The 123,020-nt window shown below is 37.9% G+C and overlaps 1 protein-coding gene across 2 annotated transcripts; it reads right to left on the bottom strand.

Moving 5' to 3' along the window:
• Positions 1-19,973: 19,973 nt before the first annotated feature.
• A1CF (APOBEC1 complementation factor) lies at positions 19,974-101,308 on the bottom strand. Of its 2 annotated transcripts, none has more exons than XM_046651404.1 (12): positions 101,250-101,308; positions 75,096-75,239; positions 60,460-60,594; positions 58,291-58,421; positions 53,628-53,866; positions 47,661-47,825; positions 41,644-41,741; positions 36,912-37,185; positions 34,739-34,944; positions 30,925-31,061; positions 30,056-30,213; positions 19,974-27,123 (listed from the first exon to the last, which is right to left on the bottom strand). In XM_046651404.1, the coding sequence occupies exons 2-12, from the start codon at positions 75,192-75,194 to the stop codon at positions 26,972-26,974; spliced, it is 1,794 nt and encodes a 597-aa protein (XP_046507360.1). In that variant the 5' UTR covers positions 75,195-75,239; positions 101,250-101,308; the 3' UTR covers positions 19,974-26,971. The 2 variants fall into 2 exon arrangements, with proteins under 2 accessions (XP_046507360.1, XP_046507362.1); XM_046651406.1 differs by having other exon boundaries at positions 34,739-34,920.
• Positions 101,309-123,020: the final 21,712 nt, after the last annotated feature.

Genomic DNA, 123,020 nt, shown 5'->3' with positions numbered 1-123,020 from the left:
TAAACTCTTCCCAGGTGCTTCTAATGGGCAGCCAGGGCTGAGAAACACTGTTATAAATATTATTACTATATTGTTAAGAAGAATAAAGGAGTGATGAACTCAAGGAAACTTCTGTTAAGGATGACAAGGAACATCTTTCACCAATCCACCTTATTTATACTTCTTCCAATAAAATTCCATCTTTTTGTAATGGGGAACAGTTTTTAATCTTATCCTCGTATTATATAAATTCTTTTCTGAAGATAGCTTAGGGGGTCTGGAGCTCCCCCTAAAAGCTAGAGCAGTCCACTAATAAATTTCTGGTCAATCCTAGAAGAATATCATTCAAGAGAGCAGATATTGGCTGAGCTCCGTCTAGGAACAGGCATTGCGCCAAGTGTGGGAGTGGAGAGAATCCATATGGATACGACACTAGGAAGAAGGACTACTCATTACAGTATAATTTTTAAATGTGAAAAGTTACAAAATAACCCGAATGTCCTTCAATAGGGAAAATGAATCAATAAATTATGGGATTCCACACGATGGAGCGCTGTAGAGTAGTTAACATGTATGAAATAAAGCTATATGTCTCAAGATAATTATCAAAATGTGAGGCAAATACAGTAAGTTGCAGAAACATAGATACTGCATGTTAGTAACGTACCATTTAGATAAAGTTTGAAAACACACAAAACAACACTGTCTACTCTTTTTGGAGGCACACAATGAAATAAATGAGAAAAAAATGCATCAAGGAAAAAATTTGGGATGGTGGTACTTCTGGGTGTGTAAGCTCCATGAAAGCAGGGATTTTGTTTACTTACTGGTCTACTCCCATTTCTAGACCAGTGCTTGACACTTAGTAATGCTTGATAAATATTTGTTGACTGAAACAATAAGTAAATGGGGGAAAATGGAATCAGGAATGGATTTACAAAGTCTTCAACTATAAATGGTACTTTTATCTCTTAAAAAAAGTGAAGTGATTATGGCAAAACACAAATATTTGATAGAGGTTAATGGTAGATCCATGGGTGTCCAACATACTATTCTTTCAATCTTTTCTATATGTTTGAAATGTTGCACTGACATTTTTAAGAGGAGTGTTTGCAGAACAGATGGGAATTAGTATGACTAGTGAGAATGGGGTGAGAGAAAGAGGGGTGTTGAAATTGACTGAGATTTCAAATCTAGGTGATTGGAGAATAGCACTGCCTTTAAGAGTTACAACTGTTAGATGAAAATCAGGAATAAGATGGAGGGTGACAACATCACTTCGGATGCATGATATTTCAAATTCTGGCTGGACTTCATCTATAAATGCCCCAAAGCCCAGGGGAAATGCTCATTCTGACTTCATCCAATAGTTTTAAGAAGAAATGTAGCAGGATGTAGTTTAAGGGCTTCACCCTCAGCTTTTCCTGAAGCACTTACAGAGAAATAAATTCAAGCTGGAAAAACATAGGAAAAAAAACTATAGAAGAAATCATAGAAAAATTCCTGAAAAAAATCATACTATTGAAGGGACCGGCCATTTAACTCAAAGTCGGTACCTGATTTCCTTAAAAGCAAAGGGTTTAGGAAAAAAAAAAAAAAAGGGGGGGCCGGCTCCGTGGCTGAGTGGTTAAATTCCTGTGCTCTGCTGCGGCGGCCCAGGGTTCGGATCCTGGGCGCAGACAAGGCATTGCTCGTCAGGCCACGTTGAGGCGGTGTCCCACATCCCACAACTAGAAGGACCTGCAACTAAGATATACAACTGTCTACAGGGGGATTTGGGGAGATAAAGCAGAAAGAAAAAAAGAAAAGATTGGCAACAGTTGTTAGCCCTGGTGCCAATCTTTGAAAAAAAAATGGAAGATTGGCAACAGTTGTTAGCTCAGGTGCCAATCTTAAAAAAAAAAAAAAAAGCAAAGGGTTTGTAAAAAGTCTTGGTATATGGAGGTGGTAAGCTCTGGGGCAGGAGCAACTGGAGGACTGTGCCATTCTGGGCTAACACAGCAGGACGTTCTTGGGCCAAGGTAAAGTTGATCTGCTAGGCTAGTTGCATAGATAATATAGCCCCCACAGACAGCTTTTGTATTTAACTTCTGCTTGCTCCGCCCCTCCCCCTCTCCAAATGAGGAATGGGGCCACTTGAGATGATACAGACCCGGCAGGGCTGAATTACCTGGACCACATTCTCAGATCTTGTACTTAAATAGTCTGACTCTTAGCAGTAGACGATTAAGACAGGGTGGAATAAGACTCTTCAGTGAAATTCAAGAGGCCTGGATCCCTATCCTTGTTCTGTCATAAAGCATCCGGTGAGTTTTGGATAAGTTTCCTAACAACTTTGAGTCTTAGCAAGGATTTGATCTTAAAAGCCTCTGAACTCTATGGCAAGCATTATAACTGGGCTTCATCTTTGGTGTCTTTGTTGACTGATTCATAGTAGCTATCTGAAGAAGTGTATTGAAAAGGATTGAAAGATGGTGTTTGGGTCCAGTGAGTAAGTGTGCTCTGATTGATTAGTACTGTCTGACATGGGTGGGGTCTAGGTCAGTGGCTAAATGATGGCTCGGTATTTGCCCTTCCTGATCTATGGAGACAGAGTTTCCAGGAGGCGCAGAAAGCCTTTTCTTACACTGCTTCACCCTTTGTCCCCTCCAAGGAAATATGCAAGTTCCCCTCTAGGCTGACAGACAACTTCAGACACTAGAGAGGATAAAAAAAAGCAAGATATTCATCTGAGGATGGATCTCCATTTACTCTACGGGATTTTCTCTATGTTAAATCTGCAGTGCCATCTACTGAATCAGACAGGAAATAATACAAAGACTGTAATAGCATGCCAGATGACAATGAGAAGAAATCTTTTGCTTTTTACTTAAGACCACACATTTTAATCTCATAATTTAACTGCACTTACATTATAATATTTTAACAGGCGAACCCTTTTGAGATGCTCTCACACCATTTTTAATTCAATATAAACAATAATTATGAGTATGTTGTTACTGTGTTACATGTTGAATCATTTGTTTCCTTTTGTAAGATTATTATTTTAAATGATAGAGTTGAAGATTAAAAACTTAAAACCCAAAAGTACACTTCTGATGCCCTTGTAGCCACAAGGACTAAAGTGTCCTTTTTGGATGTTAGTTTTAGGAGGTAAAGAAGTCTGGATGGGAGAAGAAGGGAGGCAAGGGTTTGTTAAAGGTCTATTAGATTTTGCTCCAAATTGGTATTCCCAGTGGTGTTTATAATGCTGTCATGAAAGAAGTTCCGTGACCTCGTAAGTTTGGGAACTACTATATACTCAATCACTTTCTCACGGATTCACAATTACGTAGGATAATAGAGGCTTTTAGACTCTCTGAAGGCAAGAAATCTGTTTAACTTTGTCTAATTCAATGTTTCCTAAACTTAGTTGAACATAGTTTATTTATTTTAGGGCCTTTCAAATATTGGTCTCACATAGTTTATTTATTTTATCGCCTTTCAAATATTGGTTTCACATGCCAGACACAGTGCTAGGCACTTCACATATGTTAACTGATTTACATCTCATGACAGCCTTGTGATTTTACAGAGGAAGGAGTTGAGAGAGTTGAATTGACTTAAAACCCAGGCCTGCCTGATTTCTAAGCACATGCTGTTCCCGATCAGACCACATGGCCTCTCAACAGAGCACTTTAGTTTTCACATGGCTGAGGACAAGATCTTCTGCTTGGCAAGGGGGAGGGCACAAGAGCCCCCATGTTCAGTTGGCCTTTCCCTGGGAGAGAGAAACTTTAAAGGTTCCTCTTGGAGAAGCAAATGCTTTGCTCCTCCTGGAGGTTAGAAATTGTGGCCTGCTTGTGATAGACGGACGTGGACTGTCACTCCTCGAAAACTCAACCGTCTACTTCCAAAGCTAGCCTTGTTTTGGAGAAACATCTACAGATGTGTCTACAGAGAAAGGACATCTGTAGGGAATTTTTAATTTGCATAACATGCATCTGCTCTAGTCCCTTCCCAGGTCTTTATGAGCCTCTGGGTTTTTTCAGCCAGGAAAGCAGAATTTATAGTCAGTTCTCTGAGATTTCAATTTTCTCTCCTGAAGGGGTCATAGATTTTGTTCTTTACCAATACACAACAGCTACTAAAGAACAGATAACTCCAGAAGGTCACTTGTCCAGAAGCTATTTTTAGGCAGACTATTTTGGGTACTTTATATATGAAAGTTGGGTGACAGCAGGCCTTTAGAACAGGAGATAAGGCAAGACGGACTTTTTGAATCTGGCTCTATCCCTCACTTTCTGTTTCTCAGAGTCTGTTTCCTCACGTGTCAAAAGGAATTTGAGTATACCTAGTTCTTCAGGCTGAATTGAGTACCAAATGAGGTCCCAAATATCTTCATTCTCTCATTCCAAATTGCTAGGAGTCAATAAAAACCAACAAAGACCACCATATAGGAAAACAGCTGAGAAGACTTATAAAAGTGGTAGAGGAAACCTGTGTGTTTGGCCCATGTTGTAGGAAAATATTTTGGATTTTTCTCTCTTCTTCAAATGGTGGATTAAAAAGAAGGTGAATTTAAACAGTTTGAAGAGACAATAGGAAATTCAGAATTTTTCCATGAATTAGAAATATGATTATGGAACATCATGAAAATAAATTTGTATTACATCAATGATGCGTGTGTATTATATTCCCCCCAAATTGTGTCCTCGGTTTGAATCTAGGTGCTTGTGTAGGTTTGCTGGTTGCTCCCTTCCTTTCAGAGTACCCAAGTTAGAGGATCTTTTCTGCTCCCACAGCTCCAGGGGGAAGTGATAGATTTATGTGGCTAGAAGTGAACTGGGTTGGATGTCCGCCTTCAAGGTGATCTTGCAAACTTTCATGCACAGAATCTGCCTTTAAGCTACTGTGGCCTTGCTAGTGTGGTGAACTAGGGGAAAGGATTTTGAGAAACTGGCATAGAATGGAAGAGTAGTGAACAACCACACCAGGATCCCCAGAACAAAGGTCAAAGTTCCAGAGACTCTACGTCAAGCCTGCCAGAGGTCTACTTGCCCGAGGAATCCAGGAGCTTGGAGGAAGGGAGAATTGACTCTTGGAGTTTATCTCCTCCATGAAGACCACTCTCAGTTTTAGTAGAATCATTTAAACACCAAACCCTGTCCTTGATGGAGAAGGAGCTCACTCTGATAAGGAGTGCTTCACCGTCTTGGTGGGGCCACGATAGTGCAGCTACAAGGAGGGGTGCTGAGGAGTGCCTCAGGGTGTGGAGGGCCTCAGCTTGGCTTCCACCCTAGCCTCCTCAGGACCATCTCTGAGTCCCAGGAGGAAGGGAGCTATAACAAGTGATTCAATTTAACAGAGTAGTTGTAATAGTTTGGATCATATGAGAAGCAAATGCCAGGCATTTCATTTTTACAGGGGCCCACTAACAAGCCAGAAGCTATTTCTTCACTGCAGGTGACATGACCTGACTCTAGCTCCCCATGGACCTGCAATGTGAATGCCTCATTAGGGCTTGGCATACACTGCACGTTGCATCTTTTACCGCCACTGCATCTTCCAATGCTGTAGGGTCTGCTGGTTCAAGTGGCCAGAGTGGCAGGGCTGCCATATGGCAGCCTGGACTTACTGCAGAGCCTTTCCTTACTCCAGGTCCCACTCATGCTGGCAACCTCCTGACACCCAGCATAAGGGCTGGAGCAGTATTTCTAAGTGGGGGATGTACTCTCTCCAGAACCCAAAGGGACTTTCCAGTCATTATGCTTTTCTTTTTTTCTTTCTTGCTCCAGAGAGCCAGTTGGGTCTCTGGGTATCAGTGTCAACTCAGATCCTCTGTCCAACAGTCTTCAAAGTCTCTGGTTTCTACTCTCTCCAATGTACAATCACAACGTACAATCACAATGTACAATAACCATGTACAATCACAATATACAGTAAACAACTGTAGGTTTTCTTTCTTTTGGGAAGAGAATCTTTACACTATATTCTTGCCACAGTATTTCAGAGTCCTTTGTCTTGGAGATCTGGCCACCTCCTCAGTCAATGGGTCTTGGATCTGAAAATTTATTCAGATCTGGGAATCTAGCAAAGGATCTTGATTTCTTATTGGGGCAACCACTTTCAGCCTCCTGCTCCTCTATTTTTGCTTTTTCTCCCCTGTTGTACTTGTTAAGCAGCACCCTCATTGGCTGCCTATTTTCCTTGTAGAGACACTATAGAATATTCAGATAGAATATTGAATATATAGAATATTCTCTTACCCATTTCCACAACTTGGTGTGGGTCGAGATCCCTTGGATGCCCTTCTGAACAGCCATCAACAAAGCCAAGAAGAGGTACTGAGAAGTTTCACGAGAGAATTCAAGGAGATGGTGCTGGCAGGGACAAATCTGAAAACACATTTAGGAAATGTCAAGTGATTATGCCTGACTGCAGTGGAGGCATCGCAGAAGACTTTGCAGCAATAGTAAATTTCTCTTTGTATATTTTCCGCAAAGCCCCTTTGCAAATGAGATCTTGGAAACAGAGCTGGGGATGCTGTGGCTTACAAAAAGTATGCAAACTGACCTTGATAAGAGCTTAGGGTCATATGAATACATGTACCTAATACGATTTAATGATACAAGTAGTAAGTGCTTTCCTGTTTGTTGGTTATTTCTACAGCGGTTCCTTGAGCACCGTTTTGGCTCTCATTAGCCAGATGACCTCTATCACTTATGCAGAGGTGGAGAAGAGAATCCCTTGTTAGAATTAACAAGAAAGGAATAAGAGCAGTCTTACATTCAACGCCAGCACGGAGTAGCACTTGTGAAATTGACACTACAATGGATTAATAGTAAAATCCCTGGAAAGTGCTGAGTTTTGTGCTAGAAATAAACAGACTCTACTTTTCCTAACTGGCCCAATACAATGTAGTCTCCCAATTAAACGACAAGGTAAAGGGGCCTAGGTGGGGCATTTCTTCCCATCAGAGGAAATTCCAGACAGATATTCATTTCTTAGGAGAAAGGAGCAAAAAAGGAGGACCCTGGACAAAATTATCGGATTCACATGGGATTATTTTCATTCTTCTAGATAACTAGGTTTTTCTTGACTTATGTTAGAGGCACTAAAAGATAAAAGAGGCATATTAAAAATTTTAAGACGTTGAGCAAAAATCAATTAGAATTGGGTCCCACGAAACAGGAAGTGGTTAGAACTCTGCTGGCAGGAACCCGAGGGAAGGACTCAGAGAGAGAAAATGCAGAAGCAAAGAAAGGAAAAGATTTGATTGGCTAAAGCTTAAAGCCTAGTTGACTGTGATTGGTTGTCCTCGGGTTTCCATTTTGTAACCCTGAAGCATTTTCAGACTTAGGTTTCCATTTGCTTGTGCAAGCCTCCGTGGCGTTAGATCCTCCTCAGTCTAACGGCCTCCGTGTTTAATTTAATAGAGGAATATTTTGCTTCCAAAGGTTTTCCTGTTGGTGGTTTTGAGTTTTGAGAGGCAGCACTGTCTTTAGGAAAGAATGACTTTTACATTAGCTGTGGTCCAGATCTCCCGTGGAACAACCATGTGTGTGACTTTGAGTCGTTTTCTTAACTTCAATGAAGATCAGTTTAATTATCTACACACAAGAAATAGCACTCACAGGGTGGTGGTAAGATATAAATAAAATAATCTAAGTAAAACCATTTAGCAAATAATCTAAGTAAAGTAGATGGTCCAGAAATGCTAGTTCTGTTCTATTTGAAAACAAACATGGCAGAATCTTGGTTAATTGGAATCTAGCTTCCCAGAAATCTCAATTAATCACATCCTCCCCTCTGCATTTCATAGAAGGAAAGCCAGTAAGTGGTGTAAATGTTAGTTCATAAACCCAAAGCCCAATTTTATGCACTCTAAACTTACATAATTACAAAAAAAAATTAAGTTGTTTTTGTTTACCATGGAAGCTCCAGTACTTAGAACCATCTGTCACATAGTAGGTGGTCAGTAAATATTTGTTGCAAGACTAAGAACACAGAAATCCTTAGAGTGTTATTTGTTAGGAGTTCAATGATGCTGTAAGTCAGCAAAGCACACAAACTCCTGTTACAGAGGTCTTCAAGGAAAAATGTTGCAAGTAAGACAATTACTGGAGATTTCTCTTCATTTCTCTGAAACGTGTAATTTAATTCAACAATTTGTCAGTATTTAACAATTCATCAGTATTTCTTGTTCAACTACTATGTGCAAAACAGAACAAGATATATAGTCCCTTCCCTCAAGGAACTCAGATTTTAACAGGGAGTAAAACTGTGGGAAGAATAAGGCATAACTGAGAGAAAGCAGTGCGAGAGAATGAATGAGGTGTGAACCAAAAATGAGATTATAATACAATAAAAGAAAGAATTTGTTCTCACTGAGAGGATCAGGGAGTTTTTCGAAGGGGAGATTTTATTGTATTTCAGTTAAATTCTAAAGTGGGAGTTAAATTTTGACAAGTGAGAATGGCTAAGAAGGTAAAGGAGACAAGAAGGGAGGGGGACGTGGGAGAGAAATTTCAGGCAGAAGATAAGGCGTGGTTGGTAGAGAAGCAGAGAAAGCTTTTCCTGTCAGTTTTGAAGAGGGAGGTCCCACCGAAGATGCAGCGTGTGAGGAAAGTAGATAGAGAGGGTAGGTGGTACCTTTGACCAAGGTTACTATGGACTTTATGTTTGAATCCCCTTCAAAGTCATTTGGGAAATATAAATAAAAAATGGAATGCCTTATGAATTGTTTCTTGAATGTGACCCTGCTGTGAAATCGAAGGAGACTAGGTTTTATCAGGGCGAACAGGCAATGGGTATTGGAAATATTCTTGTCCGGGGAGAGTGCCCCCATGTACGTAGCATAAACCAAAGCCAAACGGTGGGAGAATTTCTGCCGGATATGAGTGTCATCTGACTACACCTAGGGATGTGCTCAAGGGTTCAGGACATGGCAAACCAAAGCCAGTCTTCAAGATAAGCTACTTAACCGCACAGAAAATGTTGACTCTGGTTGTTCTGGATACTAAATCTTTCTAAATTAGATTACATATTTCCTTACCTGATTAAACATAGGACCTTAAGAATAATTTAATTGCTCTTCATGACTCAGGGCCATCTTTATGGACATAATTACATGCTTGGTTGTATAGAGTGAAAACTTTACAGCTTAAAGTGCAACAGACTTTTTGCTCCTGTGCTAATAGTAATATCTACCTAATCAAGATTTTAAAAATTATTATTATTAGTTTTTCTTTTGTCTCCTTTCTGCTGTTAACTCTTGATATGAAGCAGTTAGTAAGCTCATATCTAATCTCCCAATTGTCGGAGGGAGGGCTTTGCTTTGAGGTCGAGCAGGGTCTTTGTGATCACAGATGGTATTTCAGAGGCCTTGGGAGAGGTGAAGGATTTCTATTATGGACAATTAATTGTGGAGTAGTTAATGGTGGATCTTCAGCAAGACTTGAGTTCCAGCCTCAGCCCTGTCCCTAAGTAGCTAATTAATTTTTGGCATTATTTAACTGTCCTCAGACTGATTTCTACATTTCTCCCGTAGATATTTGCAAACATGTTCTCTGAAGTCCCAGAATGAAGGATGAAGCATGGATTCAGGAGTCAGACTGTGTTTACCATTCCTTACTTGCAAACTTGGCAAGTTAGTTCAGCAAGTTAGTCAAGCTCCATGCCTCTTTCTGTCTTCTTATCCATTTTCATGGATAAAAACATTAGTCTCACAGTTACTGTGGAGTGTGGGTAGGATAAATGGGAGAAGTTCTTTTCACAGTGTCTGCAATCCAGTGGAGAATATTTGTTAGTTCCAGTTCCCTTTCTTCAACTAAAATCTTTTCAGGAAGATTAAGTGCCTAAAAGGTCGGAATTCCCCAGGCTATTTGAAAGTCTCTAAGTGTCATTAGCCAACTAGGCCACTGGATGTCACACTTGATCTAAGCTGCCACACACACGGTCCTGTGCTCTTTGGCTTGGACGGTCTTAGGCTTTTAGAGCGGGAGTGGACTAGCTATCTTTGAGGTCAGAGTTTGAAAACTGCAGGTCACAGGCAAGTTTTGTTTCATACACATTTTATTTTTTTGAGTTTTAATGCAACTTGAATACATTTAGGCAGAGGCTTCACTGGATCCTACTCTGTAGAGTCCTGCTTGGGCCCCTCCCTCCTTCGGGTGACCCACCTGGTTCCTCAAGGCAACCGAGCATGAGCACTTTATCTCATTTTGTAGAGGAGGAGACTGACCACCCAGACAGCTTACATGGTTTGACCGAGGAAACAGGTTAATTTGGTGGTAAATCTGGGACTAGAACTCAGGTCACTTGATTCCCTGGTTGGTCCCTGGGTTTGAGCCAGACGCTTCAGAGATACATCAAGATTATGCACCTTTAGGAAATTTCTACTATGCAAAGCAGATGGGAAGGATCATTATCTGCCTCTGGCTCTTCCCTAAGCTCTGTTCAATCACAAACTTCAGAATATTTTGACTTTCATATCTGCTCAGCACTAGATTGGGTATTTAATCTCATCAATGTTTTATTTCATGAATTCGGTTAGGGGGATGGGACCGTGGTTGGACATTGGAACATGTTTCCCAAGGCACTTAGCAGAGATACATTAAGCTAACAATAAAGTCCACAACCTCTAACAGGAAATCAGTAAGACAAGCCAAGGGTCATGATTTATCCCAGCTCTTATCAGAAAAAGCAAGCCAAGAGAGCTCACTCTGAGTACTAATAAGTTATAATGTAACCGTATACACACACAGGAGTTTAAATTTTCATAACTACCAGATGGAGGATATAGGCTAATTTGCTCACACTCTACCCGCTGCCTTTGAAAAGAACAGGTCAGAGAGGGTAATTATCTCGCAAATTTAGATTTCCCTGGTTGTGTTCTCGTTAGAACAGCAGAAGGTTATTTCTGGGATTATGTCAGCAGAATTGCAGGCCTGTAGGAGCTACCAAGATAAGAGTAAATCAGTTCCTTTGAAAACGTTTTACTGCCTAGGGTACTTGTTCAGAGATCCTGCACAGTTTGGGGAGGATGTGGTCCTTTCCCTGGGGACAGGAAATGTGTAGAGTGAACCATGCCTATCTGTTTAGTTGATATGAATTTTGAAGGTTTTTAAGAAAGCTGTCAGTCTCTTTAAAGTCTGTTTTGAAGAACTCTGATGTCAACGATTAAAAATAGTAGCATAGCTTGTTAGAAGTGGAACAAATATTAAAGAGCATCAAGTCCAATCATTTGCACGTCACAGAACCAGAAATGGCAGCCTAGCAGTGATAGAGGACTTAGCGATGGTTACAGAGCAATTTTGATGAGCCAATACTGTTTTTCTTTCCTTTTTTTCCTGTCAACACTTTCTTGTACCCAGATCACCGGATTCCTCATCTCTTGATTTCTCTAATAACCCTGCTTTTACTTTTTTATACCTATTTTGTATGTTTTTTTGTTTTTATATTGAGGTCTTATTGACATATAATAAACTACATATAATAAAATTGTATAATTTGATAATTTTTGACATGTATATACTCACAAAATCATCATTGCAATCAAGATGATGAACATATCCATCACCATCCAAGATTTCCTGCTGCTTGGTAATGCATTCCTCCTACTCCTCCCCCCAGGCAACCACTGCTTCTTTCTCTCACTCTAGATGAGTTTTCACATTCTAGAATTTTGTACAAATAGAATCATATAGTATGTACTCTCTCTCCTTTTTTTAATCTGGCTTATTTCACTTAGCATACTTATTTTTAGATTTATGCACGTTGTAGCATGTATCAATAGTTCATTCTATTTATTACTGAGCAACGTTCCTTGTATGAATGCACCACAATTTATTTATCCATTCATGCATCTGTTGGTAAATGTTTGGGCTTTTTCCAATTATTGGCTGTTACAAATAAAGCTGCTATGAACATTCAAGTGCAGCTCTTTGTATAAATCTATGCTTTTGTTTCTCTTGAGTCAATACCTGGGAATAGAACTGCTAGATCATATGAGAGGCATATGTTTAACTTTTTTAAAAACAGTTTTGTCGAGGTATATTTGATATATAATAAACTGTGCATATTTAAATTACACAATTTGATCAGTTTTGACATATTTATTCACCTGTGAAAACATCACCACATTCAAGATAGTGAACACATCCATCACTCAGAAATGTTTCCTGGTGTTCCATTATAATCCCCCTGCCCTTCTCAACCCCAAACTCTGGCAACAACTGATCTGTTTTCTGTCATTATAGATTATTTTGTGTTTTGCAGAATTTTGTAAAATGGAATAATACAGTATGTGCTATTTTATGTTTGGCTTCTTTCACTTAGCATAATCATTTTTAAATTCATCCACGTTATAGTGTATCAATGGTGCATTCCTTTTTCTTGATTAGTAGTATTTCATTATATGGATAGGTTTTTGGTTATTGCAGATAAAGCAGAGGAACACTCATGTACACGTTTTTGTATGGAAATATACTTTCATTTATCTTGGGTAAATGTATAGAAATGGAATGGCTGGATCATATAATGAGTGTACATTTAACTTTCTAAGACACTACCAAATTGTTTTCCAGAGTAATTTTATCATCTTACATTACCAATAGCTATGTGCAAGAGTTCCAGTTCCTCCACATCCTTGTCAACACTTGGTATGGTCTGTCTATTTAATTTTAGTTATTCTAATACATGTATAGAGGTATCTCATTGCGGCCTTAGTTTGCATTTCCCTGATGACTAATATGTTGTGTGTCTTTTTATGCTTATTTGCCATCTATGTATCAACTTTGGTGAAGTGTTCATTCAAATCTTTTGCCCATTTTTTAAATTGGGTTGTTTGTTTTCTTAGGTTAAGTTTTGAGAGTTCTTTATGTATTCTGGACACATCTTTTATAAGATATATGCTTTGCAAAGATTTTCTCCCAGTCTGTGGCTTGTTTAATTCTCTTTTGAAGACTAGAAGTTTTTAATTTTGATGAAGTTCAATTTATCAAATTGTTCTTTTATAGATTATGCTTTTCAGGTTGTATCTTAAAAATCTTTGTCTATCCTCGGGTCACAAAATTTTTCCCCTATTTTTTCTTCTAGAAGTTTAATTGCTTTAGGTTTTAAATTTTATTCTATTATCCATTTTGAGTTAGTTGTTGTATAGGGCGTGAGGTATGGATTGAAGATTATTGTTTTACATATAAATATCCAATTGTTCCAGTACCATTTGTTGAAAAGGCTATTCTTTCTCCACTAAATTGACTTTGAGCTGCTGTCGAAACTCAGTTTCTTGTATATGTGTGGGTTTATTTTTGGACTCTATTTTGTTCAGTTGATCTATTTCACTATCCTGACACCAATACCACAATCTCTTGTTACTTTAGCTTTATATTAAGTCTCGAAGTCAGGTCAGGTAAGACCCTAAACTTTGTCCTTCTTTTCAAAGTTGTGTTAGCATATTCTATATGCATTTCTGTATAAATTTTAGAAATTATCAATGTCTGCATGAGACTCCTGGGATTTTGGTTGGGATTACATTGAAACTGTAAATCAATTTGGGGAGAATTGACATTTTAACAGCATTGAGTCTTCTGACCCATGAACATGGTATGTCTCTCCATTTATTTAGGTTTTCTTTAATTATTTTCTTTAACTACTCTCAGAAATGTTTTTTAATTTTTATTGTACAAGTCTCTTATATCTTTTGTGAGGTTTATCAGTAAGTATTCCATATTTTTTGATAGTATTGCAAAATGTCAACTTTGGATTCGTTGTTGCTAGTATATCGAAATAGAATTGATTTTTGTATATTGATCTTATAGCCTGAAACCCTGCTAAACTTACTTATTAGTTCTAGTAGGTTTTTTGTAGAGTCCATCAGATTTTCTATATAGATTACCGTGTTGTTTGTGAATAAAGACAGTGTTACTTCTTCCCTTTTAATCTGGATTCTTTTTCTTTTTCTTGGTTTGTTTCACTGGCAAGAACCTCCAGCACCTGCTAAATAGAAGTGGTAGAATTGGACATCCAAGTCTTGTTCTTGATCTCAGGTGGCCAGTCTAGAGTTTTTGACCATTAGCGTAATATTGGCTGTAGATTTTTTGTAGATGCCATTTATCATTTTGAGGAAGTTCCTGGTAATTCCTAGTGGGCTGTACATTGTTGTGATCATAACATTATCTTTTTAAGTTTCTTTGTCACATTTTGGTATTGAGGCAAACCTGGCCTCATGGAATAGGCAGGGAAATATTCCTCGTTTTCAATTTTCTGGAAGAGTTTATATAGAATTGGTATTATTTCTTCTTTAAATGTCTGGTAGAATTCATCAGTGAAGCCAGCTAGACATGGAGTTTTCTTTTTCTTTTTTTTTTTTTAATTTTTTTTTCCTTTTTCTCTCCAAAGCCTCCCAGTACATAGTTGTATATTCTTTGTTGTGGGTCCTTCTAGTTGTGGCGTGTGGGACGCCGCCTCAGCGTGGTTTGATGAGCAGTGTCATGTCCGCGCCCAGGATTCGAACCAACGAAACACTGGACCGCCTGCAGCGGAGCGCGCGAACTTAACCACTCGGCCACGGGGCCAGCCCCGACATGGAGTTTTCTTTGTGGTAAAGTTTTTATCTACAAACTCAATTTCTTTAATAGCTGTTGGACTATTCAGATTATCTATTTTGTCTAAGCTTTGGTAGTTTACGTCTTTCAAGGAATTTGTCCATTTCATCTAAATTGCTGAATTTATTTTCATAAATTTTGTTCATAATATTCTCCTATTAGCTTTTTAATATCTGTAGAAACTGTGGTGTATTAGTATTTTTTGTCTTTTCTCCTTTTTTCCCGGTCAGTTTGGCTAGAAGCTCACTAATATTATTTATCTTATTAAAGCACTAGCTTTCAGTTTCATTGATTTTCTTAGTTTTTATTTCATTGATTTCCATTTTCATCTTTATTATTTCCTTTCTTCTACATGCTTTAGTTTTCCCTCTTTCTCTATGCTTTTAAAAAATGATTTGAGATCTTATTTCTAATTATGTATTTAGTGCTATAAATTTCTCCTTAAGCACTTTTTCGTGGTATCCTAGATATTTTGATATGTTGAGTTTACCTTCAAAATATGTTCTAATTTTCTGTTTTTTTCTTTGACTCATTTTTTTGGGGAAGTACATTATTTGGTGTCCAAATATTTGGGCATTTCCTAGATATCTTTCTGTTATTGATTTTCAATTTGATTCTACTGTGGTCAGAGAGTGTATGCTGTATGACTCAAATTCTTTTAAATTTATTGAGATTTATTTTATGGCCAAAAATACAATCTGTCTTGGTAAATATTCTGTGTGCACTTGAAAAGAACATATGTTCTGCTGTTGTTGAGTGGAGTAGACTATAAATATTAAGTCAAGTTAGTTGAGAGCGTTTTTCAAGTTTCCCATATTTTCCCTCAATTTGTTCTATACATTATTGAGAAATATATTTCAATCTACAATGATAATTATGCATTTGTTTATTTCTCCTTTCAATTCCATCAGTTTTTGCTTTATATATTTTGAAGTTGTATTACTAGGTGCATAAACATTTAGGATTGTTGTGTCTTCCTCAAACTAATTCCTTTAGCACTTTAAAATAGACTTCTTTATCCCTGGCAATAATTTTTGTTGTGCCTTTTTTAGCTTTTCTCTGAGTATTGATGTGGGGTCGGTGAGCCGAGGAGTCGAAAGAAAGATTTCTTTGACTCTCAAGATCTGGCAGTAGTGCTCTTTTATTTAGAGAATAGTGTAGAATAGCATGGGGACAGGACCCATGGGCAGTCAGAGCTTCTGCTGCCGCCGCTTCTGCTGCCCCTGCTGGCATGGGGACAGGGCCCATGGGCAGGCAGAGCTGGTGCGTGGGGACAGGACCCACGGGCAGTCAGAGCTCCTGCTGCTGCCCCGAGTTGAGGGTTAGGGCTAATTTTATAAGGCATGGGTATGTGAGTCATCTCTTTACGAAGACAAGGGAAAGAACATGAAAAAAAGTTAAAATGGTATCAGTGCAGGTGGGGTCTGGTCATTGGGTGATCCCATGACTTTTAGACAAAAATCAAATTGGATTAAGTAAAGGTCAGAAGCCACCACCCTAAATCAGTTACAGGAGATTGCCAGACAGTAACCAACTTAAGTTCTTGCCTTCCCCATGAAGAGTTTCTAGGGATAAGGTCATCTCGCTGCTTCTTCCTGGTACAGAGAGGGAGGCACCTTTTACAGATAGAGGTTTACCTTACAAATGTAAATGTGTCCCAACAAGGGCAAGTTCCATTCCCCAGAGCCTCCTTCCCTGTCCCAGTTTATCAAAAGCAATCAGCCCAAAACAATCCCGATGCCAAAGAGACATATCCTGGGGTGGCCAATTTCAGGTCCCTACAAGCTCATCCCCCCCTTCCTTCACAAATGCAAGTATCTCTCAAAGAGCAAGCAAATTCCATTCCTCGGAGCCTGCTTCTCATCTGCAGTTTTAAAAGTAACCAGCCTAAAATCCTCATCACTCAAGAGCTTCCTTTCCTGGGCTTATTGTTAGACAGGGGGCTTTCTCTTGGAGGTTTCAGTATTTATACTTGTTGCATAATTCTGTGACTCAGGTCACCCTAAGATTAATTCCTGAGGAGATAAGGGAAAACCCCCTCACTCCCCCCCTAAAACTCACTACCATTATGGATCAATCTTTAAGTTTTGACTTCCCACCTCCAGCTGCCTGCTAGAATTTTCTGTTGTAATCAGTAGGAGAAATAGACTGTGTTGGTTTACTTCAGTTTGGACAGTGCCAGAAGTCTGTGAGCCTGATTTTTAATTGTCCCTTAGAGAAGACAAATGGGAAATTTCCATCAGAACCGTAAGTCCCATTTGTAGACTTTTGTAATAATAATGACTTCTATTTATTTGATTCTTATCATGTCAGACACTGTGACGGGTACACCAATGCACATAATCTCAGTCAATTCTCATAGTAACACTAGGAGAGAGATGTTATAATTTCTGTTTAATGGATGAGGAAACAGAATCAGATAGATTAAGTAATTTTCCCAAGTTCCCAACTGTTAGTAGTTGGCAAGCAAACTCATTTCTGTCTGCCTCCAAAGTCTGTGCTCTTAGCCACTCTGCAAGGCATTAATGGGATTAAAAAGAACAATGGGAGCCACACTGAGATTGACCTCGAATGCTCGAGTAGCAGGTCTGAGTCTACAAACACAAGCATGAAAGAAAAACATCACATTATTTTTCTGTAACCCACCTTGATTTTTGACTAAACTCCCATCTTGTGAAAGAGGTAAAAACAAAATCTTGCCAAGGTTCATCCTCCCATTCCTGAGATTGTGCTATAATATTTGGTATCCTGCATAGCAGTGGGAATGGAGGATCTGGTCCTCATTATTGAGTCACAGAGATAACTTCCGAGAAGGTCAATGTCTCTGTCCCTATAGCCCCTTTCATTTCCTTTGAGAAGTCCCTGCCATGTTTCGGGCATGGACTTGTATTTGAGGCTGCCTGAACCTGCTCTGCAGCCAATCTGCTCTGAGATCTTGTTACCTCTGGTTGATGCTACATGGAAGCAGCATCCAGATTCCCTATGTTCTTGGTTTTTTAGATCTCTTTCAGCTCTCTCTCCCTGTCCTCATTCTAGTTGGGGATGAGGGCACACATTCTTCCCCTTGCTTCTCTGTGATACTCTGTCTCTACCACAAATCACTTTCTCCTACTCTTTCACTTCCTCCAAAAACCCTATAAATTCTTTGAATTGCTGAAGCTTTTGGGAACCACAGCCAGAAAGGCTTACATGGAGTCTCTGTTTGATGTTTCACCAGATACCTTTATTGAAGCAACGATAGACAGATGGACCAGCTGAGAAAGGGGGAAAATACAGTGAGCATAGAAGTAAGTTAATATGTTCCTTTCTCTTTCTCTACCCCTTCCTGCTTCCCTTTTTGCTTGCCTCCATCCTTCACTCCTTCCCTTTATCTGTCCCTTGACTCCTTTTTTCTTTTTACTCAATCAGCCTTTTTGGGCACCTCTTATGAGATATATCCAACTTCCTTAGCTTTCATCCTCCCTAGTATTGGGCACATGCTCCTGCATACTGACAACAGCAAGTTATTCATAAACTTAAAAATTGAATTTGTTCCTCTGATTTTGCATAACAGCTTCAGTGACTCTCAGATGATAAACACATTTGCATTCACTGTAACTTTACAACTTTTCACTGTTGTATTGGTTATCTATGCTTTACAACAAATTATCTTGAAACTTAGCAACTTAAAATAACAACACTTATTATCTTACAGTTTCCATGGGGTAGGACTAGGTGCAATTTAGCGTGGTCTTCTGCTTCAGAATCTCTCGTAATCTTCAGTAAATGTGTCAGCCCAGGCTGCAGTTCTGGCGAGCTCTAGGGAGGTGAGATCTGCTTCTAAAGCCAATCACGTGGCTGTTGGCGAGACTAAGTCCCTCACAGGCTGTTGGCTGGAGGCTGCCTTCAGTTCCTTGCCATATAGCTCTTCCCAAAGCACAGCTCACAACATGGCAGGTGGCTTCATGAGAGTGAGCAAGCAAGAAGACCCAGCAAGATGCCAGCAAGATGGAAATCACAACCTTTTATTACTTAATCTCAGAAGTGCTATCCCATATTCTATTCATTAGAAGTGAGCCACTAGGTCCAGCCTGTACTCAAGGGGTGGGGATTGGTGTGAATGGAGTGAATATTTAGAGGTAGGATCAGTGCAACTGTCCCTACCAGGACAGTATGTTCAATGGGTAACAGTACTTCAAGAAATTCTGAGGTAAATCAACAGTTTCCTCTTAGTTGGTGAAGGGGAGCCAAGATTCATAGGCATCTAACATGTGCCAAGCCCAGTGCCAGGTGATCTCACATGCCTTACTTCATTTTGTCCTCACATCTTTCCCATGACGTAGGTATTTGTGGCAGACTCTGTTAGTTTTCCTCAATATTCATTCTTCCATTCTTTCATAGTAAAACAATTTTTTTTTATGGTTGCTCAGATAAAGACTACATTTCTCATCCTCTCTTGTACCTAGGTGTGGCCACGTGCCTAAGTTCTGGCCAATGGGCTGTACGCCATAGTGCTGTGTGGCAGCTTCCAGTAAATCTCCTTAAGGGAAAGCTAGCAGGTGTCCTTTCCTCTTTTTCTTTGTCCTTCCTCTGTCCTTCTATTTGGAATATAAATGCCATCATTTCAGACTATGAGACTGAGCCCATGCAAGTAAAGCAATAAGGAAGACCTTCTGTTCATTACATTGTGAAGCACAATGCCAGCATTGTACTGCCTTTTGGGACTTTTGAGTGAGGGACAATAAACTGCTATCTTATTTCAACCACTGCTATTTTGGGTACTGTCACCTGCAGCCAAACTTAATCCTATCTAATTCAGAATTTGGTACTTAGAAGTGAGGTGCTACCTGTAACAGAAGTCAAAATATGTGGTATTGGCTTAGTGCAGAGTTGGCAAACGTTTTGTAAAGGGCCAGATAGTAAATATTTTAGGCTTTGTGAGCTATCTATGGTCCTGGTCACAATTTTTTTTTAAAACAGCTTTTTAAAATGTAAAAAACATCCTAGCTTAGTCCTTTGAATATGTAACAATCATTCTTAGCTCAAGGGCCCACAAAACGTAGGTGGCTGGCTATCCTCAAGGGTTAGGTTGCTGACCTCTGTTCTCATCCTTTAGGGATCAGCAGAGGCTTCCAGGGTAAATGTTGACTTCAGAGCCCACTTACCTTTTGGGAGTCATGTGTTTTCTCATTGTTTTTACTTTTTGAGTATTTCTCTTGTTTTCTTTATTGATTGGAAAATAATGTACCTAATTATTAAAAGTTACATTTACTCTCAGAAGATGCACCAGAGGGAACTTTTGTAAAAGATGCAAATGTGAAGAAATCACCCAAAGGATATTGTAATTATGGGTCATTAATATTCAGGTATTTATAAAGAGTAAAACTTTAGTTTTCAGGAAAGAAAGAAATCAGCAATTCATGTTGATACTTTTTAAAACTTTATAATAGTACTTGAAAATTCAATTACAATAATTTCACCATCCTGGAATTACAGTAGTCATTACAATGTTGCATTATTTCTCATTTCATGTGATTTATGATTCTCCGGTGCCCGATATATTTATATCCTCCAAACCAATGATTACTATCCCAATGAATGAATGTTGCAACGTTACATAGTATATTTAGCTAGATCACAGAGTTCTATAAAATATTGTACTCAAAGTACAAAAATAAGTGCTTTATGCACACTCTTTAATACTGTTTTTGTCTCTTTCTTTTGGTACCTCAACTAACTAACTTCACATAAATAAAGTCAATAATAACAAAAAAGAAAAGAAGCAAGAGGTGGTTTAACATCTGGAAACTAGACATACATTTTGCTGACAGCATGCTTTTCATTAAGAGATAGAGGATAACAACATCTGGTTATATTGCAGTCAGAAAAAAAGGAAAGAACTAATGAAGGAATAGGAATAAAAATACCACTAATTACATTAAGTATTTCAACCAGTGACAATGATGGATTGATTTAAATAGACTTATCTGTAGCCTGTGAGCCCAAAGATCTCTTAAGAATTACACTAGGAAATGCCAAGTTTCAAAATAAAATTTAAATTCGAAAATAGTATGTATACTTCATTGCAAATCATTTATTGCAAAAACTATAGGTATGAGTAAGCTTGTTAAATAGATTTTTGAATTTTATAAATGCAAGTATATGTAGAAAACAGAAACAGTTAATAACCAAAATGTTTTCAAGTAAATAAAAAGCATGGATACCTGCTCATGAACATCATGAATCAGTGTGGGAATTTGTCATTCCATGTTTTAAAGCTTCTGGATCTCTAACTAAAATTTTTTCTTCTTTCTTATTTTTCTATACTTCCCCAGGATTATATAAATATCACGGGGAAAATATTTGAAAACTCATTTTGCTTAACAGCAATAATAATAGACCAAGAGTCAAATTCATCTTTAAAAAGGCTTACTGTACCGACTTAGTGTTGGACAGTTATCATGGAAACAATGTTTAGAACAGAGTTGATTTATTTTTGGGATTCTGACTAAGTGACAAAACCTGCCAGCTGATGCACTTAAATAAGTGTAATTATATTCAGTTATTAAAAATGTAGACTGGATCACTAGACTGTGTACCCCATTAAGGCAAGAAATAAAACATATATTTTTATATATATTTGTATTCATAGTTTCTGGCATAAGAGTAGGTGCATAGTAAAGAGACTGGTCACGCATTCTATGAAGGATAGCTTCATGGGTTAATTTCAATAGAAACTGTGTAATTTGTTTAATTCTCAATATTACTAAAGAGAATAAAGGAACAGTAAAAAGGAAATTCTATAAAAAAGGAAAATACCTGTCAATATTATTTTCCATTAAAAAATAATCAAACCTTTATATGGGATTATATGATGATTATTGGTGAAGAATAGTTCATGAGCAACCATAACGGTGAAGTTAAATGTGAGGGAATTAGTGTTTGAGCAAATTTGTAAAACACAGAAGGGAAGAAGGCAATGTGCTTTTTAAAGTGAAAGTTTCCACAAGAAGTCCTTTCCGGTTTGGGTTGTAAGTAGTTTGGTTTAAGGAAGAAAGGAACCAGCAAATGCTCTAGGACCTTACTAATGCCTGTGGATCTTGATAGGCCAAACGTGTCCCCAAGAGCTGTCTTTCATCTTGTCCCCTGCCCAGTCTGGCCTAGTGGCTGCTAGCCCTGTCAACTGAAGGCAGAACTTAGGACCCAGAGCCCAGGAGCAGTGGGAGGAGAATTAGGACCAGAAAGAGGCTGGGTAGAGGGACAGCTAGGTTGGGGAGTGGACTGAGGGTAATTATGGAGGAGAAGATGATGCATTCTTCTCTGTTTACTATGCTCCTACCCCAGTCAGAAAGAATAGCTGGGTCCATTAGTTTAAGCTGTATCTGCTCTGGAGAGGATAAAGTCAATTCTACAACATTAAAAAAAAAAGAGCCATAAAGATGGGGCCACTGCATAATTTGTTGTCTAAACTGGGACACATTTGGGAGTGAGAGGGCCTATTAATATTTATAACGTGGGATCACAGTCCTAAGCCAGGACTGTCTGGGCACAACAAGATGTACTGTCACCCCAGAGAGATGTTGCCACACTTTGAGTGAGGTTGATATTCTTCAATCTCAGAGAAGTTCCGGCAGGCAGCTTACTTTCTTTAAAGTACTGTTTCTTGGTATCTCCCTTCCCCTTAGACAAAGTAACATAAGTTAAGACAGAACAAAGCATATTCTTTTTCTTTATTTCCCCCTAAAAACAGGAGAAAAGTCTACAAGGGGGAGGTAGATGCAGAAATGTTCTGTATTTTCTTCCAGGCACTTTTGAATGAATGAAAGCTTTTGGTTTCCGAATTATTTTTCACTTCTAGCTTGGTTATGAACTTCCCTTCACTATTAGCTAAAGTATAAGGTTTTCTTTTATCTTTCCTACTAAGCTGAGGAGAACTGGGGTCATATAGAGTTTGCAGTCTCCCATAAATGAGTCTATGTGTTCAAGGTATACACTGCTGCCCCTATTAAACCTATAGGTTCTGTATAAACAGTCTAAGAAAAAGCTGGCTTTTAAAATGTTGGACACTTTTGGGGCTATAGAATATTTTACAGCCATTTTTTACTGAATAAAAAAATATTTTAATCCCTAAGTAAAGAAATAGGGTATGAGTGTCAGAGAAATCTCGTTTTCCTGGTAGTTTCATTCATTATAGCAGGACTTGCGGTGCTTTGTTCTAACATTGGCAAATACAAACAGATAGTCTGTTGGATACATTACACTTTTCTATGAATATGGTCTCGTAAAACTCAGCATTTTCAAGATGTCACTAGGATGAAGTAAAATGTCAACATCAGATTTGACCATCAGTTTAACAAAATCCTGTAGTTAACGGTTGCGTGTCCAGTAGGAACGTTTGTTGCCTAGTTTATCTTTGTCTTCCAATAAGTATATGAAAATTGCTAAATTATGCTATTCGTGTTTTCTTTTGAAAGTATTTATCACAAAGTTCACTTATGGTGTCATATTTGTAACTTAGTTTTGTCTTTAACAGGTGTATCTACAATATGTAAAAATGTATCTACAAAATATAAAAAATGTCAAGTCTCTAGGTTAAATTGTAGGTGCGTTTTCACCCCTTGGGAACCTCCATATGAGTACAGGAGGGGGTAATATCATGGCTTTATGTGAATATTGGGGCACATTGTTCACTTTTGGGAAATCTTGGATAGGGCTAGAGTTGCAACAATAATAAATTTTACAGCTTTGAATACAAAGGCAATTTACTCAAAATCCTAACTGTCTTTACTGACCCTTATTCTGCAAAAGTCACCTGGAAACTATCCCTGTCCCCATGGATTCAAATTGTGACCCAGCTGTCCGCAACAGAACTAGAAAATAGTCATTTAAAAATATAGTGAAAATTAACATAAACTGAAAATTATATTGAAGCAATATTTATGAAAAGCTAATCTATGCCATTGGAAGAATGCTTTTTTTTTTTTAAAAAAAACCTTTAAATAAAACTAAAGCTAATTTCCTGCATAGCTACTATCAATGCATAGCTATAATTTAATTTCCATCCACTATTAAAAAGATAAGGAACTGTGGTTTGGAAATATGTTCTCTTTTGTGAGATATTTTTTGAAGTCAATGTTTTCTTAACACGAGGTAGCTTTCTAGCAGCATTTTGGGTGTTGGTACCCAAACATAGTGTGGTTGGGATGATACAGGTTTGGGTGGGAGTTGGGAGGGACAAACTACTCATCTAGGAGAATTACATTTTGTTGTGGTTAAAGCTGGTCTTCTAGTTCTTCTAATGGCGTGGGAGAGAGGGGCAGCAATTCGAGCGAAGGCAGCGTTTTTACAGAGAGAATCTACTCTCACGGCTGTTCCAGCTCCTCCTAAGTAACATTGGCTGATTTTAATTCTCACTAAGCTATTAATTACCAAAGTTGAGAAACCCAATTCTAATTTACTAGATGTATCTACATTATTGGTTTGGGTGTTTTGTTATTATTCACTTTGTTTGTTGACTAATTTTAATTTTTTCTATGAGGAATTTTTTCTAGGAAGCAATCAAGTTAGAAATAGCAGAAATATGGATATTGTGTATCGCTATCCATATGATAGGTATTAAATAAGGGCTAATTTCTGAAGTCTAAAAATATAAACATCATGCAAAATAAACCTTTGGTTCTACACTTGATTTTTTAAAATGCCACTTTTTTAAAGTTTCAGTCTCATAGACAGATTGACACTTTCTATGAATATGTTCTAGTGGAATTCAAAGTAGTCTCTAGATTTTACTAGAATGAGGTAAAATTTCAGCAAAAGATAAAACCACATCTACTCGGTTGGATAAAATTACGTCTCAGGAGGTAAATGTCATGAATACTTGTGTGTTTCCTTGAGCAAGTGACACACACTTCCAGTGGCAATTTTCTTGATACACTGACATTATTTCATGTTTAGGTCTTTGCTCTTAACCTTTTAAAAAAGTGATTATGATTTAATCTGGAATAATGACTTTTCTCATAAAGAGATTCCTGTATTAGCTAATGTCTGTTCATTTGATTAAATTGAAAATTCCTCTGGATCAAATCTATTTCACATTGACTGGACGTGCAGAGCGCCCTTTTCCATTTGTTTTCAAAGATTTTAAAGAACATTAAAACTTTTGTTCTTGGAATTTGCAACGCTGTTTTGGACTGAGTAGGAATTTGCCTGCCCCTAGTGTAATCACTCTCTTTGAGTATAAAAGCAGGTCTGTGGGGGAGTGTGAATTTGAACCTAAGAATTGCTTAAGGCAGAATTTTTCACTTTCTCATTTTTAGGATTAGTTTGACCCAAGAATTAGTTTGAAGCCAATGTGAATTATATATAAATTTATACTTTTTCTGAGATAAATATATGTAAAAATATGATTTGGCTATTATTTTTAAGTTAGACAATTTTTCTTTCATTTTTATATTTAACAAAAGTAAAATAAAAAGAAAACTATTAAGGGATATAGTAAAAATACCAAGAATATAGCAGTTCCCAAACTTAGTTCCACACTGGAATTACCTAGGATCTTTCAAAAATATTGATGCCAGGCTCTGACCCCAAGACATTTTGATGAAATTGGTGTGAGACATGATCTTGGCATTGGCGGTTTGAAAAGCTCTCCAGGTACTTTTAATGTTCAGTCAAGTTTGGGAACCACTGTTCCAGGGAATATGAGGAGCAAAATTTAAAGCTAAAAGCACGAGCCCTTTCAGGGTTTCGTGGTAGCGTTGAGGTGTTTCATATCTGATTGGAGTTATTAGAACTGAAAGGTTACAAGGACTTTTAATTGTTATTGAAATTTACTTGATTTTGATTGGAATCTGGTCTGATTTCAGATCACAGAATTCCGTTCTTGAATGACAAATTGTTCTACGCTGTTGTGTTTCTATTTTTCCTTGAGTCCTGTAGAATTTTAAAAGGGCCAAGGGATTTTTAAAATGGAAATTCTAATACTGTATATCTTAAACTACCGATGAGACTGGAGTAGGAGTAATAGGTATTTGGTGTTCAGACTTCAATTATTTCTATTTTGAACAAAAAGTAATCATTTACAAGGATGGCAAGAAAGTAGTGCCTTCTATTCCTTTCTATCTCAGTTTTTGTAGCACCCTCAGCCCCATCAGATGTTCCTGGAGAAGCAGCCCAAAAGTCTTGGGGATTTTGGCATATACCCCCTTGCTGAGTGTTTCAAGAATCAGCTGTGATGGATTTAAGGTTTTCCTCTGACAGCTTCAGGACCAAAGGACTCAGATATGGTAAAGCTGTCTGATGCTTATTGAAAAGAAAAGGAAAGGAAAGGAAAGTAGAGGGCTTCTTGATAGATTTAATATAAGTGGTCTAGATAATCCAAGGCTAAACTCAGGTTGATATAACTGTCTCTGAATGCTGGACGGTGGTCTGGGTGCTACAAAAAGACCAAAGAAATGAGAGTAAATCCTCACACCTCTCTTTGTTTGAAATGACTTTTCAGCCAATTTGGTGAATAGGAAAAAGCATCGTAAGTAATATTCTGTAGATTTGATTTACTTTTTTGTGATATTAGAGATGAGCAAAATGAGACTGACATGAGGATAAATCATTACGGAGAAGTCAAAACGTTTACAAATTAAAAAAATCACTTCCAGTTGAAACGATTATTGTGTTGTGGGGATCCTTGAGAAGGGCACGTGTTCTAGGGAAAAAGAGGAATGGGCTAATGAGTTTAAAAAACAATGGGCTGGGATTTGTTTTAAACATATCTGCAACACATCACATCAATTTCCAGGAAGTCCCCAGGGGCTGCAAGGGACAGAGAGATCCTGACCTATGACAGTTTGACTGGATGGAATTTTCAGACTGAAGTGATGCTGACTCCATCCAACCTTGGACAGTGTTTCACAAACTTCAGCCTGTAAACATGCCCTGTAGAGAGGGCAGTGGGGAACATGTTTTGAAAAGCATTCTCCTACCTTCCCTCTGCCTGTTTGTGATTTTGTGTATCACAAAAGCAGCTGTGAGACAGGGCTGAGACTCTGGAGTTTACTTAGCTCTGTTGTTACTGTTCCTGACTGCCCAGGTCTGCTCAGCCCCTGAACGCTTGTTAGCAAAAAGATCTCTCTCCGCTCTGTCAGAGTTTGTAAACATACTCCCGAGACACTCAGGCACCTTGGAAGGACAACTTTGGGGGGCAATATCTCTTTAGCTTTCTATTAGACAAAGGGCTCCTTAACATTTGATTTAAGTAGGAATAACATTCTCCTATCACAATTGTACAATTGGTATAAGCTATATAGTCTCGGGAAAGGCATCATTTTAGGAAAAGTATTACATATGATTATTAGGGAACTGGGTTAGAGGTTTATTACTTCTATATAGAGTTTTGTGGGTCTTATTGTTAAATTAAGAGAAAGATATCTTCAGAAGGCTCCATATCCATCCCCTCGGGCAGTCACTGCAAAAGTGGGGTAGACCTCGTATGCTGTATATGCTGCTAGGTCTTGTCCGAGGGTCACTGCTTGCTTGAGCTGGGCTGCAGACACAGGTGCGGTTGCATTAGGGACAGCATATCCTGGACGGGGAGGCAGAGAAAACTTCATGAAAGGGATTCAGATTTCCTTCCTTTTGGTTTATTGTTTTCTTTTTGGAATACGAAAATTTAACATATTGCTTAAAGCCAACAGTTAATGTGTACATTTAAAACATTGCTCTCAGGGATCGTAATATCTGGACCCCTTGATGAGGGGACAGTATTCCTCAAAGTGATGTCAGCCACCTGTGTCAGAATCACTTCACACTTAGAGAATTAGAAACATTGGGCATAGGTTCCAAAAAATGAAAACTTAACAGAATGCTGACCTGCTTAAAGCTTGAAATTTAGAACTTTCTCAGAGGGTCCCAGAATTTATAAAGGAGCAGAAGCAATTGATAGGTTGGCAGAGCGTGGGGGTCTGTGCTATGTGGGTCTGGTTTGGCTACATGCCCACTCCCACCTAAATAAAATGTTAGAAACCATTGCTTTTACCCAAGAAGGATGCACACAGACTGGGTAGACCAGTAGGAGAAATATTGAAAGTTTTAGCATGTTTCTATATAGCACCATAATAGCAAATAGCCTGTCCACGTTTAGACCTAACTGGGAAGGGCAAAAAACATCTTCTCCACCCACCATCGCGCTGTCTTTGGTGTGTGCAGAGGCCTTGATGCTTGTCCTCACCCTCAGAGAACCAAGGGGTTTGAGTGGTAAGGAAATCACCTCGTGCTTCATATTAGTGTTGTGTCTAGGTGATTAATGTTCACTTTTGAAGAGAGTATAACAGTTATTATCTAAAGTCAATACTTCCCTGTTAATATTTTAGACCAAAACCTGGGTATTTCTGAGATCATCCAAAAATTGTGAAAGATGACAAGAAACAGGGAAAAATATCCTTAAGTAACGAATGGGGACTTGATTAAAAAATACAGTCCATTTGGTTTACGTGCTGTGGAAGTCTGCCAACCCCAGACACATTGATTTCTTTCTGGTGGCTTCTCAGGAAGTGGTGGCAGGAAGCCGGCTGGACTATTTTTCAAAAAATTGAATCCACTCCTTGGCTCGTGCACTTTGGGCAATAATGCTGACTAATGTACTAGCGAAGTCTGGTACATTTCCCAAGGATATGAAAAATGTGTTAACAATTACTTTCAAAATTTTGGAAATAGTGTTTCCAAAGTAAATAAGTGAGTGAATAAGGACTATGTATGTGTGTATAGCATAGATTTTTATCTTTAGGGATTTTGAATGTTCTTTTTCAATTTGGCTAATTTCTTAAGTGCAAAAGTATTTGTTTCAAACAGATTCTTCCCTTGCAGCCTATTATTCTTTGCTTGACTCCACAGCAACATTGTAAGAGAGGCTCTCAAATTCTTAGGCATTCCCAAGACAACCCTCATGCCCTAAATATTTTTTACTTCTTGCAGAAGCAAAGAGAAGTGAGGATGAGATACAACATTCTTGGGTAAAAGCAAATCCTTTCCAATGTGAAAGCAAACTTTAACTGACAGTGGCTCGTTTATTTTTATAGTACGTTAATTAGGTGTCTTTGGGGTACAGCTTTCTGAAAGACAGGGGTTCAACTTTCTCCAAGAACTGGGAAACCCTGGCACAAGTCTTCAGCAGACAGACACGTCAACACCGTGTTTTATGGAAAGCAAGCACGGGGCTGATGGCCCCCGCCCAGCCCAGCAGGGACCTTGCCCTCTGCAGTGGCAGCTGTTGCCTTGGTAACCTTGCAGGGGCGTGCCACACATCTTCTCCATGTTCTACAGAACAAAGCTGGAATTGAGGTCACATTTGCCTGTGAAGCATGATTACTGTCAGCTTCACTTGCCAGAATAGAGGATAGATTCACAATTTTTGAGGAATAAAAGAAAACGAGAATGATCCCCAGGTGTTATGGACGTGAGGAATATAGCAATTCTCACACCTACACATGAATTAATCGATCCATAGGGTTGTTTTATTTCTAGGTCTAGTCAGAACTCTCTGATTTAGGTTTATGGGGGTAGACCGACACAATGACAAGTCAGAATAACAAATTTCTTCAAAAGAGATAAACTTTTATTAGTAAAACAGAATGGAGTCTAACTGCTGATGAAAAATTTTCAAAAGAGTTTTCTTGGCTGATCCCCTTTAATCTCTAGAGGATTCATTTTTAATTATTAACGTTTGTTGTGGGTACGTACAAATAGGGAAAAGTCTTTTAAATGTGACCCTGAAGTCATGTTGATCTACAGACAGGCTTTATTTTAAGCAATAGCATATGCCCCAGACCAAAATTATAGAACAGATAAAATGAGGCCTGTTTATCCACAGATGAAAGGATCTCTCTGTCTCACACACACACAGAGTTTTTGACTTAAAATAGTTTAAGAAAAATATGATCTATACATTTCTTTCAGAAAGCAAAGTAATAAAAGTAGAATCAAAGATTAGAGAAGGAGCCCAAGGATTGCTTATGAGTTGATTGACCTTGGCCAAATTACTTAACCTTTCCAGTACTTGGTTTCCTCCTCTGTCCAATGGGTATATGACACAACCTACCTCTTGTGGTGTCATGAGCATTACTAAGATAATATAAGGCATGCTGGGCATTTAGGTGAGCGCCTGGCACATGGTAAGAATTCAAATAAACATCAGCTATTACTATGTAGCTCCAAAACTCTCTTACTAAAAGTAAAAACCAAACCAAACCAAACCAGATGCAAAGAGATAGATTCATTCAAGATCACACAGCTGTTTAAAGCTGAGCCAAGACCAGACCCCACTTCTGCTGCCCAGCTCAATTCTCCTTGCCTTATACTTTTGATGGTTCACTTATCTGGCAAATTCTTTTTGGTCACAGATCATGTAAGTCAGATTTATTGTAGGTGGTGTTCACAAACACCTCTATGAGTGCATGGTACCAAGTAGGGTTTCCCTACTCTCTTTACATGGTGCCATTTCTGACGTGATTTTTCCATACCTGGAAAAGCAGCAGCAGAAGCGGCAGCAGCAGCAGCAGCTGTAGTCGGGGCGTCAGCTCCATCAGTGGGGATGCCCAGGGTCTGCAGGGTGTACTCGGCTGCGTAGGTCTTTGCTTCATCCACATAGGCACTTAGTTTTGGAGGTGTGAAAGGGTGGCTGGAAAGCATAGTCAGTCAGAGTAGGAATTTTAAACTTGTGCTCCTGAGACAGGTGAAAACCTAAGGCACTGTTAGCTTTTTAAGATGATCAGATAATAGAATTTTGTGTGGGTATTTTTCATTCTCTTTGCTATTAAAGCTTCTAAATTTACATGCATGTAGGACCATTTGTGAATTGACCTAGAACGTCAGTGATTGATGACCTTCCTGGAGCATACTTCTCACTCATTACATGACTTTTCCAAGGTGCGCGTGAAACACAATGGTTCCTAAAATATGTAGAAATGTAGGTTCATGGTAAAATTCAGAGGGTGATATCCACTAACGGAGAGGTTATGTCTTTGGTCTAAAATTTAAATGATGGGGGATGATGTTATTATGTATAAAATGGCAATTTCTTATGGTTCAACCTAAGTTCTACAGAGATGAAAGAATGGGCTATGAGTTTTCAGTTCTATTACATTTTACGTCTGCAGTTTTGCACTGGGTGATTCTACTGTATAGTCTTCATTGTCAGTATTGAACTTGGGGGCTTGGGGATGGCAGTCTCATAACTGGCACATACATCCTGACATTTGTCTTTAATAAGAAATGAGTAGGTGGGTAGACTTGAATATTTACCTTATTTAGATAGTGATAAAATACACTTAATTTACAAGAGCTCTTATTCTAAAATCTAAAGGATTAGGAATTTGGAGAAGTTACGCACATTGCAGGATTCTGGCTGGCCAGAGCAGGAATGGTTATTTTGTATAAGAATAGTTGTCTTTGATCTTGTCCAATGGCAGAGTGCAGCTGATACACTGGCTGTCCCCAGTTATTTTTCTGACAAATTTCTTCTAATATCTACAAGAGTAAAAAAGTGATTTCCCTTTCAAATGTCACATTTGCATTAGTTCTCCAGCTTTCAGGTTTTTAAACTCTAATCTTCAGAGTTTAAGCTAATATAAGAAGATATAAAATGCCACATGGTTTAATGACTCATAAAATTTAAGATGAACTCGATTTGAACTCCATTTAAAATGTTATGTCTATTAATTCATAAAAATCATTTTCACACCATTTATTCTAATATGTTTTTAGTTTAGTCTGTTAGCTGTAACTTTTTACCAATAGTTTAATTTTATGATTCGTTTGATGTATTTATCCCATTTTTTAAAAATTGAAATTCCAGCACTGTGTAGCTGGATTTACTCATTATTATCCTCAATCCTTCTGTTTATAATGGTTTAGAGAAAATAATCTAAGAATGTTTTCTTATTTCATATCATTCACTTCGCATTTTCGTAAAAATAGAGTGTGCGAGTTTAATGGGTTAGTGTTTATTGATGAGCACTAATAGATGGGTGTTGACAGTCATAATGTCTTTGGCAAAACACTACTTCTGGCTGTATAATCTGATTTTTAGCATATTCCTACATGTTTTTTTCTTCTTCTATCATTACTCCAAACTGAATCTTCTTTAAAGGCAGATATTCTTTCATCCTGAAGCCATTTTTGGTGGCCCGCAAGCCTTGATGCTCCACTAGTCAGCAGATTCAGTAAACTGTGCAAAACAGAGCATTTCTGAAAAAATAACTCTTTAGGGCAGAACCATGCCCCAGGATGAATCTATGGGGCTTATCTCATTTGTTCTAATACTAACCAAGCTGTAGTAGCATCACATTTTCCAGTTTACTAAATTTGTAGATTGCTCCTATCTTATCTAATAACTTTTTCTTTTTAATACTCTCAGTTTTGTAGCATCTCTTGTCATCTACAAAGCATTCTCTAACATTCATGGGCAATAATAAATTAGCTTTAGATGGCAGGTATTCTAAAGGAGTACCAGCTCTAGCTACTGATTCTGCAAGGCAGTACTTGTCCTTCTGCTCTTCTTGCTGGAAGTTAATAATTCTACCATGGAGTTGTGAAGGCTCTATCAGTGTTAGTTGGGGGTGACATGGTCTTCAATTTCTAAGCCTTAGTTGCAGAAATTCAGAGACAAATTAATTAAAGAACTTTCATTGACTGATAGAGATGGTTACATATTAATATAAAGCATGACCAGTTTCTAACCTGGGTTTGATATAAAAAGCAGAGGTCATTAGTTATGCTATAGCAGCTCTTAGGACTATTATAAAGAATTTATGGTGATGATTATTTTTTATTTGCTTAAAAGATTTCTAGGTATCCCAGTACTTTAATTAGGTTCCTTATTTTGGGTTTTAAATCAAGATAGATTGAATGACTAGCTTTTGTATTTTCTGAGCGAAGCTCCATCATGGTACTTACTAGATTTTATTATAATTATCTGTTTATGTGTCAGTATCCTCTTACTGTATTTCCATATAATTTTTCCAGTTTTATTGAGATATAATTGACATACAACATTGTGTAAATTTAAGGTGCATAGCATAACAGTTCGACTTACATATATTGTGAAATGACTACTGTAATCACAAATCTGATTTCTTGTCTATGAATTTGTATTTTTTTATATTTTACATATAAGTGAGATCATACAGTATTTGTCTTTCTCTGTCTGACTTATTTCACTTAGCATAACGCCGTCAAGGTCCATCCATGATGTTACAAGTGGCAGTAGTTCCTCTTTTTTTATGGCTGAATAATATTCCATTGTATACATATACCACAACCTCTTTATCCATTCATCTACCAATGGACACTTAGGTTGTTTCCATGTCTTGGCTACTGTAAATAATGCTGCTATGAACCTGGGGATGCAGATATCTTTTCAAGTTAGTGTTCTTGTTTCCTTTGGATATACTCCCAGAAGTGGAATTGCTAGATCATATGGTAGTTCTATTTTTAATTTTTTGAGGATCTTCCATACTGTTTTCCATAGTGGCTGTACCAGTTTACAATCCCACCAACATCCTACCAACAGTGCACAAGGGTTCCCTTTTCTCTACGTCCTCACCAGCACTTGTTATCTCTTGTCTTTTTGGTGATGACCACTCTAATAGGCGTGAGGTAATACCTCACTGTGATTTTAATTTGTATTTCCCTAATGACTAATGATGTTGAACATCTTTTCATTCACCTGTTGGCCATTCATATATCTTCTTTGGAAAAATGTCTATTCAGGTCTTTTGACCATCTTTTGCATTATATTCACTTTTCCATCTCCAACACCAAGCACAATACTTGGTGTGTAATGGATGACAATAAATAGTTCTTGAACAAAAAATGATTACTGTTAATCACTCTGATAAACCTTGTCTTTTTAAATTGCCTGGATAGGGTTAACAGAAAACTTAAATGAAATAATTTGTATGTATAAGAAAGCCATTAATCTTACAAAAATAAATACTTGGGGTGGGCCCTGGGGCTGGGTGGTCAAGTTTGTGTGCTCTGCTTTGGTGGCCCAGGGTTTTGCCAGTTCGAATCCTGGGCGCAGACCTAGCACCACTCATCAAGCCATGCTGAGGCGGCATCCCACACAGCAGAACTAGAAGGACCTACAACTAGAATATACAACTATGTACTAGGGAGCTTTGGGGAGAAAAAGAAAATAATAACAATAATAAAGATTGGCAACAGATGTTAGCTCAGGGTCAATCTTTTAAAAAAAAATAACTCAAGGTGAGCTTTTAGAAAACCAAGTTTTCTACTTGATTGTGATCCTAAGGCTACTTCCATAAATTTGGGGCTTATACATTTAAGAGGGGAGTAGGAAGTTTCCTTTACGATGCACAGTTTAGTTTACAAACTAAACTATAACAGTTAACAACTGGATGTTGGTTATTCAGCCAAAGTGTCGCTGCAGAGAGACCAGCATGTACTCCACATTCATAGGGAACAGTCTAAGGGTTAACATAGACCCTGTTTTGTGTTCATTTTAACTCTGTTTGTTATTAAGTTTCCATAATGGAACAACTTTTATAACTTTTAATTTTCCAATAATAAAAACCACAGCTCCAGGCAGAAACATGGAAACTTAGAACTGTGAAATGAAAGCAATAAAACCTCACCATAATGCCACTGCCCAAATATAATAATTGCAGACGACTTAATTTGATACGACTGATGGCACGTCATAGTATGAGTAATGATATTGCCATGGATAGCGTGATGTTTTCTCATAAACACAGTGTTTCCAAGAAAATGTCTCCTAAATAGTCTCTTCATTCCCTGTCATGAGTGCTCCTCATTTGCCAACCAACCTGGCTCACATATGATTGGCATTTCTTTTGAGCTAAGTTCTTTGCTTCATATTATTTTACTTAAGGTATTGGTTGATAATTCTTAAGAGCTCTCAGTATCTTCACCTTTCAGTGGAAGATTATTTAAGGCGTCAAACTTTATAATTAAAAAAAAAGAAAGTCTAAAATAGAACAATGGCACTCAACACTCAGCCTTCTCTTGCACTACATTATGTTTACCGGTCACTTTTTCTACTTAAAAAAACAAAACAAAACAATAGCCCAAGTAGGAATCAAGTCGAATCATTTGATTAAAGGTAAATGATGGGTTTTGGTCCAACTTAAAGAAACTATGTCTGGAATAACATTACCTACCTGGGGAGCAAGTTTAATTCCTTGGGGTTTTAAAGTGACAGGATTCATTGGGGTGAGCTCCATCCCAGGTAAAAGATCATAGAGTTTGTCTTCTCTCTTGTCTCCTTTGACCTGGTATCCACGACCCAGGCCTGTGTATGCCAAATAGCCACGGCCACCCAGGCCTCTCACTCCCGCAGCCCCTACAGGTACATTCATGTAAATTTCTAGGAATGTAAGAAGGCATTAAACTGAATCAAACCACCAGAAATCAAACCACCCTGAATCTTACTGTAATGGAAAAGTTAGCCCAAGTCACATTGATTATTGCCTTGAAGATGGGTAGAAAACTCTAGGATTCTAATGTAATGAAACTCAACATAAGGGAAGGTTCCCCACAGGTGCCTTCTTTTTCTTTTAACTATCTATGGAGGAAAACAATACTATCAAAATGTGCATGAGCAACTTTAAAACTTTGGTACAGAGAAAAATTTTGCAATTTCTGTCTTCAGTTAACCTTTTATTGACATTTTTCTATAGACTAGTAAATATTGGGAAGGTGTTTTTTAAAATATCCCAGCTTGATATGATCACATGTATTAAAATCAGTCTTGCATTTTTGTCATCGATCAACAAATCAGAAGTAAATTCTAGCTTCCCCAATAATTCCAGCCCCAATGACCTGTTGGAAAACCAACATTTAGAAAGTATATTTTCAAGTTCACCATTTTCTCTCTCATGTTCTGTCAATGTGAGGCTTAAATTTCCATTGAGTTTCATTAATAGATTCCTTTTGATTTTTTTGTTTTGCCACGTTGCTACTTTGATTTCCTACTGGTGGCATAAAAAGATAAAAAAATTAAATTGATTACCCTTCATCCATGAATATCATTCATTGATTCCTTTCTTGTTATAGGACAAATATTTTTTTCCCTTGAAGTGGAGTTTGTTTTTTTCTTACATTACAACTGGTTGACAACTTATATTTAACATATGGATTGTTTAATGATGTGATTTTAGGTTATAAATACATAATGTTTTCATGACATAATTTGTCATTGTGTAGACAGATTATCCTGAAGGAAATCCTGATGATATATTTTGCATTACAATTTTGGGTAGAGTGATTGTATAATGGGCATGGAACTTTTAAGGATGTTGAAGACTAGAACTCCTAGGATGGTCAAGTCTGTTCTCCTGAAAAATAGTAAAACACAGTAAGATAATTGTTTCCACAGTAATCTGGACAGACCCCTTTGCTTCCAAGTCAAACCCCAGAAGAGATTTAAATACACCATTTGGTCAGTGAATCACCCAGACTGGTGTCATATTTGGAAGATAGAACTGGGGTTCTGTTGGCGTTAGCCAGATCCTAGCAGAACCACTCTGAAGGATCCTGTAGACAAAGGAAAGATTCCAGAGACAAACTAGTTTCTTGGAAATAAAAACGCTTTCTTTATCTTCTATGTTGCTTGAACCAACTGAACTCAGAAGACTGCTCAAACACTTGGAATTATTATAGGACTCAACAGGAAAGATTTTTTGCGTGGCAGTCAGATTGTTTTTTCTTTCTATTTGGACTTTACTATTTAGTTCCCCATATCCTGGAGAAATAAGTTGATTTCCTTAATAGTGTGGCTTTTTAGAAGTCACAGCACCTATTTCTCGGAGGAGGTCAGATGAGAACATCTCATGTATCTGTTAGAATATATTTATGATAATTTGTGATTTATATATGAAGATGATGCCACTGAGTCATCATCAAATACACAGGTGCCTTGGCATATTTTTGCTATTTGAGATAATTTGTTTTCACTGGACCATACTGCTCTTGCTTGGAATTTTGTAATGAGTCATATGTGACTGCAATATGGTGGTCCAATGAAAGGGGAGAAGCTAACAATTGTGGACTTGAGTGTTAGTTTGTGCAAATTTTATGGGCCCATGCAAAGATAAAATGTGTGCATTAGACTCATTTGCACTATATTCCTGCCAAGTTTTCTTAATAACCAGTTGTAATGTGAAAAAAGATTCCTATGGAAGGAAAACTATTGGTATAATACTTGATTTTTAATAAACGGTTAAAAGTTCTTTTCCCCCACTGGACCCATCTAATTTGTCTACGGTTGTTGCAATACAGATCATTTGAAATTTAATAGTTATTCTAAGGAAGGCAAGAGCTTACTAGTGTTACCTCTAACAGAAGGGGCTCGGATAATGGCCCTGTTGCCAAGATGTCCTTTGGTGGCTGGGAAATGAAGGCTGGGAATCGCCGTGTAGGCTTGAGGGGTGTAGAATACAGGAGCGCCAAGGTAGGTTGTGGTGGGATCATAAACATGACCCAAAGAGTAGGTGTACTCTCCTTGGAGCATGGTGCCCCTTCCACCTGTGCCTCGGGTGTACCTAACATAACTGTCCTTGTCCACTGGTTTGGCTAGGGTCACTTCAATGGGGGAGCCATCCAGCACCTGTTGTAGAGAGCAAGAAAAAAACAACATGAGAAGCTATGAAGACAACCAAGTGTGGCTGGGCCCTAGTAACACATCTCCTTCTAAGTTCTATTTCTATTTCTATAACTTCTAGTTGCTGCTGTATTTACTGTTTCACTTGTATGTATCTTTTCTCTTCATGGGTTCGTGTTTCTGTGCCAGTTGAGTTTTCCCTGAGTGGTTTTGTTGGTAAATTGCATATAATCTGCCAACAGGTTTAACAGTGACAAATTGGCCACTGTCCGTTGACATATTGGTTATAAATTTATCTGATGCAGTCACTGAGACAGAGAATTATGTAATATTTTCATGTGATATGTATTTTGTAAATTGCATTTTTATAAAATTATATAATTTAAGAAATTTTAGGTTAGGTGGATAGAATATAATTTCCACTGTCTAGAACAGTGCAGTGAAGGTGGAAGGAAAGCAATAAAGAGATCTATCAATTGTTAACATCTTGGCATGGACGGCCCAGTGAGGCCTTTCCAGCTGCCAGCCAGCTAAATGTCTCACTCCTTAGAACAGAATCACAATAGGTAAGTTTTTGCTGGAAAAGAAGAGAGGCTTAGAAGTGGGGCCCTATTTAAGGAAGAGGAATCAATGAAGCTATTGCATTGTCCCTCATAGGTACTGCCTTGAGAAGCAACCTTTCGATCTGCTGAACAGTTGGGAACTAACAGGGATGGTGGGGGCAGTGTTGAAGTTTCTCAAGTATTGCACTACTTAAAATTTGTCATCAAGAATTATTGGAGTGATTCTTTTCTGACACAAGTTTTTGACATTTTGCAAACAGATCCAGATGTTGAAGACGATGGCTGTGTGTAGATCTATATGTGTGACTCACTTTTATGTATTTGCTTGCATACACAAGAGACAAAGATAGTTCTCAACAAATACCTGATAGATTGATGTATTTCTTATCAAAGGGACAAGGTATTGTGAGGAAGCATTTGTGGGACTTTTTTCAAATAAGAATATTATGGTCCTCTGTTTTTCATAAAGAAAAGAAATGATGTAAAGTGTTCTTGCAAAAATTGTCTTTCATAGCAGCTCATGATTTTTTGAGTAATTCAGTGGTTCCTAGATCATCGAAGTCTGCTGGACAAAGTTTGTGCTTCATAGTCACCCTGACTATTTTGATCAGCCTCTGGGGCAACTTGTCCCTAGTTTCATGTATCTACCCTGCTTTTTAGTAGCAGGAGCCAGTATCAAATACATTGGATGGAATACACTGAGACATAGAATCCAGCTAATATTCAACTATCGTGTATTGATGTTGATGTAATTTGAAGAAATGGACTTGGAGTATTGAAGGAGTGGAGTGACCTTGGATATAAGATTATTTATCTTCAGTCCTGTCTCGAGGAAGATGAGAGACCCAAATAGGTCTTTGTTTATAGGCACTTCCAAGTCAAGAGATGTTTCCAATGAAATGATTCTTTACTGCAAAGTCAGATTTCTTATTGTAATAAATTTTGTTTTGCATTCCTCTGCCCCCTCCAACAGTGTTTCAAACTCAGTATTGTATTTTACTTATTTGGTTTAGACATTTCAAGAGCTAGGACAATATCTTATTAATCTGTATAGCCTGAAGTCCGGCAAAATTTCTTGCATATCCTAGAAATCCACAAGTATTTATAGAACAAATGAATAATCATGTCAAAAGCTCAAGTTGTCACTTTTCTCTCCAAAAAAGCTTCCCTTCCTGACTTCCCTAACAACATTATCCTAGTCTCCTATACTGAAAACCTATAATGACTCATCCTTCTTTCTCACGGTTATATCCAGTCGGTACTTGGGTCCTTTGACTTCATCACCCATGGTCCTCTGTGGAGCTCTCTCCTACAGTCCATTCCCACCCTAGTTCAAACCCTTATTTCTTCCCATTTGAGTGACTATGGTAGCTTTTTGCCAGCCCTTGTGGTTTAAGGGTTACAATTCGGTACTCTCACTGCCAAGGCCTGGTTTGGTTTCCCACTCAGGGAAACACACCACCCCTCTGTGGGTTGTCATAATGTGGTGGCTGTGTGTTGCTATGATGCTGAAAGCTATGCCACCAGTATTTCAAATATCATCAGGGTCACCCATAGTAGACAGGTTATAGTGGAACTTGCAGACTAAGACAGATTAGGAAGACAGACCTAGCCACCCACTTCTGAAAAACATTGTCCATGAAAACCCTATGAATAGCAGCGGAGCCAAAAGATGAGAGGATGGAGCAAAAAGACTGGCCAGGGTTCTGCTCTGCTGTGCACAGGGTCACTAGGAGTCAGAATCAGCTTGATGGCATTAACAATAAAATAGCTTTTAATTCATTCCAATTACATCTCTTTCCCTATGCTATAAAACTTCAACTCTTAGAAAGTTAATTTCCCTAAATTGTAAATGTGATCATTACTCCACTAAAAACTTCAGTCTCATCTTATCTAGTAAATTAAATATAAATATCCATATGTATACTCAAAAGCCTTCATGGTTCCTGGGCAAACTTCTTTTTGATTTTCTCATACCATATTATAATTAAATATAGTTATAATATTTAGTATATATTTAATAATAATATTGAATATATATTTAATTACATAATACATGTAAACATTGCTATTAAAATATCAAGCTATAAAAATTAGGAACAATTTGAATACTTTTCCATTGTAATTATTCTAACATAATTATTTAGCATCTAATTTATGATTGACTGTCTCTTCTCAGCAATCATCACATATCCTCAGGAATGTTTTCAAATTGAGAAACTCTAACCTACAAATTGTTTTCAAAGAAATAACATTTTTATGATACTAAATGTAATAATCAGTGAAGATGAAATAATATTTTGCTTCATAGACATGTACTTAAATCTGCATTAATTTTTGTTTTACAGTTTTCTTTTTGCATTTTGGGGTCAGTGTTTCTTTTCCCTGAGACTCAAACATTTCTGTAGGCCCTGGGGGAGTTCATATGCACGAGCCCCAGTGTGTCTGAAGGGCCTGAGCTGGGAGATCCTCTGCCTGCCCTCTAGATGCGCTCCCAACCATCTCCAGCCTCTCTGTACTGGGAGAGTGTTCTCTATGGAGTCCTCTTCAGGGCTCCTGGGCCTTCTGGATTATGTTTGGATTTGGCCAATGGGGAGCCCTGGCAGGAGGTTGGAGAGAGAGATAACAGTGAGTTCAGGCCATTTCTTCTCCTGGCAACCTCTCTGAGAGGTCACCTTGGCCTGACTGTGTCCCTTGACCATAGATGACTACTTCTCTCAAAGAAACCTGCTCTATACAGTTCTCTCTCCTTTAGCTTTCCCACTGCTTCTCCACCCATTGTCCCTTTGACTCCAGGAGGCCCACAAGCCCTGGGTTCCTGCACTATCTCCTCTGATGTCTCTACCCCAAACTCACCCCTTTGTAGTCAGTCTCTTTGCCATCTGTCTGCTGCTCGGACTGACTGATGCAAGACCTGACAGGTAAAACAGCCCTATGTGCATTATGTTCTAATCAAATTGATTTACTTTTATTGTTTTCCAACCATATCTTGGTGTTTCCAAATTCAGTGCTTCTGCCTAAGACTGCCTCTCATTTTCTGTTTTTTTCTTTTGGAAATCTTTCCAGGTTTTGTGGCTTCTCTTAGATATTATTTTCTCATATTCATGAAGATTTTCTGATTTTTTTGTGACCCACTCCTTCTTCCTTTGAATGTTCTCACCACTTTTTATCTTTTTTAAATGACATTTACCTGGTTGTGCTTTGCAAAGGTGTCTGTGTACTTGTCTTCTTCCTCCGGCAGACTTTTAGCTCTTCAACAAGCATCTTTGGTATGATTCTTTGTGTATCCCAGACATTATTTAGGATGATAAGTGGTCATGCTAAGTGAAGCAGGATAAGCTCCTATAGGTTTTTTTTAACGTTTATTGGATTGATGAGTAAATATTATGATATTGGTTTCTACATACAAACCAAGAGTAATGATATAGAAATTGGTTTTTGCCCAGACCATATTCTTGGCTAGGTGAAGAGATTCTAAGCCTTCCAGAGTTGGAAGATCAAACTCTGAGGGTAGAATGATAGCTACTTTGACATCTTTTCTGATCATTAGCCTCCAAAATACTGCACTATAAAGGTTATAATCTCTTTGGAGTAATGAGAAAAAATTTGAATTGGAAAAAATACCTTGAAATAATCTACTTCAATCCCCCCTTTCTAAGGAAACTGAGGGCAGTGACTTGCCCAAAACAGTCAAAAGAAGAGTTAGAGTCAGATGTATGAGCCACATCTCCATTGCATATGCCATCACTTCTCTATTGCTCATCTTAAATGGCCTGAGGCAGCCATGTCTGAGATGGAGAAAGCCTGAGTGCGACAGACTCGCAGAATTGTTCTTTTGAATAGAATTTCCACACCAAACTTTGATGGAATCTGTACATATTTTTTCTCTGTCTTGTATTACCTTCCCATTTAAGGCTTTCATAGCCTCAACTGCGTCTTCTCGGTTGCTGAAGTGCACGAAAGCGTAGTCTCGGATTTTCTTCACCCTCTCCACAGCACCTGTAAATGGAGTGAAAGTAGCCTGATTAGCAAGCTTGAGATAACACTGAAAACGATATATTTCAGCATTTGGCTTCCAAGAGTATTTGATTTTGTTTTTTTTTGTTTTTGTTTCTGAGACTCAATATTTAGGTAAGGATCTCATTGAGAATACTTCATGTGCCCAAGTTTAAAATTCTATGCATTCAACAGAAGATTTTGTTTGTAATCTTTTTTCTTTTTTTTTTTTTTGAGGAAGATAAGCCCTGAGCTAACTGCTGCCAATCCTCCTCTTTTTGCTGAGGAAGACTGGCCCTGAGCTAGCATCTGTACCAGTCTTCCTCTACTTTATATGTGGGACACCTGCCACAGCATGGCTTTTGCCAAGCAGTGCCATGTCCACACCCGGGATCCGAACTGGCGAACACCGGGCTGCTGAAATAGAACATGTGAACTTAACCGCTGCGCCACTGGGCCGGCCCCTGTAATCTTTTTACAACAACTATATTCTGCCTTATTATGATTAGTTATGAATTCATGTTTTCCGCTTCCTAGATTATAAGCTCTTTAAAGGTAGGAGTGCAATCTTACTTTGTATATTATATAACATAAAAGATAGTAACTTATACATGGTAAAACATTTGTTGGATTGAGTCGAACTCAGTAAATGATCACCTTATAAACATGTATTTGGGTGATTGCCTTTTTAAATTTTACGGCTTTTTCTCAAGAAAAATAACTAATCTCTTTTGATTTATATAATAAAATTTTAGAGTTAGAAGACACATTAGCAGGGATTTACTTTAATTTTTCTTCAGTTCATTTTATCTTTATTTTTAACTCAAAGATTAGGAACCCATGGTTCTGACAAGGTGAGATTTATAAGAGTTCACGAAGCTAGAACTAGAACCCAGCTCTCCTCTCTGCCTATCCAATACTCTTTTGATGATTAAAAAAAAAATAGTGGTCTCTGAAAGAACATTTGAGAACCAAGATAGTTCCTTACCGTGCTGCTCACGATATCTAAGGTTGTAAATGTGTACATACCCACTAATTCTACCTCGAGGAATGTCTTTTACAGAAGCACTCACACATATGCGAAAGAATCGTGCATAAGGATATCAATTACACCACTGCTGAAATAGCAAAAATTTAAAGAACTTAATGTCCATTTTCACGAGAGTGCTTAAATTTGGAACATCCATATCAAATAACACCAAGGAATCTTTAAGGAGAACAAAATAGGCCTAGATGTACTTACAAGGAAAGATTCAAGACCTATTATCAATTAAACCTACCAAATAGTAAGTATAATATCACTTATGTTTTAAAAATCCCAGCCCATATATATGCGCACATAAATATGGATACACACCCACAGAAGAAGAGAACTGGGAAGGTAGAGACCAAATTGTTAATAGGAATTACTTCAGGAATGAGGAGAAAAGTTGGGGAGAATGAAGGGAACTTCTATATTGTAAATTACGTACTTTGGTATTTTACAAATATTTGCAATGTTTATTTATATTATCTGTGTAATAAAAAAATAAATAACATCAACCTAACCTACTTTTATGTAGAGGAACTGCTGTATATGTTGATGTAACATGTAGAAATAAAAAAAGTTCTACCAAGATGGTTGCTTTATATTTTACATTTTATTATTAAAATGTTGTTAAAATATATTGTTGCTTACTCAAGTTTAAAAAACAGAACTTTTGCCTAGAATAAAGGTAAGATAGAAATTTGTTTAACACTAACTTGTTAGTTTAGCATGCAGATTATCCTCTTTTTGTTACACTCTCTCGGGCATATCTTAAGAGACCAGGTTTCCTTCTCCTGTCCTTAGTTACCAGAGAACGTAGGATGGGACCTTCTACCAGGGAGGATCAGGTGAGGAGAGAAGTCCTCTTTTCTTCTCTTTATCAGTTATCTATCCTCTTAAATTCAAGGACATTTACGGGCATTCAAGAGCAATTAGAGTCTCTACCACATGCTTCAATGGCTATAAACTGTCTTCCTTTGGAATAATGGCAGGGCTGTAACGTGAGGATAATTTTAAAACATTGTGGTTCTTCTCTTCTGTCTCTCCACAGCATTCGACCCTTGACTTCTTATGACAATAGCTGTACAGAGCAAAACTGTCTGGCCAGGCTGAGAAAATAAATAAAGGTATCTATCTGAGACCATGAAGCGTGGGACGTGTAATTAACTGAACTTCCAATATGGTCTCTATTCCTTCAGTGTCAGGTGGGGTAATTATCGTGACTCGACCCCATGGCTTGTTTTGGTAACTGAGAAGTAAGAGGGGGGCAATGAGTACTTCTACTTTTCCAGCCTTTGCCCTGTTTGTTCTTCAGTGCCATCTTCAGTGTAGGCTCCACTAGCTGTTAGCTCTCTGAGAACAGGATCTGCTTCAGAGGCATCTTGGTATTGTCTTCATCCAGTTCCTACCTAATGCCTTGTTCATGGGGACTGCTCAATAAATATACGTGGAATAAGTGAATATTGTCGGTTAATTCAGATTCCAACTTCTATCACCCACATTAGTTAGGTGGCATTTCAAATGATAGTGGGTTTAGCTGTTCTCAAATTCTGCTTGCAGATATTGAAATGGGCTTTTTTGAGCAATAATATCCAGCTGCACCTGCTTTTGGAAATCTTGATATATAAAAATTTAGCCTTATAAAACAGACAAATTAAAAATTGAGAGTTTATATCATAAAAGAGTGTTTTCTCTACAACAGTATTCACCACATGGCTTATTTTAATGTGCTCATTCTTTACTGTATAAGAGTTTGTATTTTGATTGATCATCATTTGGCAGAGGGTCAGGCCATAAAATATCAGTGGTCATCCATCAGCAATGATGAGAAAGACGTTCTGAAACCATAATGGAGGAATTGGAAAAATATTACTCTGTTTATTATGAACTTGTCGGCGGCACATCAATTACCTGCAGAGAAACACACCTGCAGCCCAAAGGGAAGATTATGAGAGGGCCGTGGTTCTCCAAGTGTGGTCCGCAGCCCAGCAGTATCAACTTCACTAGGGAGCTGAATAGAAATGCAACTGGTTGGGCTTCATCCCAAACACACTGAATCAGAAACTCTGGGGGCGGGGCCAGCAATCTGGTCTAACAAGCCCTCCAGGTGATTCTGATGCCACTAAACTGCTTCAGGAAAGTCAGATTTTGTAGAATGACTATAATTGGAATTTCAGCAGATACCCTTAGGCTACGTGGTGGAGGAACAGACGTTTCAGGCCCCAGTTGGTGTTCTGATCATCATTTGTTTCTTCGAGTGGCAATATAATATTTTCGGGTTAATCAGGGTTAAAATAATAGTTGATCAAATACTTGCCAGGAATATTCAGGTTCCTCTGAGGAATTCAAACTTTGAGTAGAGTTTTTAAAGAGTTATTTTCCTGTTTCTCTCCACAAATTTTTCTAGGTAAGTATAAACATCTTTTTCACTGGAGAAGAAACTAGTTAGCTCTGACTTTTTCCTTCTAATCCTGCAGATGTCTGCAGGTTGTCCACCCTCTGCAATTCTTATTGTTTTGCAGAATGACAAAAAGAAGCCACACATCATTACTGCGCCCTGAGAGTTGTGCCAGCAGCCTCACAATGTGCTGTGGAATAGCTGGACACACTAGGCCCAAAAGGAAAATTGGAGAGAGAGAGTGAGAGAGCAAGCAAGCGAGCAAGAGAGAAACAGATCTGGCGTTCATTATTTTTATTATAATTAATAGGGCCTGGGTGTGTGTTTCTCTTCAATACGCAGACTCTGAAAGCTGATAACCAGTAAGTATGAGAGGAAGCAGCCTTTTAGTAGTTTCTCATTCTAGCTCTTTCCAAAAAAAAAATGGTAATGTTTTAATTAGGTAAAAATCAGAAGTATTATTCACTCTGGGAAGGTGGAAAGTCAACACAAATTGGGGGGTGGGGGGGAGCAACACTTATGCACACACACATCAGTTCCTATGCCCATAAGTGAATCAACTTTCAGGTCTCAGCTTACACGTCACTTCTAAACATGAGTCTTTTCTGCACCCAAGAGTAGGCTGTCATTACATCTTAAACTCCTTCCATACACACATCACACCTGTTATCTACACCCATGGTGCCTGACACATAGGAGCTACTGAAGAAATGACAGTTGAATGTATGAGTGAGTGAATGGAATAAGGATGGGGCTTGGGGGTCATATAATTGTTAAGAACATGCTCTTAACCAGATCTGGGTTCAAATTCAGAATTTGCCACTTGCTAGCTATATGACCCTCGAGAAGCTACTTAACTGCTCTGGGTTCTGGTTTTCTTATCTAGAAAATAATGGAAGTAATAAAGTAACCTACATTATAGGGTGGTTGTGATGGATAAGTGACATGTGATGTGAAAGTGCCCACTGCGATGCCTGTCTGGCACTTAGTGATGCAGTTAATCATTTGCCATCTCTATATTAGTCATGGACTCACAGCGAGGGGTATGGAGCCACGCCATTATACTAAAATGGCAGGGAAGGCAGAGTTCCTGAAGGCCAGAAAAAGACAAATCTCTGGTGAATCTTTTAAAAGGGAGAAGTGATATCCTTACTAATTACCTTCAGAACGAATCATCAGCTTATTCTGTTACACTTGAAACAGCACCCAGAGTTGGAAACAGCTAATAAGACTATGTGAAGTGAATATTCTCAGGTAGTTTTAACATGATGGTACCATGGTTCATACTTATCAACAACCTGGAGAATTATTGCCTGGAGACAGAAAAATTCTCATTTTTGGGAAGATGTTACCACAGTGATAAACTTAGGCCAGAGTGTGTTCCAAGACACTAATCCCTCAAGATGGTCTGCCAAAAGGCAGGATCCACGGTCCAAAAATTTGGGAAATGTGGCAATCTACATCTCTTCTTTTGGAAACTTTCAAAGCATATTACAAGGTTAAGGACTCTGATGGGTCCCACAACAACAAAAAAAAACCTGTTTAATTTTGCTGAACCTGGTGTTTACAAACTTATTTGACCACGGGCCCCTTTTATCAGTAACATCTGCTAACTACTAGTTTGTAGAATTAATGTTCTGCAGAACTGACTCTGGGAAATGCTTGTTTGGACCTTGTCTCTTGAAATGCTTTACCTGTCTCAGTGTTGTAGCTCCTATGTGAGAAAAAAGAGATGGCGAGTCGATCTCATGGCTTAAAATTGATACTGAAAAGTATTGACAAAATGAGCAGCAAATAATTATCCCTCTCCCCCTTCCCTGTATTCTTTTCTCTTCCTCTTCACCCAAATGAGTTTCCAAAATTAATTGTCACCTCTTTACTTATGTACTTGAAGTCACAATCATATTCCATTAGACCAGTGGTTCTCAACTGGGGGCAGTTTTCCCTCTAGAGTACATTCGGCAATGTATGGAGATGTTTTTGGTTATTATGTCTTGTGGTTGCTACTGGCATCTAGTGGGTAGAGGCCTGGGATGCTGCTAAACCTCCTATAATGCAGAGGACAGATCCCCACAACCAAGAATTATCTGACTCTAAATGTCAAGAGGATTGAAGTTGAGAAAACCTCCTTTAAATCTATAGTTATGGCCGTGCATTCATTAATGAAGTAAATATTTATTGAGGTTAAGCCCCAGGCACAGAGACAGGGGCTGAGGAGACAATAGGAGCAAAAAGAACTCATGGAATTTATAGTTTAGTGAAGGAAATATGTAAACATTAAGTAATCACACAGATAAATGTAAAATTATAGTATTGATAAATGTTGTAGGACCATATATCCCTATTTTCTAATCCAAAGGTAGGAATATAGTGGTTTACATGCAGTTATGACAACGATAGATGAAAGCTATCCTATTTAAAGTTATGGGAAGTCATCTCAAGCCTAAGTGTTTTTAAAGTACATTTTGAAAAAGTAATCTTCTGTAGTATGTCCTACCTGGTTTGATATTATTGAATTCTTTCTCAATCATCTCTTCAGAGGTAGACAGCATTAGGTTTCTTACATAAAGGATTTTCACTGAAGACATTGTGTCTTCATCAACTTCTACTTCCGGTTCTGCCCAGTCTACTGCAATAGGATGTCCCCATAACTGAATTCTTCCTGTTGAAAAGGATCACAAGTATGATTAATAATATAGAAATCAGGACTATATCATCTCAGTTCATACTGACGGCTTTTTAAACTGAACTGACCCGCGAGGTCTTGCTTGAGCTAGAAGACCAATATTAAAAGAGGTGATTATTGATTTTAAGAGACATTCCAAATAAATGTGAGAGCTGGCTTGAAGGGAGTTCTATATGACAAGTGACTTACTATAATGACTGAGTATAAAGGGAACTAGGATGTGGTTAGAAATTGAACAGAAATGAGGCAGCAGTGGGCATGTTTGGGTCTTAGAACAGCTTTCACAGGGTGAATGTAGTAGTGAAGGTGAGATGGCAAAAGGGGAGAAAGGAAAAGAATGGATTTAGGGCTCAGACATAGAGTCTGACTTATGGTGCATTAGAAAAGTCACTAAGAAGTATGGATGCTGCTGTTGGAATCTGTGTGGCCAGGTGTCACCACTGAGCTGTCCAAAAAATGGTGCATGGGCAAGGGTGGGTAGGGTTCAGGACTCCCTAGTTTGTTCTCTGTCCCTTACACTTGGTCAGGGCTCCAGTGGACTGTGTTCTCTCCTGGTTCTCTCTCTGTCAGAACATGAACAACTTGGGAATCCGGAGAAAATTTTGTTTTTTATCCAAATGAAGAAGACAAAGAGCAATGGAAGTGTATGATAAGAAATTGAACTCTTCTTAAAAGTGTAGTTGTTATCCATGACTGTGCATATTTGTGTACTCCTATTGTTACAATTTATTGTGTCTCTCAGTATACTATGTACTTCCCATGTGCTGTCTCAGTTCCTTCTCACGTAACTCTATAGGGAGGAAAGTGATTTTCTCAATTGTGTAGAAGAGGAAATGAGCTTTAGAGAGGATAACTGCCAGCTCTGTTTCATTTCTCCATCGCTCCCTTTTGTTTTTTGTAACTGAGCCCTGTACCCCTACATAGTGCAGATCCTTGCTGAAATGATGAGAAGAGGGTGAGGGTCAACTCAATTTCTAAATTTGATTTGAAATCATCTTTGCTTTTTGTTAGTTGTTTCAGAGTGAGCTATACCCTGGAAGCAATAAAAAGCATGGGAGAACAAAATCAGAAATTCTCAATATTGATAAGGGTTTAGTTGTTTAGTTATTACACATGGGAGGCAATTATTTTCAACAAAAATGCATCTTTTTATTCTTTGAAAAGTCAGTGAAACATCTGTGGCACTGACATTCTAAAACCCAAAGAATAGACGCATCCTAATGAGTTAGCTGATTCTAGAGGGGCTGACTCTTGCTACGCCAGCCGTCTGGATACCTTGTTCTGCACTGAATCCCAGAGGATAATTTTCTTCATTACTCTCTCCCTTCCCCTCCCCTCCTCTCCTCTTTTACCCCTTCTTTTCTGTTCCGTTCTATTCCTTTTGCTTCCCTTTCCTTCCTTTTCTATGCTTTACATAGACTTTGCTGTTGTCTTACCCCAAGATCCCTATGGCTCCCAGCTGACTCTGGTGTCTGTAGCCCACTGGTTCTCAACTTTGGCCCCATACTGAAAGAGCTTTTAAAATACTGACACCAGGGGGCTGGCCTTGTGGCCAAGTGGTTAAGTTCGTGTGCTCTGCTTTAGCAGCCCAGGGTTTCTCCGGTTCGGATCCTGGGCGCTGACCTAGCACTGCTCCTCAAGCCATGCTGTGGCACCATCCCACATAGTAGAACTAGAAGGATCTATAACTAGAATATACAACTATGTACTGTGGGGCTTTGGGGAGAAGAAGAAAAAAAAAAAGGAGTGGCAACAGATATTAGCTCAGGGCCAATCTTTAAAAAAATTACTGCAACCTGGGTTCCACTCAATAGTGTGCCAGACCCAATTCCTATCCACTTGCAAGAATAGACTTAAATTTTCAGAATTTTGTGAGCCGGCTGACATCACCCTGGTAGCTTGAAATTAGCCACAGTGGAAGTGTTAATACCATGGAAACACACAAATGCTACAAATCAGGGCTTTTGATTTTCCCCTGGGAGTTGGCTGTTAAAGATTTACTAGCTCATCACTGAGCCCTAGACTCTCCTTCCTAATTCTGAGGTAAGTGGTCTCATCCTCAGGAATCTTAAAAGCACCTCAGTTCCTTCTAACATGCAGCCAAGGTTGAGAACCACTGTTCTAGTACATTGGCTTTTGCCTTCCCAGCCTGGGACCATGGCAAGCCATCCACAGGTCTGAAGATCTACAAAAGGCTAAAATGGAGAGAGGTGAGAGGAGGTATGGGAAGCAGTGATTTCTACAAACATCCCCGTGGAAGTCAGTGTTGCAGAGTGATTGGGAACACGGGCTTTGAAAAGAGACAAGTTCAAATATCAGATCAATGATCCTGGCTAGAAAACATCATCTTTCTAAGCATCAATTTCCTCATCGGTAAAATTGGGATAATAAAAGTACCTACTTATTAGGGTTGTTGTGAAGACAAAAGAAGGTGATGCATATAAGGGACTTAGTTTACCACTTTTAAATGATGATTCAATAATGCACTCTCCTCAACATTTTTTTGATCTATTTTCTTGTATATTTCCTCAGAAAATGCACTTGTTGAGTGCAATGTTTAGGTATGATTTTTTTCTTTCAGAATCTCCCATGTCACTCAGAAGACAGCAGTGTATGTTGTAGATGCTTAATACGTATTTCCCTGCTGGGTAGTTCCCCACGTGTTCCTCTTCACCTCCCACGCTGGTGAATGCCCAGTATCATTAGTTGGTAGACTTAGCGGTGGATCACAAAATTGGGCTGCACAAAAGAATCATCTGGAAAACCTAAAAACACCAGCGCCCCAACTTTGCACCCCAGAGAAGGTTCAATTGAGTAGAGGTTGATTTGGGAAGTGATAGTGTTTAAAAACCTCCTCAGGTGATTCAGATTTGCAGCCCACGATGGATAATCATTGATTGAGATTCCTGGTTCTTAAACTTGTGGGCCCAGGAGGAGTAGCATCCTGGGAACTGGTTATAAATGCAAATTATCAGGCCCCACACCAGATCTACGGAATCAGGAACTCTGGTGGTGGGGCCCAGCAATCTGTGCTTTAACAAGCCCTCCCAGTGATTCTGATGCAAGCTAACCACTGTTAGAACTTTTTTCAGAGCATCCTTAGAACACTTTGATAGCCTCTGAGTTGGATGCAACAACTTTGTTCCATACACACCTCAGCAAAGATACATTTTGTCAAGAGGGAGCTGCCACTGTTAACAGAGGAGGTAGGTGGCTGGGGAGCCAATACATCATTTTAGACAACAATTTTCTGTCTCCAAGTCTGGATCAATTAAGAAGGAAAAGCTTCTTGTGGTCCTTGCTTATCATGTTTCTTAAAGATCTCCTCATTCTTTCAAACTAGGCTCTCCAGAGGATTGCCAATTACTGAAATCCTTTGCTGTTGTTGAATCTATGGTGAGGTAATAGGACGAGTGTCCAAATGGGTAATGGATTTTACTCTCAGGCCTCAGTAGAAATGAAGCAGTTTGCTTTGGCTGGCTTTTCATCACTGTGCCTCGTCTTGTTGGTCTGCTGATGAGGCAGTCTGACTAACATCCAGTTGAATGAAACTCAGCTGAGGCCAATTCAAAGGGCCATAGGCAAGGGGCTGCCTCAGATCATGATGAAGATAGGTAGTGAGGGAGGAGAGCAAAATAGCCTCTATATTGGGGGATCCTGGATGGGGAATTTGTAAGGAAAAGTCAGGACCTTGGGTGGAAGCATAACAAAGTGCTTGAGAATTCCTGAAGCCCAGCTGCTCAGCCCTGCCCGTCCTAGTCAGCTCAACTCAAGTAGACAGAAACTCTCTCTGTGGGTAAATATGCTCTTTTCTTTTAAGAAAGGGGAAGCTGATTGGAAGTTTGGATTCTCCAAGAACAACTGATTGTCTGGTCCCTGAAAACTTTCTCCCATTCTGGACCCTCATTTACTGTCATCCTCCCCCCACTCCCAAAATGATTGTACATATTTATTTTTAAGAATAATGAAGGAGGAAAGTGATAAATGTGGAATGGAGTAGTTGCCTCCGGTTTCTCAAGAAAGTGGTGGCCTGAGCTGGGGCTTTGAATGCCATGGGTCAGCAGAGAGGGGGAGGGGCAGGTCATTCTAGTAGGAGATACAGCAACGTTAGGAATAAGGGAGTCAAAAATGATCACGGCCTCATCTAGGACATTGAGGAGTCTGTCCTGATAGAAAGGAGAGTTTTTATTGGGAAATAGAAGGTAGCAAATATGGTTTTAAGGAACCGGGGCCGTGAAGGAAAGGCCTTCAGAGACAGACTCAGAGATTTACTCTTTATCTCATATGCAGCAAGGAGTTGGTGAATATTTTTGAAGTGAATGACACCATTCAGCCTATCAACAGATAGAAATTGAATTCCTACTATTTGCAAGAACTTGTTGAAAGGATGACGTCATATTTTGGGAATACTAATCTGGCGCTAATGTTCAGGATGGAGTAGGCAGAGGGTGGGGTAGACCAAAGGGAGAGAAGAGCTGGGAGAATAATTAGGAGATCTTAAAAAAATAATCTAAGGTTGGGAATGTATGTGTTTAGACTATAATGATGGCCTGAGAACAGCATGGGTATGGGGGACTTTTCAGTGGCAGACTTGTTGGTGTTGAAGAAGAGAGAAGAGTTGAAGAGGATAGCAAAATATTAAGTTCAGGTCACTGGGGGGCTAGGTATGCCCTAGGAGGGGTGTTAGTGATGCTGTGCACCTGTGAGTCAGATGACTTGACCATTGGGTACTGAGGAAGTAGTGAATGAAAGCTTCAACATTAAAAATATCCACCTCTCTGGTAAATTCAGCAAGTTTTGGAGCTATCTCATATTTTTTTTTTTCACTTTACACCACCTTCATGAAAATATTATTGAAAAATCTTCCCCAAGCTCAGAAGCCATCTTCCAATTTTGAAAATTTCTAGAGGGCTAATCCTACTGTTGGTTTGTTTTGTTTTTGAGAATGTGTATAAGGGCAACATAAATCTAGGTGTTTATATTGTTTTGGTTTTGATTCTGGTTCATCTCCCATTATGTTCATGAGAAGAGTTGATTCCAGTGTGTCCAGTCTGTCATTCTTAAAATCCTCTTATCACTTTGATATCTTACTTTGTGTAAGTTTTAGTGAATACTTTAGAGTGAGCAGAGGACTTTCGACATTTTTTCCTCAGTTGATCTCACTGAGGCAGTGTTTTGGTGGAGGTTTTTAAACTCAGGGATTGATGGTTACTGCCCAAATGAGACCTACCCTTTGGTTGTAGCACCTAACAAAGGTGCTTCTCTTTGGAGAGCTATTATTTTTATTCCCCCAAATTAGGGAGAAATTTTTAGACACTAGGGAGTCATAATAAAAGTATATCACTTGATTGCCATTAGGATAATGTATCACTTGTAGGTTTATTATTTCTACATTGCAATGGATAATATACCCTATTTCTAATTTAAAAAACCTACATATAAAGATAACTGTTGATTGATATGTTTACTTTTAAGAAGATTCTTCACTCCAAGGATTCATTATAGGTTACTCTAGCTTCAAGTTCTGCATTTCTCCAGTATGTGTAAATTAGACAATGCATGAAATGAATATGTTTCAGAACCCAGTCTGAGAAAACCTCAGGGAACTGAATCTACTGTGAGGTAGATAAGAAGGGTGAAGAATTTAAAATATAACATAACCAAAGACGTAGAGCAAGAAAAGAACAGCAAGCGTCTGTTTCTTTGCTAAGGAGCACAGCAGCGTGAGGCAGGCAGGACAGAGTGGAAAAGTCTCGTCTTTGAGGAAGGAGTGCTAACCTGGTAGAAGTTTCCTCCTGGCCATAGCCGCTGCCCGGTGACTCTCATACTCCACGAAGGCAAAGCCCCGGTTCTTGGTTTTGTCAGCAGCACTTGGGTAGACAATGACGTCGACAACTCCTTCAGTGACCTTCTTCATCTCTGAAAAGATTTCTTCTCTCTTTTTGGTTTTTGGGATTCCTCCCACAAACAATCGGCAGTTGTCCACGCTGGCACAAACCCCTAAGAGACGCCCATTTCTGCAAAAAGGGCAGGCATTTTGATTGGTGACAATCCTTGTGTGATTAAGGTTTAAGATAGAGGTTGAAAATGTATGGTGCTGGAACAGATATGACCTGCAGATGTGGGATGTCTGGTCTTCATAGTGTTGAAACTGTTTTTGGAGAGTTGTGACTGCTTTTGAGAAATCGGAAGATCTGTTAATATTAGCTGTACATTTTTAAAGGAAAAAAAAATTGAAGCTGAGTAGCATCTGCTCTCTTTAGAATGGGTGTGGATTCACCAGTTGTCATCAGTCCTCGCCACTCCCTAATGCATCCCCAATACTGAGGCCTTTACTCCTGGCCCGCAGTTAGTCATGTCACCCGCCTGGGCCTGGAGGCATTTGAGTTTCAGCCCCGGTGCTCTTTTCTTTCCCAGCCAAATAGAGACGCTATTCTGACATGATTGCTATTAAAAATAGCCCCATATACTGGAACAGATTTTCCCATATTATTTTATTTGGCCTCCACAAGGAACCTGTAAGATGGGCAGAGTAGGTGTTATTTCCATTTTACAGCTGAAGAACTGGAGACTCCAAGAAATTAAGTAACTTGCTTAAGATTTTATAGATTTTAATATTTTTAATATTTTAAATTTTCATAGATGAAACTGGCCTCCAGATTCTCGGTTCAGTCCCTGTTTCTTCTGCTGTACAGTGTTGCTTATTAGCAAGTTGACATATTCCTTCTCTGGCAGAATACAGATTGATTAAGTTTTCTGGTTGACACTTGGCAAAATGTGTCAAATGTCTTAAGTGTGCATAACCTTTGATCAAATAATGCTCCTTCCCAAAGTGACCTTGGGAAACAGAGGTGAGCACCAAGATTTATATGAGGATATTCATTGTTGTTATTTAAAATAGCCCCCAAATTGGAAATGAGCTAAATATCCCACCAGATAGGACTGGTTTAATGTATCTCAACTGAGATGTTATTGTTCCTGTAGCACGTTTGTTGTCCTGGTTCTTCCCCACTCAATGCCAACAGCCACACATTAGGTCATCCAAAAACACCTCTTCATCCTTCTGAATGTCTCACAGGGTGGACAGTACTGCTCCTGGCTGAGGATCACTGATAAACAAAAGATAGGCGTTCACACAACAGAATGCTCTGCAGTCATTAAACACAGTAATGTGGAAGAATATACGTTGGTTAAAAAAACCAGTTCACAGTATGCTGCTGGGTTAAAAAAAAAAAAAAAGCTTAAAAAACCCCCCTATTCCAAAATATCATTTATTTAGAAATTATATTATTTTTGATAGAGGGCCAGTCAGGTATCAGTTACCAGCAGGGGGAGTCTAGAGTCTCCATATCCTATTTTTAAACGAGTGTGGTTTGTCGGGCACGTTTCCCAGAATTGCTTGGAGACAAAAAGCCATCTCTCAAAAGCTGAGGGCACAACTTTAATGTCTTCAGAAGCCAGGCATTTAGATGATGCTCAGTGAATATTTGATGATGATGAGACTGATATGACAATTGTGGGTCTTTTCCGGATAAGAACTTTATCTCTCCCCTGAGACATAGTGGCTAAAAGCAAATCGAAGGTTATTCACTTCTCTACAAGAAAAGATCTCTCTCTGGCAGGATTGATCCCAGGCAGCATGGAAGTAGGTGAGGTTGGTTCTGGAGTATTTATTCTGCTATTTCACATTCCATTTATCCTCCTCCTTAAATTTTAAAGTCACTCTGTGCCTTCACCTTGCATCTGACATCCATCCTGAACTTTGACTGGGATGTTGGCCACGAACTTAATTTTTTCAAATGCTCTGTCATATTTCTCTTCTTCCTTCTTTCCCTCCTCCTCCTCTGCCATCACCACTGGCAAACGTGTATAGAGCATTGATATGTGTCAGGCACTGAGTTTTACATGCATTATCTGATTTATTTTTCATAACGCCTGATGAAGTAGGTATATTTTTATCTCACTTTGTAGATGAAGACGCTGAGATTCACAGAGGATGCTGTTATTTATTAGTGACCGTAGTAGGTTGATTGTATTCATTATTTGTACACTATCTATTTTCAAAAAGTATTGAGAGTGGGTATGTAGAAATGTGTAACAATATGTTAAGTAGATACAGCAAAATCTGTTGATTCCTCACATAGTCAATTCTATATCCATCTCAACTTGGATGCCATTTTGGGGTTAACCCTTACTGATAAGATGTCTAGGTTCCATGAACGACCAAGGAATGGGGAATCTTCAAATCCCTGAAACCATATAACTGTAATATTATTCCAAATATGTTCAAAACACTTTAGTATATGTTATTTAATATGATGGATGCTCAGGACATCTCTGAGTGATCAGATGCTAATGATAAAACTGATGCTGAAAGAGGTCAGAGGATTTGTCCAAAGGAACCCATGCTTTTATATCCTGATTCCCATGCCAAATAATCTTCCACAGACCAGACAGAGCTCTTTTGGATCCATGGAGGCAACAGTAGGAGAGCCTCCTTTTGATTTTCCCCAAGACTCTATTCCAGAATCCAACCTTGGGACCGAATGGCTAGGATACGAGTAGTTGCCAAATCCAATGGATCTTTTTGTTGCTAAGTGATTGAAGAAAAATGACCCAGTAGTTGATTGACTTACAGAATTTAAGGAGAATACATGACTTATTTGGGCCCATAGGAAGTGAGAGAAAAATAATGGTAGGAAATCTACTCTTCCTATATTCATCAAATTTAAGATTTCATCAATTCTAAGGTGCATTTCTGTTACTGAAAGGAAATATATGTGAAAAACTGCATCTTAGGATTGATGACTGTGCTAATATGTAAGAATTCTATCATTTATTGACCTATTACTGTGTTTTAAACACAGGGCTAAACATTTAAAAAATCTTTATAGTATTCCCACAAAAGACCTGTGAAATGAGTATTATTATCCCCACTTTATAGATGAGGAATTGAGGCTCGGAGAGGTTAAGTTACTTGCTGGTGCTTAAGTGAAGCCTTTCTGACCCCAAAGCTATTGCTTTGTAATTGCTGCACAGTTTAAAGTAGTTTTTAAATCTTTCTTCTAGGTGGCCCAAGGTTTCCTTTAAGAAAGAATTTATGACAGTTCCTTCTCCAAGTGAAGGTTTTAGAACTCAATTTCATGAAGTTAGCCCCATTTCCAGTTTATAAAAATCAGTTATTGATTGCACAGGGTCAGTTATGTTCGAGAATCCTCCACTAGTCCCATTGTTTTAAGTATTGCCTATATTTGGCTGGGCCCCAAATTCATATTCCAACCGCGACCTCTCTCCTGACTACAATATCATACACTCACCTCTTCAACACCTCTCCTGGGATGTCTAACGTGCATCTCAAAAGCAAATTGCCCCAAGCAGAGCTCTTCATGTTTCCTGCTCTTCTTCCAGTCTTTTCCACTCAATGACACTATCCCATCCACAGATACTTGGACCCAAATCCTGGGTTTCCTCGCTGAACTCTAAATTCACTCACACTCTAAATCCAATAGGTAGCCAGTCTTGTCTATTCAACCTCCAAAATAGATCCCAAATCTGACCCCTTTTCTCTGCTTCCGCCACTAAGCCCCTTGTGCAGCCACTGTCATCTCTGTCTAGATCCAGACTACGCAGGAGCTTTCTCATTGGCTTCTCTCTGTCAATCCTTACCCTGCTGTAGTCCGTTCTTCACCCAACAGCCAAAGTAGTGTTTTAAAAACCATGAGTCTAATTAAAAGCCTCCTATTATTTCCTCTTTTTGTTAGAATAAAATCTAAATTCTTAATCATGGAGTATAAGGCTCTCCAACTGTATTGCCTTCAACTCTCCTCTCTACTCTGTTCCAGCTGCATTACTGGCTTTGCTTCTGTTCCTCTTACATATCAAGCTGTTCTCCTTTTGGGATCTTTGCACTTACTCTTCTTTCTTTCTCTGGAATAATCTTCCTCCGGGTCTGACTATCATGGCTGACTCCTTTCCTTCAAGTCTCAGATCAAATTTTACTTTCCTCGTGGCGTATTTTCTTAAATATGCCAAGCTAGACTAGCCACCTCGACACACAGCTTTCCATTTCCTGGTTTTATTTTCTCATACTCTATTTAAAAGAGTATATATATCTTATATATCCACTTGCTTACTGTGAAGCTAGGAAAGTGTACCTTGATACTTCCAAGATTTTAAACAGTGACCAGCACATATTTATGAAGTGGATAAATTAATGAATTTTGTTTCTTTGAACATTTCACAGAACTTAGTTTGACACCTCATATACTATTGATGTTAAATGAATATTTCATTAAATTGATTTTCACCAAGGAAAAGCACTAACCTTTTCTATTTCTGGTTTGGACGTCTTTTGCATATGCTGTATTAGATACACTTGATAGAAGAACAGATACAGGTGCAAAGTGTGATTCACTTTTAATCTGAAAGAGGTAGATCTTACCTAATTTCATAATTATTAAGTTGCTTGATCGCATTCTTGGCTTCCTGTTTATTTGAGAATGTTACAAACGCATATCCTCTATTGTTGCCATTAAAATCCATCATCATCCTCATTTCATAAATTTTACCAATCTACAAGTAATAGAAAAAGAGAAAACTCTTATTTATACATTTATACTTCCAAGTGAAACATGCACACGCAATGTTTTCTGAAGTCTGTCTTTGCTGTTTTGGCATTTGCATCCCGTGTGGAATGGTTTGCATGTTTTCATGCTGGGTTCAGATCTGTTATCTGACTCATGGGCAAAGTCAAGTTAAATAAAGAAGACGTGTACAAGCAGCTTTTCAGCGTGAGTTAACAGAATATGTTTTGGACAGAGCAAGTGACCTTTCATCACACAATTATCTGTGGATTTATATGTCTTAGAGACCTGAAAATGCATTTGTCATCAGAAGTACAATTTCTTGACAGATTTGTCCTTGCCCTCTATATTGGCCTCTGAAATCTCCAGAGTTTTATCTTTGCTTAGTCATACTCTCTCACTGATGGTTAAAATCCAAGAACAATCATTTGGAACCTTGCTAAACTGGCTTCTTAGCTGTCTTTTCCCCCACCATGATATCAAGATGAACACAGAAGATGTGTTTCAGAGGCAGACATGGGGAGCCCTGTCATTTTCTCAATCTGTGGCTGAAGGTAAACACTAGTCTTACACAACCAACCCAGGGTCAGGACCTCCACAGTAGGGGGGCACTCACTCTCTCCTTCTGGCTACAGCTCTTCTGCTTTGCCTACACACTGCTCCCTCCTGCTACCCTAAATGTTCTCTAGCAATCTAGACTCAGAAATTTATTATTGCTGGCTGCTGTAGGGAGGGTGGCTCATATAGATAGGAGAGGCATGTGTGGGAGAAGAGGTGTCATTAAGCATATGCTATCATCTCAGTGGTGATAGCCTCACCCCAGCCCATTCCACCTCAAAGTATTCAGTGATGGACACCTATTTCTTCTGGGCTCTTTAGGAGAGAGTTCAAGCGTGTTTTGTCCTGGTGTTTCAGGTGTTTCTTGGTGTTCATTCTCAGGTTCAGCGTATAAGTTTCTTACAGGATTAAGTCCTCATAATTTGCACATATGCCAAGTGAGACTGTTTGTATAAAATTAGGAGCAGTTCTGAATCTGAGGCTGAATTATACACACACACACGACTGATTTTGGCATTTAGGGAAAGAAATAGCTGAATTCTCATTTTTACTAAACTTTCTAGGAATGTGGTTATTTAAACACCACTTGGTAAACTATTGAAAGTAAATTTTAATTTTGTCTTCTCCTTTAACTTTGGGTTTGTTAACAATATCATTTGGAATTAACACTGAGGAAATTTATTCCTTAATTATATAACAACTTTGAGAAACCATGTTCTTAATCTTTCAATGCGTTAGGGTAAGCAAGAAATTCAACTTGTAGAAGGAAATTTCGTTCTGGATCAATATGTATAGGCACGCATCTTTTCCATGACACACTTTCTTTTTATATGAAAATGTTGTGCTTTATAAAACCATATTAAAATGTCAAGTTGGAACAATATCTTATTTTAAAGATTTTTTTTTTTATTTTTTCCTTTTTCTCCCCAAAGCCCCCCCGGTACGTAGTTGTGTATTCTTCGTTGTGGGTTCTTCTAGTTGTGGCATGTGGGACGCTGCCTCAGCGTGGTCTGATGAGCAGTGCCATGTCCGCGCCCAGGATTCGAACTAACGAAACACTGGGCCGCTTGCAGCGGAGCGCGTGAACTTAACCACTCGGCCACAGGGCCAGCCCCAACAATATTTTATTTTAGACAGGTTGTTGTAGTGATATTTTAGATTGATAAACACATTGAGTTGCCAGTGAGATGGCTATGCCACTGGAAATTTGGGATCAAAATATAAATTTGGAAGTCATCAGCAATAGTAGTTTAAGCTGTCACTAACAGGAGAAGGAACTGAGTCAAAGCAGTGATAATAAGGGGGCAGTCGTTAACAGCTACGGAGGTTTTAACTTTGTCCATGATTGGGGAATGACAATTGGAAAAGAAACCATCACGGACGAAGAAGAATGGAGAGTGAAAGCAAAGTGAAGAAAGCAGTACTTTTCCCTTGAAAGATGAGAAAATTTATATTAAATTTGGACTCACTTTTTCACATAATGGTATAAGTTCATCCTCAAAAAGGTCTCGAGGAAGTTTTCCAATAAAAATTTCACAGCCCCTTTCTGGAGGTGCAGCGTCCCAACCAGGTGGAGGGCCACCATATTTTCTCTGTCCATTTTCCTGTAAATCCAGTGTGGATTGTATGGAGGAGAGAAGAGAACAATACAATCTTCAGTTTGAGTTCTTCGATTATTTTCAAAATCATTTTGTAATAAGGAACATATTTATCATTGACAAGTAATAGTAGTGAACTGGTCAGAGGATAAAAATCAGTCTCTTCTATGTGAATTTTAATACCATGCTCTGTGCTTCAGCGACATGCTCGAGATAAGAACTGTGAAAACTTGTAAAATGCTAGAAAAATACAAGGGGCTAATATTATTTTTTGTTGCTGTTCAAATTCACCAATGCCTAATCATCAAAGTATCTCTCCATAATTTGAATCCTGGGCTCTGATTTGACATTGGAGTCTAGGTGGTGTGGTGGTACGGGTTCTGGAGCTGGACTGCTTGGCTCCTTTTCTCACTAGCTGTGGGGCTTGGGAAAATGACAACTTCTCAGAACCTCGGTTTTGCCATATACAAAGTGGGGATAATATCAACTTTTGATTAAAGGAGATAATACATCAAATATGAATGGCAGAGGTCTTGGCATGTGATACATACTCAATAGTTATTAATTCTCTTCTTGCCTCCCTGGATTTAGGCTATTTCAAGTGCCAAACAAGGCAATGTGAGCCCCTAAATTGAAACAGTATGAAGATTAACATTGGAAGGAGTGGACTGGATGATTTTGAGGGTAGCTCGTAAGGGACTTAAATCTATTTTCAAAGCGGACAAGATGGTGAGAGGTGTTTGTTAATGTTGGATCTCTTTGTGGAGAACAATGCTGTTCTCAGTCCAAATAAAATTAGCTTCTATTTTTTTTCCCATGTCCTAACAAACCCTTGGTAAATTCAATGTCCTTTTGGGGAGGAGTAACACTGGTGTTTTTCTGCAGTGCTATCTTTATTTTTCTAGAGGTTAAAGACCTAAAAGTAACTTTAGGGGCCCCAAAGTGAAGTACAGGCCTAATCCACCACTGTTGATCTGAAACAGCTCATTTGCTGCAGAAGGGTAAATTTACTCTCCGCTTACACCTAGCCAGAGCTCTTTGTCATTTTACATTATTATGACTTTTGGAGAAAGGAAAACATAAGGCACCAAATATCAGTATTCATTACTAACTTCTACAACTAATTCTTTAAAAAGCTTTATACTATAAAATGATACATATTGTTGGAAAAAACATAGTAATATATAAGGCGAAAAGAAAAATTCCCCAATATGTCACCCTACCCATCTGTAGAAGTAGTTACTGTTAATTTGGCCTGCCTTTCCAAATATTTTTTTCTATGTATTTTTAAAAGACGTATGTTAGTTGTTTAAAGACATTGTTTTGTATGATAGTTGTTTATTGTTTAAAATCAAAGTAAAGCAGCCTCTAGTTTCACTGTTAAATCTTTACTTATACCAACTTGATTGGTATGTCTAATTTCCATTTATTTTATAGGTGTTAGCACAGGCTTTGTGGATCACAGAACTTAAATGATATCTGTGATTGTGATCACTTTTTTATTCCTAATAATTTACATCATGTTGCTTTAAATTAAAAAAAAAGATGTCAAATGGATGTCCTACCTTCCCTTGATTACTTTTTGCTTCAAACAACTGGGTGCTTTTTATTTTACTAAATATTTGCCTCAAGAGTTCCTGTACTTTTTTTTTCCCTCTTTTATATTCTTGAGGATATCCAGCAGCAAAACTTTGGTATTGCTGAGAAATCTGAGAAATGAAATGTTTTTCACTTATAGAAAAAAAACAAGAATTCAGTGAGCTATATATCTCAACCAAGAATTTCCTAAAAAAATATGAATTTGATATTTTCAGAGACATATTAAAAGTTTTACTTATTTCCTTATTTTTTAAGAGATACCTAAAGTACTTACTATGTGCCAGATACTGCTCTAATCCTGAAATAATGTCATGGGTTAAGGACTATTACTATCCCCATTTTACAGAAGATACTGAAACCCAGAGAAATTAAGTGATTTGCTGAGGTCAAGTGGCTGGGAAGTGGAGAAGTCAAGATGTGAACACAGGCAGTCTGGTGTCAGAGTCCATCAGCTTGATCCCAACATTTCGCCTTCTTATATGGACGCCTAATTGCTTATAACAGGTCCATACATTTAAATACTTTCTTATGAAAAAAATCTATCATGACATTAAATTGCAAACTCTCTGCTACATTTAAAATCCTTTCCAATTTCCAATCATTTTATTACACACATTTTTTGGGAGAACATAAATCTGTTGCTTACAGAGAGGCATATTCTATTGCCAAACTACAATCTACCTCCTTGGGCCAACTCTCACCATTTGTTGATGGTGATCTCTCTGAGGCCATTTCTCTATATCTTAAATGTCCAGAGCTATACTATTCAATGGATTATTGGGATAAATTCAGTATAAATTTGACAGTATTTTCACTCTTTAGGTTGAGGAAACTAAACTTTTATCCCCTAATAGCAAAGTGGCTGTTCTAGAATTTCTAATTTGACAAGCTTTGTCTGACAGTTTGAAAATAAATAGGCAACCAGCAGGCTGACCTTTTTTATTTTCCCTTCAACTTTCTTTCTATAAAGGCTAAAAATGTCACCAAGATATTTTGTGCATGTCATGTGTATAGGAGGATTCATCTGCTTATGAACCAAAATGATTGGGCAGGAAAGCTTGTTAATTGCCTTTCTGTGGTTTCTATAAACACTTGACATAAATTCCCCAAGGATGTTTTCTGGGATCACAAAGAGTCTGACTAGTTCAGAGATGCCATGATATTCATGGGCTAGGGGAGATTTGCTCTCTGAACCGCCCACTGGGCTTGGAATGCACCAGTGGTAGAAGTCCAGGCCAATTTTAAGACAGGCGCTGGGTGTTAGTCATGGGGTTAGAATAGCTGTTCACTGCTCAGAAAGGACAGTTAGGAGCTGGATTGCTGGTATTTTAAACACTATTTTTAGAGTTGAGGAGTTTAAAATAGTTAAAGCCCAGCTGTAACTGCTCTTTCCCGTCCTGGCTGATGTCCTTCTCATGGGATGCATTCCCCCCAGCAGCACAAATGTATTAATAGTTTAGAGAGAAAGAATACTCGTTTTTGTTGTCCATGAGAGAATGTTCACTAAACTCTGGGAACTTTCATTTTTCTAAGCGAATACTTGGAAACCGTTTACTCTCTCTAGTCAACATGAATAGGTGCAAACCTTCAACTATGTAAATTAAAAATTGAGGACCTAATTCTAACTATAAACTCAGTGGCTTTAATTTAAATATTGGACTGAACCTACCAGTAAATCAGTTTATGCCTCAAGAGTATTTGGGAGTTCCTTCTGTCCAGATATTTTAAGCCTTTCATGATGGAACCATAGAGTCTTTAGGAAATTATGTATACCATCTTCTTGATCTTGGACAAAACCACTCAACCTTTAATAAAAGATTCTAAGCAATAAATCCTAGCTTGAAGGTCAAATGGACTGAGTTTATTTCGGCCACCTGACATCTGATCTTTTTATACATCTGGGGAATCTGAGCAAAACTGCCTTTTCCTACAGGAGTTAAAAATGCCAGATACTTGCTTTTCCAGCTTCCCTTGCAGCTGAGACAGTTACAATAAAGTAAAATTGAATTCTGGCACAGAAATTGTGATGGTGCAAACTTTAGTGCTGAGCACTCCATGATGCTGGATGCATTTTCTTATCTTTCCAGATTTGTGATGTGGTTTTGGGTTTCATTCCTAAAAGCTTAATCTTAAAATCTTCTCAAATCCAAAGTTTCTGTAAACCACTACCTTTTTAATAAACTTCTTTTCTGCTTAATCAACCAGAGTTGACTCTCTAACTTGCGCATGATAGTAACAGCAGCAAAAACAACAGCTACAACAGGTAACCCTAACTGAGTCAGGCACTCTGCTAAGTGCTTTACATGCATGCACTCATTTAATCTTCTCAACGAAGCTATGAGGATGAGACTATTACTTTCATTTTATAGATGAGAAACCCACGGTGCAGAATGTGTCTGAAGTCATGCAAGCAGTAAGTGACAAAGACAAAATTTGAGTCCTGAGTCCATGCTTGTAGTCATGACATTATTTTTCGCTGGTTTTTATATGTTAACCCAATATGCTCATTTTACAGATGAGTAAACTGAGTCCAAAGATATTAAGTGACTTACCTAAAGTCACACTGGTTTAACTTATTGCAGAAAACACTAAACTAAAGGTCCTATGATTCTCAGTCTGTTGAACTTCTTGGCATGTATACTGTTCAACAGTCATGGTGACTTTTCTTCTCAGGCTTACCAGCCTCATAATTCTGCATGTTGTGTGCTATACCTACTTTCTTGTTCATCTTCACCAAACATGGAGACCAGATGGTTTGTTGTCTCTCTAAGTGAGCCCATTCTTAAACCAGAAGGACATTAATTAATGAACCCTCATTCAGTCTATTTTTTTTCTTCCTGAGTAGTAATTTCAATTCCTTTAATGGTTCTTTGGAAATTTTCTATTCTAAATCTGTAATCATCTTTGTGGTTCTCTTTGGTCCTTTGTTTTTTCTTGCCAGGCGGGAAGAAATTGTGTACATTCCCTTACTAAACTTCTTTCAGATGGCCTCCTACTCATTTCCAATTGACTAGGTTTGTATTTATTTCCGCTCCTGTTCTCTAGGTGCTGGACAAATTTACCCTTGCTTGGTGGCATTTCTAGCCTTCACAAGCACACCAGTCACCAGGGCCATACCCAGAACAGTGGTTTTATGCCCAAACCCCTGTGGATTTCTCTCACAGTTGATGCTGATACATCAAGAACATCTCTCTGGACTGTGTCTATTACAGTTCAGGAGTTAATACCATATTTGCCCAGTTATTGATTTGTGAGATTGAATAAAAGTATTTATTAGGCATTATTTTTATTACTGTCCACCTATATACCACTTATATATTGCATAAGGAGAGGGATACATATCTCAAATCTAAAGGGCTTTAAATAAGATGCACGAAAAGGATCCTCTTAGATGTGATTGTACCTTTGGTTTGTTTATGACATTTGTGTTGCCTGAGCACAACAGACAGTGCTTTAGGAAGAATTCATTTTGTTAATTCTATATAAAAGATAATAATCTGTGTTGTATATAGTTTGTTCACCTTCACGTCTCTTTAAGATCAGTGACCTCATGTCAGTAAAGTCTATTTTAGGCTGATAATTTTTAGAAAGTAGAATTTGATTTATATACTGTGGAAGTTGGCATTACCCTTATTAGCTATATTTTTTTTACAATCCTTACAAGGCATATGCCATATGAATGCCAAGTATTTTCTAAAAAGAGAGCAATAGCAATTGTGATATAAAGACTGAATAAATGGGATGTTGAAATTTGTAGAAATGTGGAACTGCAGTTAGAAACGAAGAGAGAAAAAGCTAGAGCACGACCATAATATGCAGATATAAATACAGCTTTATCACCATACAGTCCGGGGTTTCTGACAATGTGCTGTGTGAGATGATATTAGGTACTTTATAGGCCAATGTTTTATTTTAAGTTTATGCATTTTATTGTACATTAGAAAAAATATAACTTTTACAAATGCAAAACCTGTGGATTTTCCACTTACCTAAGTGAGAAAGAATTTACTTTTAAAATTAACTTGAATAGAAATAGTGAGTTGATTTAATGAATTCTAAATAAATAATATTATTGGTGGCATGCATTTATGGCAAAAATCATGAAGAAAGATAGCTTTTGGCTCTTGAAAATTTGTTTCATTCTCCACAAAGCCCTCACACTTGATCTTAAAAAAATGTATAGTATAGTTCTTCCATGAAACTGACTTTTAGCAAGTTATGAATCATGTTTCTGTTTTACTTTGGAAGGCTATTGCCTAGGAAAATATTCCTAATTTAATTTCAAGTTATTAGTTGGCTTTTTATGGAGGCAGAACTAATTTCTGTTATCAAATGATATTTTAATAATGTCACCTTTTAAGATTTTCCTTTTACTTTTAAGGATTATATGTGGCAAACCACTGTTTAAGAATTCAGCATCTCAATATTTAGAGTATTTAAAAGCAAACAAGCTTTTAGAATAACTTGTATTTTGTAACCCTTTTGAAAAATGTTTTTGGTGAATTCATGGAATATTAAATTAAAGAATACCCTTATGCAAAATTAGAAATCAAAAAATATTTTTCTTTGAGTATGTATGTTTGTTTCTGCATAAAAGAACAAGTAAAATGCCAAGTCATTTCTAAGATGCTCTGTTCACATTTTGCAACAAAGTGACACAGGATAATGGACAGCAAAGCAGAGATTTACTTTTTATGAGACAAGGATTTGCTGTGTTCATGCTCACTCTGGCTCTAGGCGTGTGTCGTGACAAAGTGCTCCAGTCTACAAGAACCTCTAAATTCCATCCACGAAATAACTAGGTGAAAGCTTTGGTGACTCTTTTACCCATTTTGGGCTTTTATCCTTTTGGAATGTAATTTATTCAATAGACCCATCAACTTTTTATTTACTTATAGATACAATTTGCCTTTGTGAATTGATTAATATTATTGCAGTTGACGATCTGATTAAATTATATAAAGCTGTCCAAGCGTGATCAAAGACATTTGTCCATGTGTAGGTAAAGAACATTTAGTTTGAGTAATTGCTCTCCTGTTCTTCCCTAGTTCAACACATGCCAAGGGGAATTCCATCAAATGCATTTGTTTTTAAGTGAGAAACATAAATTTTATACAGTGAGAAATTTTATATAGTCATTATTCTCCTTGCCAGACTCCTATGAATTTTAATTTCTGACAAACTGAGAGACTGGGGAAGGCACTAAATCTATCTTGACTAAATTCTTCATGTATAAAGAATATGACTAGGTGATTGCAAAGATCTTGTGAGGGTGTTAGGATGCTTGTGAAAGAGAGGCTGACTTTGACACCGTATTTAAATGTGGAAAAATGTTCCCAGCGTGCATAGATGCACCTCATAATGATAAGCTTTTAGATTCTGAAGATAAGGAGTCATTTATTTTTGGTTGCTGATCAGGATTAAACAAACAGGCAACGATCTAAAAAATGCTGAAGTTGCCTACAAGTAAAGTCCAAAGTCCAAAGGAGCTGCTCATGCTTCTGTGTATTTGAATCATGAAGTTCACATCAATTTTTAAGCTAAGAAAATGGAAAACTTCATGTGTTTCTAGTTTAAGGGAAAGCACTCTAAAACATAATTTGCAAAGATTTTGAACCTTATATTGGAGATCTCATAAATAACCAACTCTCCATTAGGCTATTTGAGGAGAAATTCATTGCTGTTTGAAAATAACTTCTGGTTTGCATTTCTATTTCCTGGGATGCTGAAGTTCCCATCATATGTCAGGCACACACTTTTTCCACATAAGGAGCCACAGAACTGTTCCTTCATTTGGAGTCTTCCACACCATGCTATGGCATTTCTGGCTAATAGAAGCAAAGCTTCTTATTAACTTTCAAATAAAGTTGGCCTGTGGGTGGCTGGGGTGATAAGCTTAGGGAAACGCATGCCTATGACGATCTGCTGGTCCCATCCTGTTCTCACGGTTCGTGCTACCTATTTAAAGAGTTAGTATTCGTGCACTTCGTGATGGACATAAGTCCTGGGATAGCAGGACCGTGAGCAGGTGGTGAGAATAGGCAATGGAAGAAAAAGTAGGACCCAGGAGCTATATTTTACCATGAAGTCAAATTCCTACTTCTGTCTCTAGGGTTTTTGTGTGGTGATTGGAAAAGAATGTCAATGTCACAGTATTCTTCCATCTACTTCTCGCTGAGCTTGTCAAGATGAAGCCAATTGTAAACACTGAGAGCCTCAGTTACTTATTTTTATTGCATTATTTCTAGAAAAAAATTTGCAATTTGAGAAGTAGCCAAGTAAAATTACTAAAGTACATTATCCCAAATGAGAGAGATAGGGGAGTTAACTTAATTTGGGGCACCCTTAGAAGAGGGAATTGTCCTAATCAGATTTATGTTGATCTAGCAACATCCTCTGTACCTTATAGCTTGCACATATTTGTTGAGGAATTGAACAAATTAGAATTAAAATATGTGGTTGCATTGAAACTCTATGTAAGAGAACATGCATAGAAGGCAAAGTCTGAGGGGTGGGAATTAAGGACTGTTTTGTTCCTAGTTTGAGGGAATTGTTCCCAGGAAACCAGGCTGATTGCTGATTAAAAGAGGAAGAGAAGGATTATTTCTCTTATCTTCTGTAATTTTGCTGGATCTTTGAAATTAAGATACACTTATGTATTCATTGCTCAAATGCGTTGTGCATTGTACAAGTATTTTGGTTAAGTAGCGATAGGGAATTTTCTTTTAAACCTGTGGATTAGTTTCTAACATACAGTACTAGATAAAGGATTAGAGTTCAAGTCAGCAAACTTTTTCTGTAAAAGGTAAGGTAGTTGATATTTTAGGCTTTTTAAAAAACAGCCCTTTAAAAATGTGAAAATCATTCATAGCCTGCAATCACGACAAAAAACAGGCTGTAGCCACATTTGAGTCACGGGTCTTGGTTTGCTGACCTCTGGCTGATGACTCTCCTGAACTGTGTAACTCTGGGGCTTGTTTTCTAACTGCAAAATGAAAGCATTGGACTATATTGGTATTAAATTTAAGCATATAAAGAATTAGAAAGAAGCCTAATGAACCCTGGCACCTATCATTCAGCTTTAATAATGAAGTCTTCTCCATGAAATTTTCTCAATTTTTCTCTTCTAACTGAATGCTTCTTATAATTTTTTCCACTTTATGAGATTTTTCCTTATATAAAAATAATCCATGTTCATTATAGGAAATTTGGAAGCTAAAGAAGAGCATCAAGCAAGAAAAAAATGACCCTAATCAGAGATTGCATTTTATTATTTTCCAATATTTTTTATTGTGTGTGAATAATTTCTTATTATTCACGCGCAAGATATACAGTTTTGCATTCTGATTTTCAACTAAATATTAAAATTTGGACATTTCTCCATGTGTTTCTTTGAAATTATAGTTTTACACGACTACATAGTTTGGAAATATGAGTGATCATATTTTATGTGGCCAGTAATATTTTATTGGGCATTTAGGATATGTTTAATTTTTAAACATTATAAATTCCACTGTGATGAACGTCCTTACGTGTAAATACTCGTCCTCATTCTTTAGGTCAAAGAGTATGGCCGGTTTTAAGTCTCTCTACAGAAAGGTAGCAAGCACAGCTATATCTCTTGTTCAATGCAGTCTTACGTTGTCATTTTTAGTTTTGGATAAATTAATGTCCATCGCAACTACTTTATACGTGTTTTAGGTCAGCTGCTACATCTTCTGCCTCTATAATGCCAAGGTCTAACACTAGCGCATTGTGTTCAACAACAGGACTAAGGAAACAAACAGAAAAACTAAAAAAACTTCTTTATGTTTACGAAGGGCAACTATTGGATTAAGAAAGCACTGGGACTATTATACCTCGTTAATATTTATTGTGTTGCAGAGATTTTTAGAACATAGAGTAATTGGGCAGACAGTACTAGTACACCATATTTTAAGTCATTTAAAAATAATGTGTGATAAGTATCTTGAATGTACTTTTAAAAAATATTCAGACTACTTGAGGGCGATCTTTATTAAATATATACTTAGCTTTAGTGGTAGTAGAAGTAAAATTGATGCAAACTACCCCACATTGGTTGGAAAGTTTTCTGAAAATGCTCATCTATGAAAATGTATTTTCCTGGTTTTAAGGAGAAAATTCCAGATGCATCACGTCACAGAGTTTATGACCAACATCATTAATGCATTCTTGAGGAAAAGATCATCATCATGTGATTTTTTTCTTTGACTCTCAAAGAAATATATGCTAGTTTTAGAAAATCTGGGAATTACAGTTAAGAGTGAAAAAGTAGGGGAAAAAAGCACCACATATAATTCCATTGCCGGGAGACAAAGACTGTTCACAAGTTAACATTGTAACATACTTACTTTCAAAATATCTATGTGGAAATATAGTTGAAAGTTTAACATTACATGATTTTTATCAATAATATTTATTAAATGTCTACCATATGCAGGGTACTGCATTAAGTTTCTTTTATTCTCTGAATTACTTTAATAAAATTTTCAGCTATCAATATCAAAGATATCCAATTATAGAAAAATGATATCATAGAGTAGATTTTGAAACCCTCACAAGCATGTATTCTTGCATCAGTTGCGATATAAACGACTGGCTCACGTTATTAAGTAACCTGCAAAATTCTACTTTTGATAGCTTTATTTGTCCTGCTGCTGATAAGAGAGCACAAATTAGTGGCCCTCTGCTTTTTGAATTCTTGTTTTACAAGTGTTTAACATTTAATATCAAAGACTGCAGAGATATAACAAAAGTAAAACCATCAAACCCTAACTTAGCAATCACCTTAAAATTTTTAATTATCATGTTATGGGGATGCTCCTTGAATTGTATTAAGATGTTTCTTTAGCTTCCTTTTTATAGAGAGATTTTTTTAAAAAACTAAACCTGATGTTGTCCTCTTTTTTTGATAATAATATTTTCTCTAATCTAGAATAGAAGACTGAAGTATTGAGAATGTTAAAGAATTTTCCCTAAGTTGTTGCAAAGAGTTGGAAGCTGTGTCTCAATACATATTTGTCTTTTCAGACTAATGCTGACCAATGACTAGATTGAGCAAATTCTAGAATCCTAAAATCATGACTAATAGAGTGGGGATAAGATCTAGTCAATTTTCTGGATATAAAGACTGAGAGCAGTTAAGGGATTTGTTCGAGGTCATACAACTTGAATTGGTAGACGTTGGGTTAAGTTACACGTCACTGATTTGAAGTCTTGGGTGCTTTTCTGTACTTTGCAGCCAAAATGGGGAAGGATTTTCCAGTTCATTCAAAATGATTGAATCAAGTCTTGTATGTATTTACATCTCGATTAGTGGCTTTAGATCTAGATAACTAGGTTTTAGAATAGGTTTCTACATTATTGGAGAATTTCTGATCCAGTAGTCATTTTGTTAACAAATAAATATTATTTAAAGTAAATCATGTTACAATGTTCAGGCTCAATAAAATAGTTTTTTATGCCCTGGCATGCTAATCTCTAAAATTGGCATCTTAGAGATAACGTCATAACCACGCTTAGTTCTGGAAATCATGCTAGAAATTTTGCCTAATAGCAGTGGAATTATAGTTTATAAATCTTGGGCAGGATATTTAACCTCCTTGTGCCTTGTTTTCTTTATCTGGAAATTGGGGATGATCATTGTAGCTACCTCATAGTGTTATTGTGAGGATTAAATGAATTAATATATACAATGCATTAAGATATAAGTGCCCAATAAATGTTTACTATTGTTTTGTTATTATTGTCATTGTTATGAACTTATGATCTAAATCATCATTATTAACATTTTCTGAATATAAGTGAATATGTAAGTTCAAAGTAATATGCAGATTGACCATATCTTTTTAGGGATATTTTATTTGAAAACATTTTAAATTGTAGAGGTAAAATAGCCCTTTTGGGCTTTTTTTCTCTATAATGCAAATATTTTTAAATCATAGCATTAAGTTTGTAAAATTATCTCCACTGCCATTTGAGTCTTTTTAAAAAATATTATTTGCAAACTTTTTACATAGCTTTAATAATAACATGCTATAATTTTTTGTCCTGAAGAATTTTTTAAATGATTACGTAATTACTGAACACTATTTCATTTGCACCAGGATTTTAAGATGGATGAGATTATTTTAGCCACCGGTTTGGATATGAAACCAAGTCACTGGACCACCAAGCAGGACAAGGAGGTAGCAGGAAATTAATTGTTTTATGTTCTTGACTTGAACACCCCTTCTCACTTCCCATCCCTGAGTTTAGAAAAGAGATTGGAGAGTTTCAGAGGATTTTTTGGAGTTCACGCAGGATATTTGGAGACCATTACTGGGGTGTTGTGAATCCTAGTTCCTCCTAAGTGGAAGGATTTGGGAGGTGCCTCTCAGTTTATATAAAGCGGGGGAGAGGAGTAGTAAGGAAAGCATTCAGAGAGTTTGATGTGCATTCCCTGTGTTTGGGAAGCCACTAGGCTGGTGGGTCCACAGCACTCCTGAAATATCTAATGGTGAGCGATGGTTTGGCATGCTGCTTTGATGTTGGTCAGAAGGAAAGGTGGTTGTTGTGTGTTGTTTTGTGTCAGATTTTACTGAGTCGGAGAATTGGTGTCTCAGGGAACTAGAGTCTGACCATGTGTAGGAATCAGGGGTTATTGTCCATCTTCTCCAAGAGGGCTACTTGGAGTGTCAAAAAGAGTTCCGCATGAGGAGACTGAGGCCCAGAGAAGCGGCCAGCCAGAGGAGAGTGTAGCCAGGTGAGAGATACCCAGCAATAGAATTAAGGATGTCTCTGACGATCCTACAAAGTATCCCATGAGCTTTATATACCTGCCTGGCCCAGAGAGCCCAATGCCAGTATCAGTCAAGTAAAAACTTCCCTGTGCCTTTATTCCTCCCTTCTGGTTCCACTCTGAGACAGTAATTATAGTTGGCAAACTGGCATATGAAACTATGCTTCTGAAGAATCACCCTCCACCCTGACATCCTTGGGGAAGGAAAATAGCTAAAACTTTGAAAGAATTTGAGTTTTTATTATACAGGACTAGACATATTAATTATTTAGTGGAGGATCTTTTATTTTCTGAAAGTTACCAGAAACATCATGAGACTTGCCGTGAATTTCATCTGGGGGAAAACGAAGAACCAGTGTCCAGACGAAAATTAAATGAAAAATTTATATTGTTGTAGGATTATTTCTCATAAAGTTCTGCTTGTTGAAAGTAATGATTACCTATTCATAGTTTACTTAATAATTTCCTTACTTTTATACATTTAGGTTTGTGATATTGAGATATTATAAATAATGTCAAACTAGACATGTTTATATATATTAATATATTTCTATCATTATATTTTGGACTATTAGAGATTTTTTTCCAGAAGGCGGACAACTTTATATATATAAATATTGACAAATTGCTTTTCAAAAGAGTTTAAGTGCCTTCCACTCCCACTGTCTTTGTGTGAATGTTTCAGATACTAAGAAGTTAAAAAGAAAAAAAAACTGATTGAAAGACACTTTTGATTTTTTATAACATTTATGAAAGTGTTGATTACAAAAGGAAAGGAAAACCTCTTTTCAGCTAACTGTACCTGAGCAGATGTCAAAAAAAGTTATTATTCTAAGTGACTCTGTTCACACACTGCATAGAATTTTCTCTATGGATTATAAAATTGCCCTTCATGGGGTAGAGAGCTGCATAAAAATTTTTCAGTCAGTCATTTATTTTGAAGCATATTAAATTTGGAGGTGAAAAAATTTAAAAGTTTATTAATGATCGTAGAATAGTTTGACTTTTAAGTATTAAAAAACTAACAATATTTTAGTGTGTCCCTTGACTTAAATTAAACTTTAAAAAAATCTACCATGAAATAATAGTTTCTGAAATCTTAAAAAAGCCTAAATAAACACTCTTCACTAGATTGAAAAATTAGAAATAACTTTGAGCATTATGTTATCTTTAACAAAGCATGCCATGACTTATAAGATTAGTCGAAAACTAAATGTAGTACATTTTGAAACAATCTGACAAAGAAACAGGTAATAAAAGAACACTGTTGCATATTTTATTTTTATCCACATATGACATTTGTATTCATAATAGCACATAGATTTGGGTAAATTGGAAGAGTACGTGGGTGAAAGACAATAGCTGAGAATTAAAATACTTTGCCTTACTGTAAAAAGAGCGACATTATTTCTTCAAATAAGATAATTTATATGTCTAATACAAATTTGCTTTTTAATGTATCATAAGCTTTCTAAAGGAGGTTATCATAAAGATAATAATAATATACAAGTAATTCTTAACAAGCAACATCTATAAATAGACAGTTTTAGGATTTTTTTCTTTCTTCCTTTTCAAAAATACTGAACATGGAGAGAAATTATAAATCCTAAACTGTTGGGTAGGTATTTTGAGAAACATCCTGAAATAGCTAGGCTGACCAAATGGCTGATCCTATATCTAGAAGTCTTCCTACATCTGTAGCGTCTATCTGGAAACTAAGGCTAGTTCCTGGATAGTTTGTTCTCTGCTGATTCTTGAAAGACTAGCCTGGGTCTACTTCACAGACAGCTTTGGGTAGTAAATTCCAGTTGCCCTTTTGTATACTTAAATGGCCTTTCAAAACTGCAATAGTCTCTATGACTGTGGACACTGATTCTGCTTTCAAATGATGAGTTAAGGTTGAGTTGACAACCCAGAGTAGAAAGAACGTTACCTGCAGGGTCACCTACAAAACTAAAATGATGCAACTTCCTTTCTCCCTGGAAAGTAACATCCATCTGGAGTTACATGACTGCCTGCTCACATTTTGCATCTTACGGCCATTAATATTCCCACCATTCTGTGAAGCCAGTGGTGGGGCTCAGCAGATGTCAGAAGAAGTTCCTACCTGGACCAAGCTATATCCTGTGCGCTGGACCAGTGCGCGGAGGGCTGCTTCCTTCTGGGTGCCGCTCAATCCATCCCCGGATTTGTGATTTGATTCCATTGAGAGTGATTATCAGCAAAAAATCAGGTTAATTAGGGTTGCTCACTGAAACCAAATTTAAGATAAATTAAGTAAATTACTGCTGCCAGGTCCAAACTTGTGCTTTTCATGAAGGACATCTTTAGGAAACATTCTCTATAAATGAGTCGTTCAGGTTAGAGCAACTAACAGCCACACACAAACAAGGCCAGTTAATATCCTCATTGCAAAAGAGTTTGTAAAAAATGTACAATTTTAGGTAAAGTCTAGACATCAAAAACGAATAATACCCCTTCTCCAATTAGAACGCAGATCAGTAATTCTCAATTCAGTTATCACAGAATGTCACCAAATGCTCAAAAACAAATTGGCTCTTGTCAATTAAAAGAATATTCAAAATGGTCCTTGCAGATGTGGGAAGGGGGCCCTGTTACTAAATCAAATCAGCTAGGATAAAGTATCAAAATCCTGAGAGATTTCATTTAGCTATTCTATGTGTTACCTGAGGCGTTTACCTACTTATTCTCCAAAGATCAGTTTCTAAAACAGAGCGCGCTGGTGTTGGATACACAGAAGTCATCATGCAAACTACTCTGTGTAATAAAAATGTCACATGGGTTTTAACGAAACAAGAACAATGCATCCTTTTGAGTGGTGTTGGAAGGGCCTACTACCACCTGGGTCATATACCCCATGGACCACTCACCACAGGACATGAAGCCCTTTGTAAAAATCTAAGAAATTATGAAAGGGTTACATATGTCCGTGTTTATGTATGTAAATATGAATATGCAATTTCAACATTTTATTATCTATACTTTGTATTTGGGAACGTGATTTGAACCCCATTCTAAACGTGATGGTTGCTCCCATCCACAAGTTCCCCCACAAGGATATGGCCATGCTGAAGTTTCCAGGAACAGTGGTGTGAGGCCCTGGAGTTGCTCCTGTCCGTAGGGGTCCTACACTGACCTGCTGGGTGAGAGTGTGAGTGGCTCAATGGAGGTTCTTTGCTGATTCTCTGCTGCTCACTGTGCTCTGCCAACCAAGACGGAGGAAATGTGTTTCATGATGATTTGAACCATGAGCGAATCTAACGTATTTGACTATAAGTCCTTTTAAAAATTTTCTGTTCTGTGCATTGAGATTTTCTATCCTGATTTTGGTTGTAATTTAAAGATTCAGAATGAATGGACCATTAATAATATAGGAAACTGGGCCAAAAAATTGGGTGACCAAAAAAAAGTGAGACTGAGGTGATCGTTTCAGTAAAAGGCAGCTTCCAAGTATTATTAAAGTAATAGAATAAAAAAAGTCCCCAGGCTAATAGATGAGGATCATTTAGAAAGTAATATTTTCAAAATATTTTAGAAAGCCAAAGGAAAAGAGTATGAGATTCCAGAGAATGTCCATTAGCTGTTACAGGGACAGACCAATTTCATGCTCTGCATAAGCATGGTCATTTTACCCCTGACTTTTCTAATAATTCTTGCTTACTTCTGACCCAGGCCAATTCAGTATCACTCATTCATTCTCTCAAGAAGTATTTAGCTAGCGTTGTCGGCATGCCGGCTCTACCTCCTGCCGCCATTTGGGCATTGTATTCTATGGGCAGTAGGCTAACTCAGTTAAGATGCCAGTGTGTGTGTGCGTGTGTGTGTACTTTGCAAAAGGCAGTGATTTAAAAAAAATCCTAACTTTGTATTTTGGCTAAGACAAATTAGAAAGTGTCTTTTTGATAGTGGTGATTTGATATAGGTGCAGTAATCCAGGCTGGGACATGTAGCTTTACTGACACACTTATCGTGTAAATCCTCTTCTTATGGATACTACAACATAGGAGTGAAATGAGACCTGCTTTCAGTTTATAATCCTAGTCGGATGGTGAATACAGTCATAGGAATCTCTATGAAGCAATATAAATCCTCATAAAAAATAAAACAATATAGGCATTTTGAAGATTTACAAAGAAAATGAGCCTTTAAGACAAAGTCTAACTCTTGAATTTTTCCCCAATTTTATTAAACTTGTCTTTTTGTGGGGACACTCTCAGTTCTCCCATAGTGCTGAGTTTAACCTGCACGAGCAGGGAGGCCACAGAGGGACTGAGGTCCAATGAGGTTAGTCATGTGTGTCTTACAGATGTTTAAAAGCAAAGTCTATTGTCCTTGCCAAGTTGTAGATTTGCTCTTTGCGGAACTTCATCTTTTCCATCAAAAGTTTATTTACAAAATCTACCTTTAGTTTTGGTTAATAATTAGTAAAGGTGATGAAAGATATTTTGACATTAGAAAGGTCTTTTGGTCACTTAGAGGTTCACTCTGAAATTATTGAGAAAATCTATATAACGTGTCAATATAGTGTCAAGTCATTGGAAGTCAGGACATGGAAATAAACTTGAGAATTTGCCACAAGAGACACTTCATCTTCTAGGTTTATTTCTCAAAAACAACCCCCTCTTCCAATGTTGACCTAATCTAAGAGGTGAACTTGAATCCCAGATAAATATTTTTTTAGGCAAGTCAAACTTTTGTTAAAAAAAAAAGCTGGTCAATTTGAAAGAGAGGTTTTGCAATACATTTTCTAATTTAGCACCTTGTAAATTCTTCAGCTGTGAGACTACCGCATTTTGAAAGAGTAGCTCCCAATGTAATTTATTGAGGCAATAGAATTCAAAACCTGTATATAGCAGGCATTAATGCCTTTGGAGACAGAGGAAAGTACTTGGGAATGTTTACCACTTATTCGTTCAAAAATTATTTACTGAGTACCTACTATCATCCAAGAATGTTTTTTGTTTTTGAGACACTGTTTTGAGGCTATAGCAGAGAATGAAACAAACCCCTCTCCCCAAAAAATCTCATGGAGTTTTATAGTGAGTGAGAGAGACAATAAACAAGACAAATAAGTAAAATATACAGTGTGCATATGATAATTTCTGAGGAGAAAAAAATAAAGAATGGAAGAGGAATATGAAGTGTGTGTATGGGGGGGATGAAATTTTAGATAGTGTGGTCCTGATAGAGTGAGTCTGGGGAGAGATCTTGGCAACGCATTTGGAGGCGAGCGTTCCAAGCAGAGGGCCTGGCAAGCTGAGGTGGGAGCTTGTTGATGGAACAACGAGGAGGCCTTTGTGGAGAGGAGGGAGCTGAGTAAATGAGGAGAGAAGTTGGGAGTTGGGGTCAGAGAGATAATGGCAGACCAGATCATGTAGGATCTCGTAGGTCACAGTAAGGACTTTAGCTTTTGCACTGAGATGTGAAGCCAGAGATAGACAAGATTTTACTTATGTTTTAACAGGATCACTCCAACTGTTGAGAATACATTGAAGGGAGTAGGGCAGGGCTTGGCCCGAGGTGAAGCAAAGGAGGTAAGTAATGCAAACACAGGGTCTGGTCCTGTTTTTACTCAAAATTTTGCTATCTTAAATTACGGATTTTTTTTGCATTGATTTTGATTTTTTTAAAAATATTGCATTAAAATATCATTTGTCTGGATTACTGAGTTTTTTGATGCCCTTACATTTTGCATTCAAGGCAAATGCCTCACTGTGTTGGTAGGGGGGGTCAAGGGGAGAAGCAGGGAGAGTAGTTAGAAACCATTGCAACATCTAGGCAAGAGACACTAGTGGCTCAGACTAGAGTAGTGATAGTGGGGATGGTGAAAAGTGGTTGAATCTTGGGTATATTTTACAGATGAATTGGATGTGTTGTGAGAAAAAATGAGGAGTCAAGGATGACATCCATTTTTTGGCCTGGGCAACTAAGAGTAGAATTGCCACTAACTGAGATGGGGAGCAGCAAGTTTGTGGAGGATAAGCAGGAGGTCGGTTGTCGGCTTGTTGATTTTGAGATACCCATTAGATAGCCATGTAGAGAGGCTGAGTGGACAGTTAGATATATGAGTCTGAAGTTTATAGGAGAGTTCAAGGCAGGAGATATCAATTTTGAAGGTATCTGCATAGAGATGATAGTTTAAACTGTGAGATTGGCTGAGAACATCCAGGGACTGAGTATAAAAAACAGGTCCAAGGACTGATCTCTGGGGCACTCCAGCTTTTGGAAGTCAGGGAGACAAGAAGGAACTAGCAAAGGAGAATGAGATGGAGAAGCCAGAAAGGTAGGAGGAGAACCAGGTAAGTGAGGTGGATTGGAAGCCAAGTAAAGAAAAGATTTTGAGAACAAGTGAGTGAGTGGGGGTGCCAAGTCCTGCTAAGTCGAGTAAGATGAAGCCTGAATAGGAACGCAGACACTGGAGCTAGACTTCCTGGGTTCAGATCCTCATACTGTGTCTTACTCTATTCCCTGGGGAAGTTCCTTAACCTCTTGGTGTCTCAGAATCTTCAGCTGAGAAAGTGATAGTATTTCTCTCAAGGTCATTGTATTACATGAGTAAATACATTGAGGGAGCTTTGGAAGAGTTCCTGCCATATATTAAGTGCTAGATTAATGCTAGGCACAGATATATAAAATATAGAAAGGAGAAAGAAAAAGGCAGTATATAACCAAGAACCTCCACTTATCAATTCTGTGATTCTGCAGTAAGAAATTCCACAGGTTCATGGAACAGCACTGTTACCTAGATGACAATGGCTGAGAGAAGAAAGGGACAGAGAAATGGAAGTGGATGGAGAAAGGTTACAGGCAGTATTACAGCGAAGAATCATGGACCCCCTCCCCACCAAGCATCAGTTTCCTCAATTGTGAATTGAGGTAGCAAGCAGGCTGTGAATGATGCTGTTTTGAAGATAAAATGAGCAAACACCCGTGAAGTGTTTAGTTTAGGTCTAGCATACAGCAAGCACTACAAGATGGCTTACTGTTACTGCTAACAACTCATGTTGGAGGAAAGAAGCAGAGTGGAGGAATAGCAGTGATTCCAGAGGGGCCCTGCTGGAGATGACAGCACCTCCTTGTATAATTTTCTTTCCCTACCTTCTTCTTTGTATTCATTCTGAAAATGGGGTGAAGGAGGGGCTAATAATAAGAAAAACTAGGGATCTCCTCTAGCTCTGCCAACTTTCATTAAAGTGCAATCAATGTCTCCCCATCCTCTTAGACAGTGTTTTTTTCTTGGCAAAGAAATACTTTGTTCAAATGTATATTCACCACCAAATTTGTTATAGAAAATGAAAAATTTTCCCCTCTTTTCTTCCTCTGCCTCCATCTCAGTGGAAATTCTCTAAGCCTCAGTTTCCTTCATATACAATTAGGATAATAATCGTTCCTACTTCATAGGTTTGTTTTGAGGATTAAATTTGAAAACAGTTCAAATACTTAAGGTGGTTTCTGGCATTTAATAACTGCCCAATAAGTTATGTTATTTTCATTATTGTTATACTTAATCTCTAAGAGCAAAGGGTAGAATTTCAAAACCAATTGCAGGCAGGATAAAGTCCCAAGTCCTTAGTAAGATACATTGTTTCTTTGGGACTAGATTCTAGATTTCCCTTCCAATGCCATTCACATATCCTGCCGCTGGGAATTACTGTCTTCTTATACTTCTGGGCTCTCTGCTTGAAATGTCCTTCCCTTCTTTCCCCTTTTCTCATCTCCCCACCTCACTACATTGACCCTATTGATCCTTCCAGGCCTGATTGAAATATTGTCTGCGTTTTGATGGCCTCTGTGTTAACATGGAGTGCCACCTCCTCAACGCTTTCCAGAAAGCCTGTACATCCCTGTATTGTTGCACAGGTACTGTAATTATTTGCTTACACAACTATCTTTCTCACTATACTGTGAACTTCCTGAGTGTAGGGACTATGTTGTGTTCATTTTTGATTGCCTGGAAGGCTTAGCCTGGCACTATGCTAAGCACTTAATAAATGGAACAAATGAAAAACTATGGAGCAGTGTTTTATAAATTACGTTGACTTGCTGTTGATCAGAGGTAAAATTAATCTGTATCTAATCTCTTAATACTTATTATTCTTCTTGTTCTAGTCACTTCCTAAAAGCTCTATTCTCTAATGAACTTTCTTTATGTGAGAAGTTGATTTGAATGGCTTCTCCAAGTTTATGAACATATCAACACATTTGGGTGAAGAGACGAGAAGAGTTAAATTTTTAGAGTGCTACATGATTGAAAAATGGAGTTGACATTTGGATTCACTTTTCTTCTTAGTGCCTTTCTGGTTTTATATTTGTGACTTTAGTGCCTTATTTGATCAAGAACAAAAGGACCGAGATGTTTTTGGAGGTTCCAGACTTCTGCTTTTCTGAAAGTCACAGTAGATTGGAATAAACAGCTCACCTCATCACTTGGTAGAGACTGCTCAATAGAAATTTCCAGAGTTCACTGTGGGGCAAGGTCAGAGCTGCTGTTCCTGGCCATTGACCCTGATGGCCTTGGATACCAGTGGGTCCTGGCTCAGGGAAGGTGGCAGAGAAACAGAGATAGGAAAGAAGGTGCAAGAGAGAAGCAGGTAGGGGGTAAATTCTGACTTTTCCAAATCTAGGTGTGGCAGGGGAATACTATTTGCTGTTCTTTAATTATCACTCTATTCTGTAAGGAGGAAAAGCATTTATTTTATACATAAAAACTGATCCCACATAGAGAACCAAATTGTGGAAGGAAAAATATGAGAGGATTTTAAATGATATTTTACCGAGATTTGCCTGAAGTTATGGCAATGTTGGAAGATCTAATGCCCTCGTGGGACATAAATTGGAAACTGGGGAAACAGAGAGAGTGGGAAATAAGGTTTTTATAAAACCTCTCAAAATAGTAAATTGGGCAAGACATAAGACAAAGTTAAGAGAAGTACATCACCGAAAAGCATACTTAAAAGGGTGAAGAAAGAAGAATTTGGAAGAGCAAAGACAGAAATGGTGGTTGTGAATGATGGGCACAGAAGAACAAAAAGGAGAGGAGGTAAAGACAATTAAAGTTAGAAGATTTCTTGCTTAAAAACTAAATGGAGTAATTATCCTCAACTTTAACAGAAAGGTCAACAAATATTAATTTATTATTTGCTATCTACCAGGCACTGTGCTAAACAAATTAGAGTTAGGAAATGGAGTCGTTTTCTTAATGTTAGAGTTTCTATCTTATTCTACTTCATTTGATTTTTCTGAAGAGGATGGATAAGGTAACTGAATGGGAAGAAAGACTATTTCTGACTTGGTGAGCAGAGAGGTGTTCTTTCATAATTGAGCGAGGGGACATTGAGGGCCCGTCCTAGCAATGTGCCCCATGTATATTTCAAATTGATGACTGTTTCACTTGCCATTGGGCCCTCTCCAAACCAAATCCAGTCTTTCACCAATGCTTTGTTCTGCCCTGATGTCACGTGATGTAGGCTGGGCATAATTCTTATGCAGCACACAAGTTGTACAAATGGTTTCATCATGAATTTCAGCCTTCTAGAATCTCCTGGGAATTTTACACAGAAGGAGTTCCAGATTGTATTGAAATGGCTTATGAAAGATTTGTGACCAAAGTTTACACGTTTGCCTAATGATACTAAGTAAATATTCCTTTGCATGACTTGATAAAGAAATACAAATTAGCTCTAATATTTTCCTTGGAAAAATGTTTACAATCGGTCTTAAGTTTATTTTGGAAGTGAATTAATGTGATAGCTTTTTATTTGGCCAGGCATCATGAACCATAACAAAATTAATAGAGAATATGCATATATAAAACTCCAAAATGTAGCCATAAAAACATCACAAGAAGTACCAATATGTGGCAACTTATTTTTCAAAAGCAATATATATAAGCAAAAAATTTAATTAACCAGAATCCCTTCTATGTTATTAAGGCATTAGTAATGAATCATGCATTAATTTGGGCCTGATCAATTTGGGCCTAGACAAGGCTTAAAATAAAGAAAAATTAACATAGTTCATAGCAGATATATTAATTTTACTCATAATTATTGACAAAATCCTCCTTCTCTAGTAAGTTCCACATTTTTAGAGGACAAGCTTGCATTTAAATTTCAGTTCTGCCACCGTGATTTTAACTTTTCTGAGATCCTGTTTCCTATTCTAAGAAAAGAATAGGAACACTGATACCTAACATAAAGATTTTTGTTTTTTGTTTTTTTCAAACAGAGGCTCAAATAAATCAGACAACAGATATGAGAGCACCTAACAAAGTACTTGGCATACAGAAGATGTTCAATAAATGCTCCTTTTTTGTTCCTTATCTGCTGCTTTGGTTGACTCAGCCATCATCTGTGGTTCTCTCATGGATATTCTCCTTTCTAGAATTTGTTTGAGGTGAAGAGAAATGCAGTTTGAATGCATTATGTTGAATTCTTTCGTACTGCTTTAATAATTGATCTAGTTATGTCATTTCTCAGTAGGAAAAATCCTTAAGGTCCTCAGTTGGTGTGTGTATGTGGTGTCTCACAGAGCGTGTTAGTGTTGTAATGAAAATTAGACACAACCTAAATATCCAGTGATAAAAATATTTGAATAAAGGGTGGTACAGCACAGCTAATAAAACTGATGTTCTAGTAGAATATGTATGATTTAGGCAGATATTTGTGAAATATAATAAGTAAAAAAGGCAGGTTACAAAACAGAATGTGTAGTCTGATTTCATTTGTGTTAATTTTTATATTCATAAGACTGATTATAAAAGGCTAACTGGTTATATCTGGGCGGTGGATTAAGAAATTATTTTATCATTATTATTTGACTATTTTTGGCTTTCTATAACATACAGCTCTTACTCTAATAATTTTAAAAAATAAGTTAAATTACGTTACTGAGTGAATGTCAATGAAAACTAGTCATATCAAAAACTATGAGATGTTAAGATTCTATTCTGAGAAAACTGTTTTTCATTTATTAGGAAAAAATTCTGAAAATAATATAAGCATTCAACTAAAGAGGCTAGGAAAAGAACAAAATAGATTAAAAAAATCAGAAAGAAACAAAGATAAAAGTAAATTAATAAAACAGAAAAATCTGTAGACTTGATAAATAAATATAAGCGCTGATTGAAAAGACCTGTGAATTAGAACACCTCTAACAATCTTGACAAGGTGAAAGGAAGAAAACTATTTTAAAAACAAGAGGAAAAGGTGGATATAACCACAGATCAAGAGACTTTCAAAGAATAGAATGTTTTTATCAACACACTGAAAAATATAGATACAGTGACCAATTACCTAGGAAACTGTGGGTTTTGAAAATTGCCTCAAGCATAAGTTAAAAATTTGAATAAACTAATAACCATAGCTATATTGAAAAAAAATCAATGTTTTCTTCCAAATAACACAAGGTGCAGATGGTTTTACTAGGCAAGTTTTATGATTAATTTAAAAAACAAATAATTCTTTTGTTATATAAAGCCTTTCAAAGCATAGAAAATAATGGGAACCATGAAATTCTCAGTAGATTTAGCATATCTGTGATACAAAGCCAGATAAACATATTACAAAACAGAAAACTATAGACCAATATCACATACAAATATAGATATGAACTGCATGCAGTGAAGTGTCAAAATACTAATATATAATAAACATGATGGGTTTATTACAAGAATACAAAGATAATTCAACATTAGGAATTCTATTAGTTTAATTCACTTCATCAATGGAGAAAAAAATCATATCATTCCAGTAAATATAAAAGTGGCAATTAATAAAATTCAATGCCCACTATCATTTTTTTGATAAACCCAAACTCTTGGTAAGTTAGCAATAGAATAAAACATTCCTAAACTGATAAACAGCATCTATCAGAAATACGCTGCAAACATCGTACTTAATAGTGAAACACTACAATCATTCATTCTCATTAAAAACAAATAAATCAACTATATAAAACTATTAGATTAAAGAATACTATAAGGACAGTTATAAAAGAAATATTCCCTATTTAAGCAGAAATAAATGGAATGTGATGAGAAAATTTGAACAATGTATACAAAACACTTAAGAATAAACCTAACGCAAAATAACCAAAATCTTTATGAGGAAAATAATAAATTTCTACTGAAGGATCTAAAGGGCTGGATAAATGGAAGTCGTATTATTGTAAAGATATCAGTTCTTCCAAAATTATTAATTTAATGCAACACCAATTTAAATTCTAATAAAATTATTTTGAAATTTGAGAAATTGACTCTAAATTTCATCTGGCAGGAAAAATGTGCAAGAAATGTCACAACATGTATTGGAAGTATAGAATTATTTGGAACTGACCTAATCAAAAGTTAAAATAGGCACAGAAATAGATAAATAGATTGATGGAATGGGAAAAAGTTTAGACCCATTGTTTTGTTTATGTTGGAATTTGCCAATAGGTTCTATATCAAATCATAGGGAGATCAGACAATTTGGGAAAAAGATAAAGTTGGCATATCATCTCGCAACATACACCAAAATTCTAAGTGGATTAGAGAATAACTTTTAAAAACATTGTATAAGTACTAGAAGAAAATATGGGATAACATTTTTATAATCTTGTGATGCAGAACGTCTTCCTAACCAAGTAAATAAGAGCTGTAAATGAAAAGACTAACAAATTTGACTGCTTAAAAATTACAAACATCTGTAATGGCAAAATAAAGTTAAAAAGAAGTCACAGACTAGGAGAAAATGATTACTATTTGTATAATATACAGAAAGTATACAAAGAGTACTTTAGCATACAAAGAACACTTTAAAATCAATAATAAAGAGACACAAATCAGTGGACAAATGAGCAAAGGTCATGAGCAATTCACAGAAAAAAGAAATAAAGACAGTTTGTAAACTTATTTAAATATGGTTGTCATCTTTAGTGATCAGAAAAGACAAAACAAAAAACCAAGATACTTTGATTTTGCCTATTATGAGGCAAAATTTGAAAAGATTTCAAATAATAATAAACATAGCTAACATTTACTGAATACTTACTATATGCTATGTTCTGAAAACCTTAAACATAATTCATTTAATCCTCATAAAAACTCAATGGGATAGGTATTATCATTCCTATGATACAGGTAATAAACCAGGTTAGAGAGGTTAGTTAATGTGCCCAAGGTTATTCAAGTAACAAGTAGCAGACCTATGATTTGAATCTAGGTAGCCTGGGGCCAGTCTGTGCTCTTAATTCCTAAATTTGACTTCTCATTTTCTTCACCTTAAAAAAATAGGCAAGTGGTGGCAGCAGGAGGGAGATTATATTATCTACCCAGCTCCCCTTAAGGTGTCGCAGTGAGGAACACGTGATACCATGATGAAACTTATGAGGGTGTACTGTGAGTCTGTCTTCCCTTCCATAGGGACAGGTGATCAAGGTCATTTAAAGCACTGTGGTAATTTAGCCTCTTTGCTGGAATAAAACAATGAGCTATTGTAATAATTCTTTTGAGTGGACTGTTTGATGGTTCACTTGGACACGTTCAGGATCTGACCACTTTTGGACATGGTCCAAAATGGACACATGGTCATTGCCAGCCCTCTGTTACGCACTTCGTCATACCTCGCTGAAATACACTCCTTGGCAGAGTGTAGAGTCTTCATAGGTGACCAAGTGACGTATTACTTGGCAGGATCTGACTTGGATTTCATGTTAATTTCATGTTAATTTCTATTCTTATATTTAAATTAAGGTGTTGGTTTCTTCTTCTCATTGATCTTTAGCTCTTCTGGATTGTAGCTAGCCTGAGAGGAGAAAGTCAACTATGGGCCAAATATCTGATGGAGTAGTGCAATGATGGGTAACCAAAGCCACAAGCATTTCTCACAGGCACCAAACACATCTATTTTGGGAGCAGGGTCTTCTCTTTCTCCCTATGCAGCCACCTTCAAATGTCCATATAATTTCTTGTTTTCTCCTCCTGTCTCTCTCTCTCTTCCGTTCTTTAATGCTGTACTTTTTTCTCTCTCCTGCTCCCTTGGTGACACTTCTTGCTAAAGAAGTTGTTGATTCCATCTAGAAGGTATATTGTACTTTTAAGGCAAGATATTAATTGTTGCAGAGAATAAATGCTGACAGATACAACTTTCTAAAGAAATGGTTATTTTTGCAAAGATGTATAGGGCCAGCTGATACTTTGATTACTGTTTGTTGATGTTTAAATTTATATACCAACCTATTTGGAGCCATTCCAAGTCCTAAATAGAGCAACTTAAAATAGCAAAACCCAAGATGCTGGGGAAATTGCACTATAGCAAAAATATCTATAGAGAAAAATAGAACTATACCAGAGAAAAAATGCCACTGGAACTACTGATTTAGAATTTATCAGAGAAAAAGAACAAGCAGATGTATAATAGATAATGATAGTATTTCAATTTTTGTATATGTCCTTGTGTATATACATATGTGTATATATATGTATGTATATGTATTCGTGTATGTATATATACATATAAATATACATACGTACATACACACATGCCTGGACTGAATCAGGGCATTCTAACGATGCAGGGGGTGAGAAAGCATGTCTTCCCGACTTTTTTTTTTTTACTAATTAAAAATTGGGAATCACACACAGTCTCATTTGAAAAGAAAAAGTTACCCAGACTCTTGGAAATATTAAGTGCATTCATCTGGTCCACAGATCACCATTCCTATAAAAGAATCCTGACATCTAGAAATCCTTTTTGTTTTGTCTGAAGAAAAAGCAATGTCAAATAGAGGAATTTATTTTCATTTAAAACTTGCTTAAAATTGCACAATGTAGGGTCCAGTAGAAACACCTCTTGCTTTTTAGCATATTCTCATTAAGTGGATACAATGCAGGTACATTTTAGCTGCTTCGAAAGACATTTTATCATTTATTTGCTTAAAATGCCCTTTAAATATCAACAAGGGGCCTTTAAATCCCTGGGATATAGCTTGAAACTGTAAATTACACAATGAAAGACAGGAGAGAAACATTAACCTATGCACGTCTTATCAAAATACAACTGTGAGATTTAACTGCAAGCGTGCCTGAATTTTAGCAAGTAATATTTACTCCCTTAAATCTCTCCTTCCTCTATTTTTATCATGCTCTGAAAAGCAACTTCACCGTAATCTTCTGCTCAGAGGATGTGCTCAGTTTGAGTGCCTTCCTTAACGGTAACTTGCAATAACTTGCTAAGCAGGGCCTTATCCTTAAAATATTGTACCCCTGTTAAAACATACTCCAAACTGGCACTAACGGTTACCACTTATGAATAATCCTAGTTAACGCCAGCTGACAACAGGTATGAGATGAAGGAGCTGTGGAGAAAGAACAGACTCCCTGTCTGGCTTCACATGATAATCACCTGTACATGGGCATCACCCTCCCCAGCCCCAGAGGGATGCAGATTCAACTGGTCTGGAGTGGGGCCCAGGAAATGATATGTTTAAAAACTCCCAGGTGATAATAATTTGCAGCTGAGATTGGAACTGCTGAGTTAAGCTCTAGTCTATACATGTTAAATGTGAAACAAAATAAAACAATGGAGAATAACTGAATTTATCCCACCTACCAAATAGGCTGGCTATCACATAAAACTCTATTAAAAAGAAGAAGAAAACTATAAAAGAAAAGTAGAGACTGAAAGGGGCAATAATTCAAAATTTTCTCCAATTGTCTTGTCTACATTGCCATCTTTCTAATGAATAGATGTTTTCCTAATTGCTATTATTTAGAAATAATAACCTTGAAATATCAAAAAATGAAAAAAAATCCCATTCTTACCAGATTCTGGCCCAAGTGCTTTGTTTTCAACTCAGTTTCTATGAGGACCAACCAACAAGGAATTTCTATTATCACCGTATGCATAAAACCATGACTTATCATGGCTCTACATATGGAAAGGAAGCAAAAGCTGTGAGATAGAGAAAGGATGGAGAGGAAAGAGTGAGGATGGCTTTTAGAAGAGAGAGAACAGATGTAGGAAGCAGTTGAGTCGAGTTAACAATGAAACACCTGAACAGACCTATGAATTCTCACTGCTGAAGTCCTTTCAGCCTCTTTACCCAGAACAATCTCCAACATGGGCTCCTCCTGAAGTCTGGGTCTTTTTTCCTGATTTCTGTACATTTATACCCTTACTTGTTGCTCCTCTTACACTCCTACCCCATCTGCCACCCCCTCTTTCATTTTTGGGCTTAACCTGAGCTCAAAGTCTAGAAGGAAACCTCACCACTGCTCTAGGCCCTGCCTCTTTGTTCTGCACCATGGCTAGATCAGTCTCCCTAAAATGTCCCTTCTAATATTCTCCCGCCCAAAAATCTTCGCTGGCCTCATCACTAACTGTAAAGAAACAGTCCATTCCCTTAGCCTGACATTCAGTGCCTGCCATATCTGGTCCTGACAGTGCTCTCTTGGTTACCTCTCAGTGCGAGTCTGGAGCTGTTCTGTGCTCGAGCCCATCAGGTCTCCCAGACACACCAGTTACTTCTCAGGTTCCTTTATTCTTGTTTCCTATCCACCATGTGCCTAGAGTTCCCATCCTCCTTTCCACAATCTCCTTAGCTGAGATGAATTCACGCCTGCTCCGTCAGGTTGTGTGTGGTTATGTGGGTATGTATGTTTGAATGCACAAGAATACGTGTGGAGAGGAATGTGTATATATATATATATATATATATATATATATACACACACACACATATACACAGAGGACAATAAACTTCTGGTGGCAGGTGTCGGGAGCACAACATCACACAAGAGACCTCTCTATACACCCCTTTCCTTTTGTAACTAGCTCTGACACCACCACTCCTTTACAAATCCTCTAGCCTCTGCTCAACTTGGATAAGAATATCAGAAACTCTGAAACAGAGATCCTCATAAGTAATCTGTTCTTGGTGACATTGAAGATTGAGAGATAAATAACAAATAGCTTTTTATCCAAGAAAGATTTTAGAAAATTTTAATAGCAGATGGAAACTGCATGTGTTGGAGGAGGGAGTGGGTGATGGGGAAAAAAATGGAGGGTCTTAAAATCAGACAACATGAGGAGCTTTCTATTCCCTTAAGGTTATATTGTGATGGTTAATTTTTTTATGTTATTTTTTCATTTTTTGGTGAGGAAGACTGGCCCGGAGCTAACATCTGTTGCCAATCTTCCTCTTTTTGCTTGAAGAAGATTGTCACTGAGCTAACATCTGTGCCAGTCGTCCTCTATTTTGTATGTGGGATGACTCCACAGCATGGCTTGATGAGTGGTGTGTAGGGCTGCATCTACAATTCTAATCCGTGAACCCCAGGCCACCCAAGTGGAGAGCACAAACTTAACCACTATGCCACTGGGCCGGCCCCTGTGATGGTTAATTTTATGTGTTAACTTGACTGGGCCACAGAATGCCCAGACATTTGGCCAAACATTATTCTGGGTGTGTCTGTGAGGGTGTTTCTGGATGAAATTAACATTTGAATCCATAGACTGAGTAAAGCAGATTGCCCTCTCTAATGTGGGTGGGTTCCTCCAATTAACTGAAGACCTGAATAGAGCAAAAAGGCTGAACAAAAGGGAACTCCACCTGCCTGGGACATCAGTCTCTTCAGTTCAGACTTGAACTGAAACACTGGTGGTTCTTGGATCTCAAGCCTAGGGCTTTCAGACTAGAACAACACATGGACTCTCCTGGGTCTCCAGCTTGCTGACTGCATATCTTGGGAATTCTCAGCCTCATAATCATGTGAACCAACTCTTTATAATAAATCTCTCTAGATAGATAGATAGTGAGAGAGAGCGAGTGAGCGAGATTTATATATATCTCTATCTGTATAACTTAGAGGTGCTGGTAGCTAGTACTACTATCTTACAGGTACTAGAACAGTGACAACACAAAAACCATTTTTGTGTATGTATTGGAATATTGGTTGTGCTTCTCTGGAGAACTCTGGCTAATACATTTACATAAGTGTTTTCAGTGTTGTCATTGTTCTGTTACCTGTAAGATCAGGCTACAGATGGCTGTTGTGTCATCTTCACTCAGTAATGATACCCAACTCTTCCCACCATGCCTGACTTTCTGAAAGATCCCTGGGAAAGAGAATTGACAGAGTTTAGAAATTCCAGGATGACACAGCCTAACAAGAATGGAATTTCTTTGCATACGTGTTTAATTTCTAAATTGAGTGACAAGTTGGTAAAGTGGTAATCAGCGTGCAATGTAGATATCCTTCAGATTAAAAGCAGATGTTTATTCAATAGTCCTGGGACCAATTATTTTTGTGGCAGATTACAGAGATTTGATGAGCTTTGAGTGCTATGTTTCATTCATTCTTGGTCTCATGTTATTACGTCTCTTTTTTTTCTCGTTGAGATTGTCCTTTTGAACTTAGTTGTTGCATCTGGTTTCCTCCAACCAATATGGAAAAATTAAGTTGAAAACTTGCTTCTCACCAAGACTGCCAATCACTGGTTATTGGAATACATTTGATCCCTGAGTGAAGCTTATAAAATCCAAATGTCTAAAGCTCTGTATTACAGTGGCCCGTAGGCAATCTGACACTTGTAATGAAAGACAGCCTTATGTTTCCTTTAGAAAAGAGCAGATTAAATAAATTCTGATTTTGTGCTAATTTACATGCATAGTTTAATCTGTCCTTACTAAGTTCCTCCTCCTTGTTTCTAGTTAGCCACTGACTTCTGATACTTTGCCCTTTTTTTGAATTCCCACTGCCATTAATTATCATCTATGCAACCATCATTTCATATACCTAGATTATTGTCTTAATATGATCTCTAGTCTTTTCCAACTCTAACACCATCTGCATAACACAGGCTTATTTTTTTAAACATTAATTTTGTTATGCTATTTTCCTATTAAAAGACTTTCAGGGGCCGGCCCTGTGGCCGAGTGCTTAAGTCTGCATACTCTGCTTCAGTGGCCCAGGCTCGGATCCTGGGCGTGGCTGTGGCACCGTTCATCAAGCCATGCTGTGGCAACATCCCACATGCCACAACTAGAAGGACCCACAACTAAAATATACAACTATGAACTGGGGGGATTTGGGGAGAACAAGCAGAAAAAACAAAAAGAAGATTGGCAACAGCTGTTAGCTCAGGTGCCAATCTTTAAAAAAAAAAAGACTTTCAATAGCCCCGTATTCCATAACTCTATCAATTAATGTCAACTTTTCTTTTCATCACCTATCAAACTTATCCAACTTTGTACTCCACATTAATTTCCAGTGTATACCTTATCTCTACGCAGACCAGTTTGAAGGGTGGCTAGGAGTTACGAGAAGAAGGGAGAATAAAGGGACTCAAGGCGACGGAAGTGTAAGCGAAATAGCATGGATGGTCAAGCTGTTGAGTATGGCTGGAATGTTGAATGCAAGTTGAGAGGCAGGTATTGGGAACAACAACAGATAAGCTGGTAAGGTAGGCAAGAATTAAATGAATATTCGCGTGATAGAGTGTTTTTATTTTATTATGAAGTCCCTGGGATCAGCATGGAAGAATTCTAACAGGACCCTGTGTACTTTAGAAAGATGACTCTGTGAGTTTTGTTGAAAATGTCTTAGAGGCAGAAAAGCTAGATTAGGAATAAGTGGGGAAAAAGGAGGGGCAGAACTATGTAGCAATAAGAATGAAGAGAGGGAGGGCCGGAACCTCCACAAGGATATACACTTATCTTTTTAGCTCCAGCTCTTAGCACCAAGCCTGGTGCTTAGTAGACGCTTCATATGTATTTGCTGGACTGAGTGGAAATTTCGTATAGCCTCTCTGACTTCCTTCACACTTTGTTCTCTTTGTCCTAATTTCCTAGTTTCACTACATGATATTAGGATACACAGTATTTTGCCCTGTGTTGGTTGTCATTGATTCCCAAGTAGGAGGGTGTCATGGTAGGAAAACCATGGGATCATAGATTCAGACTGACTTAGGTTTGAATGGTAGAGTTCTACTCTGTAAGAACTTTGCAAACTTGGTTCAAATCGTTTAACTAGGTCACAGTTTCTTCAGTTCACAACTGGGGATAATGATGTCTGCCTCAGAGAGTTGTTATTGTGATCCAAAGAGATAGGATGAGTAGATAGCATAGAGTTTGCTACACGACACTCAATAATGTTTTTCTTTACCTTTTCTACCTCCTCCCCTTCTTTCCCCAACTAGATGGCTTTTTTATTCAACAAACAATGTTGTGCATCTTGTTAGGTGCATAACACTGGAAGTCTGGGAATTGAAAAATAAATAGGATAACTTTTTTGCCTCTCAGGAACTCCTAATTTAGCATAGTGAGTAATACTCATTTTTCAACAAAGTAAGAGACCATGGAGAAGGGAGTGGTTAGTTATCCTGGGACTGTGATGGGAGCTCTGAAGAACCCTTCTTAGGTTCCTTGAATTTAGGGACAAAAGTACAATACATCTTTGTATCCAAGATGGCATCTAGAATATTGCTAAACTCAAACAGGGGTCAATAAATCAAATCCCACTGGGTAAATTAACATCATAATCTCACAGGATCTCTTTGGTGCCCCTTCCTCTTGCCACTTCCCTTAAAGTAGACACTAATCCTTAATCCCTTCCACAGGAGCCCTGATGTCTCATTTAGTTCCTCCCACATCATTTTCTCTTCAGGGGTCTACTGCCATGCCCATGCAGGGGACTGATTTGGGACAGGTCATATTATTCCATGCTTGCATTTTTGTTGTGGTAGTAGCCATCCTATTCTTCAACAGTATGCTTCTTTGTAGGAGGCTTTGAGTACTGATGGATTTTCTTGTTGTAACTGTAAAAATAACAGAGCCTGAGGGGTTTGCACTCCTGTGTGAGGATCCAGAGTTCTATTCTACTTCCCTTGCTAATCACTCAGGTTCCCTCAAATCATTACATACCAACTTAATTAGGAGGTCTTGCCCATGATAGAGAACATTTCTGCTTTGGAAAAACTGCAACAGAGTCAGAGAAATTGTTCCAACTTTGCGCCACAAGCCAGCGGTGGGGATAGTTAATTTCTACGCTACCTGACCTGCAGTCTGAAAAACACTTATTAGATGTTGACATCATAGCCTTTGTGTTTCTAACCATTTTATTCTAGGAAAGGATTGTGTAATCAACACAGAAATAAGACAATTATTATAGCTGCCATAGCTAGGGTTTATGCACACTTGCTTGGTATTATTCTAAACATTTCATGTGTAAGTTCTGATCTAGCCCAAAAAATAACCTTGATTTTACAGAAAAGGAATAGGCACAGAGAAGTCAAATAATTTGCTGAAGGCCACATAACTAGTAAGTGGTGGAACTAGAATTTGAGCCCAGGCATTCTGGGTCTAGAGCCTTCTGCTGTAACATTATAATTGTTTCCCTCTCTGCTATGCCATCACAATGAATCAGAGCTTTGTATCTTTGGACTTTAGAGAATCTTAAGATAGTGAATTGTTATTATAGGAAATATTTGACTTTATGGCTTGTTTTGAAAGGCAAGTAAAAAATAAGAGTTTCTAGACATTGTAGCTTTTTCTCTTATCTTAAAATATCCTAAGGGACCATATAATGGCTTTCCCTGAATGATTCCAATTCTGGTCAGTGCATCTGTCTTAAGTATCTGTTATATAGTGAGAGAGAGACATGAAGGAATTAGTCTCTGGTAAGGATGATGCTCAAAGACTTATTAAACTCAAAATTATTTAATAAATTAATTCTTCCTCAAAGATTGTACAAGTACTTGCTGTTCAAATACCTTATATTATCCTCTGGTTGCCCATGGCACTTCCACCCTTGGCCATCTCTCCTCTACATCTTCTCTTCCCCACCATCAAAACTTACTTTTCCTAAGTACCATTCTCACAAGGCTTTACCAGGCTGGTTAATTTGCTAAGTGATTTTAGGCAAAAGTGTTCCTGAATGTTAACATCTCAAAGTGTCCCTATCACTCGCTCTCCGTATCCCAGCTAATTTGTATTTTAACAAAGAACTTCTGGAAGCAAGCTCTTATTATCCTAAATAAATAACTCTATCGAGGCTGATGGAGCTGCTATTTGGGAGCATTTGGGTCTCAATTTAAAGCTCCAAATTAGGTCAGTTTAAATATGGGACTCCCTTAGCATTCATAGACCTAGCAGCCCAATTATTCTTTCCCTGGGGAGAAGGCTGTGTCTTCCAGGTAGGAGATGCTATGTCCTCTTCAGACACTAGCAGAATTTGGGTGTAAGGCAGCCAAGTCATTCAGGACAATTGCTTTGTGTTTTAGGAGAGGCCACCACTGTGTTCATGGTGACTGTGCCTGCACATATTTCCTCTGTGATCTGGGTCTGACAGTCTCTCAAAGTCACAAAATGGGTCTCTTTTAACTGAGTCTCTGGCTCTGTCAGTCTGTGAGTGTGGGAATAGCAAGAAGGGCAGGACTTAGAGTGAAGGGAGCATTCCTCTGAACTGTGGAGGTCCTCTTCATCCCTCTTCCAGAATCTGTGTAGAGAATCAGGCTGGATGAGAAATGCTGTGCAGTGGGACGTGTATAATGGAAAGGGCCTGCCTGAGGGTCGGGGTGCTGCACTTGGGTTCTTTCCCTAATGAAAAGTGTCTTCTATCCTGGGGAAACTCATTCAGCTTTTCTTTGTTAAATAAAGAACCTCAAAGTTTCCTTCCAGTTCCAAAATTCAGTGGTTCTCAGTGTTCCATTTATGCCCTGTTCACAGGGTGGTATGTGCTAGACTGCTGAAGTTCACTCCTGTTTCTGCCACTCATTAGCTGTGCGACCTTGGGCAAGTTCCTTCCTGTCCCTAACACTTAACCCCTTTATTGGAAAAATGGCATAGCAATAGTATCTATTGCATAGGATTCCAGAGGATTAAATGAGTTAATCTGTGTGCCTGGCACGTGGCGGGAGCTATATAAGGATGTAAGAGCTATTGCTAATATCATTGTCATCATCATCACAGGGTGCCAGTTCTAACTGGTTGGCAGTAAATGTCCAAACTGTGAGGCACTGTTAGGGATCTTCAGGAAAGAGGATTGAAAAGAGGATTCCTGAGATGGGCATTTATAGGTGCAAACAGTTTTCCTCTCCATGGTATCAGGTTCTGATTTCTGACTTCCGCTGAGAGTAATCAGAGGTACTAGGGTTTAAATACATCTAATAAGCCAATTTACTTCATGCAGAAGGCCCCAGCTGAAAAGATGAGCACTGAACATAGTCCTAATAGAAGAGCTGGATAGAAGAATACGAAAGATGAGTTAACAGAAATGGAAAACAATTGCATTTATACGCAATACTCTGCCAGTGCCCTGCCAGTCTTTCAGGAGATATTATAGAACCCCCCCTTCCTTCTTTCACTGTGTTAGTTAGTCTGCACTGGTTTAAATCTTTTTAGCGTTGTTTTCTCTGGGACCTGCATGGGACTGGTTTTCCTCTCACCTTCCATGTGGATCCTCAAGGCCTCTCATCATAGTTTCATCTAACCTCTTAATTAATTCACAACAAATCAATCAACGTCCAGTACAGTAGTTGAAGTCTCTCTACATAATCAGCACAATGCTACATAAAGAGAGTTAGGCTTACAAACTCCAGGTGAGAGCATCTTTCAATTAACTTTGTTGTTAGTGCCGTCGATTCCAACTCCTAGCAACTCTGCATACAGCAGAGTGGAATCCTGCCTGGTCTTTTTGGGCCGTCCTCCTACCTTCCAGTGCTATATCAGACAATGCTCTGCTGCTATTCACTGAGTTTTCATGGACAATTTTTTCAGAAGTAGGTGTCCAGGTCCTTCTTCCTAGTCTGTTTTAGTCTGGAAGCTCTGCTGAAACCTGTCCACCATGGTGACCCTGCTGGTATTTGAAATACCGATGGCATAGCTTTCAGCATCACAGCAACTGGCAGCTGCCACAGGATGACAACCAACAGATGGGTGGTGTGGGTCCATGGCTGGGAACAAATCCGGGCCAAGGCGATGAGCACACCAAATATTAACCACTAGACCACCAGGGCTGGCTTTCAACTAACAAGTTTTGTACAATTGGAATGATAAATAGTCACTCAATTGCCTTGAAGAAACTAGGCTTACTAAATTCACTATGAAGAAATTTGGGATTAAAACGACCTAAATAAGTTCTTCTGTATAAAATGCTTTGTAAACTAGAATATACTATAGAAATAAGGTATTATAGTAGTTAATTCTGCTGTGTAAATTTGGTGTTCTTTAAATCAATTGGGCATCCCAAAACAATGAACATTTTTTGGCTCCTGGAGGAAGAGACGACATTACTATGTCATTGGAGGTGGCATTTTATAGAATTGCAAACCAATTGGCTCACTTAGTCGTTCTATCTGGCCAAATAGTCATGTGCTAATTCTCTTTCGCCATATTATTGACTGGGGCAGGACACTGTATGTAGCCTTGCGAACTACAGAGAGTTACCTTAATCTTTATTATTACTTCCCTCTTAACATTACCAAGGACCGAGCCCTATTAGAGTAAGCAAACCTGGAGAATGTTTTCCATATGATCATTAACACCTATGTATATAAAATCCCACATAACTATCTGTATAAGAAAAAAAATCTTAGTTTATATATCTTAAAAAAAAAAATCAAATTAGAGAGCTCAAGATACCAACATATTTTAGTCAAGACAACCATTTTTCTAAAAGGCAATATTTTAATTTTGGTTTAGATCAATCAAAAGTAGATAACACAAAACTTCAATTTATTAAATTTAAAATTGTAAATAGTTTTTAAAGCTGATAACCTAGTTGGGTTAGGTTTGATGGGATAAAATGATAAACTAGCCTTCCTGATCCAATGATCAGTAAACATTTGTTAATAATTCCTGCCCAGATTTTACAGTATCAGGGCAAGGAGCACATGGAATTTAGATTTCTAATATAGAGTGTCAGTGCCCTACTGCTGCCCCTTTTCCAGATGCTTCCCCGGGGGCGTTTGGACTGTTAGAACCGCACTTCAGAGGAGCCTGGTTACTGTTTCCGTGAATAAGATAAAATGGTGTTTATCCTCCGTCGATCAATACTGTCTTGTTTGAACTTACTGAGTCATTTAGAGACACATAGGCAATGAAACTATTGTGCAATAGTACCCAATGTCCTACCCAGCTTTCAGAGGGATGACAATATTTTAAAAGACAGTTATTGAAACGGATTTTTAACATCAACTGGCTGTGTGATGAAATGAACATACACCGTGACAGGCTGCGTCCTGTGGGTTTCAGTGAAAAGGGCACTGGGCTTTTAACTGAGTTTTCTTGAGCAACATTCTCTAAAATAAAAGTATATTGTGCTGTTTCTAAATAAAAGAAAATGATAGGTGGTTGTCTGTTTCTCCAAATAAGTGGAATAGGGTTTCTATTTGTGACTAATCAAAACGTCGTTATTTATGTACTGTTTTTGATTTAAACTATGTTGGCGTTGTTTTGACAATCAGGAGCTAATGGGTAAGTTTGGAAAGTTTTAGGAAATTTTTGTGGAGTTTCTTAGAAATAAGGAGATGGAAAGGGAAGAGAGTTTTGCTGAATTCCTACTGTGTACCAGGGGGCTGTCCTTAACTGTTTTGCTATATCTTCTCATCTATTCTTCACTGAAGTCTGCCGGACAGATTTTACCCCCATTTCATGTTTGAGGAATTGGAGATTCAGAGAGGTTAAATAGTGCGCTCAAGGTCACAAACCTAGGGAGTTTTGGAACAGGCGTTCCAACCCAGCTCAGTCAGGAGGAGGGTTCAATGTTCTCCCTATAGTTAGTTTAGAAAGTCTCAAAGATAGGCGTGGTCCTGTTTAATGGAAGATAGCTGGACTTTAAGATGTTTTCAATTCTGATGATTTCAATAGTGATGATTTCAGTTGGTGCTGGTCGTTATGAATACTGGACATGGGCTATAAACATGATTTGTTCTGGGGCTGGCCCCGTGGTCAACTGGTTAAGTTCACGTGCTCCGCTTTTGGCAGCCCAGGATTCACCAGTTTGGATCCTGGGCATGGACCTACACACCATGTGTCAGGCCATGCTGTGGCAGCATCCCACATAGCAGAACTAGAACAACTTGCAACTAGGATATACAACTATGTACTGGAGCTTTGGGGAGAAAAAAAAGGGGAAGATTGGCAAGAGATGTTAGCTCAGGGCCAATCTTCCTTACCAAAAAAAAAAAAAGAGAGAGTTTTGTTCTTTCTTAATCTGTGTTCTGAAGAATACCATTTCTGAGAGACATTAATAAATGTTCCTGAAAGAAGATGTTCTATTGTATATTAAGCTTAGGAAACAAAATACCCCCTGCTATTCTAGATATTCACAATAAATGAATGTATTTACACACAGAGTGAATCTCCAGTCCTGTGACTACACTGTAATGGTTACACACCTAGGCTCTGGAGTCAGACCACCTGGCCAGGGACTGGCTCTGCTACTTTCTAACTGAGTGACATTGAGTCTGTTAGGTGACTTATCTGTGTCTCAATTTTCTCATTGGTGAAATGCTGTAATAGTATCTACCTTATGTAGCTGTTCTGAGAATAATATGAGATAAATGCATGGAAAGTGCTTGCAAGTACACTTGGCAGTATAGTGCTTAGTAAATGTCTGTTATTAGTACTCAGAACACTCATGTAGTGACAAGACCTGCTTTAACTGGTCTAACCAACCGCCATTTCCTCAACTTATTTGACAATAGAGTCACTTTTTGTGAGCCACATTTATTAGTGTCCACTGAACACAGTGTAGGAAGTGTCGTATTTGAAATGACACAAAACCAACTTGGTATTAGCCCAGTTGGAAATAATAACTAAATATTCAGTGTTTTTATATCTATGTCATTTTATGTTTGCCCATTACAACTAATTTCTTTTTTCTTGCCAACTCTCTCTCCCCTTCCCTCACACTTGATAAATAGTAAGCTGGAAGAGTAAAATGTGAGAATCGTCTGAAGTGGGCAGAACCAATATTATTCTAGAAAATACAGCCCTTAAAAATGAACCTGTAAGTCTGTGACTCTGTGTTTAGCAGGGGAAGCCCTACAAACTCTGACGAATAAGTGGTTTCACTTTTACTTCCAGACCTATGCTCCTACTACGTGTACCTCAGCACGTATTACAAAGGATGTTTCAGACCAGACTAACACGTCTCAATTATAACTAGAGTTGAGTTTGCCAATGTATGTTTTGCAAAACACTCATCCTGCACAATGCACAGATAATGCTGTGTTCTTCATCTTCTTGGAGATGCACAATACACATCTGAAAAGTCCTATAGTAAACAAACCTGTTTAATTTGGAACCCATTCTACTTGGAACTTACTTTGGTAATCATGGAACAAAAATATTTCAATGAGAGTTTAAGAGATTTGGGGTAGGAATGGGATATTCCTGGTGAGTGCCCTGATTGATTTCTTTCTTTAGATAAAATACCATCCTATTCTGGTTGTAAATCATCTTTTTAGAGTGAACAAAATGATCATGTGAAAATATGTCTACTACAGTTTGCCCAAACCATCATGAAAGGAAAAGATCTAATAATTAGCTACCCCAAGGTTGACATTTAACATGCTGAAAGCCAGTCATTTTCCAATGACTGACTTTGTTTTTGTTTTTGCTAGAATGAAAAGCAAATAGCTTAGGGCATGCATTTGGTTAGTAGGATAATGGCAAAAGAAATAGCAAGAATTCACCAAGGTGATTTTTTGCTTTTTGTGGGTTTTGTTTTGTTTTGTTTGTGGTGGTTTGCAGGATAAAGGAGAGGGAAGGTGATAATTGAATATGTGAAGTCTAAAGTATAAGAGGAATTATGACCCATACAGTGAATTCAGAATCTGCCAGTGATGTTCTATTTCTCTTGTTCATTACATTTTTTATGTTTCCCAGATTTCTAGGACCAGGACAAGCAGTCAACCACAACTCTCCTTGCTGTCTGGTTATTGTTAACTAAGATTCACAGAAACATTAGCCCTACTCTTGAACCCGAAGTGGTAAATCTACATTTTTTGAGCCTCAGAAATTGATTAAATCAAGGAGCAGCAGCTGGCTGCCATCTCTTCTTTAGATGATATGATCTTTCCAATATATTCTTTCGTTTTCAGGTTGCTTCGTTAGTATAAAAATAACTAGAAAATTCCCTGAATTCGGCTCTGTAATAGAAGAGGGTAAAAGCTGTTTTCACTGCGTTCCCACTGATCCACACTGCACAGTTTCCCAGAGTTGAAATAGAAAAAGCAAAACACATGGACTGTACCTGAGCGATTTCAGAGATCCCCACCCGGAAAAGGTTTCCTTGATTATGGCGAATTCAACGTGTTACTCTGGTTATGCTCTAATCATCATATCAAACTCCAAAGGTTCAGTGGCTTTAGGTTTGGTTTACAATTCCTGGGAGTTAAACTTTAACTCACCCTGTCTCTTGCATCCATGCAGCCCTTTGACCAGATAATTGGGTCACTACAGCCTGACAGAATCTACAAAACTACTGTGGTCGTTTGTTTACAAAATTAAAACATATTTTGCATTAAAACCCATTGATGTGGATATTATTTTGGAGCTTTTTTGGTGACCTATATTTAAAAAGGAGAACTCACTGCAATTTGGGTAACTACACTTATTTATGTTAGCTCCTTTGTTTTCTGCTATAACAAAGTAAGATTAAGCCTAAGGTAATTTGGGAGAATATTTGGTTTTTTCTTTTTTTTTTTTTTACACTTTTTATATCACTATATTACACAGAATGCAGTGTGGAGTTTTACGTCAAGTAGATAGATAAATGCTGGCTTATGAAAATAAATGTGCAAAGCATTTATATAATCAAGTGAATAGGGTCAGATCAGGTTGGGGAAAGCACGCTTGTTTTCGTACAAGCTGCTCATTCAGATTTTAAGAGGGAGCCGTCACTGTGAGAGCATAATAATCAGCTCTGTACTGGGTTTGTATGAGAGCCGAGGCTTTTGTTCATTGCATGAAATCTTGGTAGTAACTGTGTTTCTTGAAGAATAGAGAAATGGTATTTTCAAAGATGTAAACTCTACACTCTAAATTCTCGGGTAATAGCTCCAGTCTATAGAGGAAATTCCTAAAGGTAATAAAGACCACTTTAAAAAAAAAAAGAACTAAAACTTTCCTAATTTTGAGTAAATTTTGGTTTAAGGGTTTATAAACCATAGGCTCCCAAACTAGAATTAGAGGACACTGTTACTTGGCTTCAGTCCTAGTGAGAGGAGTCTAATTTTCTAGGAACCAATTATTAGCAAAGGCAGTTTGTCTATAGAAAAGCACAGAATGAGCAATCCTCCCATAATATAGACATAGAGGAAGATGAATCAGTTAAACACACCTGGGAATATAAAACAGGGGAGATAAAACATACCGTTGGAATGCTAGTTCTGCCTGCCGTTTGCAGCTGTCAAACAGGTGGAAGCCTTGATTTACCTCAACTTCTCCTAGAAATGCATGACAAGGTTTAACAAAAACACACCAGGAACGGTAGTTTTGCCCTGGAATTTTGCCCCTGGAGTAAGAACTAGGGGAGGCGTTCATGTCCCACCCAGTTAGACAGCTGTATGAGGGTCACATCCCCCTACAACCTCCTTGGGAGTGGATCCCCCACCTCAGGCAGTGTGATTGGTTTTCCCAGTGAAAGCTCAGTCTGGCCTTGTAGAGTTCTCAAATGTGCAGGGGATTCTTACCTTCAGTTTACCTGATCCTACAAAGAATTGTTGCTATTCTAGGGCTGTCAGTCCTGGGAGGGTTTTCTTTGCTGTCTTGTGCAGTAGGTGCCTGGATGATGAGAAGTGGAGATGAAGAAAGGAAAGGCAGAGTTCTTAGATATTTGGTGGAAACAGCAAAATACGGCAGGTAAAAGAATGAATTCTATGAACTAGTTATCAAAGAAAGACATTGATTTCTTATTTGATGGGTCCTGGCATTCAACAGAGCAGGACTATAATCATGTTGAACCAAAGTGTTTGGAAATAAGTTAAAAGAGCCCTAAAATCTGACGATTCAGGACAATTCATTTATTACTTATAAGAGCCAATGGTAGTAATGAATTTGGTGGCATTATTAGGATATTACCAGAAGAAGTTTCTTTTTTATTTTCTGAACCTTATTTAGTTGCAATGGCAGGGAAATCTTGATCAGGAATAAAAAGAAAAGTACTGGGGGCTGGCCCCATGGCCAAGTGGTTAAGTTCGCGCGCTCTGCTGCAGGCGGCCCAGTGTTTCGTTGGTTCGAATCCTGGGCGCGGACATGGCACTGCTCGTCAGACCACGCTGAGGCAGCGTCCCACATACCACAACTAGAAGGACCCACAATGAAGAATATACAACTATGTACCGGGGGGCTTTGGGGAGAAAAAGGAAAAAATAAAATCTTTTAAAAAAAAAAGAAAGAAAGAAAAGTACTGGATCAGCCTCCCTCTTTCTGAGTGTTGCTCAGGGGGCAGTCTGTGGCCCCGGAACGAAGAGAAACCAATTGATCAGAATGAGATCAAGTTCATGACCTTGATCTCATCAGTTGAATCAAGAGAAATAACAGTGCCTAGAATGGCAAACCTTCCTTTTGCTTTGTAAAAATAAACCTGGATTAGCCCTCCGGGGGCCTCATTCTCCTAGAAGGGACAAAGCAATAGTCAAATAAACTGTTATACAATGTAAACAAACAAACAAATCCGGTTTAAGTAGTGGCTGGTAAATATTTTTTATCATTTATTCTGCATTTACCCGGGACCTACTATCTGCTAAGCATTGTGTTAGATGGGTGATTATTTAAAATGAGAGTTGAGTCTATTTTTAGGCTGTAAAAGCAATAAACTGGGTTGTATCCAACACATTAAAACCAGAATAGAATAGAAAATATCAAGGGAATTGTATCTATGAAGGATAGGTGGTGTCCGTGAAACTTTGTTTCAGGTTCGTGTATGTGTGTGTGTACTAGTTATGATGTAAAATTTATTGTTTACTATGGAGCACAATTTGAAAAGCTTGCAAAATTCTCTGTCAGTCTTTAGGGATTCAGTGGTTAACAAACCAGATACAGGGTACACACATTAAGCACATACTCCCCCCAGTGATTGATTAAGTATAGTCATAATATGTATTATGAAGGAGAAGTAGGATGCTAAGCAGAGTATAAAACGTAGGGACCTGACCTCGTGTGGGACTGGGAGGGAGATGAGGAAAGCCTTCCAGAACACCAGATATTTAAACTGAGACCTGAGGGATGTGCAGAGGGGAGGGTGGACATTCTAGTAGGTGGAAATAGCACATGTGGATGCCCTGAGTTTGAATGAGTTTGGCACATTCAAGTAACTGGTCAGTTGTGAGGGGCAAGAGGGAGGAAGAAGCTGGAGGCAAGCTCATAAAGGGCTGTGCACACAGTGGTGCAACAGATTTCTATGTTCTCTTGAGGTACTGGGAAGTCACTGAAGGATTTTAACAAGGTGAGCCACATGATCTATTTGTGTATATTCTGGGTGTACAGTTGAGAATAAATTGTCATCAAGTAACTTCCGTGCCCCTCCCCGTCTTTATTGAGTTATAATTGACATATAGCATTATATTAGGGGGCCAGCCCCATGGCCGAGTGATTAAAGTTCTGCACGCTTCCTTTCGGTGGGCCGGGTTGACAGGTTTGGATCCCAGGTGCAGACCTACTCCACTCATCAGCCACACTGTGAAGGCATCCCACATACAAAGTAGAGGAGGACTGGCACAGATGTTAGCTCAGGGCTAATTGTCCTCAAGCAGGAAAAAAAAAAAAAGAGGTGGATTAGCAATGGACATTGGCTCACGGTGAATCTTCCTCACACACACAAAATAATAATAATAATATATTACTTTCTCCTTTCTTAAAATCAAAATGTGCTTACCTTAGAATTATTTTATTCATATATGAATTAGTGGTTTGGATTTGAGGGACACAAGGCATCTAACAGAGAGACTAGTTAGAGAGGAGAGAGCAGGTATGGTGGCAAAGATGATGGTGGTGCATTGGAAGCAAGAACGAATGGATGAAGGAAGAGTTTGTAAAGTGGGCTATAATCAGGTCGGTAGGAAGTGCTCATTAAACGAAAGCTATCATCAGTCATTTGCACAGGAATTATTTGGCTTGTGGATATTAGCTAATCTTGCCTTTAATACAAGACTGACTTTGCCACCCAGCAGAGCTGGCATATTTAGGCAAAACTCATTGATTATTACTGGCTTAGGTAAAGATAAAGCTTTAAAAAACTTAAAATATAATTCAAAGTCAAAGATTATCAGTGTAAGAAGTTTCCCTCCCAGCCACCATCCTCCCTCTCCTTCCTCAATAAAAGATTTCTCCACTGTTTTCAAGTTCTTAGGAATTCAAAATTCATTTTGGATGTTTGGTGGGTGGGTGAGTCTATTTGATTAATGAGAAGGGAGCATTCTAAGAATGAAAGGGCAGTGTCACATACACTACATAGGTCAAGAGCCTAAATCTCTTTCCTCGCCTGTTGTGTAGAAGGAATTTTGAGCCTGGAGTTGGCACCTGAGGAATCTAGCCCTAATGCTGTCGCTTATGAGCTATATAACCTTAAGAATCTACTGCCCCTTGTGTGAGTCTTGGTTCCTCACCTTTAATGAGGAAAACATCTACCTCCCTACTCTACTTCAGTGATTATCGAGAGGCTGAAATGAATTGGCATATGTGAAAATGATTTGAAAATAATAAATAAGAGTACCATAAGAGTACAGAATGGAATAATTACAGAGCAAATTAAATCTACATCCTTGAGCCTATGTCAGTGCAACTTCTTGTTTTCATCTATGAAATAAGGACTTCTAGGATTTATGCCTGCTCTTTTAGAGACTCATAGCATTTCAAACCTAAAAGCTTGATATTATTTTTACTGCCTACAAGACTTTGGAAGGCAGCAGAGTTGGATTTGGTGGGTTGGAATCCATCTGTTCTCATGTCATATCCCAGGATTTCAGACTTTTGAAAAGGTATTGGTTTTGTAACTAGAGCCATCTAGTGTTGAACTGCTTAAGACACACACACACACACTCATGCACGCACGCATGCATGCACGCACACCTACCTTTGCTTTGTGCTTTAGGAAATGACATTTGGTTCTCCTGAATGAATTTGCAATATCACATAATTTTAAAATTAAATGAGTACTTGGGAATTTATCTAAAGTTGAGGCTAAATCTAAAAACCATGGCAGCAAGTGGGATGCTACCCCAGCCCAGTCCTTTAAATATGAGTTGAGTATCTTCCACATCTCAGTCCCTGAGCTTTCTCATAGTCAGGACTGTATTTCAAGCATATTCTTGAAATTAGAGTTTAAGATGTCATCTTGTTTTGTTTTGTTTCTGGCGAGAAAGGTTCACCCTGAGCTACCATCTGTGCCAATCTTCCTCTATTTTGTGTGTGGGTCACTGGCACAGCATGGCTTGATGAGTGGAGTAGGTCTGCACCTGGGATCCAAACCTGTGAATCCAGGCTGCCGAAACAGAGCACGTGGACCTTTAACCACTCGGCCACGGGGCTGGCCTTGTCATCTTGTTTTTTTAAAAGCAATGTTATTTAGCTCAACCAACTCGAAAGCAAATATTGGTTTTTGAAAAAAAAAAATTTTATTAAAAAATCTAGTTATAAAATCTGTTTTTTTCTTATTAATATTACAAAATATTGATCATTAGGTCTTTCATCTGTGCTGTGCTGTGTTGTGTAAAGAAAATAATTCTCACGGAAAAATCTCTACTAGCTTTTAGGTAACTTCTTGAGAGGGAGTTACTACATAATTCCTCTTTTAATGATCATGCATTACCTATTTCTTTGAGTTAATTTTACAAAGTTTTGACAAAAGGAGGTATCTTCTTTTCAAAAGGTAAGAGACATTGTGGAGGAATCAGAGTTACGTGCATACACTTGCGTACGTGTGCACACCACAAACACACACACACACAGAGACACATCCCAGACAAGACTATGGCATAACCATAATCTTTTTTTCCCCTTTCACACAATTGTACCACTCTTCATGACCAATTCATATTTTGAATTTTTCAGGTTAATGAAGAATCTGAAATGTTAGCAATTTCTAGCAATTTAGGCAATATCTTGAATTTTTTTCCCAGTAAAACTAGATCTGGCTGATATAATAGCCTGAAATCAATCAGGACTAATATAAATCCAGACTTTCTATATCCCAGTAAGAAACCATTCATCAATCAACTAGAAGGGCAAGTTTTCGAATTCTCTTAACAAATACTAAAATAACTTGAGGCTAAGAATAACAGAAATAGACTAATAAAATGATCATTGTATGCACTAATACATTTTCAAATGAAAAAAGAGAGCAGAAATTAATGGCAAGATTGTTATGAAGAGAACGTTAACTTTTCAGACAAAACTGAGGCTGTTGCTTAATGGGTCTAACTCCTAGTTTGTGTTTATTGTGTTTTATACAAAATGCAAACTTACCTTTCAAATGTGCTTTTTAGTTTCCAAAACACTTATTGGGTCTTCACAACAACTATATCAGTATTAGGGGTTGGTGGAATATAATGTTTAAAAGGATGTGTTTTGCAGTCCAATTGCTTGGGTTGAAATCTCAACTAACCACTAACTAGCTACTTAACCTTGGGCAAGTCTTCCAATCTCTCTAAGCCTCTATTTTCACATCTGGAAACAAGATTAATAGTAATATCTACCTCATAGAGTTCCTGGAAGACTCAAAGGAGAGAAGGCATGGAAAGTACTTAGCCCAATGCCAGATTCATAGTAAATATTTGCCTATATTAATTTTATATTAATCAGTTTTAAAAGGAGTTTTGAAGGTCCTTCTTCCATTATCCCAGCAAACAGCAAACTGCAATTCTATGTGCTCTCAAAATATACTATGCTGAAAACTAATGTTTCCTGTCCAAAACTCACCATCGTTTGCATTGTTGATTAACAACACCATGCACTTACATGGTGGGGTGAACAATGTGAATGTGCTTTGAGAATCATAGATCGCTGTAGAAATTAAGATGTTATGCATATTTGTATTTTATTCTTACAGCAACTCTGAAAAGGCATTGGGGCAGGAGGTGATTTCCTTTCTTTTGAAGAAGAGAAGATGAGACAATAAGAGGTTAAATGTTTTATGCAAAGTGGTCTTATGCCAGGAAACAGCACACGCGTGGAGCAAAGAGTCTAGAATTTTGCCATTTACTCACTGAGTGGCCAAGGAAGGTTTTGTAACGTTTTTGAACACCAATTTTCTCCCCTGTAAAATGGGACTGATAATCTCTAACTAATAATATTTTGTTAGGATTGAATGAGCTATGTGTTTGTACCACGCCTGGCACACAAGTTCCCATTTCAACTCCAGATCTCTTTCTACTACACCACGATCCATCCAGAGTAGGCAGACCTGGGTTCTTATCTTGGTTCTTCTGATAACACATCTGTATTTTTACCTAGACTACTTGAGAAGACTTCTGCTTCCTGAATCGAAGGACTATGTCTTACATCAATTCTATACAATTCTCAAGCATCATTTCTTCAAATGTAGCCCCTGAACCCATCCTCTCTCATCTCTCTCTTTCAACTCTGATTAGATACATTTTGGTAATTTCTTCAGATACAACTGCTAGTTCACTAATTCCCTTCTCAACACTGTATAATCTTCTATTTAACCCATCTTAACCCATCCATTGAGTTTTTAAACTTCACCAAATATACATAGGTATATGTATATGTATATATATATATGTATATACGTGTATGCATGTATCATAGAAGTTCTGTTTGGCTTTTTTACAGAGCTACCCATTCTTGTTTATTTTTGTTTTCAGTTCCATCTTTTATTTCATGAATCATGATGAACGTTTATTTTATAGTCTGTATTGATAATTACAGTATATGAAGTAATTAGTATTCACATTTTTCTCTTTGTTGTTTCGTCAACTCTCTTTCAAGATGTTTTGTGTCCTCCTGGTTTTGTGATTTTAGATTGTGAGGTGATATTCAAAAGGTGCTTTCACATGTGGGAAGTTATGCCACCTGAGTTTGCTAACTGGGCTGCAGGAGTGTCTCTCCAGAGAGGTTTTGCATTTGATTTCTCTGGGACTTGTTTCTATACTAATTTTTTAGCTTGGGACTTATGAGACCATGCAGGATATACATACACACATATTATATATGTATGTATATATGTGTATATGTAAACATATATGTGTGTGTAAATGTATGTGTGAGTGTAAATCTTGCATAAGGCAATGTCAGTGGTTATAAATATCAAACTTTTATCTCCCCTACATCTAGGATTGACATACAAATTCCGCTTTCATTTCCTTTGCAGGTGGGAAAATATTTCCAGTCTACATTTCATTTTGTGTGGTGAAGTTCTATTCAAGAGTCCTGGCTTTGGGAGGGGTTCAATATTAATACCAATATTGTGCTTCTTTCAGGTCCAAGCTCCCCAAGTGGTTACTAAGATTCTCTCTACTTGATTACTAATATCGACTCCTGCCAATTTTTGATTTCCTCATTGTTTCTATTCTCATTTGATTTCCATTCCTTCTTGTGAGATCAGCTGTGCATTTATATGAATGTGCTGTGTTCTATCCATATTTCTGGGTCTTTTCGTGGAAACTATATTAATTTGAATTAGGTTTGGATTCATATAATAGGAAACCTAAAATAACAGTGATTTAAACAAGGTAAAAGTTTGTTCCTTTCTTATGTAAAATAAGTTCAAAGGAGACGGTGAGAGCTAGCAGGGTGACTACAACTTTTTATCAAGGACCTGGGCTTCTTCCTGCCCTCAGCTAGGATGTGACCCTTATCTGCATACCCTGGGTCCCACTGGGGCGCATCATCACATCTGAAATCCAGACTGTAGAACAGAGAAAGGGGTTTAGAAATTGTACCCCTCTCTTTGTGGAAACTCTCCCCAAAGTCTCACTAAATACTTCTGCTTACATCTCATTGCCTAAAATTTGGTCATATGGCCTTGCCCAGATCCTAGTTGGGGGAATTATTCTTTCAAGGCTGCCCCAAATAAGATCAAGATTCTTTTACTATGAGAGCAGAGACGGGGTGGGCAAACAGCCTTTTTCATCATGGGAAGTTTATCAAGATATCTAACCTACAGGATTGTAGCTAAAGGGACACTTTTCATTGAGCACATAGGTCATACTTGATACTGGGGTTATGAAAGCCAGCAGGCATGGTGTCTGCTCTCATGGGTCTTTTATCTAGAGGGATACATTGTCATATGCATAATAACTTAATTATTAGGGAGAAAATTTCATGTCTCTGAATCTCAGTTTCCTCATCTGGAAACTGGCATCCAACTAGGGACTTTTGTGATGGTTAATTTTATATGTCAACTTGGCTAGGCTGTGGTACCCAGATATTTGGTCAAACATTATTCTAGATGTTGCTAAGGGTGTTTTTTAGATGAGATTAACATTTATACTTATAGACTTCAAATAAAGCAGATTGCCCTCCATAATATGGGTGGGCCTCATCCAATCAGTTGGAGGCCTTAAGAGAAAAAGACTGACTTCCTCCAAGGTCCAGGTAATTCTGCCAGCAAACTGCATTTGGGCTCCAGCTACGACTCTTCCCTGGTCTCCAGCCTGCCAGCCTACCTTGCAGATTTCGCACTTGCCAGGCCTCCAAAATCACATGAGCTGATTTCTTAAAATCTCTCTCTATATATACATACGTGTGTATATGTATATGTGTGTGTCTATATATATACATATTTATGTATAAATATATAATTCTAGTTATGTTTATACACACACACACATCCTGTTGGTTCTGTTTCTCTGGAGAACCCTGGCTACTATAGCTTTCCAGATCATAGACTATTCAACTTAAAAGGAGGTCTAGAAAGCATTTATTCTACTCCTCCTTTACAGATGTGGAAAATCACTTAAATAGGTGGAATGAAAAAGCTGTGCATACCGCTCTCTGAAGCTCGGAGTGGACTTTCATGTGGACCACTGAATCAGAAGCTCTAACCCACAGGAAGAAAACAAAATAGGAAAGAATATGAGATTTGGAAAAGTCTTTAATCTGACCCTCTCCTTTCATAATTGAGTCCCAGAAAGAAGTGACCTGTAAACGACTGACAAAAGATTCAGTTTAGAGAAGAACATTAAGACCTGGGAGAAGCAATTCCAAGTTTGAATTCCAACTTTAGAACTCGGCGGGTTCTGGGTTGGCATTGGCAGGTCGGTACTTGGATTTACTGGGATGATATGGCTGAGTAGGAATGCCTTGTAGGATGGTGCAGTAGCTAAGCATTTGGGTCTCAAGCTAGATTTCCTGCTTATTTAAATTCTAGCTCCCCCACTCACTAGCTGTGAAATGATCTGAGTTCTTGTTGCTTAATTTCCTCCTCTCTAAAATGGAGTATTTTGAGGATTAATATAATTAGATAAAGCCCTTAACCCATTCATTGTCTGGCACACTCTCAGTATTCAATGAATGCCAGCTATAGATTAGTCAGTTAAAACATGCGTTCCAGTGATAGGATTAGTTCACCATCCAGAAAGATTTACCAATAAAAGGGGAAGGAAAGAGTTCCTTTATATTGTTATTGGACAGAAATATAAAAGAGAGAATGTAAAGACTTGCAGCATGCTCAGTTTGTGTCCAAACATAGATTGAAGTGCGTGCTGGGTGTTCAAGGCAGCACCATCACACCTGGCTCCTGGGGCGGGAGGACTGGGGAGGAAGGCAGCTCCCCGTCTCAAGTGCATCCCAGGTTGTGTTTGCTTTGGCAGACTAAAATATTTCTGGATTTTGTTGCTGGAAATATTTTGGCCTTTCCACACAAATTACTTCTAACCCCTTAACTTCACACAACAAAGCACCACTGAAAATAACCAAATTTTACAACCTCACCCAATACTGTTCACTCAGTTGGAAAACGAGCTCCACGTTAATGGAGTTATCGTGGATTCGTTTACTCCAAAAGGGACATTCAACCAAAACTCCAATTAGAGGCACATTTAATTCAGTGAGACCTACTTTGCTGAGTTCCTTTGAGTTCAAACATCTGACTGCTGACTTCATGCCAGGGTTTTTTTTTTTTTTTCTCTTTCTTTTTTTAAAAAAATCTTTGCAGGAAAGTAGCTTGACATTTTCATCATTCTGTGAACTTCATACGTTTTTACATTCTCGTGTAACTGTGGCCAAGACAGGTCTTTAAAAATGATTTCATCTCATTAGGGCTGTGTTCTCCATGTCATGCAAAATAAGCAATTATTCCAGGTCATATAGAAAAATCAGGGAGCCAGGAAGATTTTAGAGCTCTGGTGGGTCTCCAACATAATTTCTGAATCTTAGTCTCCTCATCTGTAAAATGAGAATTTTCATACTTAGCTTCAGAAGTGCTACAAAGGTTAAGTGAGATGGAGTTGCTGTTTAACGAGCCTGCGACCATGCTAAGCACACAGTTAATACATGGCAGCTTCCTTCACAGGCTGATGCTAATGGTAGCATCTTGGACGAAACAGGGACACTTAGGGATCTTATTCCTTCTCCGAGGCAATGGCCGTTGGTAGCCTAACTCAGTGAGTGATTCTAGCAGTGTAGATTTCTGGCTAAAGAGGGAGATTTTGTTTGTTTGTTTGTTTGTTTTGGTTTTTTGTTTATTCCTGAGGAAGATTAGCCCCGAGCTAACATCTGTTGCCAATCTTCCTCATCTTTTTTGCTTGCGGAAGATTAGCCCTGACCTACCATCTGCGCCAATCTTCCTCTACTTTATATGTGGGTCCCTGCGACAGCATGGCTTCATGAGTGATATCTGTCAACACCCGGGATCTGAACCCACATGGAACATTAACCACTCCGCCATGGGACAGCCCCTGTTTGTTTGTTTTTTTAAACAACAAAGCTTATCAGAATAAAAACATTGGCTACTGTTTAATATGTCCAAACTTAGCTCTTCCAGTACTGCCTCAGGAAAACCTTTTATACATACAACTACAGAAGTGAGAATCAAATCCAGCAATGGCCTATTCTATTAGTTCCATATGCCTGTCTTTAGGAGCACTTTTTTTTTTAAGCTTATGAAAGAGTGTTTATTCAAGCTTAGAACAAATGCATTGTAGATGTTTTACGAATGTTTATTTAAAATAAACTTTATTTTTTGAACAGTCTTAAGCTTGCAGAAAAGCTGTAAAGACAGTACAGAGAGTTCCCATTTACCTAGCACCCAGTTTCTCTTATTATTAATATATTAGTATGGTACATTTGTTACAATTGATGAGCCAATATTGATATATTATTTCTAACTAAAATCCATACTTCATTCAGATTTCTTTAAATTTTACCTAACATTCTCTCTCTGTCACAGGATCTCATCCAGGATAACCATACTACATTTAATCATCATGTCTCCTTAAGTTCTTTTTGGCTGTGACAGTTTCTCAGACTTTCCTTGTTTTTGATGACCTTGACAATCTTGAGAAGTATTGATCAAGTATTTTGTAGAATGCCTCTTAATTTGGATTTATTTGATGTTTTCCTCATGATTAGACTGGGATTGTGGATTTTTAGGAAGATCATAGGGTTAAGGTGCTGTTTTAATCACATCATATCAAGGGTATATACCATCAATGTGATTTATGACTGTGGATGTTAAGCTTGATCCCCTGCTGAAGTATTGTTTATCAGGTCTCTCCTGTGTAAATTTACTCTTTATTTTCCCCTTTCCACGCTGCCCTCTGAAAGGAAATCGCTAGGCACAGCCCACACTGAAGGAGTGGAGTTACGTTCCCCTCCTTTAGGGTGTGATATCTACACAATTTATTTGGAATTCTTCCGCATGGGAGATTTGTCTCTTCTCCCCTATTATATTATTTATTTAATCATTTATTTAAGTCAGTGAGGATTCATGGATATTTATCTTATACATTGCATTATAATCCAATACAACTTCCTTTTATTTCTCAAATTGTTCCAGCTTTGGCTGTTGGGAGCTCTTTTAGTTAGCTGCTGCGTTCAGGTGCACTTTTCATAGTTGTAATTTTATGCATATTTGTATGATTCTTTGATTAATGTAGTTTTCCTCACAAAATATAATTATAATATAATTATAATATATAAACTTTTTGAGGGCAGAGTATGTGTCTTATTTTGTTTGATTGTTTACCACTGTATTCTTAATACTTAGAAATGTGCGTGGAATATAGTAGATGCTCAATGAATATCAAGTAGGTAAACATATGAATGAATAAAAGCATGTGTCAGACACTGTGTAAGGCACATCACATATACCATTCTTAACTTCAAAACAATCCTGAAAGGAAGGCATTGTTATTTCCTATTTTATAGATGGAGCAATCAAACTTAAGAAATTAAGTAACTTGTGCAAAGTCACACAGCCGTAAGCAAGAACTTTGAACCCAAGATTGCCTAACTTTATGGACATAGTCTGCCCTGAAAATTGCTATTGAGAAATATGTTAATGTCTTCAGAAGTCTAATTATAAGGGTATATCCATATGTCTGTAATCACCATTATCACTTTCTTTTTCTTTGTCTCGTTCTCTTTATCCATACTTATGTACAACCGGATATCTTCTATTATTGAAAATGGAACCAAAAAAGTCAGTATCACTTTCAAGAAAATATTTAAATGTTGCCAATCTTTCACTCATTGTGCAAATTATTAATCTTCCAACCATGTATCACTTATCCCAGTTTGCAGGAGGAATTCCAAAATTTGAGTAAGCTATATATTTAAATCAATGTAGGTTAGTCCAATATACTTATGAGAGTTGAATAAAGCACCCTTCTGATCTGCATGGAAAGGCTCAGAGGGCACCCCTGGTTTTATTCTATCACATTAGGAATTAGTGAGGAAATGTGGTATAATGGAACAACTATAGGCTTACGGGATGGAAAGAGAGGTTTGACTCATGGCTGTGGCATTTCCCAGCTGGAGACCTCAGTCAAGTTCCCTGGCATTTCCAAGCCTCAGTTTTCTCCTCTGTAAAATGGTGATCTTAAAAATGTCCACTTTAGACATGAAAATTAAGTGGGACACTGTGTATGAAGTGCATAATATAGTGCCCGTCAGATACAAAGAACTCAATACATGATAGCTATTGTTTTATTTTCATTATTGTTGTTACTATTCTCTTTCTTCTCTGGAGATCAAAATATATTTGAGGATTTTTTTTTTTAAGGAAGATTAGTCCTGAGGTAACATCCGCCACCAATCCTCCTCTTTTTGCTGAGGAAGATTGGCCCTGAGCTAACATCTGTCCCCATCTTCCTCTATTTTGTATGTGGACACATGCCACAGGATGGCTCAATTAGCGGTACATAGGTCTGTACCCAGGATCCAAACTGGCAAACCCCGGGCCATCGAAGGGGAGCATGTGAACTCAACCCCTGTGCCACAGAGCTGGCCCCTAAAGCGTTTTATTTTAATGGAAGACTGATGTGGAATATAGGGAGACTCAAGCTGAGAACGCAATAACTGCACACGACTAATTTGAGAGAGTGTTTAGTTTCAAGATGAGACTCTCTTTTTATTACAAAAAATTATTAACTTGAATATATTTACTCTTAAATTGTATTCTAATTTATAAAGATAGCTCCGAGGATCTGTTCAACTGCCACGCTTCATACTCTGTGAAAACCCCCTTTCTAATGACGCTGAGCACAGACCATCACCGCCTGCGCTTACTTAGAACATTATCTTCTTCTAAGTCAGTGATACTAAATTCTCCTTTCTATTACAACAAATAATGTCAAATGCCACTCAGTCAGGTTGGGTGTGTTGGGCAATGAATTATAATGTGGCTCTAATTCCTACTGCCAGCCAGTTTCCATGCCCTTTAAGAATTGCTTTCTAATACTGTGTAAAGTTTCACCAATGATTCATTATTCAAGCAATAAATCGCTGTTGCCTTAGAGAATCCTTCAACTCAGACCCTCTTCTTGGCCCCACCTCCCCAGCTGTTTGACCTGATTTTAAAGATACCGCTGGCAGTCAGTGCTAGCAGGCAGTGGGGTGGCCTCTCAGAGAACATGTTTTCACGTCAATGGTTTGGGTCCACTGGAGCAATAAGGACGTTTATTGGCACGTATAATGTATTTCAGTGATTCTAAGATACACATTTTCCATATTTCAATATCTCAAAATGTGTCTTGCAATACCCATTGGCCAGGCAGTAGGTGTGACATTGTCATTGCCTCACACGCATATCAATATTTGAAGAATGGGTGTCACTGGGTTGGAAAGAAGTTCTGAATATAATAGTGGCCCATTCTTTTAAAAACTGCATTGTCAGTGGTCTTGATGGCACAGAGAAGCATAGTATAGGGGAAAACTTAGACCTAAGGAGAGCCAGGATGAGTGTGAAGTTTTGAGACGTTAATTTTGTTTACTATGCATTCCTTATTATGTATAAAAAGCAGATATAATAAAATTTATACCCAGATAAGTCTTAAAGAGCTATTTCAATAAGAAAATCTAAAAAAAAATTAAGTGATAAGAAAGCATTGTGTCACAGGAACTGTGTTTTTCTTTTCCTAGTGGTCCATGAAATAATGGAGTGTCTTCCAATGGATGGCATATTAGACTTGATAGAATATGGCAGCTGGATGTCCTCAGGTAGCACAGGCTTTAGATTTGTTCTAGAGTGTCTAGCTCCATTTCCAGCCAACACTCTTGTGTTCATGTGTCGGCCTCGTGCTTAGGTTGGTTCAGGCCTTACATCCTCACACAGGAAAATCCAGAGGAAGACAAAGATCTTCATTAGCCCACTCTTCAATTAACCTCTGTCTGCAGTGGAATGCCATGCTCTGTTTGATTTAAATCTGGTTTTCTAAGCCATTTATTGGCAAAAGGTAATTGAACTTCACGATTAAGATTAATCAGCATCAAATGTGAAAACCACACAGGCTGGCCCACAAAGGGGAAAAGGTGGAAAGAACGTTGAAGGGCAACCACACAGTGTCCACTACAATGCTTTTCTTTCTCTTTGTTTTACACTAGTAGGGTCAAGGCACTTTTTTTTCAAGGCGTATTTTTAAAGCTTAATACCATTGCTGAAACCAAAATATTTTCTCATTACCTGATTCAATAAGCATCAAATTTTCTGGTAGTATTTGCACAAAATATAATATATTCACAGTTATCACATTTAAATACAGGCAGAGTTGTAAAATAGTTTCTTGGAACAAATATGTACAATATTTCAGACTTATTTGCTCAAGTATTCTAGTACTTGAATATTTCTATTGTATCATAAATGGTATCAACATTTCAGAGAATCAAAGCTGGATGAGGATGTTTTAGCATAGTCATGTGAAAATTAAACACTGGTATTTGGGAAGGTATTTGCCTAAAGTTGACTGGTATCAGCTGAGTATGTTTGTAACCTAGGGCCTGGGATAGAGAACGGTTGCCATTATCTGGATTTGAGAGAAGAGATGAGAGCTTTTCTATACCCTAGCTTTGTGGTTTGTGTGTGTGTGTGTGTATGTGGAAGATTGGCCCTGACCTAACATCTGTTGCCAGTCTTCCTCTTTTTGCTTGAGGAAGCTTGTTGCTGAGCTAACATGTCTGCCAATCTTCCTCTTTTTGATGTGAGGTGCCACCACAGCATGGCTTGATGAGCAGTGCTAGATCCTTTCCCAGGATCCGGGCCTGTGAACCCCAGACCACAGAAGTGGAGTGTGCTAACTTAGCCACTACGCCACCGGGCCAGCCCCACCTAGGTTTGTATTTTTATTTACTATGTATTTTACTTTTGGGAAAAGATTCAAGGAGACACTATTGGTGATTTGTAGATACAGAGAAACAAGGTCTTCTTCTGTTTAGAGATAAGATGATGGAATTCTTTTTTAAATTTTTATTTTTTATGGAGATAACATTGGTTTACAACACTATATAGATTTCAGGAGTACGTCCTTGTAATTAGACTTCCATATACATTACATTATGTCCACAACCAAAAGTCTAGTTTCCATTCGTCACCATACAAATGTGCCCTTTTTCCCCCTTTTTCCCTACCCCAACCTCCTTCCCCTCTGGTAACCACCAATCTGTTCTCTGTATCTACGTGTTTGTTTGTTTGTTTGTTTATATCTTCTGCATATGAGTGAAATCATACGCTATGTGTTTTTTCCATCTGACTCATTTTACTTATCATAATACCTTCAAGGTCCATCCATGTTGCCACAAATGCTAAGATTTCATTTTTTTATGGTTGAGTAGTATTCCATTGTGTATATATACCACATCTTCTTATCCATTCATCTGTCAATGGTCACTTAGGTTGTTTCTACATCTTGGTATTGTAAATAATGCTGCAATGAACATAGGGGTGCATATATCTTTTTGAATTAGTGTTTTCACGTTCTTTGGATAAATACCTGGAAGTAGAATAGCTGGATCATATGCTAGTTCTATCCTTAATTTTTTGAGGAATCCCTAAACTGTTTTGCATAGTGGTTGCACCAATTTACCTTTCCACCAGCAGTGTATAGGAAGTTTCGTTTTCTCCACATCCTCTCTAACATTTGCTATTTCTTATCTTTTTAATAATGGCCGTTCTGATGAGTGTGAGGTAGTATCTCATTGTGGTTTTGATTTGCATTTCCCTTATAATTAGTGATATTTAACATCTTTTCATGTGCCTATTAGACATCTGTATATCTTCTTTGGAAAAGTTTCTGTTCAGATCCTTCACCCATTTTTTAATTAGGTTGTTCATTTTTTTGCTGTTGAGTTGTATGAGTTCTTTATATTTTTTGGAAGCCCTTATTGGCTGTATGATTTGCAAATATCTTCTCTCAATCAGTAGGTTGTCTTTTTGTTTTGTTGATGGCTTCCTTTGTCATGCAGAAGCTTTTTAGTTTGATGTAGTCTCATTTATTTATTTTTTCTTTTGTTTCCCTTGCCTGAGGATACATATTCAAAAAGATACTGCTGAGACCAATGTCAAAGAGCATCCTGCCTATGTTTTCTTCTAGGAGTTTTATGGTTTCAGCTCTTACATGCAAGTCTTTAATCCATTTTGAGTTAATTTTTGTGTATGATTAAGATAATGGTCTACTTCGTTCTTTCGCATGTGGCTGTCCAGTTTTCCCAACACCATTTATTGAAGAGGCCTTCCTTTCTCTTTTGTATGTTCTTGGCTCCTTTGTTGAAAATTATCTGTCCTTATAGGTGTGGGTTTATTTCTGGGCTCTTAATTCTGTTCCATTGATCTGCTTGCCTATTTTTCTGCCAATACCATGCTGTTTTGATTGCTATAGGTTTGAGTATACTTTGAAGTCAGGGAGTGAAGTCAGGGAGTATACTTTGAAGTCAGGGAGTATACTTCCTATACACTGCTGGTGGAAAGGTAAATTGGTGCAACCACTATGCAAAACAGTTTTGTTCTTTTTTCTCAGGATTTCTTTGGCTATTCAGGGTCTTTTGTTGGTCCATTTAAATTTTAGGATTCTTTGTTCTGTTTCCATGAAAAAAAGGTCACTGGGAATTTGATAGGGATTGCATTGAATCTGTAGATTGCTTTAGCTAATGTGGACATTTTAACTATGTTGATTCTTCCAATCCACGAGCACAGAATATCTTTCCATTTCTTTGTGTCTCCTTAGATTTCTTTCAAATAATGTCTTATAGTTTTCAGAATACAGGTTCTTTACCTCCTTGGTTAAATTTATTCCTCGGTATTTTATTCTTTTTGCTGCGATTGTAAGTGGGATTATTTTCTTGATTTCTCTTTTTGGTAGTTTGTTGTTTGAAGTTCTTAAATTGTGGACAAATTCACCAGTTTCCTTATGCAGGGGAGGGGGCGTTGGACCGTCTACGGCTGGGTTAAAAGGTTGGATTATTTTTCTGTCCACTCTGGCATGGGAAGCCAGAGGGTGAGCACATACATTAGAGTTGGTACCAGGATCAGAGCTTGAGAAATGTTTTATCAAGGCAAGAAAGTCTAGAAGTGGGAGTGGAGGGATCAGAAATCCTGGGAAAATAAGAGCAAAGTTTACATAGGTGATGAAAAACAGAGTGTGAATGAATCCCATCTGGGCTTTCAATAAAGGCGTGTTCCCAGAGTGCTTAAGACATTAGGCTCTGGTGTTAGAGACACTTGGGTTTAAATTTCAGCCCTGCCTTTTGCTAGCTACAAGACCTTCACTTAATTGTGTAAGCTCCAACCTCATTTTCCTCATCTATAAAGTAAAGATGACAATAGTACCTATCTCATTCTCATTCTACTGTGTTTATTTCTTTCTTAACTTATCCAAGTCACTACTCATTTTATCTCACTTGTTGGTTTTATTTAATGTCTCTCCTCCTGAAGATAATATAAACTCTGTGGTGATAAGAAATTTGTTTGACTCATTCACTGTTCTATTTCAAGTACCTCACGCAGTGGCTATAGAAGCAAATTAGGAGGTGATTTGAGGAATAATGTCTTTGAGTAGACAAGAGGGGATCGAGTCAAGGAGACAAACTGAAAAGAGACTGGAAGGAAGAGGAGTATAGCTCAGCGCTTCTCCAACTTCAGTGTGCGTATGAATCTCCTAGAGCTCTTGGTTAAAGTGCAGATTCTAATTTGTAGGGCTGGGGTGGGGCCTGAGATTCTGAACTAAAAAGCTCCCAGGTGATGTCAAGTTTGTGTTGCAGGGACCATTCTTTGAGTAGCAAGATCTAGAGAAATTATTGAATCAGACACTATAGGGATGAGATTAGGAAACCATGTTTTAAATAAACTTCCCAGGTGATTACGATGCATATTAAGAACTACTTGGGTTAATGAAAGAGGAAAAATAGACATTTTAGGAAGCATGGAGGGACTAACTGAATTGGTATTAAGTAGGTACTATTGACAGTCAAAGAGGCTAAGATTAATGATGATAATCATTATGTGGAGTTGTAGGATCCTCAGTTATAGTCTTTATTAGATCAAGGAAAAATAATGCCTTCGGCACTGATTCTAACATTGCTAAACTTCCTATTGTTTAAAATGAGAAATTATGTATCTCATCTAATTTAATGCCTACATGTTCTGCTCACTTTAATCTGAGTTCTTCTGAACTGATTGGCAAACACTGCAAGGAAATTGAAGACTTTTCTAGTACCTAGTGCTGTTTTGTAAAGAACCAACTATGTCTAACAAATGAAACTTGCTTCTATGGCAAGTAGAAGACTCCTTATTAAATGAATAAAGCGGTAGCCAGCTTGTGTTTCAGCTTCAATAAGCTTTTGATTCTTTTACATATTTGCAAGTTAGATTTGTTTGCAAGGTTGTATTTAGACTGCCATATCAGTTGCTTCATATTAATATTACAGAGGGCAGAGAACATATTAGGTAATATTTTTTAGGTCTTTGGTCTTAGGCCACTGACCACTGTATGCTCTTTTTACATGACTTATTGATGGACAGGAGAGCACAGTCATTAAATCTGCCAAGTTGGCAGAGCCAATATCACATGGATGGAATCTAAAATCAAATTGTATTTAAGGTGATGCAGAAGTGCTCTATTATTTGTTCAATAAGTATTTTATTGACTGACTGTGATATCCATCACATCCAAAAAGGACTTCAAGCAGATTGAACAACTATTTCAATAGTGTTTGCTGTCTGAAGGCGTTATGCTGGGTGCTGGGCAAGGTAGAGACAGAAGGCTTTTGTGCTGACTTCAGGTGCTTGTAGCCCCAGGAAGAAATTAGACAAGTACCTGAACAAGGAAAGCAAGATAGAACGGGATTTGTTGCATTAGAAGTGTCAACAGAAAGCCAGAGGAATTATAAGGAGGTGGAGAGAGTTCTCATCAGCATGGATTACAGCGTTGATTTTGGGATTCAGCAACATTATTCAAAATGTGAACTATGCATGCACTTTGACTCTGCTGTCATAGACAATTTATAGTACATCCAGGTGCTGATCCAGGTTCTGTGGCTCTTGAAGCATATATAATTTTTTGGTTCTCCCTTTGTGGGAAAAATATACCAAAGGACTCATGCAAATGAGGGACACTGAAGTTTGAGCTTCATTAGCATCATTTTAAATCTGCCTCTGGTGAGAGCTAGAATATATAATCTAGGATCATTTTTAGTAGTAAAAGCCTGGACTAATCAAATTGTTCATTAGTAGAGTACTGGTTAAATAAATTATGATGTATTTTATAATGGAATATTATGCAGCTGATAAAAAGGATGTACTGATATAGAACAATCTCTAAGATATTATTAGGTGACAAAAGCCAAGTGCAGAATAGTATTGTGTGCTACAACTTATGTTAAAAGGGGGATATGTATACTCAGAGATATGCTTATAGGTGCAGTGAATAGCTCTGAAACCAGTGGCATCATTGCCTTTGGAAAAGGGTTTGAGATGGGGAGTCAACAGTGAAAGAAGGAGACATACTTTTTTGCCTCATACCCTTTTGTACTGTTTGAATATTTGGTATGTGCTCTTAAAACATTTTCTATAATAAAATAAAGTTAAACAGCAGCAACAACAACCAAAACAAAGTACTTTTGAGATAAGCCTTGAAAGAAAACAGCATAGAGATCTATTTGGCTGTTGCCTAATGTAAAGTTGGGTCCCAATGTTGAAGCAGCTCTTTCTTGGAGGTGTTGGGGAGCCACTGAGCAGAGGACTCACCTGACAGTAGCCCTGTTTTGTAAATACTCATCTGGTGGCACTGGTGGGATGGATTGTAGTTAGTAGTCTGGTTCTGAGCCTATTACTATGAACAACCAGGAGAAATAGAATGAGGATCTGGTGGTGTTTTGCAAGCAACAGTAGAGGCAAAAAGATGGGAGTGGGAGAGAGATTGGGAAGATGGACACATCAGAGTCAGGGAGTGTGTTAATTATGGAGGGAATTGATATAGAAACGGGCCACTCTGAAAAAAGGGAGACTCTGAAGAAATAAGATTAATCTAGTTAGGACAAGTAGTACCCATGGGGCTGGCCCTGTGGTGTAGTGGTTAAGTTTGGCACGCTCTACTTCAGCGGCCGGAGTTCATAGGTTTGGATCCCAGGCACC

This window comes from Equus quagga, chromosome 2, assembly GCF_021613505.1.
Source record: "Equus quagga isolate Etosha38 chromosome 2, UCLA_HA_Equagga_1.0, whole genome shotgun sequence".
Taxonomy (NCBI): domain Eukaryota; kingdom Metazoa; phylum Chordata; class Mammalia; order Perissodactyla; family Equidae; genus Equus; species Equus quagga.
The sequence above is the reverse complement of the archived record's forward strand: the minus strand, read 5'-3'. Positions and strand labels throughout refer to the sequence as shown.

Excerpts from the sequence above, each read along its gene's own strand:
- A1CF (XM_046651404.1), bottom strand. The coding sequence starts at position 75,194 with ATGGAATCAAATCACAAATCCGGGGATGGATTGAGCGGCACCCAGAAG. Across the intron at positions 34,945-36,911 it reads CCGAGCCCCTTCTGTTAGAG|AAATTTACATGAATGTACCT; the intron begins GTAACACTAGTA and ends TTACATTCCTAG. Across the intron at positions 27,124-30,055 it reads TTCTGCTGCTGCTTTTCCAG|GATATGCTGTCCCTAATGCA; the intron begins GTATGGAAAAAT and ends CTCCCCGTCCAG.